Source organism: Oncorhynchus gorbuscha, linkage group LG24, assembly GCF_021184085.1.
Source record: "Oncorhynchus gorbuscha isolate QuinsamMale2020 ecotype Even-year linkage group LG24, OgorEven_v1.0, whole genome shotgun sequence".
Lineage (NCBI taxonomy): Eukaryota > Metazoa > Chordata > Actinopteri > Salmoniformes > Salmonidae > Oncorhynchus > Oncorhynchus gorbuscha.
The window spans coordinates 43,174,361-43,315,947 of NC_060196.1; the positions used below are offsets into that span (position 1 = coordinate 43,174,361).

The following is a 141,587-nucleotide window of genomic DNA, read 5'->3' on the forward strand; positions in this document are numbered from 1 at the left end:
ATTCTCAGTGCAGGTGGTACATAAATCCCTGAAATCCTTAGATCAGAGAAAGCCTGCAGGTCCTGATCATTCTCAGTACAGGTGGTACATAAAGCCCTGAAATCCTTAGATCAGAGAAAGCCTGCAGGTCCTGATCATTCTCAGTACAGATGGTACATAAAGCCCTGAAATCCTTAGATCAGAGAAAGCCTGCAGGTCCTGATCATTCTCAGTACAGATGGTACATAAAGCCCTGAAATCCTTAGATCAGAGAAAGCCTGCAGGTCCTGATCATTCTCAGTGCAGGTGGTACATAAAGCCCTGAAATCCTTAGATCAGAGAAAGCCTGCAGGTCCTGATCATTCTCAGTACAGATGGTACATAAAGCCCTGAAATCCTTAGATCAGAGAAAGCCTGCAGGTCCTGATCATTCTCAGTGCAGGTGGTACATAAAGCCCTGAAATCCTTAGATCAGAGAAAGCCTGCAGGTCCTGATCATTCTCAGTACAGATGGTACATAAAGCCCTGAAATCCTTAGATCAGAGAAAGCCTGCAGGTCCTGATCATTCTCAGTGCAGGTGGTACATAAAGCCCTGAAATCCTTAGATCAGAGAAAGCCTGCAGGTCCTGATCTTTTGGATCCCTGCTTTTTAAATCTGGCAGCTGATTTCATAGCTGAACCACTTACAGTATATACTCTGCACCATCGTCTTGGAACGCATTACAAAATACTTTTAAACTGGAAGATCTTGTCCCGATTGGTGTTTTTAAATCACTGATGATTGATCTTGAGACTGATTCCCTGACCTGTCAATGTTTTTAAATCACTGATGATTGATCTTGAGACTGATTCCCTGACCTGTCAATGTTTTTAAATCACTGATGATTGATCTTGAGACTGATTCCCTGACCTGTCAATGTTTTTAAATCACTGATGATTGATCTTGAGACTGATTCCCTGACCTGTCAATGTTTTTAAATCACTGATGATTGATCTTGAGACTGATTCCCTGACCTGTCAATGTTTTTAAATCACCGATGATTGATCTTGAGACTGATTCTCTGACCTGTCAATGTTTTTAAATCACTGATTATTGATCTTGAGACTGATTCTCTGACCTGTCAATGTTTTTAAATCACTGATTATTGATCTTGAGACTGATTCTCTGACCTGTCAATGTTTTTAAATCACTGATGAATGAACTTGAGTCTGATTCCCTGACCTGTCAATGTTTTTAATTAGCTGTTTTTGATGTTTTATACTCTTGTGAATTCTATAGTTTTTACTAGATGACTTGTAGTTTTTCATGTTGTTTGTCTGTAATGTTTGTAATGACTTGATGCTGCCGTTCTTGACCAGGATTTAACGCTCTTGAAAGAGAGATTTTAAATCTCAATGAGCCCTTCCTGGTAAAAAAACAACAACAACAACATTGTAGTACAGTAGTAGAAGTATAGTAGTAGTACAGTAGTAGAAGTATAGTAGTAGTGTAGTAGTAGTATAGTCTTAGTAAAGTAGTAGTACAGTAGTAGAAGTATAGTAGTAGTGTAGTAGTAGTATAGTATTAGTAAAGTAGTAGAATAGTAGTAGTACAGGAGTAGAAGTATAGTAGTAGTGTAATAGTAGTATAGTATTAGTAAAGTAGTAGTACAGTAGTAGAAGTATAGTAGTAGTGTAGTAGTAGTATAGTATTAGTAAAGTAGTAGTACAGTAGTAGAAGTATACCAATTTGTAAGTCGCTCTGGATAAGAGCGTCTGCTAAATGACTTAAATGTAAATGTAAATGTAGTAGTAGTGTAGTAGTAGTATAGTATTAGTAAAGTAGTAGTACAGTAGTAGAAGTATAGTAGTAGTGTAGTAGTAGTATAGTATTAGTAAAGTAGTAGTACAGTAGTAGAAGTATAGTAGTAGTGTAGTAGTAGTATAGTATTAGTAAAGTAGTAGTACAGTAGTAGAAGTATAGTAGTAGTGTAGTAGTAGTATAGTATTAGTAAAGTAGTAGAATAGTAGTAGTACAGGAGTAGAAGTATAGTAGTAGTGTAGTAGTAGTATAGTATTAGTAAAGTAGTAGAATAGTAGTAGTACAGGAGTAGAAGTATAGTAGTAGTACAGTAGTAGTGTAGTAGTAGTATAGTATTTGTAAAGTATTAGAATAGTAGTAGTACAGGAGTAGAAGTATAGTAGTAGTACAGTAGTAGTGTAGTAGTAGTATAGTATTAGTAAAGTAGTAGAATAGTAGTAGTACAGTAGTAGAAGTTGTAGTATATAGTATTAGTATAGTAGTACAGTAGTGGTGTAGTAGTAGTATAGTATTAGTAAAGTAGTAGAATAGTAGTAGTACAGTAGTAGTGCAGTAGTAGTATAGTATTAGTAAAGTAGTAGAATAGTAGTAGTACAGTAGTAGTGCAGTAGTAGTGCAGTAGTAGTATAGTATTAGTAAAGTAGTAGAATAGTAGTAGTACAGTAGTAGTGCAGTAGTACTATAGTATTAGTAAAGTAGTAGAATAGTAGTAGTACAGTAGTAGTGCAGTAGTACTATAGTATTAGTAAAGTAGTAGAATAGTAGTAGTACAGTAGTAGTGCAGTAGTAGTATAGTATTAGTAAAGTAGTAGAATAGTAGTAGTACAGTAGTAGTGCAGTAGTAGTATAGTATTAGTAAAGTAGTAGAATAGTAGTAGTACAGTAGTAGTGCAGTAGTAGTATAGTAGAAGTACCTTTCTGTATGGCCTCCTGCAGCAGGTCATGTTTAGCCTGTAGTTTGGAGATCAGGGAGCTTCCAATCAGATACTCCTTAACTTTCTGACAAACGACAGAAACAGAGATACACACTTTAAACTTTGCAGCTTTAGCTTGTTTACACAGCTTTAGCTCAGTTGGCTAACACAGTCTTGTGTTTTTCAGATGTCCCGGGTTTCAAACCTAGATGGTCACAGAAGCACTATAAGGAGACACAATCCATAATACTATCATTAGACTCCCCTCACACCTTCCCCTGACCAATGGGATGTCCTCACCGTAAAGTAGAATGTCTCTGTTTCCTGCTGATTGGCTCTCCGCTTGGCAAGGGCTAGCTTGGAGGCAGACGCGGTTCCCATGGGGTCGTGTGATAGGCTGATGGGCAAGTCAGGGGGGGGGTTACTGTCACTGTCACACATGTTGTCCAAAAGCGCAGAGAGGGTGGCTTTCAGTGTCTTACTGACCTGGAAAATAGATACATACAATAGTTAGAAAATGGATCAATCGATTGATCCATGGTTCGATAAATCAATGGATAGATTAAGAATAGAGCGAAAACCTCACCTCCTCTGTTTCCAAGGTTTCGGTGGAAAGGCGGGACTGGAGCTGTTGGAACCTGGTCTCTAACTCATACCTCACCTGGCTCTCCGCACTCACCTCACCCACCTGGAACACATTAGGGATGTGTATAGTATAACAGGTGTACTGGTGTGTGAACCAACAGCACTTCCTGTGGGATCTCAACATATCATGTTCAGTGTGTCACAGAATATACAGGACACATATTGGCCTCATCAACAGCCATCTTTTCACTCCATAGTTCTGCTAAAATGTGTCACGGTCATCATTCACTGCTGGATGACCATGAATGTGTGTGTACCTGGTCTCCCTCGTGAGGATGGTAACTGAAGCGGAAGGGCAGACAGAATGCTGTGTCGTGGTTCTGTAGGAGAGCGTCTCTGTCTCCGCCCTGATCCAGTGATGTCACTTCCTGTTCCAGCTGCTTCAGCCCGGCCTCCTCAGCCTTCAGGACACGCCCCCTGCTGGCTAGGTAGGACCTCATCACTCGCTCCAAGGAGAGATGGAACCCCAGGTCAGTACACTGAGAGAGAGAGAGAGAGAGAGAGAGAGAGAGAGAGAGAGAGAGAGAGAGAGAGAGAGAGAGAGAGAGAGAGAGAGAGAGAGAGAGAGAGAGAGAGAGAGAGAGAGAGAGAGAGAGAGAGAGAGAGAGAGAGAGAGAGAGAGAGAGAGAGAGAGAGAGAGAGAGATTAATACTTAGTTTGTCAGTTAAACATTTTATAATGTGGAAGGACCACCAGAGGGCAGGCTGAGCTCACGGATAGTAGCCCAACAAGGCATGTGAGGCGAGGTAACCAGAGGCAATTAAGCACAGCTGACGGTACTAATGACATACTCTCCTTCCTCTATAAGAGAGAGTCTGGAACCAGCAGAGAGAGGAGGGGAAACTATCTCTGGAAGATGGCCACCGAGAGAGAGGAGCTATCCAGGAAGAACCACTAAGACGGTGACAATCCTGTGACTTTTTGTTGTAGCTTAAAGATAATGCTATTGTGTTCCTGTTTCATCTGGAGAAGAAGATGTATGTTTTTCCTTGGAAGATATTCATTGATTATGTTGGGAGTGTTTGTTGACCAAATGCCCTCAATAGAGAACTGTGTTCAATCAAGAAAACCTACTCCTGACTCGTTTATTCCACCTTCCCGCTTTAGAGTGACGCCCAATTACTTGGTCCGCTCACAATAATATAAGATTGCGTAACAGACACACACAAAGGCACCAGCGCGCACGAAAACACGCATACACACACACACACACACACACAGTGACTCACGTCTATGAGTGTGCTGAGATCCTGTAGATAGTACTTGTTCATAGTTGCATTGGCAGCTGCCAGATTCAGCAGATAGTCATTACGAGCCTTAGTGCACTTCAGCTGGGTCTCCTGCACTCTGCCATGTCTCTATGGAGAGCACACACACACACTTTGGTTAAAAGAATAGCTAATGACAACGAAGGTCCCTTGATTCATACTGCCTTTGGTACAGGCTCAGGCCAGGGGATAGAGGTTAGGGTTTAGGGTCAAGGGGTTTGACACTAGCTGTAGTTGCACTACAGAAGTAGTTCACATTATTGTTCCGTTGCGTGTGGTTTTCATGAGGATGTCTGACTCAACTCTACAAAACTGTCTGCATCCTGTGCCACATGAAAACCACACACATCTCAACAACAACCTTGGCCACCCTCCAGGCTGACTTCATTGCAGACGTTGCATTGGATTAACAAATGGTTATGTGCCACATCATGGACTGTGCAGTCGAGCATCAGATTGTTATATCATACGATGTGGTTAGCTGTTATCGTAAATACATTGTGAGATCTGGCAGTGTAGTCAGACGCGACCCTTACCTTTTCCATCATTTTCTCCATCTTCTTCACAGAGCTCCGCCGCTGGCCTCCTGATTGGGTTATCCCCAGTTCAGCTGACTTCCCTGTCTGTCTCTCCTCCAATCGTGTGGCTTCCTTTAGTTTCCCCTCTGCTGTCAGACTCTCTGTATGGTACTGGTGGTATGTCCTCAGAGCCTACAAACACACACACACACACACACACATACACACACACACACACACACACACACACACACACACACACACACACACACACACACACACACACACACACACACACACACACACACACACACACACACAAGTGATACAATCTTCATCTTTTTACTTTTGTCCACATCGTTAGTGACTGAGGTATGTTCGTACCGTCTGCAGTTCAGTGGTGACCTTCAGTAGCTCATCTTGCATCTGAACTCCCACCTCCTTACTCTGATCAGAGACATAGCAGACATCAGACAGTGTAACACACTATCACATTTTCACTTTTAGATTTTGGAGTTGTGTAGATCACTGAAAAATACATATCATTTTATGTAGAGACGATCTTGACTGGAAGCCAAAGGAAGTGGGTCGATCATTTGTTCAGGTACTGTAAATATGAATGTGTGTTTACCCGTTTTGCCAGGCGGTGTGTGTCCTCTGAGCAGTGTGTGAGTCGCTGTGTGAGTGTGTGTGAGCAGGAGTCACTCAGCGCTGCATGTTCTCTGCTCTCTGCACGTGTCTGAGTCAACAAAACTGACCAACACTGAGACACTGATTGACCACTCTGCTCCTTCCTACAGGGAGGGAGGGGGAGGAGGGGGTAGAGGAGAGAAAGACAGAGGGGGAAAGATAGATGGGGAGAGACAGGGGGAGAGACAGGGTGAGGACAGAGAGGGCAAGACTTAAACCAATTTCCGTAATATTATCATTGAGTTCCCTATACTAACATTCCACCAATAATAATGTCTGCCAGTCAGTATAAACAGATCAAGCAATAAAAGCAAAATAAACAATGCAGAATTTTTTCTTTACACACACACACACACACACACACACACACACACACACACACACACACACACACACACACACACACACACACACACACACACACACACACACACACACACACACACACACACACACCTCTTGGTCTTTAGGGTGAACCTCTCTGTAAGTTTGTCGAGGGCACGGGCATACTCCGCCTCAATGTCACCACGACGACGGAAGAACTCAGACAGGTCAGACAGCTGTTGACCTTTGACCTCCACCTGACCATCCAGAACCTTCATTTGGTCACACAGCTGGGCCCGCAGGTCTACACACACACACATACAGACACACGCACACACAGGTCCACACAGACACACGTACGAAGTTCACAACAGAGGCGATCACGAACAGATCGGATCAAAAAACATCATTATTAATGGGCCGTCATTGTAAAAAATAATTTGTTCTTAACTGACTTGCCTTAAATAAAGGTTACATAAAAAATGTAAATGTAAGTCGAAAACACCCGTAATGTAACGCCTGCCTCAAACCACTCAGGCCACAGCTAAGTGCATTGTTAGATGCCTTTTTGCCATCCCGAGTCAATATATACATAGAAGAGCTCAGCTAAGCATAGAATCACATGGTTTATCCATCTCTCTGACCTCAGAACAAAGGTGACTATAAATGCAAAGGTACCAATGTCTATTCAATTGATGCAAACAAGCTACATATAAAAAGAAGCTTCAACTGGAAACTGAGGTGACTGCATTATAATATAAACAGTAGGCTATAGGCCTATTTCAATCCTATTGAAATACAGTGCCTTGCAAAAGTATTCATCTCCCTTGGCATTTTTCCTATTTTGTTGCATTGCAACCTGTAATTTAAATGGATTTTTCCAAACAGATCAGGGACAAAGTTGTGGAGAAGTACAGATCAGTGTTGGGTTATAAAAAAATATCAGAAACTTTGAACATCCCACGGAGCACCATTAAATCTATTATTTTAAAAATTAAAGGATATGGCATCACAACAAACCTACCAAGAGAGGGCCGCCCACCAAAACTCACAGACCAGACAAGGAGGGAATTAATCAGAGAGGCAACAAAGAGACCAAAGATAACACTGAAGGAGCTGCAAAGCTCCACTGCGGAGTATCTGTAGTATCTGTTCATAGGACCACTTTAAGCCGTATACTCCACAGAGCTGGGCTTTATGGAAGATTGGCCAGAAAAAAGCCATTACTTAAAGAAAAAAATAAGCAAAAACGTTTGGTGTTCGCCAAAAGGCATGTGGGAGACTCCCCAAACATATGGAAGAAGGTACTCTGGTCAGATGAGACTGACATTTAGCTTTTTGGCCATCAAGGAAAATGCTACGTCTGGTGCAAACCAAACACCTCTCATTACCCTGAGAACACCATCCCCACAGTGAAGCATGGTGGTGGCAGCATCATTCTGTGGGGTTGTTTTTCACCGCCAGGGACTGGGAAACTGGTTAGAATTGAAGGAATGATGGATGGCGCTAAATACAGGGAAATTCTTGAGGGAAAACTGTTTGTCTTCCAGAGATTTGAGACTGGGACGGAGGTTCACCTTCCAGCAGGACAATGACCCTAAGCATACTGCTAAAGCAACACTCAAGTGGTTTAAGGGGAAACATTTAAATGTTTTGGAATGGCCTAGACAAAGCCCAGACCTCAATCCAATTGAGAATCTGTGGTATGACTTAAAGATTGCTGTACACCAGGGGAACCCATCCAACTTGAAGGAGCTGGAGCAGTTTTGCCTTGAATAATGGCTAGATGTGCCAAGAGACTTGCAGCTGTATTTGCTGCAAAGGGTGGCTCTACAAAGGATTGACTTTGGTGGGGTGAATAGTTATGCACGCTTAAGTTTTCTATATTTTTTTCTTATTTCTTGTTTGTTTCACAATAAAAAAAATATGTTTCATCTTCAAAGTGGTAGGCATGTTGTCTAAATCAAATGATTCTAACTCCCCCCCAAAAATATATTTTAATGACAGGTTTGAAAAATTATCGGCCTACATCGAATCTCCCATTCCTTTCAAAAATGATAGTACATCATAGTACTGAGACTGTACTCTTGAAGGTGGTAAATTACCTTTTAATGGTGTCAGACCAAGGCTCTGCATCTGTCCTCGTGCTCCTAGACCTTAGTGCCGCCTTTAACACCATCGATCACCACATTCTTTTGGAGAGATTAGAAACCCTAATTGGTCTACACGGACAAGTTCTGGCCTGGTTTAGATCTTATCTGTCAGAAAGATATCAGTTCGTCTCTGTGGATGGTTTGTCCTCTGACAAATCAATTGGTCACTATATATATCTCTTGGTCATTCGGAAACACAATGTCGACTTTCACTACTATGCGGACGACACACAGCTGTACATTTCGATGAAACATAGGGAAGCCCCAAAATTGCCTGCCCTGGAAGCCTGTGTTTCAGACATAAGGAAGAGGATGGTGGCAAATGTTTTACTTTTAAACTTGGACCAAGCAGAGATGCTAGTTCTGAGTCCCAAGAAACAAAGAGATCTGCTGTTGGATCTGAAAATGTATCTTAGTGGTTGTACAGTTGTCTCAAATAAAACTGTGAAGGACCTCGGTGTTACTCTGGACCTTGATGTCCCTTTTGACGAACGTATCAAGAATATTTTTTACATCTTCGCAACGTTGCAAAAATCTTCAACTTTTTGTCCAAAAATTATACAGAAAAGCTAATCCATGCTTTTGTCACTTCTAGATTAGACTACCAGAATGTTCTACTCTCTGGTTAACCGGATAAAGCACTAAATAAACTTCAGTTAGTGCTAAATACGGCTGCTAGAATCTTGACTAGAACCCCAAATGAGCATATTCCTGTTAAGGCTAGAGCTGATTTCAAGGTTTTACTGCTAACCTACAAAGCATTACATGGACTTTCTCCCACCTATCTCTCCAATTTGGCCGTACATACTTACACATACGCTACGTTCACAAGACGCAGGCGTCCTTATTGTTCCTAGGCAGGGCTTTCTCCTATAGAGCTCCATTTTTATGGAATGGTCTGCCGATCCAAGTGAGAGACACAGACTCGGTCTCAAACTTTGTCTTTATTGAAGACTCATCTCTTCAGTAGGTCCTATGATTGAGTTTAGTCTGGCCCAGGGGTGCGAACGGCAAGGCACTGGAGTGAAGAACCGCCCTTGCTGTCTCTGCCTGGCCGGCTCCCCTCTCTCCACTGGGATCTCTGCCTCTGACCCCATTACGGGGGTTGAGTCACTGGCTTACTTGTGCTCATCCATGCTGTCCCTAGGAGGGGTGCGTCATGTCGTGCCAGGCTTTTTTTACTATACATGACTTGAGTGGGTTCAGTCACTGATGTGATTTTCCTGTCCAATTTTGCGCCCACTCGGACTTGTGCAGTGGAGGAGATCTTCGTGGGCTATACTCAGCCTTGTCTCAGGGTAGTAAGTTGGTGGTCTGTTAATATCCCTCTAGTGTTGCGGGGGCTGTGCTTTGGAAAATAGGTGGGGTTATATCCTGCCTGGTTGGCCCTGTCCGGGGGTATAGGTCGGACAGGGCCACAGTGTCCCCCGACCCCCCCTATCTCAGCCTCCAATATCTATGCTGCGATAATCTATGTGTCGGGGGGCTAGGGTCAATCTGTCCAATCCTGTGAAATTCTCCTGTCTTATCTGGTGTTCTGTGTGAACTTAAGTATGCTCCCTCTAATTGTCCCATCTCTCTCTCTCTCTCGAAGGACCTAAGGCCTAGGATCATGCCTTAGGACTACCTGGTCTAATGACTCCCGATTGTCCCCAGTCCACCTGGTTGTGGTGCTGATCCAGTTTCTGCTGTTTTACTTGTGGTTATGGAACCCTGACCTGTTCACCAGATGTTCTACCTTGTCCATGACCTGCTGTTTTCAACCCTCTCTCTCTTGTTCTCCATCTCTCTCTCTCTCTCTCTGTACCTCATCTGCTCTCTTGACCACTGAATACTCAGCTATGAAAATCCAACTGACATTTACTCCTGAGGTGCTGACCTATTGAACCCTCTACAACCACTGTGATTATTATTTGACTGCTGGTCATCTATGAATGTTTGAAAATCTTGAAGAATAATCTGGTCTTAATGGCCATCTACTCTACTCTTATGGCACAGCCAGAGGAGGACTGGCCACTCCTCATAGCCTGGTTCCTCACTAGGTTTCTTCCAAGTCACCGTGTTTCTACATCTGCATTGCTTCCTGCTGGGTTTCTGTATAAGCACTGTGTCATGTTCCTGCTCCTACCCTCCGGCATCGCCAAAATAATAACCACTGGTCCTGGCACTCATCATTACGCTCACCTGGCACTCATCATTACGCTCACCTGGCACTCATCATTACGCTCACCTGGCACTCATCATTACGCTCACCTGGCACTCATCATTACGCTCACCTGGCACTCATCATTACGCTCACCTGGCACTCATCATTACGCTCACCTGGCACTCATCATTACGCTCACCTGGCACTCATCATTACGCTCACCTGGCACTCATCATTACGCTCACCTGGCACTCATCATTACGCTCACCTGGCACTCATCATTACGCTCACCTGGCACTCATCATTACATTACGCTCACCTGGCACTCATCATTACGCTCACCTGGCACTCATCATTACGCTCACCTGGCACTCATCATTACGCTCACCTGGCACTCATCATTACGCTCACCTGGCACTCATCATTACGCTCACCTGGCACTCATCATTACGCTCACCTGGCACTCATCATTACGCTCACCTGGCACTCATCATTACGCTCACCTGGCACTCATCATTACGCTCACCTGGCACTCATCATTACGCTCACCTGGCACTCATCATTACGCTCACCTGGCACTCATCATTACGCTCACCTGGCACTCATCATTACGCTCACCTGGCACTCATCATTACGCTCACCTGGCACTCATCATTACGCTCACCTGGCACTCATCATTACGCTCACCTGGCACTCATCATTACGCTCACCTGGCACTCATCATTACGCTCACCTGGCACTCATCATTACACCTGGCACTCACCTGGCACTCATCATTACTCTCACCTGGCACTCATCATTACGCTCACCTGGCACTCATCATTACTCTCACCTGGCACTCATCATTACGCTCACCTGGCACTCATCATTACGCTCACCTGGCACTCATCATTACGCTCACCTGGCACTCATCATTACGCTCACCTGGCACTCATCATTACTCTCACCTGGCACTCATCATTACGCTCACCTGGCACTCATCATTACGCTCACCTGGCACTCACCTTACTCTCACCTGCACTCATCATTACGCTCACCTGGCACTCATCATTACGCTCACCTGGCACTCATCATTACGCTCACCTGGCACTCATCATTACGCTCACCTGGCACTCATCATTACGCTCACCTGGCACTCATCATTACGCTCACCTGGCACTCATCATTACTCTCACCTGGCACTCATCATTACGCTCACCTGGCACTCATCATTACGCTCACCTGGCACTCATCATTACGCTCACCTGGCACTCATCATTACGCTCACCTGGCACTCATCATTACGCTCACCTGGCACTCATCATTACTCTCACCTGGCACTCATCATTACGCTCACCTGGCACTCATCATTACGCTCACCTGGCACTCATCATTACGCTCACCTGGCACTCATCATTACGCTCACCTGGCACTCATCATTACGCTCACCTGGCACTCATCATTACGCTCACCTGGCACTCATCATTACGCTCACCTGGCACTCATCATTACGCTCACCTGGCACTCATCATTATGATTGACACTCACCTGGCACTCATCATTACGCTCACCTGGCACTCATCATTACGCTCACCTGGCACTCATCATTATGATTGACACCTGGCACTCATCATTACGCTCACCTGGCACTCATCATTACGCTCACCTGGCACTCATCATTATGATTGACACCTGGACCTCATCATTACGCTCACCTGGCACTCATCATTATGATTGACACCTGGACCTCATCATTACGCTCACCTGGCACTCATCATTATGATTGACACCTGGACCTCATCATTACGCTCACCTGGCACTCATCATTATGATTGACACCTGGACCTCATCATTACGCTCACCTGGCACTCATCATTATGATTGACACCTGGCACTCATCATTATGATTGACACCTGGCACTCATCATTATGATTGACACCTGGACCTCATCATTACGCTCACCTGGCACTCATCATTATGATTGACACCTGGACCTCATCATTACGCTCACCTGGCACTCATCATTATGATTGACACCTGGCACTCATCATTATGATTGACACCTGGCACTCATCATTATGATTGACACCTGGCACTCATCATTATGATTGACACCTGGCACTCATCATTATGATTGACACCTGGACCTCATCATTACGCTCACCTGGCACTCATCATTATGATTGACACCTGGACCTCATTACCTCCCCTTCATAGGTCCTTTTGTTCATTGCTCAGTTGGTCCTGCACCTGTGTTCATGTTACTGCGCTTCTGTTACACTGTCTTGTTTTACGTTTGTTGTTTTCATTTAACGTTTTACCTGCACCTGCTTCTTGACTCACGGCGTCATCATTACACTTTGACATCTGCTGATTTAAAAAGGGTTTCATACATACATTTGATAGCCTAACATGTGCCAAATCTGATTTAGTGTATTTTCATTGGGTAAGCATTACAATAAGCTGCCTCAATATTTGCAGCCGTAGGTGGTAATATCTATCTAGGAGTTCTGAAATAATTCTAATGTTATGGAAAGATTTGAATGGAGAAAGCTGATCCGAGAACAGCGCTCCTTTCCTTTCGTTACTTTGGTTCTCTGTGTGTTGTTTTGGGAAACACATGTTACATCTTCTGCTGTTGTAGGAAAGATGGATTGTTAAAACACTTGTTAAAACATCCATCACTACTTTGTCATACCACAGGCCCTGGTACCTTTATACACATGTTTTGGGAATGCCCTTAGGTGTCTATATTCTGGGATGAAGTAGCATCAAACTTGTCCACTGTGTTAAATATTCCTGCATCTCCTTTTATTTGACTTTTTAAATGTTTTTATGCACTTCATTTATCTTTGTCAGATGCACATTCTTCCATTCTGACCAATTGGAATCTATGCTTCAAGATTGTTTTGATCACGCGGACATGGAAATGTTCCAGGTTGCCTCTGAGAATAGTATCAATGTACACTGAGTAAACAAAACATTAAGAACACCTGCTCTTTCCATGACATAGACTGACCAGGTGAAAGCTATGATCCCTTATTGATGTCACTTGTTAAATCCACTTCAGTCAGTGTAGATGAAGAGACTGGTTAAAGAAGGAGTTTAGAACCTTGAGACATGGATTGTGTCTGTGTGCCATTGAGGGTGAATGGGCAAGACATGGTATGGTAGCAGGTGCTAGGTTTCAAGAACTGCAAGGCTGCTGGGTTTTTCAAACAACAGTTTCCTGTGTGTATCAAGAATGGTCCACCACCCAAAGGACATCCAGCCAACTTGACACAACTGTGGGAAGCATTGGAGTCAACATGGGCCAGCATCCCTTTGTAATGCTTTTGACACCTTGTAGAGTCCATTCCCTGACGAATTGAGGGCAAAAGAGAAGGGGGGTGCGACTCAATATTAGGAAGATGCTCCTAATGTTTTGTATATTCAGTGTAAACACTGACTGTGACTGGGTTAATCAGGGAATGCATAGAACACCACATTTAACCATAGCAAGGTGACTGGGAAAATGGACATGCACAAGCAGACCAGCTACGACCTCTGTAAGGCAATCAAAGAGGCAAAACGAGAGTACAGGGACAAAGTGGAGTTGCAATTCGATGGTTCAGACATGAGACCTATGTAACAGGGACTCCAGACAATCACGAATTACAAAGGGAAAGCCAGCCACATCGCAGACACCAACGCCTCACTCCTGGACGAGCTAAACACCTTCTTCGCCCGCTTCGAGGAAAACTAAATCGAGCCATCGACACGGGCCTCCAGCGGTCATGAGGACTGTGTGCTCTCGTTCTCCATGATCGACGTATGTAAGTCATTTAAGCGTGTTAACCCTCGCAAGGCTGTTGGCTCAGATGGCATTCCAAGCTGCGTACTCAGAGCATGTGCAGATGTCTGGAGTGTTTACGGACATATTCAATCACTCCATATTCCAGTCAGTTGTCCCCACATCCTTCAAGATGTCCACTATTGTTCCTGTACCCAAGAAGGCAGAGGTAACTGAACTAAATGACTATCGCCCTGTAGCACTCTCTTTTGTAATCATGAAGTGCTTTGAGAGGCTAGTTAATGACCATATCAACTCCACCTTACCCGACCAACTGCAATTCATTTATCGCCCCAACAGATCCACAGATGACGCAATCACCACTGCACTGCACACTTCCCTATCCCACCTGGACAAGAGAAATGCCTATAAGAATGCTGTTCATCGACTACAGCTCAGCCTTCAACACCATAGTGCCCTCCAAGCTCAACACTAAACTCAGCTCCCTGGGTCTGAACCCCTCCCTGTGCAACTGGGTCTTGGGCTGACCCCAAGTGGTGAAGGTAGGCAACAACACCACCACGCTGACCCTCAAAACCGGGGCCCCACAGGGGTGTATGCTCAGCCCCCTCCTGTGCTCCCTGTTCACCCATGACTGCGTGGCCATGTTTACATATTGTTTCACCCACTTTATATGTACAACTGTATTCTAGTCATGGCTCAGCCTATGTAACTTATTTTTTTGTATTTTGCTGGATTATGTGTGTAATAATTGTTTTATTGCTAGGTATTGCACTGTTCGCTGAACCTGTCATAACATCTGCTAATCTGTGTACACGACCAATACACTTTGATTTGATTTGTTGCTGGCCTAAAGGCTTCCAAGAAAATGATTGTAGTATGATGGACGCCTCAACACTCACTCTTTATCCATCAATGTATACTCACTTTTTACAAAACATTAGGAAGACAAAGGAGAGGAGACAGCCCATTACAACATTGTTGCCCAAAGACCCATAAAAGCATGCGCAACTTGTTGTATCTTGAGACGAATGGGGTATGGCAGCAGATGACCTTACAGAGTTCCACTTATTTCATCAAAAAACATGAAACTGCAGTTGCAGTGGGCTAAGGAATGAAAACACTGGACACTGGAGAATTAGGAAAACATTGCCTGGTCTGATGGATCCCGGTTCCTGCTGTTTCACACTGATGGGAGGACCACGGTATGGAGACAACCACACGAGTACATGCATCCATCATGCCATGTGTCAACATTGCAGGCTGGTGATGGTGGTGTGATGGTGTGGGGTGTGTTTTTATGCCACACATTGAGCCCCTTGATAAAAGTGGAGCAATGTTTGAATGCCACAGGATAGCTGAACATCATTGCCAATCAGGTGCATCCCTTCATCGCAGCAGTGTATCCATATGAAAAGACATTTCTTTCAGCAGGATAATGCCCAATGCCACAAGGCCAGGATTGTCCAGGAAAGGTTCCACGAACATGACAGTGAATTCAGCTTACTGCAGTGGGCTGCTCAGTCACCAGATCTCAATCCAATTGAGCATCTGACGGATGAGATGGAACAAGCTATTTTCGCAGTAGAGATCCACGACCAGCCAACTCGACACAACTGTGGGAAGCATTGGAGTCAACATAGGCCAGCATCACTGTGGAATGCTTTTGACACCTTGTAGAGTCCATGCCCCAACAAATTGAGGCTGTTCTGAGAGCAAAAGGAGGTGTAACGCAATATTAGGAAGGGGTTCCTAATATTTTGTACAGTCAGTGTCTGTGGTGCGTTCACGGAGCTACAGAAGGTACTTTGAATGTGCTGCTTTAAGTTTTTATTTTTTATTTTTCTGGTCAGTGTGTGTTGATTTAATTTGATCCCTAAAGTCCTCAGGTGGGCTGGGATGGGGAGGAGAGTTGTAACCTAATGGTGTTTGTATGTATTCATGTTTGCTGACAGTTATTATTACTAAATAAAAAACATTTGATCACAAAAGAAGTTCACACAGTACATGCATGAACACACACACGAACACACGTGTATGATCTCACATGAACATACACACGACAATACAAGTTAGACAGTACATGCAGTATACTGTATGTATGAACACACACACACACAGAGAAAAGTATGTGTTCTCACCTTTGATCTGGGAGTCATACTCATATAGACTCCCTCTCTGCATCCTCAGCTTTCCATGTGATGTCATCATGTCTGCCTAGTCCCTGACCTCTAACCCTGTCGATAGATCCTCCAGGTCTCCAATATGAATCTGTCTAAGCAGATGAACATGAGTGAGAGAGAAAGGAGGGGAGAGAGATGAATAGAGTGGAAGAGAAAGAGCAATACAGAGAGAAAGAGAGAGATGAAAAGAGAGAAAGAAAAAGATAGAGAAAGAGGAAGCGAGAGAGAGAGAGAGAGAAGGATATTTCATCTCCTTTTATCTCCTTTAGTCCACATTTGGACTAATCGTCAAAGAGTCCTTAAATATTCAAGTACAATTTATAATGCAATCACATTTTCACATATAACACACTGTTACAAACAACAGACATAACACATTGCCATATTGACCAGAAAAATACTCTGGCAGTCTGAAAAGGTAGATTGGTTCCTTCATCCACCATAGTCCTGCGCATCCGCATCGGGAGACGATGAGTAATCTGAATAATGAAGGTTATGAAGTGCTGTAGGGTTAGGGTTCACACACAAACACACGCACACACTGCCACATCCTGTACTGCTCACAGACAGCTTCACCTTGCCTTTTAGAACCTCTCCCATGTTGCTTCCTATTACAACTAACTGAATAGCTAATCCACTGATAGCTGGCTGGAACATCAGTGGATTGACTATAGATCCTGTATATGATATGAAGAGTCTCAGATACGTCTGCTCCAATAGAAATCCCTGATCACGCTATTAAGTAGTGTGACACACACACACACATTATGAAGCAGTGTCATGGCGGTGTTGGCTTGCTGAGCTCATGCGCAGAAACATTTGATCATGTCAAATTGCCCAACTGTGCATGTGCACACACAATATATGAAACGAATGAACACACACACACCTAAACACATTCATCGGCACGATTTATATGCACATCCACAAACACACCATTAAGATATATAGACAAACACACACACACACACACAGACACACGGACACACTGAAAATTCTGCACTAACATTACATCATTAATAATCTAACCATCATATTCCATCCATCATACATCAGCAAACGCAGGGTCAATGCAGTCATGCAGACACACACACACAGACACACATACACACATGCATGCACACAAACAGTGTAATACATTAATTGTTCATACATACATACACACACACAAACTCATACACACGCCTCTGTCATAGCTATGAATAACGCAACCCATGACAGCAGTACCTCCCTGTGCAGTCCTGTGTTCTCTCGCTTCTTCTTCCTATCCTCTCTTCTCTTCCGCCTCTCTTCTCCTCCTCCCTCTCTCCTCTATCGCAGAGACCAGTGTGCGGATCAGACAGATTTTTCTCAGCTCAGTTCTCTCCTTTGCCTCCTCCCTCCTCTGTTTTCAAGCACATCCTCAAAACAGCCCTCCCTCAATCTCTTTTTTTCTCCTTCCCTCTATAAAACACAGCTCTCTTATATTTCCCTCTTTTTCTCCCTCTCTTTTACGCACACAGCCCTCTTCTCTGTCCCCATCTCATTTTCATCCTCTCTGTCACATACATACTTAGCCCTCCTCCCTGTCTCCCTCTCTCTCACACACGCACACACAGAACTCTCTCTCTCTCTCAGTGAATGTCATAACCTAAGCCACACCCCCATCCTCTCCTCTTTCCTCCTCGAGGCCTACTAGAAATACCAGATACTGTCTTCCCCTCTCAGCCTCTCTCTCTCTCCCTTTCTCTCACACCCTCCCTCCCTGTCTATATCGCCCCCTCCCTCTCCCTCCCATTCTCTCGAACTCTCCCTCCATCTCCCTTTCTCTTTCTCAGCCATTAAATGTTTTTCTGACGACCTTGTATTGTTTAGCTTAATACAATCACCATCGAACAGCCCCTTGTCGCTCAACACACATGCACGCGCACGCGCACGCGCACACACACATACACTCACATACATATATACACACAGATACACACAGTGTTGCTCACTGTCTCCTCTGCATCCTTCATCTCTGCTCAGTCACAGCGGATGTGGTGAGGAGAGAAAACGCTAGTTATAACACATATTTGATACAGTCATTTTCAACATATGTAGCAAACAACGGTTAATTGGCTGATTCAGATTCTCTATTGGCCCATTGTAGAGCAATTTGGTTTCAGCATAATAAAAACAGCAGAAAAAAATATACATAGTTTGCTATACCCCCCCAAAAACGTTATACTTATAGAGAAAATAAATATGACATTTTCAATAATAAGGTTCATTAGTGAAAAGAACAGTGGCAGCAGTATTAAAAAAACAGGTCACGACATAGACGAACACTGTATAGATGTGATATGCTTTTGATTCAATTCCAGAACAATAGCATTTTTTGGCGTATTGGCACCACCTGGTGTATACGGAGGGAAACGGTAGCTATAGTGGTATCTGAGGAAACTACAAATCACTATTGCAATGTGGAGAATGTAGTTATGTGATGTCGATGATAAACCCTCAATAAAACCACAACCGAATACCCGAGACAGTTTTTGGCAGAGGAGGCTGGTGGGGGGAGTTATTGGAGGAGGGGCTCATTATAATGACTGGAAGAGAATGAGTGGAACAGAGTCAAACGTGGTTTCCTTATTTTTGATAACATTCAATTGATTAAAGTCCAGCCATTACAATGAGTTTGTCCTCCTATAGCTTCTCCCACCAGCCTCCTCTGGTTTGTGATATGTAGTCTTGTGGATTTGACTATAGCCAGGGTAAGTTAAAGAGATTCTCTGGTACATTTGTATACTTTTTAGCCAGTAGTTCTGAAAGCAACGCTCATGAGGCAAAAGTGTTCCCTGAAAATTGCTTACTACTATACGTCATTGCTCTCTCTCTCTCTTTGTGTGCATGATGTGCCTCTTGCTAGCTCATTGGCTGTCACTCAAATGGCGAGGGGCTGAAGCTCATTGGCTGAACTCGAATATCTAGAGTGCTGGCCCATGTGGGGGGAAATGTAGAGAAAATGGCGCAGCACTGCTTCCAGAAAAACAGTTGCTTTCAAACTAGGGATTTTGTGGCTAATTGAGATAAAACAGTAATTCTGCTCATAGATTATGCATGTATGAACTACACATTGACCGATCCAGCTCAAAGCAGGAGGTTTCAAAAATACTTACTAGTCGCCAAAGATCTGGAGCATGTCTTTAAGTTAAGTTGTTAAGTAAGTTAAATTGTTAAGTTAAGTTGTTAAGTAAGAGTTGAGTTGTATTTGGAGTGGTTCAGTGTGAGAGGGAGGTGATGATGATGGGTGTCACCAATGGCAGTGTGACTTTTGTGGCGCAGGTTCACTTCCTGTCTCCTCCTGGGTGTAAAGGGGAAAGGGAACTGTTTTGTGTACATATGCTACATATTAATCTTGTTTGACGATTGATGGTAGGGTAGTGACTGCTGAGTAACCTGTGTGTGAGTGTGTTTGTGTGTGTGCTCGCACGCACGCGAATAGCAGATATTGGTCTCTGCTCATTTAAGGCATGTCTCTTTGGCCAAAGACATGCTACGACCCTACGGTGCCTGATCAGACAACTGATACCATGAGATCCTACACACACACACGTCTAACAACCCCACCCACCCACCCACCCACGCCGACATACACACACAAAACTGCAATCTCAAGTCAAACCCCTGCACACACTATTCAGACTAGCTCCCCCTTCCTGCCCTGAGGATATCCTGGGTTGCTCAGCCATTTTGATTGACAGCTGTCACCCCCCCATAAACACCTCACAGCAATCGGATTGGCACAACTGGAAGATGGGGGAAGGGACTGAAGGTTTCACTCTTGTGAATGAATATAGTAAAATACAGTAAAACAACATAAAGCAGTCAAATACAGTAAAGAAAATGTATATAGTCAAATACAGTAAATAAATTAATACAGTCAAATACAATAAAGAAAATGTATATAGTCAAATACAGTAAATAAATGAATATAGTAAAATACAGTAAATAACTGAATACAGTCAAATACAATAAATAAATGAATCAAGTCAAATACAGTAAAGAAAAAACAGCAACAAAAGAGTCCCATGATTGAAACTAAAGGAAGCCATAGATTTCACACACTGTCCGCTTGCATAACTCTATTCTCAAACACATAAACCTAAATAGAATGGTTGTAATAACTAGCATCGACACTCACAGAATTACACAACAGACAGACAAGGCTTACTCAAACTCTAACCCCACCTGCTCACTTTCTTCTCTGGTTCACCAATTACTTTGCAGACAGAGTTCAGTGTGTCAAATCGGAGGGCATGTTGTCCGGTCCTCTGGCAGTCTCTATGGGGGTGCCACAGGGTTCAATTCTCGGGCCGACTCTTTTCTCGGTGTATATTAATGATGTTGCTCTTGCTGCGGGTAATTCCCTGATCCACCTCTACGCAGACGACACCATTCTATACACTTTCGGCCCGTCATTGGACACTGTGCTATCTAACCTTCAATCGAGCTTCAATGCCATACAACACTCATTCCGTGGCCTCCAACTGCTCTTAAACGCTAGTAAAACCAAATGCATGCTTTTCAACCGATCGCTGCCTGCACCCGCTTGCCCGACTAGCATCACCACACTGGATGGCTCCGACCTTGAATATGTGGACACCTATAAGTACCTAGGTGTCTGGCTAGACTGCAAACTCTCCTTCCAGACCCATATCAAACTTCTCCAATCGAAAATCAAATCAAGAGTCGGCTTTCTATTCCGCAACAAAGCCTCCTTCACTCACGTTGCCAAGCTTACCCTAGTAAAACTGACTATCCTACCGATCCTCGACTTCGGCGATGTCATCTACAAAATTGCTTCCAACACTCGTCTCAGCAAACTGGATGCAGTTTATCACAGTGCCATCAGTTTTGTCACTAAAGCACCTTATACTACCCACCACTGCGACTTGTATGCTCTAGTCGCCTGGCCCTCGCTACATATTCGTCGCCAGACCCACTGGCTCCAGGTCATCTACAAGGCCATGCTAGGCAAAGCTCCGCCTTATCTCAGCTCACTGGTCACGATGGCAACACCCATCCGTAGCACGCGCTCCAGCAGGTGTATCTCATTGATCATCCCTAAAGCCAACACCTCATTCGGCCGCCTTTCGTTCCAGTACTCTGCTGCCTGTGACTGGAACGAATTGCAAAAATTGCTGAAGTTGGAGACTTTTATCTCCCTCACCAACTTCAAACATCAGCTATCTGAGCAGCTAACCGATCGCTGCAGCTGTACATAATCTATTGGTAAATAGCCCACCCATTTTCACCTACCTCATCCCCACAGTTTTTATTTATTTACTTTTCTGCTCTTTTGCACACCAATATCTCTACCTGTACATGATCATCTGATCATTTATCACTCCAGTGTTAATCTGCAATATTGTAATTATTCGCCTACCTCCTCATGCCTTTTGCACACATTGTATATAGACTCCCCTTTTTTCTCTCTACTGTGTTATTGACTTGTTAATTGTTTACTCCATGTGTAACTCTGTGTTGTCTGTTCACACTGCTATGCTTTATCTTGGCCAAATGAGAATGCAAATGCAAATGAGAACCTGTTCTCAACTAGCCTACCTGGTTAAATAAAGGTGAAATAAAAAAAAATAAAAAAAATAATATGGGTGTTTCAGATACAAGACAAACATTTATGGCAAAGTTTTCCTTTGAGAGTCTTTTATTTTGAGTGACCAAAGAGTGTAATAACAGTGTAATGATCCTTAACAAGATCGCAACACCTGGGTCCTCTGGGGGTGGCCTATCACTGAATGTATCAGTCTATTAGCCTACATCATTTGACAAATTGTTAGTACTGTTTGTAGGCTAGCCTACACTGTGTGTACAAAACATTAAGAACACCTGCTCTTTCCATGACATAGACTGACCAGGTGAATCCAGGTGGAAGCTTTGATCCCTTATTGAGGTCACTTGTTAAACCAATGTAGATGAAGGGGAGGGGACAGGTTAAATAAGGATGTTTAAGCCTTGAGACATGAATTGTGTATGTGTGCCATTCAGGGGGTGAATGGACAAGACAGAATATTTGAGTGCCTTTGAACGGCCTATGGTACTAGGTGCCAGGCACACTGGTTTGAATGTGACAAGAATTGCAACACACCTTGGTATCAAGAATGGTCCACCACCCAAAGAACATCCAGCCAACTTGACACAACCGTGTGACGCATTGAAGTCAACATATGCCAGCATCGCCACGTAACGCTTTCGACACCTTGTAGAGTCCATGCCCTAACAAATTGAGGCTGTTCTGAGGGCAAACACAAAATTACAAGGTGTTCTTCATGATTTGCACAGTGTATATTGCGCAGGGGCAGGGTCAACCAAGGGTTTTCTGGTAGCATGATGTGTCTGGCCATTTCTGGCTGTGTCCAGGAAGGTGACGCCATGCTGGTGAGGTGACGTGCTCCATTTGAGTTAAATTCATCCTACCAGTATATTCAGTCACTGATCCGACCACGCTGACCCTGCAGACAGCCACTACGCATGCGCATCCACACTCTTCCCCCTCCACCCCCACCCAAGTCATCTGATACAACAAAACATTCCACTGATAGCCAATCCGCGATGCAGCCCAGGAACTGGCAAGGAAGGCCATAACAGCTACTGGCAAAAATATTGACAGTTTCTCCGAAACTCGGGCTTAGTTTTTTTGTGACCTTGGCTGAGTAACACCAGTAAGGTTCGGAAATACTTAGCGCCGAGCTAGGGGTGTAGTGAAGTCGGGTAGAGGAGGAGGCGACCGTCCGGACAGGAGAAAAACAAAGATGGCTGTGTAGTTAGAGAGTAGTCCCAGCGAACTGTCTGAACATATCTCTGCTTTTTCCAAAACTGACACTTCCCGGGGGCCGGTGGATAGTGAGCTGGTACAGGGGTAAAGCCATTAACCGATCTGCGGAACCGGGCAGTTGCTGAACGTCCGCTCACGCGCTGGCAAGGCAAATAAAAGAATGGACAACACAAAAACATCTGACGGGGTGTTTTGTTATAGCTAGACAGCGGAGAGAACTGGAGTGTTTTGTGAGCTTGATACCTATAGCATAGTAGCTAGCTGAATTTCGCTTATCTGCCAACATCGCTAAATATCCATCTACAAAAAACGATCATCAAATAACAATTTAGGATATTCCAGAACGTTACGCGAGGGTTCGTGGTTCTAAATTCCAAGCGCGTTATTGCGTAACATTGCCTACGAACAGGCACGCTATCTAGCTAGCCAACTGACCCTGAGCTGGGTGGCTTGGTTTTCCCTTGCCTGTGACGTTAAACCTGCCCGCTAGGTAACATTTGTGACGGGTAGCTAGCTAACGCCTGACAATCACCATCACCCACCATGTCCTCGGTGGAAGAGCGGGGAGAGGTGGGCGTCGCGGCCACCCCAGGCTCCTCCTCGGGCGGCCTGGGTGTTGTGGCGGTGGGGGCAGCCCTGGAGGCAGTCGTCGGGGGGCCGTCTATGCAGGAGGAGGTGAGCATCCGGAGAGGAGAGGGGCTCGGTCCCGAGTCGGATCCGGACGAGCCGCCGCCCAAGAAGCGGATGAGACTGCCGGAGGGAGAGTCGGGAAAGCTGGAAGAGAGGCTGTATTCAGTCCTGTGCTGCACTGTATGCCTGGACCTGCCCAAAGCCTCCGTGTATCAGGTAAATACTGTCACAAACACGCCTGTCCCTGGCCTACTGACTTTGGCCCTCTAGCTAGCTAACTTCGTATGAAGTAAGCCTAACTAACATGTCTGTTAGTTAGCTAACTAGGCTGTCAGGCAAGAAGTGGGGGTTGAAGACCGTTTGTAGACTGAGCACCACCTGTCATGGACTGTAACGATAGGCGAAGAGTTGTAGGGCCCAGTGCCGCAGCCTAGCAGCTACGTTAACTCTGCAGCTAACTTGTTCAGGAGGGTTAGCCAGAGCTCAGCGCAGTGCAGAGAGATGATCTGATCCTTAAATCATCTGGATGTAGATAGATGGCTAGGTGTCTGAAATGGCTGCCGATTCTATTCAGATTAGCCAACAACAAGACATGAACAGACACAGATGTGTGGATCCCAGGCTGCCCCCTAGGAGTTAGAAATAGGCAAACCCCAACACATCTGCATGTAACACTGAATGAACTGCCTGCCTCACACCCAGTTTACACCTGTGTCATTACTGTGGTTTGGTACTGAGTAGTATGCCCTCAAATAACACCTGCTCTCCCCACCCCCAAAGACTGGTTAGAAAAGATGGCCATTCACAAACATACACACACCTGTGTGTTTCTCTGTACTATGCATTTCTGTATAGCGTATGAACACGGATTTATAAAGACGACTATCCACAGTATGGACACACCAAACACACCTACATTAACCCTTTCCTCTCTGCTCTACAGTGCACCAACGGTCACCTGATGTGTGCTGGCTGTTTCATCCACCTGCTGGCTGACTCTCGTCTGAAAGAGGAGCAGGCCACGTGTCCTAACTGCAGGTCTGTACACACAGTTTATAAATACAGTTGAATTGAGTGAGTGAGTGATTGACTGATTTAGGTGACTCTGTTTTAAGTGTGAGATTAGTAACCGCGTCTCTATACAAATATAATTGGATTGACTGGTTGATTGATTACCCCCCCCCCCCTCTCCCTATAGGTGTGAGATCAGTAAGTCCCTGTGTTGTAGGAACCTGGCTGTAGAGAAGGCTGTGAGTGAGCTGCCCACAGACTGCCCCTTCTGTCTCAAACAGTTCCCTCGCTCCAGCCTAGAGAGGCACCAGAGAGAGGAGTGTCAAGACAGGTACTCACCTCATTGGTATTCACGCACACACACACTTTGTTTTTCTATCCTCGTGGGGACCTACAATGTATTTGTAGAAATGTGGTTTTCTTAGGCCTTGGGGAGGGAGGGGATATGACTTGCTGCTCTTCTGAAAAGAAAACAGCTGATCTACTTACTGACCAAACTGATTACAGCGTGTGTGTGCGTGCGTGCCTGTTCTGTTGTTGTTATGACAATCAGATGACCCTGCTGCAGGTGTTACTGACAGAACCAGCAGAAATTATACAGCTGGTCCCAAATCACTTCTTACCCCTCCCCCTCTGCCCTAACCCCTCCATGTTTGTAGATCTATAGGGTGATGTGTATAAGCAGTGCAGTGGTGGAGATTGTACCATATTCTTTCCACCTTACAGATCTGCAGAAACTAGGGGGTTGGACCAAGGGGGAAGGGTAGGAAGCAATTTGGGACTGGCTGATAGACACAAAACAAATTTGCTTATGGTCTTATTCCTCCTTATGATTGGCCCTAAACTCCCACCTGATATGTTGCCAGGGTGACACAGTGTAAGTACAAGCGGATTGGCTGCCCGTGGAAGGGGCCGTTCCACGAGCTGCCGGCCCACGAGGAGGAGTGCTGCCACCCCACCAAGACTGGCACAGAGCTGATGGGCATCCTGGGGGAGATGGACCAGAACCACCGCAGGGAACTAACCCTTTACAACTCTATATTCTCCCTGCTCTGTTACGAGAAGATTGGCTTCACAGGTAGGCTAGGTACACAGTACGCACTGTCTTACACACCATACCTGACTACCAGGACTATCGTTCTTGAAGGACCAGTCACACACATAGAAAACATGGATCTCTCTAATTCATTCCTCCCCTCCCTCTCCCCTGCGCAGAGGTCCAGTTCCGGCCGTACCGCACCGATGACTTTATAACCCGTCTGTACTATGAGACTCCTCGTTTCACCGTGTTGAACCAAACCTGGGTTCTGAAGGCCAGGGTCAACGACTCTGAACGCAACCCTAACCTCTCCTGCAAACGCACCCTCTCCTTCCAGCTCATCCTCAAGAGCAAGGTACACACTCATTGAACTTATGCGCGCACACTCACTGACGTACACACACTCACACACACTCTCTCTCGCTAACCCTCCTCCTCTCTGTAGGTGAACTCCACTATAGAGTGTTCCTTCCTGCTGTTGAAAGGTCCGTACGATGACGTGAGGATCAAGCCTGTGATCCACCACCACGCGTTCAGCAACGACACCAACGAGACAGACTACGTCCCCCTGCCCATCACCGACTCTGTGGAGTGTAACAAACTACTGGCTGCCAAGAACATCAACCTTCGACTCTTCATCTTCCAGATCCAGAAATAGACGGGGGGGCGAGAGAGGGGTAGAGAAAGGGGAGAGAGGGGTAGAGAAAGGGGGAGAGAGGGGTAGAGGAAGGGGGAGAGAGGACCGAGAGAAGGGTAGAGGAAGGGGGAGAGAGGACAGAGGAAGGGGAGAGAGGACCGAGAGAAGGGTAGAGGAAGGGGGAGAGAGGACCGAGGAAGGGGAGAGAGGACCGAGGAAGGGGGAGAGAGGACCGAGAGAGGGGTAGAGGAAGGGGGAGAGAGGACCGAGAGAGGGGTAGAGGAAAGGGGGAGAGAATACCGAGAGAGGGGTAGAGGAAGGGGGGAGAGAATACCAAAAGAGGGGTAGAGGAAGGGGGGAGGAGAACGAAGAGAGGGAGAGCTTGTTCACCCCCTGAAGTTTGAGATTAAAGTGATACACCACTGAACCACTGATACCTCTTTACACAGACACACTGGCTGACATACTTCTGAGAGTTTTATAGAACCCTAACTTGGGGTGCTTTCATTGTTGCTATGAAGACAGGGGAATTAGTCTGTAGAGACTGACATGGTTCTTCCTATGGAGACGGGGGATGTTGCTAGGGGAGAGAGGGTGTTGTTGCTATGGACTCGGTGGTGACACCTGAGCCTAAGGTAGCACATTACAGTGCATTCGGAAAGTATTCAGATCCCTTTCCACATTTTGTTACGGTACTGCCTTATTCTAAAATAATTATTCTACACACAATACCCCATAATGACAAACCAAAAATATGTTTAGAAATTTTATTATAAATAAAAACTGAAATAACACATTTACATAAGTATTCAGACGCTTGTACACCTGTATTTGGGGGGTTTCTCCCCATTCTTCTCTGCAGATCATTTCAAGCTTTGGAGCAGGTTTTCATCAAGGATCTCACTGTACTTTGCTCCGTTCATCTTTCCCTCCATCTCCCAATCCATGCCACAGATGGTGCCAGGTTTCCTCCTTCCTACAGCCCCTCTCTTGGCATTCGGGCCAAAGAGTTCAATTTTGGTTTCATCGGACCAGAGAATCTTGTTTCTCAAGGTCTGAGTCCTTTAGGCAAATGGGCTGTTAGGTGCCTCTTCCTGAGGAGTGGTTTCTGTCTGGCCATTCTACCATAAAGGCCTGATTGGTGGATTGCTGCAGAGATGGCTGTCCTTCTGGAAAGTTCTCCCATATCCACAGAGGAACTCTGACAGAGCTCCAATCGGGTTGTTAGTCACCTCCCTGACCAAGGCCCTTCTCCCCCGAATGCTCAGTTTGGCCTGGTGGGCAGTTCTTGGAACAGTCTTGGTGGTTCCAAACATCTTCCATTTAAGAATGATGGAGGCCACTGTGTTCTTGGAGACCTTCAATGCTGCAGAAATGATTTGGTACCCTTCCCCAGATCTGTGCCTTGGCACAATCCTTTCTCGGAGCTCTATGGGGAATTCATTCGACCTCATGGCTTGGTTTTTGCTTTGACATGCACTGTCAACTGTGGGAACTTATATAGATGTGTGTGCCTTTCCAAATCATGTCCAATCAAATCAATTTACCACAGGTGGTCTCCAAGTTGTAGGAACATCTCAAGGATGATCAATGGAAACAGGATGCACCTGAGCTCAGTTTTGAGTCTCATAGCAAAGGGTCTGAATATTTATGAAACAAGCTATTATAAAAAAAAAAAAATGCAAACTTTAAAAAACAACAACCTGTTTTCACTTTTGTCATTTTGGGGTATTGTGTGTAGATTGATGAGGATTTGTTTTTTATTTAATCAATTTTAGAATAAGGATGTAATAAAATGTTTTTTGAAAATCAAGGGGTCTGAATAGTTTCCGAATGCATTGTACCAACCAAAGCAGGATGGTCCGGCGCGTTCCAAAGATGTGAATGTGAGTTTTGAATTCTGTTGATCACTCAGTTAGTTTGTCCAATGGAGAGGTAAAGGGTGTATGTGTGTCTTTGAGCCACCTGTACGCACACACACACTCAATTGCTCCCTGACCTGCTCCTAGTCTGTGTTTAGGACAGGTGTTCATTTTGTATCTGAGAGCAGCCAAGACCAGAGCCAAGATGGCTGTGTTTTGCCCTTTGACACACAGGAGAGGTGTTCTGCATGCTCCTTTTTAATTAGCCCTTTAAACATTAGTTGTGATTTATATATTAACATTATAAGCTAATTTATACCAATTCATATTTTCTTTTAACCCTGAATATTTAAATACCTGTGAACTTTTCCTTTGTAGTTAGTTTTTGTGTGTGTGTGTGAGTGTGTGTGTGTGGAGACAGATTAATTTTGGGCCCAAGTGAACACATCCCTATAAACACACTTGCACACATGTGGACTCCTCCCTCTGCTCTGGTTGGTCTGTACTAGAGACCTGCTAGAATTGGAGAACCCCAGCTTGCTCTGAGAGAGGGGAAGCCCAGGGTTTGAACCCAGTTTGTCTGCGTGCCACGAGACTGTGTTGGTCCTCTGAGCTGAAGTGTAGGCATTAGCTTGGGGAGGTACCCCAAGTCTTCTAGTCTCAGATAAGGTTATTGGCGATGGGAGGGTGGTTCATCTCAGAGAGAGGGAAAATATAACCTGAATGGTCCACCAGCTCAACCTTGTTCTAGAGGACTAGACCATGACTCTGGTTCTAAAGGGGGAGAACCCTTCGGGGCAGTATGTGTGTGTGAGTGTGTGTGTGTGTATAGGGGGTGGGTGTGGTGCATTACTATGGTGACATGTTTAGAGCGTTAGACTTACTTGAGTGACACTATGATGATGAGTGACGTTACTAAAAGTAGAATCTACTGTGATAGGTCAGGAGTAAAGATAGATCTATCTAGGTTGAGTATTTCTATAGATCTGTCTCACCTCCAGGCCTATCTAGGGCTTGTATTCTGTGTTTTAATGCTTTTTGTCTCTATACCAATAGACTCACTGACTCATCTCACTATGGCTGCCTTTTTATTAAAGATCATGGAAACTGAAAAATACATTCCTCTCCTGAGTGTGTGTGTGTGTGTGTGTGTGTGTGTGTGTGTGTGTGTGTGTGTGTGTGTGTGTGTGTGTGTGTGTGTGTGTGTGTGTGTGTGTGTGTGTGTGTGTGTGTGTGTGTGTGTGTGTGTGTGTGTGTGAGTTATCCAAATTGTTAACTGCTGAAAATAGTGACAATGAGGATGATTTTATCAATTTGTGTTTGTCTCATCATTGACCATGTTGCATCAGTAAAGGTTTGTGTGTGTGAGAGAGATAGCGATGGAGACCATGAGAGTGAGTGAGGGAGAGAAAGTCAGTTAGATAGTGAGCAGAAAGGGTGAACTAAAAAATTGCCACACGAAATGTCTTAATAGAGTGGTTTTGTCTTTTTTTAAACCTCACATCACTCTTTTTCTTTCTGCAAAAGGGACAGCAGTGGTTATTATGGTAGTGGGTGTCCTCATCTAATACAGATCCTACTGTCCCTCAACCACTAACTCCTTGATGGACCATTAAGAGTGAAGACAAGACTTTGGAGACAGGACCACAACAAAAGGTGTAAATATACTGAAATATATATATAAACGCAACATGCATCAATTTCACTGAGGAAATCTGTCAATTGAAATCAATTCATTAGGCCCTAATCTGTGGATTTCACGACTGGAAATACAGATATGCATCTGTTGGTCACAGATGCCTTAAAAGGTAGGGGTGTATATCAGAAAACCAGTCCACATCTGGTGAGACCACCATTTGCCTCATGCAGCGTGACACATCTCCTTCTCATAGAGTTGATCAGGCTGTGGCCTGTGGAATGTTGTCCCACTCCTCTTCAACAGCTGTGTGAAGTTCCTTGATATTGGCGGGAACTGGAAGACGCTGTCATACAAGTCGATCCTGAGCATCCCAAACATGCTCGATGGGTGACATGTTTGGTGAGTATGCAGGCCATTTTCAGCTTCCAGGAATTCTGTAGAAATCCTTGCAACATGGGGCTGTGCATTATCATGCTAAAAAACGAGGTGATGGCTGCAGATGAATGGCACAAAAATGGGCCTTCGGATCTCAAGTTGGCATCAATAAGATGCAATTGTGTTTGTTGTCCGTAGCTTATGCCTGCCCATACCATAACCCCACCACCACCATGGGGCACTCTGTACACAATGTTGACATCGGCAAACCGCTCACCAACACAATGCCATAAATGTGGTCTGCAGTTGTGATGCCGGTTGAACGTACTGCCAAATACTCTAAAATGGCGTTGGAGGTGGCTTATGGTAGAGAAATTAGCATTCAATTTCTGCAGTCATGTCAATTGCATGCTCCCTCAACTTGAGACATTGGTGGCATTGTGTTGTATGACAACTGCAAATGTTACAGTGGCCTTTTATTGTCCCCAGCACAGGGTACACCTGTGTAATGACAATGCTGTTTAATCAGCTTCTTGATATGCCACCTGTCAGATCGATTCATTATCTTGGCAAAGGAGAAAAGCTCACTAACAGGGATGTAAATAAATGTGCACAAAATTTGAGAGATAAATGGAAAATATCTGGGATCTTTTACATGTTGCGTTTGATATTTTTCATAAGTGTAAGATTGCTCTCTGTGAATTACATTCTGGATCTATCAAATACAAAAAAACGACAACATCCGTTCAACAATTTAATAATTGTGATACAATCAATGCTAACAATGTCAGCAGTGTGTAGATTAGAAAATCAGATCAAATACTCAATGTGAAAGAGACCACAGCCGTTAGAAAGGTGACCTGTCAAAGCAGCCACATCAGTTTATTCTGCTCAAACACTACAATACATATATATAATCATTTCATATCCATACAAAACTCAACTGGAGTATATAAATGATGCTTTTAAATCAGTACAGTACCTCTGATACAGCTTTGGCACAATACATTGCCTGTGGTATACTGTGTGTGTGTAACAGCTTGAACACTGGTTGCATCTCAATCAACACAGTCCGGTGGGGTTGTGCAAGTAGAGGTGGGGGGGAAGGGAGGTCAAGTGTGTGTATGTGTGGGGGCTATGTAAGATTAGGTTGGGTGGGGGTTATGTACGTTTAGGTCAGGTGGGGTCATGTGTGGGGGTTATGTACGTTTAGGTTGGGTGGGGGTTATGTACGTTTAGGTCAGGTGGGGTCATGTGTGGGGGTTATGTAAGTTTAGGTTGGGTGGGGGTTATGTACGTTTAGGTTGGGTGGGGGCGTGTTAGTATTTTCCTGCCCACCCCTGGCTGCTGATGTTGCTACAGCTGGAGGCATGGCAGCCGGTGTGTAGAGGGGGAGGGGGTATGGGACCAGGGGGACAGGTTGGAGATACCATGCAGCAGTAACCCCCCTCACCCCGCGACATGAGACCAGTCTGGGGGTACGATACCCCCACACCACCCTGAGGGAGAGATTCAATTTAGGCACAGATTTGATTAGTAGCCTGACAACACTGCAACTTTAATTCAACACTGAGGAATTACAGTGGTCAGTTTATTAGGTACACCCATCTCGTACCAGGCCGGACCCCCCTTTGCCTCCAGAACAGCCGGAATTCTTCAGGGCATGGAAATGTTGCTCATTTGGTCTAATATAAGCCATTTAGCAGACGCTTTTATCCAAAACGACTTACAGTCATCCTGCAGACATTTTACCTTCCACACCATTACACCCCCACCACCAGCCTGTACCGTTGACACCAGGCAGGATGGGCCATGGACTCATGCTGCTTACGCCAAAGCCTGACTCTTCCATTGGCATGACGCAACAGAAACCGGGATTCGTCGAACCAGGCAATGTTTTTCCACTCCTTAATTGTCCAGTTGGTGATTGCGTGACCACTTGAGCCAGCTCTTCTTGTTTTTAGCTGATAGGAGTAGTATCAGGTGTGGTCGTCTGCTGCAATAGCCAATCCGTGGTGCCGTTTTACATACCACTGTTGTACTCTCACCAAGGAGCTGTTTTCGCCCACAGGACAGCCGCTGACTGGATGTTTGTGTTTGTGGCACCATTCTCTGTAAACCCGAGATACTGTCAAACGTGAACAGCGCAGGAGTCCGTTTCTGAGATACTGAAACCGGCGCGTCTGGCACCGACTATCATACCACGCTCAAAATCACTTGGGCCACTCGTTTTGCCAATTCTAACGTTCAATCAAACAGTTACTGAATGCCTCGATGCCCGTCTGCCTGCTTTATACAGCAAGCCACAGCTATGTGTCTCACTGTAGGAGCTCACCGTTTCCGTGAACAGGGTGGTGTACCTAATACAATGGCCACTGAGTATATGACACTGTGGTTGTCATAGTTACCTGTGTTACACCGCATGGGTGGGAGGAGCCAGGTGGATAAGAACCCAGCAATCTTTGGGCTTGGCTCTGAGGCAGCTGCAAACTCATCATCCCCTGGTAGGTCTGCTGCTGATTGGCTACGACAGGAGAGTAACCTACAAATACACACAGAGACAGATATACAGATAAACGCCCAGCAGATTATTCATAAAACATCAATCAATTGCTTGTTTGTTTAAAGCTAATTCAAAGCTGTATCATTTGCTGTAATATCTGACAAATGGAGGACTAGCAGCTAATCAGGATCTCTCTGTAGAGTAGAAGCAGCAGGAAAAGAGACCGGTTCACTGTGAGACCTCAGACTAAATCTCTTACAGTGTAACGGCCCCCCTCCCTACTGCCGCACGCACACACACACGTACGTACCTGTAGGCTGTATGGCCTGGGTAGGTGTGGCAGGTCTTTGGGGTGCTGAGGTAGGATACTGAGTAGTAGAGTAGTAATACACAGGCACCTACAGTACAGAGTTCAACATCATGTCAACCCATGGGACTATTCTATTATTCTGTTCTATCATTCTACGATTCTATGCTACCATTCTATTATGATTGTGTTGTGTTATTCCTACCTGAGTTGGAGGGGGTTGGCAGTAGCTGGGGGGGTTGTGAGGAGGGGGAGGGGCGGTATAGACACAACTCTGTGTGGGAGAGGCTAAGGGAGGGTATAGAGACGGAGCTTCCCCCAATGGCTGACAGCTCACAGTAACGTGACCAAACTGAGACGACAGGTCCTCGCTCTGAGGACCACAGAGAACATGTTAACAAAGACACCCAGACAGACATAATACATTTATACTGCATACACTGTTATATCCACAAAAACACATGCATGACAAAACTTAGTACCGTAGAGTATTGCAACTGCTGGGGAGGATAAGAGACGGACGAATATTGAACCACCTGAGAGAAAGCATTGTTATTGCCAGTCTTCTATTACAAAAACAGGCTCTGTTTATTACTATTATCGACACGGCTGGAACACAATTTGGCCGATCGGGTTGCATGGACAGGACTGTTTATACATTTAGTATAACTATTGAACAAGTAGATTATTGTATTTGTATTCAAATTCTATTTGGTTACTGTGCAATCAGTGTTTTACCTGAGGGCCTGTGTGGCCAGCCATTGGCTGCTGCGGCAGAGGGGCCTGCTGCTGAGGCTGGCTTCTTGTTGGCTGCTGGGGGTCGGGGGGGTTGTAGATGGCAGGACTTCCGTCTGGGTTCAAGAAGGGCTGGCCTGGGGTTAGAGGTCAAGGTTAAACTCACAATTCCCTTTTCACATATACATGCATGTGTATGTGTGTGTGTGTGTGTGTACCTGTATGTGGGTTCAGTAATATACTTCCTGGTGGAATCCCGTTCTCCATGGGCACCGTGAGGTAGTTGGAGCCTGTGGTGGGGGCATGGTCATCTGAGAGTGAGAGATACAGAGAGACAGATGACAGATGAGGAGGTAAAGGGAGAAAGGAGTAGGGGAGGTGGGAAAGGGAGAGTGGAAGAGAGAAGGTGGGAAAGGGAGAGAGGAAGAGAGAAGGTGGGAAAGGGAGAGAGGAGGAGAGAAGGTGGGAAAATGAGAGAGGAAGAGACAAGGTGGGAAAGGGAGATAAGGTGGGAAAGGGAGAGAGGAGGAGAGAAGATGGGAAAGGGAGAGAGGAGAGAAGGTGGGAAATGGAGAGAGGAGAGAAGGTGGGAAAGGGAGAGAGGAGGAGAGAAGGTGGGAAAGGGAGAGAGGAGGAGAGAAGGTGGGAAAGGGAGAGAATGGGAAAGGGAGAGAATGTGGGAACGGGAGAGAGGAGGAGAGAAGGTGGGAAAGGGAGAGAGGAGGAGAGAAGGTGGGAAAGGGAGAGGAAGAGAGAAGGTGGGAAAGGGAGATGAGGTGGGAAAGGGAGAGAGGAGGAGAGAAGGTGGGAACGGGAGAGAGGAGAAGGTGGGAAAGGGAGAGAGGAGGAGAGAAGGTGGGAAAGGGAGATAAGGTGGGAAAGGGAGAGAGGAGGAGAGAAGATGGGAAAGAGAGAGAGGAGAGAAGGTGGGAAAAGGAGAGAGGAGGAGAGAAGGTATGAAAGGGAGAGAATGGGAAAGGGAGAGAATGTGGGAAAGGGAGAGAGGAGGAGAGAAGGTGGGAAAGGGAGAGAGGAGGAGAGAAGGTGGGAAAGGGAGAGAGGAGGAGAGAAGGTGGGAAAGGGAGAGAGGAGGAGAGAAGGTGGGAAAGGGAGAGAGGAGGAGAGAAGGTGGGAAAGGGAGAGAGGAGGAGAGAAGGTGGGAAAGGGAGAGGAAGAGAGAAGGTGGGAAAGGGAGAGAGGAGGAGAGAAGGTGGGAAAGGGAGATGAGGTGGGAAAGGGAGAGAGGAGGAGAGAAGGTGGGAAAGGGAGATGAGGTGGGAAAGTGAGAGAGGAGGAGAGAAGGTGGGAAAGGGAGAGAGCAGGAGAGAAGGTGGGAAAGGGAGAGAAGGTGGGAAAGGGAGAGAGCAGGAGAGAAGGTGGGAAAGGGAGAGAGGAGGAGATAAGGTGGGAAAGGGAGAGAGGAGGAGATAAGGTGGGAAAGGGAGAGAGGAGGAGAGAAGGTGGGAAAGGGAGAGAGGAGGAGAGAAGGTGGGAAAGGGAGAGAGGAAGAGAGAAGGTGGGAAAGGGAGATAAGGTGAAAAAGGAAGAGAGGAGGAGAGAAGGTGGGAAAGGGAGAGAGGAGGAGAGAAGGTGGGAAAGGGAGAGAGGAAGAGAGAAGGTGGGAAAGGGAGAGAGGAAGAGAGAAGGTGGGAAAGGAAAGGAGATAAGGTGAAAGGGAGATAAGGTGAAAAAGGAAGGAGGAGGAGAAAGGTGGGAAAGGGAGAGAAGAGAGAAGGCGGGAAAGGGAGAGAGGAAGAGAGAAGGTGGGAAAGGGAGAGAGGAAGAGAGAAGGTGGGAAAGGGAGAGAGCAGGAGAGAAGGTTGGAAAGGGAGAGAAGGTGGGAAAGGGAGAGAGGAGGAGAGAAGGTGGGAAAGGGAGATGAGGTGGGAAAGGGAGAGAGGAGAGAAGGTGGGAAAGGGAGAGAGGAAGAGATAAGGTGGGAAAGGGAGAGAGGAGAGAAGGCGGGAAAGGGAGAGAGGAGGAGAGAAGGTGGGAAAGGGAGAGAGGAAGAGAGAAGGTGGGAAAGGGAGAGAGGAAGAGAGAAGGTGGGAAAGGGAGAGAGGAAGAGAGAAGGTGGGAAAGGGAGAGAGGAAGAGAGAAGGTGGGAAAGGGAGATAAGGTGAAAAAGGAAGAGAGGAGGAGAGAAGGTGGGAAAGGGAGAGAGGAGGAGAGAAGGTGGGAAAGGGAGAGAGGAAGAGAGAAGGTGGGAAAGGGAGAGAGGAGGAGAGAAGGCGGGAAAGGGAGAGAGGAGGAGAGTAGGTGGGAAAGGGAGAGAGGAAGAGAGAAGGTGGGAAAGGGAGAGAGGAAGAGAGAAGGTGGGAAAGGGAGAGAAGAGAGAAGGTGGGAAAGGGAGATAAGGTGGGAAAGGGAGATAAGGAGGGAAAGGGAGAGAGGAGGAGAGAAGGTGGGAAAGGGAGAGAGGAAGAGAGAAGGTGGGAAAGGGAGAGAGGAAGAGAGAAGGTGGGAAAGGGAGAGAGGAAGAGAGAAGGTGGGAAAGGGAGATAAGGTGAAAAAGGAAGAGAGGAGGAGAGAAGGTGGGAAAGGGAGAGAAGGTGGGAAAGGGAGAGAGCAGGAGAGAAGGTGGGAAAGGGAGAGAGGAGGAGATAAGGTGGGAAAGGGAGAGAGGAGGAGAGAAGGTGGGAAAGGGAGAGAGGAGGAGAGAAGGTGGGAAAGGGAGAGAGGAGGAGAGAAGGTGGGAAAGGGAGAGAGGAAGAGAGAAGGTGGGAAAGGGAGATGAGGTGGGAAAGGGAGAGAGGAGGAGAGAAGGTGGGAAAGGGAGAGAGGAAGAGAGAAGGTGGGAAAGGGAGAGAGGAAGAGAGAAGGTGGGAAAGGGAGAGAGGAAGAGGAAGGTAGGAAAGGAGATAAGGTGAAAAAGGAAGAGAGGAGGGAGAAAGGTGGGAAAGGGAGAGAGGAGGAGAGAGGAAGGTGGGAAAGGGAGAGAGGAAGAGAGAAGGTGGGAAAGGGAGAGAGGAAGAGAGAAGGTAGGAAAGGGAGATAAGGTGAAAAAGGAAGAGAGGAGGGGAGAAGGTGGGAAAGGGAGAGAAGAGAGAAGGCGGGAAAGGGAGAGAGGAAGAGAGAAGGTGGGAAAGGGAGAGAGGAGGAGAGAAGGTGGGAAAGGGAGAGAGGAAGAGAGAAGGTGGGAAAGGGAGAGAGGAGGAGAGAAGGCGGGAAAGGGAGAGAGGAGGAGAGTAGGTGGGAAAGGGAGAGAGGAAGAGAGAAGGTGGGAAAGGGAGAGAGGAAGAGAGAAGGTGGGAAAGGGAGAGAAGGTGGGAAAGGGAGAGAGGAGGAGAGAAGGTGGGAAAGGGAGATGAGGTGGGAAAGGGAGAGAGGAGGAGAGAAGGTGGGAAAGGGAGAGAGGAAGAGATAAGGTGGGAAAGGGAGAGAGGAGGAGAGAAGGTGGGAAAGGGAGAGAGGAAGAGAGAAGGTGGGAAAGGGAGAGAGGAAGAGAGAAGGTGGGAAAGGGAGAGAGGAAGAGAGAAGGTGGGAAAGGGAGAGAGGAAGAGAGAAGGTGGGAAAGGGAAAGAGGAGGAAGAGATAAGGTGGGAAAGGGAGATAAGGTGAAAAAGGAAGAGAGGAGGAGAGAAGGTGGGAAAGGGAGAGAGGAGGAGAGAGGAAGGTGGGAAAGGGAGAGAGGAAGAGAGAAGGTGGGAAAGGGAGAGAGGAAGAGAGAAGGTGGGAAAGGGAGAGAGGAAGAGAGAAGGTGGGAAAGGGAGAGAGGAAGAGAGAAGGTGGGAAAGGGAGAGAGGAAGAGAGAAGGTGGGAAAGGGAGAGAGGAAGAGATAAGGTGGGAAAGGGAGAGAGGAAGAGAGAAGGTGGGAAAGGGAGATAAGGTGAAAAAGGAAGAGAGGAGGAGAGAAGGTGGGAAAGGGAGAGAGGAGGAGAGAAGGTGGGAAAGGGAGAGAGGAAGAGAGAAGGTGGGAAAGGAAGAGAGGAGGAGAGAAGGTGGGAAAGGAGAGAGGAGGAGAGAAGTTGGGAAAGGAGAGAGGAAGAGAGAAGGTGGGAAAGGAGAGAGGAGGAGAGAAGGCGGGAAAGGGAGAGAGGGAGGAGAGTAGGTGGGAAAGGGAGAGAGGAAGAGAGAAGGTGGGAAAGGGAGAGAGGAAGAGAGAAGGTGGGAAAGGGAGAGAAGAGAGAAGGTGGGAAAGGGAGATAAGGTGGGAAAGGGAGATAAGGAGGGAAAGGGAGAGAGGAGGAGAGAAGGTGGGAAAGGGAGAGGAGAGAGAGAGAGAGAGGTGGGAAAGGGAGAGAGGAAGAGAGAAGGTGGGAAAGGGAGATAAGGTGGGAAAGGGAGAGAGCAGGAGAGAAGGTGGGAAAGGGAGAGAGGAGGAGATAAGGTGGGAAAGGGAGAGAGGAGGAGAGAAGTTGGGAAAGGGAGAGAGGAGGAGAGAAGGTGGGAAAGGGAGAGAGGAGGAGAGAAGGTGGGAAAGGGAGAGAGGAAGAGAGAAGGTGGGAAAGGGAGATGAGGTGGGAAAGGGAGAGAGGAGGAGAGAAGGTGGGAAAGGGAGAGAGGAAGAGAGAAGGTGGGAAAGGGAGAGAGGAAGAGAGAAGGTGGGAAAGGGAGATAAGGTGAAAAAGGAAGAGAGGAGGAGAGAAGGTGGGAAAGGGAGAGAGGAGAGAAGGTGGGAAAGGGAGAGAGGAGGAGAGAAGGTGGGAAAGGGAGAGAGGAAGAGAGAAGGTGGGAAAGGGAGAGAGGAAGAGAGAAGGTAGGAAAGGGAGATAAGGTGAAAAAGGAAGAGAGGAGGAGAGAAGGTGGGAAAGGGAGAGAAGAGAGAAGGCGGGAAAGGGAGAGAGGAAGAGAGAAGGTGGGAAAGGGAGAGAGGAAGAGAGAAGGTGGGAAAGGGAGAGAGCAGGAGAGAAGGTGGGAAAGGGAGAGAAGGTGGGAAAGGGAGAGAGGAGGAGAGAAGGTGGGAAAGGGAGATGAGGTGGGAAAGGGAGAGAGGAGGAGAGAAGGTGGGAAAGGGAGAGAGGAAGAGATAAGGTGGGAAAGGGAGAGAGGAGAGAAGGCGGGAAAGGGAGAGAGGAGGAGAGAAGGTGGGAAAGGGAGAGGAAGAGAGAAGGTGGGAAAGGGAGAGAGGAAGAGAGAAGGTGGGAAAGGGAGAGAGGAAGAGAGAAGGTGGGAAGGGAGAGAGGAAGAGAGAAGGTGGGAAAGGGAGAGAGGAAGAGAGAAGGTGGGAAAGGGAGAGAAGAGAGAAGGTGGGAAAGGGAGATAAGGTGGGAAAGGGAGATAAGGAGGGAAAGGGAGAGAGGAGGAGAGAAGGTGGGAAAGGGAGAGAGGAAGAGAGAAGGTGGGAAAGGGAGAGAGGAAGAGAGAAGGTGGGAAAGGGAGATAAGGTGGGAAAGGGAGAGAGCAGGAGAGAAGGTGGGAAAGGGAGAGAGGAGGAGATAAGGTGGGAAAGGGAGAGAGGAGGAGAGAAGGTGGGAAAGGGAGAGAGGAGGAGAGAAGGTGGGAAAGGGAGAGAGGAGGAGAGAAGGTGGGAAAGGGAGAGAGGAAGAGAGAAGGTGGGAAAGGGAGATGAGGTGGGAAAGGGAGAGAGGAGGAGAGAAGGTGGGAAAGGGAGAGAGGAGAGAAGGTGGGAAAGGGAGAGAGGAGGAGAGAAGGTGGGAAAGGGAGAGAGGAAGAGAGAAGGTGGGAAAGGGAGAGAGGAAGAGAGAAGGTAGGAAAGGGAGAGAGGAAGAGAGAAGGTGGGAAAGGGAGATAAGGTGAAAAAGGAAGAGAGGAGGAGAGAAGGTGGGAAAGGGAGAGAGGAGAGAAGGTGGGAAAGGGAGAGAGGAGGAGAGAAGGTGGGAAAGGGAGAGAGGAAGAGAGAAGGTGGGAAAGGGAGAGAGGAAGAGAGAAGGTAGGAAAGGGAGATAAGGTGAAAAAGGAAGAGAGGAGGAGAGAAGGTGGGAAAGGGAGAGAGAGAGAAGGCGGAAAGGGAGAGAGGAAGAGAGAAGGTGGGAAAGGGAGAGAGGAAGAGAGAAGGTGGGAAAGGGAGAGAGCAGGAGAGAAGGTGGGAAAGGAGAGAAGGTGGGAAAGGGAGAGAGGAGGAGAGAAGGTGGGAAAGGGAGATGAGGTGGGAAAGGGAGAGAGGAGGAGAGAAGGTGGGAAAGGGAGAGAGGAAGAGAGAAGGTGGGAAAGGGAGAGAGGAAGAGAGAAGGTGGGAAAGGGAGATAAGGTGAAAAAGGAAGAGAGGAGGAGAGAAGGTGGGAAAGGGAGAGAGGAGAGAAGGTGGGAAAGGGAGAGAGGAGGAGAGAAGGTGGGAAAGGGAGAGAGGAAGAGAGAAGGTGGGAAAGGGAGAGAGGAAGAGAGAAGGTAGGAAAGGGAGATAAGGTGAAAAAGGAAGAGAGGAGGAGAGAAGGTGGGAAAGGGAGAGAAGAGAGAAGGCGGGAAAGGGAGAGAGGAAGAGAGAAGGTGGGAAAGGGAGAGAGGAAGAGAGAAGGTGGGAAAGGGAGAGAGCAGGAGAGAAGGTGGGAAAGGGAGAGAAGGTGGGAAAGGGAGAGAGGAGGAGAGAAGGTGGGAAAGGGAGATGAGGTGGGAAAGGGAGAGAGGAGGAGAGAAGGTGGGAAAGGGAGAGAGGAAGAGATAAGGTGGGAAAGGGAGAGAGGAGAGAAGGCGGGAAAGGGAGAGAGGAGGAGAGAAGGTGGGGAAAGGAAGAGAAGAGAAGGTGGGAAAGGGAGAGAGGAAGAGAGAAGGTGGGAAAGGGAGAGAGGAAGAGAGAAGGTGGGAAGGGAGAGAGGAAGAGAGAAGGTGGGAAAGGGAGAGAGGAGGAGAGAAGGTGGGAAAGGGAGAGAGGAGGTGAGAAGGAGGGAAAGGGAGAGAGGAGGAGAGAAGGTGGGAAAGGGAGAGAGGAAGAGAGAAGGTGGGAAAGGGAGATAAGGTGAAAAAGGAAGAGAGGAGGAGAGAAGGTGGGAAAGGGAGAGAGGAGAGAAGGTGGGAAAGGGAGAGAGGAAGAGAGAAGGTGGGAAAGGGAGAGAGGAGGAGAGAAGGTGGGAAAGGGAGAGAGGAGGAGAGAAGGTGGGAAAGGGAGAGAGGAAGAGAGAGGTGGGAAAGGGAGAGAGGAAGAGAGAAGGTGGGAAAGGGGAGAGAAGAGAGAAGGCGGAAAGGAGAGAGAAGGAGAGAAGGTGGGAAAGGCAGAGAGAAGAGAGAAGGGGAAAGGGAGATGAGGTGGGAAGGGAGATAAGGTGGGAAAGAGAGATAAGGTGGGAAAGGGAGAGAGGAAGAGAGAAGGTGGGAAAGGGAGAGAGGAGGAGAGAAGGTGGGAAAGGGAGAGAAGAGAGAAGGCGGAAAGGGAGATGAGGTGGGAAAGGGAGATAAGGTGGGAAAGGGAGAGAGAAGAAGAGAAGGTGGGAAAGGGAGATAAGGTGGGAAAGAGATAAGGTGGGAAAGGAAGAGAGGAGGAGAGAAGGTGGGAAAGGGAGAGAGGAGAGAGAAGGGGAAAGGGAGAGAGGAAGAGAGAAGGTAGGAAAGGGAGAGAGGAAGAGAGAAGGTGGGAAAGGGAGAGGAAGAGAGAAGGTGGGAAAGGGAGATAAGGTGGGAAAGGGAGATAAGGTGAAAAAGGAAGAGAGGAGGAGAGAAGGTGGGAAAGGGAGAGAGGAGAGAAGGTGGGAAAGGGAGAGAGGAAGAGAGAAGGTGGGAAAGGGAGAGAGGAGGAGAGAAGGCGGGAAAGGGAGAGAGGAGGAGAGTAGGTGGGAAAGGGAGAGAGGAAGAGAGAAGGTGGGAAAGGGAGAGAGGAAGAGAGAAGGTGGGAAAGGGAGATAAGGTGAAAAAGGAAGAGAGGAGGAGAGAAGGTGGGAAAGGGAGAGAGGAGAGAAGGTGGGAAAGGGAGAGAGGAAGAGAAAGGTGGGAAAGGGAGAGAGGAGGAGAGAAAGGCGGGAAAGGGAGAGAGGAGGAGAGAAGGTGGGAAAGGAGAGAGGAAGAGAGAAGGTGGGAAAGGGAGAGAGGAAGAGAGAAGGTGGGAAAGGGAGAGAGGAAGAGAGAAGGTGGGAAAGGGAGAGAGGAGGAGAGAAGGTGGGAAAGGCAGAGAAGAGAGAAGGCGAGAAAGGGAGATGAGGTGGGAAAGGGAGATAAGGTGGGAAAGAGAGATAAGGTGGGAAAGGGAGAGAGGAAGAGAGAAGGTGGGAAAGGGAGAGAGGAGGAGAGAAGGTGGGAAAGGGAGAGAAGAGAGAAGGCGGGAAAGGGAGATGAGGTGGGAAAGGGAGATAAGGTGGGAAAGGGAGAGAGGAGGAGAGAAGGTGGGAAAGGGAGAGAGGAGGGAGAAGGTGGGAAAGGGAGATAAGGTGGGAAAGGGAGATAAGGTGAAAAAGGAAGAGAGGAGGAGAGAAGGTGGGAAAGGGAGAGAAGAGAGAAGTCGGGAAAGGGAGATGAGGTGGGAAAGGGAGATAAGGTGGGAAAGGGAGAGGGAAGAGATAAGTTGGGAAAGGGAGATGAGGTGGGAAAGGGAGATAAGGTGAAAAAGGAAGAGAGGAGGAGAGAAGGTGGGAAAGGGAGAGAGGAGGAGAGAAGGTGGGAAAGGGAGATGAGGTGGGAAAGGGAGATAAGGTGAAAAAGGAAGAGAGGAGGAGAGAAGGTGGGAAAGGGAGAGAGGAGGAGAGAAGGTGGGAAAGGGAGAGAAGAGAGAAGGCGGGAAAGGGAGATGAGGTGGGAAAGGGAGATAAGGTGGGAAAGGGAGAGAGGAGGAGAGAAGGTGGGAAAGGGAGAGAGGAGGAGAGAAGGTGGGAAAGGAGAGAGGAGGAGAGAAGGTGGGAAAGGGAGAGAAGAGAGAAGGCGGGAAAGGGAGATGAGGTGGGAAAGGGAGATAAGGTGGGAAAGGGAGAGGTGAAAAGGAGGAGAGAGGTGGGAAAGGGAGAGAGGAGGAGAGAAGGTGGGAAAGAGAGAGAGGAGGAGAGAAGGTGGGAAAGGGAGAGAAGAGAGAAGGCGGGAAAGGGAGATGAGGTGGGAAAGGGAGATAAGGTGGGAAAGGGAGAGAGGAGGAGAGAAGGTGGGAAAGGGAGATAAGGTGGGAAAGGGAGATAAGGTGAAAAAGGAAGAGAGGAGGAGAGAAGGTGGGAAAGGGAGAGAGGAGGAGAGAAGGTGGGAAAGGGAGAGAAGAGAGAAGGCGAGAAAGGGAGATGAGGTGGGAAAGGGAGATAAGGTGGGAAAGGGAGTTAAGGTGGGAAAGGGAGAGAGGAAGAGAGAAGGTGGGAAAGGGAGAGAGGAGGAGAGAAGGTGGGAAAGGGAGAGAGGAGGAGAGAAGGTGGGAAAGGGAGAGAAGAGAGAAGGCGGGAAAGGGAGATGAGGTGGGAAAGGGAGATAAGGTGGGAAAGGGAGAGAGGAGGAGAGAAAGGTGGGAAAGGGAGATAAGGTGGGAAAGGGAGATAAGGTGGGAAAGGGAGAGAGGAGGAGAGAAGGTGGGAAAGGGAGAGAAGAGAGAAGGCGGGAAAGGGAGATGAGGTGGGAAAGGGAGAGAGGAGGAGAGAAGGTGGGAAAGGGAGAGAAGAGAGAAGGCGGGAAAGGGAGATGAGGTGGGAAAGGGAGATAAGGTGGGAAAGGGAGAGAGGAGGAGAGAAGGTGGGAAAGGGAGATAAGGTGGGAAAGGGAGATAAGGTGGGAAAGGGAGAGAGGAGGAGAGAAGGTGGGAAAGGGAGAGAAGAGAGAAGGCGGGAAAGGGAGATGAGTTGGGAAAGGGAAATAAGGTGGGAAAGGGAGAGAGGAGGAGAGAAGGTGGGAAAGGGAGAGAAGAGAGAAGGCGGGAAAGGGAGATGAGTTGGGAAAGGGAAATAAGGTGGGAAAGGGAGATGAGTTGGGAAAGGGAAATAAGGTGGGAAAGGGAGAGAGGAGGAGAGAAGGTGGGAAACGGAGAGAAGAGAGAAGGCGGGAAAGGGAGATGAGTTGGGAAAGGGAAATAAGGTGGGAAAGGGAGAGAGGAGGAGAGAAGGTGGGAAAGGGAGAGAAGAGAGAAGGCGGGAAAGGGAGATGAGTTGGGAAAGGGAAATAAGGTGGGAAAGGGAGAGAGGAGGAGAGAAGGTGGGAAAGGGAGATAAGGTGGGAAAGGGAGATAAAGTGGGAAAGGGAGAGAAGAGAGAAGGCGGGAAAGGGAGAAAGGAGTAGAGGAGGTGGGAAAGGGAGAGAAGAGAGAAGGCGGGAAAGGGAGAGAGGAGGAGAGAAGGTGGGAAAGGGAGAGAGGAGGAGAGAAGGTGGGAAAGGGAGACATTAAAGTACATGGACAAGGATCAGGATTGTAGTTCAATTAAATTAGATTATTTTCTACCTCGTGCGTCCCAGCTGTGATTGGCTGGTCGGGCCTTGGGGGCGGGGTTTGGCCTCTGATAGGCAGAGTCTGAGTCTGTGCTGCTCCAGGGTCGGGGGTCGTTGCTATAGCGACCTGAGTCAGTGCTGCTCCAGTTACTATAGCGACTATAGTCAGTCTCCGTGCTGCTCTGTCGGCTTGAGCCCGAGTTACCCCTGGTACCCCTGAAGGACACACAGACCAGCAACTGATTTAGACTAGTAAACTGGTCATTAAATGCCCGGTAGTGTGTTCAGCTAAACGCTACTAGTACGGTCAAGATTCAGTACCACTCAGCCACCAGTCGAGAGAACACTCACCTAAAGAGCTGCCTTCTCTGGGTCGCAGCATGGGGGCTACCATCCTCTATAGACCTGCAATAACGACACACAATAATCATCACAATGTTATTACAATGTTATTACAACCGTCCACTGGGGAACATTAAGAAAAAAACGTCAACCCAACTTTATTTACGTCTAACATAAAAACAATATTACCTGGTCTCCTGGGGACAGGCAGGCTGTGGAAGACAGAAGAAAGAATAAGATGTGTGTGTTTGTGTATGTATGTGTGTGTGTGTGTGTGCGTGTGCGTGTGTGTGTGTGTGTGTGTGTGTGTGTGTGTGTGTGTGTGTGTGTGTGTGCGTGTGTATGTGTGTGTGTGTGTGTACCTCCTGGTTGAATATCCTTTCTCTAGCTCTCTGGTACTCCTCCTCTCTCTCTTCCATTGATTTGCTCCGCCTCTCCTCGCGTAGTGGGTGGAGCCTCGCCTGGTGGGGGCAGGATAAGAACACAACCTCTCAAAATCTGGAACTCTGACAAGGACCTCTAAAAGCTGTCCAAATATGCAAGCTTATATAGTGCTTACATGCTACTAAGAAAGAAAGACAGACAGACAGACAGACAGACAGACAGACAGACAGACAGACAGACAGACAGACAGACAGACAGACAGACAGACAGACAGACAGACAGACAGACAGACAGACAGACAGACAGACAGACAGACAGACAGACAGACAGACAGACAGACAGACAGACAGACAGCTAGCTACCTGGTTGTCTTCTGCGTTGTCTCTCTTCAGTATGGTTCTCCACTGAGTCTCCTCTCCTCTCTCCTCCTGGACATAGTCCATAAACCTCTGCTCTGGTCTACACACATACAGCAATAGAGAACAATAATATGTCCTTCAGACACATTTATGTCCAAAGACTTATAGTAGTGAGGACACACGTTATTGTATGGATGTCCCCAGCGGGAATCAAACCCACGATCCTGTTGTTGCAAGCGTACTGATATACCACAGAGAAGAGAGAGTTACGTACATGCGTGTGTTACTGGTGCTATTGATGATGACAGATTTGCCAGTCTGGTCCACATTGTGTTCCATGCCAAAGTAGGCTGCTACCCGGTGGACCAACATACGATGGTAGGAAGACATGTGAGGGAATTTCTTATAAGGACTGAGAGAGGGAGAGAGAAGAAGATGGGAGGGGATGACAGTCCTGCTTAGACAACACATTGAAGTAAATACAGTAAATCATATTTGCATTAAAAAAAAATTATGGCCACACACACACACACACACACATACCCGTTGTCTGTGATGAAGTCGATCATGTCCTGCTCCAGTTTCAACAGCATCATCCTGTCCCTGAAAGATGACAACACCATGACATCATATTATTACCATGACATCATTGCCAGCTAAGCAGTTACATACACACACACACACACACACAGTTTTTTGTACCTGGGATTGCTGTTCAGGGTGGTGATGATAAACTGGTGCAGGTCAATCCCAGTAGAGTCTGTGTATTCCTGACTGGTGTCTGAGATAATTAGCGTGGGCACATTTGGCTCTTTGCTCTGCTCTTCCTCCTCGTTGTCTTGGCAACCTGGCAGCATGGTGACTTCAACAGAGCTCTAAAACATCAAACATCACATGATGTGTGTGTTGTGCGTGTTTTGTGTCTGTGTGTGTGTTATGAGAGTGTGTGTTGTGCGTTACCTGGCTGTCTTGGGTGGTGTCAGGCGGGGATGGCGGGAATGACTCCTCACACACAGCCATGCTCCTCACCAACCTGCCTTTGGCCTGAAACAAGCAACAACATTAACCAATGAAATAGCCTCAGAAGTGCATACCCTGCCCACCCGGGGCGAAATCAAGGCTGACACAGTGTACATACACAATAGTGATATATATGGCTCTACGTAGGTGTGTGACAGAAACATAGTCTACCTTGGTTCTCTTCCTGGCTGGTTGCCCCTGGTTACTGACAGGTTTCTGTGGGACAAAATGTGACAAATCATCACACAGTGACATCACATGGCATTCCTCAGGGACCACCAGTCATGTCACCTATCTGATCTATAATAACAACACCTCATTCAGTCACAAGTCTTACCTGCTGCTCCACCTTTCTGTTGTCATGGTGAGACTCATCCTCTGTGGCAAAGGGGGGTGAGGATGGCAGAGCGGAGGGGCATAACTCATTACATGACCTCAGCCCTGAGGATTCTGGGACGATCGCTTCAGACATCCTCTCTGAAAACTAGAAAACACACACATCAGTTACTGATATAAACACACACGTCAGTTACTGAGATATAAACACACATGTCAGTTACTGATATAATATATATATATATATATACACACACACACCTACTTAATGTCACTTGCAGATCCCATAGACCGGCTTTTACATATGCTGCCTCTCTCTGACCTCCTTCACCCTGTACAACACACTCCATGGCTGCCTAGTTGGGTCTAAGGGTGTGTGCATGAGCGTGTGTGTACATAGTAAATGTGTGTGCGCAGTGAGTGTATGCGTAACGTGTGTATTCTTAGGCTTTTCTTAGTAACAGCAGCTGTGGGAGGCATCATCCGATCTGCCGGCAGCAATATTCCCAGAATTCCGAGCTGAGCTCCTGATCCCACTGGTGGGAAAAACCACATTCCGGCCAGCGCTCCAACCCCTTGGACAGGAACACTTATTCCTGTAACACCACAGTGTCATAGGGAACACTTATTCCTGTAACACCACAGTGTCATAGGGAACACTTATTCCTGTAACACCACAATGTCATAGGGAACACTTATTCCTGTAACACCACAGGGTCATAGGGGTAATTTATATATGGAACACCACCCTATTAGAGTTATGATTACTAATGTTGCGTCTAAAGAAGTTTGTCTAATAGATAGTTTGGGCAGACGTGGTCTATGTTTCAAATGGCACCTATTTCCTTATGTAGTGTCTGGTCCAAAGTAGTGCATAGTGAATAGAGGTGCCATTTGGGACACAGCCATGGCTACAAAGAAAGTGTATTACATAGATCCAGAAAGAGGGGTAAAGAGATTTAGGGATACGGACAGAGAGAGATGGGAGAGAAAGGATACAGAAAAAGATGGGGAGAAGCAGTGATGAAAAGAGAGAGAGATCAGAGAGAGGGATAGAAAAGAGGGTAGGGAAAGTGTAGAATCAGCAGGAAGAGGAGAGTGGAGCATATGGCTGCTGGGTTGAACTGATCACCGTGGTAACAGAGCTTTATGGGAGGCTTTAAGGAGGGGAGAGAGGAGAGTTTTAGCTAAACACTGCAGAAGCTGTGACACGCTGGTTGGAGTGTGACAGATGGATGCGGGACACAGGGACCTGTGTCTGTGTGTGTTTAGGCCTGTGCACCATCATTCATCTGCTGATCCAACTGCCCCTGTGCCCGAGGAGAGAAAAGTTTAGTTACCAGTTCTTCACCTGCAGAAAAAGTGGTTTTGCACACCATATCGAGTAGCCTACTAAACTATACTGAACAAAAAATAGAAAAGCAACCATTTCAATTTTTTTACTGACTTACAGTTCATATAAGAAAATCAGTCAATTGAAATAAATGAGGCCCTAATCTATAGGTTTCACATGAGTGGGCAGGGGCACAGCTATGGGTGGGCCTGGGAGGGCATAGACCCACCCACTTTGGAGTCAGGCCCACCTACTGGGGAGCCAGGCCCAGCCAATCTGAGTTTTTTTCCCCCACAATAGGGCTTTATTACAGACAGAAATATTCCTCAGTTTCATCAGCTGTCCGGGTGGCTGGTCTCAGACGAAGCTGGATGTGGAGGTCCTGGGCTGGCGTGGTTACATGTGGTTGGCGGTTGCGAGGCTGGTTGGACATACTGCCAAATTCTCAAAAATTATGTTGAGGCGGTTTATGGTAGAGAAATTAACATTCAATTCTCTGGCAACAGCTCTTGTGGACATTCCTGCAGTCAGCATGCCAGTTGTACGCTCCCGCAAAACTTGAGACAATTGTGGCATTGTTGTGTGGCAAAACTTAACATTTTAGAGTGGCCTTTTATTGTCCCCAGTACAAGGTGGACCTGTGTAATAATCATGCCGTTTAATCAGCTTCTTCATATGCCACACTTGTAAGGGGGATGGATTATCGTGGCAAAGGAGAAATGCTCACTAACAGGGACGTAAACAAATTTATGCACAACATTTGAGAGAAATAAGCTTTTTGTTTGTATATAACAATTCTGGGATCTTTTATTTCAGCTCATGAAACATGGGACCAACACTACATGTTGCGTTAATATTTTAGTTCCGTGTAGTTCTGGGGGGAAAAAGTTTTTAAAAATCTGTATAACGTTGTGTCCGACCTTGTACGGCCAACCCGAGTCTGGAACCTTACAACAACAACACTTGGTACCTGCAGTGGGCTAACCACTGGTCAACCAGAGTCATGGTTGACTGGGGGCCACACATGTACGTACAGTGCACTCAAAGTATTCAGGCCCCTTGACTTTTTCCACATTTTTATTACATTACAGCCTTATTCTAAAATTGTTTTTTTTCTTCATTAGTGTACACACAATATTCCATAATAACAAAGCACAAACAGGTTTTAAGAATTATTTGAAAATGTAAAATAATAAACAGAAATATCACATTTACATAAGTATTCAGACCCTTTACTCAGTACTTTGTTGATACACCTTTGGCAGCGATTATAACCTTGAGTCTTCTTGGATATGACACTACAAGCCTGGCACACCTGTGTTTGGGGAGTTTCTCCCATTCTTCTCTGCAGATCCTCTTAAGCTCTGTCAGGTTGGATGGGGAGCGTCACTGCACAGCTATTTTCAGGTCTCTCCAGAGATGTTCGATCGGGTTCAAGTCCGGGCTCTGGCTGGGCCACTCAAGGACATTCAGAGACTTGTCCCGAAGCCACTCCTGCGTTGTCTTGGCAGTGTAATTAGGGTTGTTGTCCTGTTGGAAGGTGAACCTTCGCCACAGTCTGAGGTCCTGAGTGCTCTGGAGCAGGTTTTCATCAAGGATCTCTCTGTACTTTGCTCCGTTCATCTTTCCCTCGATCTTGACTAGTCTCCCAGTCCCTGCCGCTGAAAAACATCCCCACAGCATGATGCTGTCACCACCATGCTTCACCGTAGGGATGGTGTCAGGTTCCCTCCAGACGTGATGCTTGGCATTCAGGCCAAAGAGTTCAATCTTGGTTTCATCAGACCTTCATAGAGCCAGTGTGTTCTTGGGGACCTTCAATGCTGCAGAAATGTTTTGGTACCCTTCCCCAGATCTGTGCCTTGACACAATACTGTCTCGGCTCTCTACAGACAATTTCTTCGACCTCATTGCTTGGTTTTTGCTCTGATTGTGGGGACTTATATAGACAGGTGTGTGCCTTTCCAAATAATGTTCAATCAATTGAATTTACCACAGGTGGACTCCAATCAAGTTGTAGAAACATCTGAAGGATGATCAATGGAAACAGGATGCACCTGAGCTCAATTTCGAGTCTCATAGCAAAGGGTCTGAACGATTATGTAAATATGGTATTTGTTTTTTATTTGTAATACATTTGCAAATATTTCAAAAAACTTGTTTTGGCTTTGTCATTATGAGTGTTTATTATTATTATTGAGTGTAGATTGATGAGGAAAAACATGTATTTAATCCATTTTAGATTAAGGCTGTAACGTAACAAAATGTGGAAAAAGTCAAGGGGTCTGAATACTTTCTGAATGCACTGTATGTGTATATCATATTTCTCTGTAGAATCCACTTGACCCACTGAGACAGAGCTGATATAACCATAGTGGCTAGTCAAGCTACTATTCAGGGTGTGTGTGTGTGGCATTCCTGTGCCCTGGCTGAGCTAAGACACATGATATTTTTACCCCTATAGACCTCCTGCTCACAACCTTCATTGGGCTGTCAACTTAACCTCTCTCTCCTTACCCCCCCCCCCCCCCACCCCCTCTCTAACTCTCTCTCTCTGTCTACCTCTCTCTTTCGCTCTCTCCCTATCTGTCTCTACTTCCCCCTCTCCAACTCTCTCTCTCTGGGAGGACAGGAGCACACACCATCACTGCCAGTTCACCACGTATTTCAGTTGCTGTTTGACCTCATTTTTCCTCTGGTAAACCGAGAAGGTAGCCTGCATACAGGGCCCATTTAGCAAAACTTATAAATGAATCAAATTAATTAATTAATTAATTGTCAAGGACAAAACCAGTATCTGGTGTTCGTGGACATTTAGCACACATTTAGTAACAATATCTGACCATGTGGACTTGTCTGTCAGCCCTCAGTATGAAACTAGGTAAAGCCATTTGGCCCGGGGATGACTAACCCATGGATATAGCTTTATCTATAAAAACTGCAACAACCCGAAGGACGAAGACACAGCACAACTCGATAGCACAGCGACATAAACAACAATAACATCATCAACCACTTCAGTCAACAGTGGGAGTGTGTGTTTATTTTACCTGGCGGGAGATGATTGGTAAACCAGGAGCTCCTCGAGCGCCGTGTCCGAGCGCCGTGTCCGTGTCAAATCTCCCCTCAGACGCTCGGGTCGGCTCTTTTTAGAGGTGTATTTTTGAGTGAGTCACGGTTGGTTTCCACTACGCGCCTTTCGCTTTTCTATCTGTCAGACACCGGCACAGTGCACGAGCTGCCTCTCTCTCCACCCACACACTGTATCTCCAACACACACACCAGCTCTGCTGCCTGACACTGAAAGGCACGAGCACAAAATTCTCTCTCTCTCTCCCTTTCCCATCTATCTATCCATCTCTCTCGCACACACAGTAGCCTAGTTGTCACCTGCTAGTCTAGGTTTAGGCGGTATGGTTGGCACGGCGTGCAGAGATGGAGACTGGGTGTCGGCCTCATCTCCCCATGGCACACTGTCAGAAATAGACCCACCTATTATATAAAGTATATTAGAAAGAGGACAGCTGTGTGTGTGTGTGTGTGTGTGTGTGTGTGTGTGTGTGTGTGTGTGTGTGTGTGTGTGTGTGTGTGTGTGTGTGTGTGTGTGTGTGTGTGTGTGTGTGTGTGTGTGTGTGTGTGTGTGTGTCTGTACTGTGAGGTGTTTACTGTAAGTGTAAAATTGCTGGAGCTTTTGGGGAAGAGAGCAGAGCAGCCTAATACAATTTACTGTATGCTACATATTAATATACTCTACTTAACTTGGTTTGTAAGGACATCCTTTGAATACTCTGCGTGTGTGAATGCGTGCATGTGTGTGCTTGCGTGTGTGTGCATGCATGTGCATGCACCTGCTATAACACACCTGTCTCATTGTGGCTTAGTGGTGGGTAACGAACGTCTGCATAGAACAGCTAGAGGTTTTCTTACTCCCTTTTAATCTCTCATTTCCTTCTCTGCTTCACTCCCCCTCTTGGCTATTTATCTAGACAGAGGGAAAGAAAGAGAGAAAGAGAGAAAGGTATAATTATTGTTAACTGTCCTGGACTAATTTGCAGAAAGAAGCTGTAAAAAAGTCCTTCTCAAGTGTGTGAAAACAGCACTTTAGACGCTAGAGAGACAGCGAAGGGGGTGGGGGGTGAGGAAGAGAAAGCTCTCAAGCTTACACATTTTAGGCCAACAGGTCTCAACACTCTCAGATGTGGGTATCATGAAGATGATGGTGGTGATATGATGGTGATACGACAAACTCCATGATGGCTATTTATATTTGTTCCTAATGAATTGAGATTTTTCGCCGACATAGCAACAGTCTCTATGGATACTCAGCAGTTAGATACCAGAGCAGATCAACCTATTTAGTCTTCAGAACTCTCTTATTATGGGCTGCGGTTCCCAGAGCCTGACCTGTGTGTGTGTGTGTGTGTGTGTGTGTGTGTGTGTGTGTGTGTGTGTGTGTGTGTGTGTGTGTGTGTGTGTGTGTGTGTGTGTGTGTGTGTGTGTGTGTGTGTGTGTGTGTGTGTGTGTGTGTGTGTGTGTGTGTGTGTGTGTGTGTGTGTGTGTGTGTGCACGCATACGTGTGCGTGTTTAACCAGAAGTCCCCACAAGAATAGTAATCAAACAAAAATTTGACCAACTGGGACATTTTGTTTATTCCGAAAGAAATAGGAGCTATGTAGATATTCCATAAAAAAAATCAGCCGTTTCCAGCTACAATAGTCATTTACAACATTAACAACGATCAATTTGATGTTATTTTAATGGACCAGAAAATGCTACAATCTATCTGCAATATTAAAGCTGATCTAACCCCTGAAAAAAATGACATTTGTATTTTATCCCCATACAGCCCAATACCACTTCTAGGGGGTTTAGGGTTAAGAATTAGTTTCAGGAACTAGGGTTTGTTTTAGGAATGTATCTTTATTTAACAAGGCAAGTCAGTTCTTATTTACAATGACGACCTACACAGGCCAAACCCAGATGATGCTGGGCCAATTGAGCGCCGCCATATGAGACTCCCAATCATGGCCGGTTGTGATACAGCCTGGATTTGAACCATGGTGTCTGAAGTTACGCCTCTAGCACTGAGACTTAGACCGCTGCGCCACTGGGGAGGTTACATTTTTGGTTACATTTTTGGGTTAAGGTTTGTTTTTTGGGTTACGGTTAGGTTAGGAAAAATAGGATTTTGAATAGGACTGAATTGTGTGTCTCACAAGGTTTAGTAACACAAGAAGTGTGTGTGTGTGTGTGTGTGTGTGTGTGTGTGTGTGTGTGTGTGTGTGTGTGTGTGTGTGTGTGTGTGTGTGTGTGTGTGTGTGTGTGTGTGTGTGTGTGTGTGTGTGTGTGTGTGTAGGCCTGACTATGAGTGACAGGTCATCACAGACACACACAGATTAATTAACATAGAGTAGGCAGTTTATCTTTCTCTCTGTTTCCCTATTTCTCTATCACTGTTTCTGTATCTTTCTCTCTTCATTTCTGTCTCTCTACCTTCCTCTATACTGTATCTATCTCTTCAATCTGTAGGAGGAAACAAGTTAAAAGAGAAAGGAGAAAACAATATTGTGTGTGTGTTAGTGTGTGAGCGTGCATGTGTGTGAGAGTGAGGGAGAGAGAGAGAGAGAAAGATGGAGCTGACTATAGTGTAGCTAACCTAAGTTAGAGTAAGATCCTGTATGTAATTTAGGCTACTGTATGAGCCTTTTCTAGGTTTATGTTTCTGTTACTAAAGACGGGTCAGTCAGCTGTATTTCAGTGTTTCTGCTACTAAAGACGGGTCAGTCAGCTGTGTGTCAGTGTTTCTGATACTAAAGACGGGTCAGTCAGCTGTGTGTCAGTGTTTCTGATACTAAAGACGGGTCAGTCAGCTGTGTGTCAGTGTTTCTGATACTAAAGACGGGTCAGTCAGCTGTGTGTCAGTGTTTCTGATACTAAAGACGGGTCAGTCAGCTGTGTGTCAGTGTTTCTGATACTAAAGACGGGTCAGTCAGCTGTGTGTATCAGTGTTTCTGATACTAAAGACGGGTCAGTCAGCTGTGTGTGTCAGTGTTTCTGATACTAAAGACGGGTCAGTCAGCTGTGTGTTCGTGTTTCTGATACTAAAGACGGGTCAGTCAGCTGTGTGTTCGTGTTTCTGATACTAAAGACGGGTCAGTCAGCTGTGTGTTCGTGTTTCTGATACTAAAGACGGGTCAGTCAGCTGTGTGTCAGTCTTTCTCCAACTAAAGACGGGTCAGTCAGCTGTATTTCAGTGTTTCTGCTACTAAAGACGGGTCAGTGAGCTGTGTGTGTCAGTGTTTCTGTTACTAAAGGTAGGTCAGTCAGCGTTTCTGCTACTAAAGACGGATCAGTTAGCATTTATTCTAGCAAAGACAGTTCAGTCAGCTGTGTCAGTGTTTCTGCTACTAAAGGTAGGTCAGTCAGCGTTTCTGCTACTAAAGACGGATCAGTTAGCATTTATGCTAGCAAAGACAGTTCAGTCAGCTGTGTCAGTGTTTCTGCTACTAAAGGTAGGTCAGTCAGCGTTTCTGCTACTAAAGACGGATCAGTTAGCATTTATGCTAGCAAAGACAGTTCAGTCAGCTGTGTCAGTGTTTCTGCTACTAAAGGTAGGTCAGTCAGCGTTTCTGCTACTAAAGACGGATCAGTTAGCATTTATGCTAGCAAAGACAGTTCAGTCAGCTGTGTCAGTGTTTCTGCTACTAAAGGTAGGTCAGTCAGCGTTTCTGCTACTAAAGACGGATCAGTTAGCATTTATGCTAGCAAAGACAGTTCAGTCAGCTGTGTCAGTGTTTCTGCTACTAAAGGTAGGTCAGTCAGCGTTTCTGCTACTGAAGACGGATCAGTTAGCATTTATGCTAGCAAAGACAGTTCAGTCAGCTGTGTCAATGTTTCTGCTACTAAAGGTAGGTCAGTTAGCGTTTCTGCTACTGAAGACGGGTCAGTCAGCTGTGTGTATCAGTGTTTCTGATACTAAAGACGGGTCAGTTAGCTGTGTGTCAGTGTTTCTGATACTAAAGACGGGTCAGTCAGCTGTGTGTCAGTGTTTCTGCTTCGAAAGACGGGTCAGTCAGCAGTTTGTGTTCGTGTCTCTGCTACTAAAGACGGGTCAGTCAGCTGTGTGTCAGTGTTTCTGCCTCGAAAGACGGGTCAGTCAGCTGTGTGTGTCAGTGTTTCTGCTTCTAAAGACGGGTCAGTTAGCTGTGTGTTCGTGTTTCTGCTTCTAAAGACGGGTCAGTTAGCTGTGTGTCAGTGTTTCTGCTTCTAAAGACGGGTCAGTCAGCTGTGTGTCAGTGTTTCTGCTTCTAAAGATGGATCAGTCAGCTGTGTGTCAGTGTTTCTGCTACTAAAGACGGGTCAGTTAGCTGTGTGTTCGTGTTTCTGCTTCTAAAGACGGGTCAGTTAGCTGTGTGTCAGTGTTTCTGCTTCTAAAGACGGGTCAGTCAGCTGTGTGTCAGTGTTTCTGCTTCTAAAGACGGATCAGTCAGCTGTGTGTCAGTGAGAGGGACAGTTAAGCCCTCAGATATGATAAGTGAGTTTCAGGCACGGCAGAATCCACAGAGACTGACACTGGAGAACAGACAGCAGAGTGTGTGTGTGCATTGGGGAGACAGTACGTCAACAGTGCCACCTGCTCCAAAGGGACGAAGGCCAGAGGAACACACGCACGCACACTGTTGGTTTTACTATCCAAGTGGGCACCAAAAAATGTATTCTCATTCAAAATCCTATTTTCCCTAACCCTTAACTTACCCTAACACCAAACCCCTAACTGTAACCCTAACCCAGGGGTTAATAAACCTTTTCAGCCTGGGACCCAAGCTTATGAAAACATGCAACTATACGTAAATATTGGTACTTTTCATATTGCCCTTATGCCTAAAACAAATGCAAAATAGACAAATAGTAAATAACAATGAAATATAATAATATTAATACAGTTGAAGTCGGAAGTTTACATACACCTTAGTTAAATACATTTAAACTCAGTTTTTCACAATTCCTGACATTTAATCCGAGTAAAAATTCCCTGTCATAGGTCAGTTAAGATCACCACTTGATTTTAAGAATGTGAAATGTCAGAAAAATAGTAGAGAGAATTATTTATTTCAGCTTTTATTTCTTTCATCACATTCCCAGTGGGTCAGAAGTTTACATACACTCAATTTGTATTTGGTAGCATTGCCTTTAAAGTGTTTAACTTGGGTCAAACTTTTCGGGTAGCCTTCCACAAGCTTCCCACACCTATGTTGGGTGAATTTTGGCCCATTCCTCCAGACAGAGTTGGTGTAACTGAGTCAGGTTTGTAGGCCTCCTTGCTCCCACATGCTTTTTCAGTCCTGCCCACAAATGTTCTATAAGATTGAGGTCAGGACTTTGTGATGGCCACTCCAATAACTTGACTTTGTTGTCCTTAAGCCATCTTGACACAACTTTGGAAGTATGATTGGAGTCATTGTCCATTTGGAAGACCCATTTGCGACCAAGCTTTAACATCCTGACTGATGTCTTGAGATGTTACTTCAATATATCCACATAATTCTCCTTCCTCATGATGCCATCTATTTTGTGAAGTGCACCAGTCCCTCCTGCAGCAAAGCACCCCCACAACATGATGCTGCCATCCCGTGCTTCACGGTTGGGATGGTGTTCTTTGGCTTGCAAGCCTCCCCCTTTTTTCTCCAAACATAACGATGGTCATTATGGCCATACAGTTCTATTTTTCTTTCATCAAACCAGAGGACATTTCTCCAAAAAGTACTATCTTTGTCCCCATGTGTAGTTGCAAACCGTAGTCTGTCTTTTTTTATGGCGGTTTTGAAGCAGTGGTTTCTTCCTTGCTGAGCGACCTTTCAGTTTATGTCGATATAGGACTTGTTTTACTGTGGATATAGATACTTTGGTACCTGTTTTCTACAGCATCTTCACGAGGTCCTTTGCTGTTGTTCTGGGATTGATTTGTACTTTTCACCCCAAAGTATGTTCATCTCTAGGAGACAGAACATGTCTCCTTCCTGAGCGGTATGACGGCTGCGTGGTTCCATGGTATTTATACTTGCGTACTATTGTTTGTACAGATGAACGTGGTATCTTCAGGCGTTTGGAAATTGCTCCCAAGGACGAACCAGACTTGTGGAGGTCTACAATGTTTTTTTATGAGGTCTTGGCTGATTTCTTTTGATTTTCCCATGATGTCAAGCAAAGAGGCACTGAGCTTGAAGGTAGGCCTTGAAATACATCCACAGGTACACCTCCAATTGACTCAAATGTTGTGATTTAGCCTATCAAAAGCTTTTAAAGCCAATTTTCCAAGCTGTTTAAAGGCACAGTCAACTTAGTTTATGTAAACTTCTGACCCACTGGAATTGTGATACAGTGAATTATAAATGAAATAATCTGTATGTAAACAATTGTTGGAAAAATTACTTGTGTCATGCACAAAGTAGATGTCCTAACCGATTTGCCAAACCTATAGTTTGTTAACAAGAAATTTGTGGAGTGGTTGAAAAATGAGTTTTTATGACTCCAACCGAAGTGTATGTCAACTTCCGGCTTCAACTGTAGCTATTCATTTTTATGTTTCCCCATAGAAAACACTTACAGTGCATTCAGAAAGTATTCATACCCCTTGACCTCTGGAGCAGGTTTTCATCAAGGATCTCTCTGTACTTGCTCTGTTCATCTTTGCCTCGATCCTGACTAGTCTCCCAGTCCCTGCCCCTGAAAAACATCCCCACAGCAAGAACAAATTTGTTCCTAACTGACTTGCCTAGTTAAAAAAAGGTTCAATAAAAATATACATTTTTAAAGACTAACGTAACAAAAAGTGGGAAATGGGAAAAGGGTGTGAATAGTTTCCTAATGCACTGTACTCATCTGTCCAGGTTGGAACTATGCACTGTACTCATCTGTCCAGGTTGGAACTATGCACTGTACTCATCTGTCCAGGTTGGAACTATGCACTGTACTCATCTGTCCAGGTTGGAACTATGCACTGTACTCATCTGTCCAGGTTGGAACTATGCACTGTACTCATCTGTCCAGGTTGGAACTATGCACTGTACTCATCTGTCCAGGTTGGAACTATGCACTGTACTCATCTGTCCAGGTTGGAACTATGCACTGTACTCATCTGTCCAGGTTGGAACTATGCACTGTACTCATCTGTCCAGGTTGGAACTATGCACTGTACTCATCTGTCCAGGTTGGAACTATGCACTGTACTCATCTGTCCAGGTTGGAACTATGCACTGTACTCATCTGTCCAGGTTGGAACTATGCACTGTACTCATCTGTCCAGGTTGGAACTATTCACTGTACTCATCTGTCCAGGTTGGAACTATGCACTGTACTCATCTGTCCAGGTTGGAACTATGCACTGTACTCATCTGTTCAGGTTGGAACTATGCACTGTACTCTTCTGTCCAGGTTGGAACTATGCACTGTACTCATCTGTCCAGGTTGGAACTATGCACTGTACTCATCTGTTCAGGTTGGAACTATGCACTGTACTCATCTGTCCAGGTTGGAACTATGCACTGTACTCATCTGTCCAGGTTGGAACTGCTGCTGTTAAAATACAAGAAATCATTTAAATTCTGAACTGGAATAAGCTGATTGATCACATCACACAGATGTAGACCAGAAAACACAGACACAGGGTCAGTTTTTGATAGTGCAACCCTAAGTAACAGTACAGAAGAAACATGATCAGGCCTACTGTACATCTTACTGTAGAAATTATTGGTGAAAAAAAATTAGGTTGGAACTGTTGTTAAAAATACAATAAATAATTAGCATTCTGAATTGGAATACACTGACTGATCACATCACACAGATGTAGACCAGAAAACACACACGGTCCTAATGAGAGGTGTGTGGCTGGTTGAAGCTTTCAACAAGCATTTCTATTCTGGGCTCAGTTTTTAACAGTGCAACCCTGAGGTCATGCTCGGCATGGAGTCTGTTTCTGTACTTGTTTTTTAAGTACACCAGAGTTGAGAACCGTGACTCACTGCCAAACTGGATCAGAACATCTACTGCTTTCTCAGTCAGGTAGGAGACCGCTTCCTGCTGTAGATGAGCAACCCAGAACATCTACTGCTTTCTCAGTCAGGTAGGAGACCACTTCCTGCTGTAGATGAGCAACCCAGAATATCTACTGCTTTCTCAGTCAGGTAGGAGACCGCTTCCTGCTGTAGATGAGCAACCCAGAACATCTACTGCTTTCTCAGTCAGGTAGGAGACCACTTCCTGCTGTAGATGAGCAACCCAGAACATCTACTGCTTTCTCAGTCAGGTAGGAGACCACTTCCTGCTGTAGATGAGCAACCCAGAACATCTACTGCTTTCTCAGTCAGGTAGGAGACCACTTCCTGCTGTAGATGAGCAACCCAGAACTGTGTGTGAGTTTGCCTCAAAAAGCATCTTGCTTCATTCAGTTTACTCCAATTCAGAATAACAATTATCACTTGTATTTTAACAGCAACAGTTCCAACCTAGACTTGTTTATACCAATCCTTTCTACAGTAAGATATACAATAGGCCTGATCATTTTATCTTCATATGTACTGTAACTTAGGGTTGCACTATTAGTATAGCAAGCTAGCTTGCTTACTTTGGCTAATATTAGCAATCTAACTAACGTTAATAGCTGTGTACAAGGGAATTATTTGAAAGATAAATTCACAACTACTACTTTGGTAGTATTCCATTGTTTCTGTTTATAAAACGACAACAATGCCTTGCAAGTTGACTTACTTTTCCACTGTCGAGGCACTGTTACCTGAAGCATTCAGCCCTGCTCTGAAAGATCTCCCTGGGTTTTACTGTCATGCTGTGGATGTTTGGTCAGGACCTGTCGTTTTTAATTTGTTTGTTTTGAGAGACTCATTACTAAGCACTTCCCCGCACAAACCACATTGTGGGCGCACCTCGTTATTTCTCAAAGTTTGTATGAAACCAAGACAGAGAAACTCATCGCTGTATTTGCGTTTCATGACGATTGAGCTGTCAGAACTTGTGGCTAGTTTGACTCCATTTGATGACATCCGCGAGTGGGACAGCGCGTCATCTGCTGCTGAACTACAGCGCGTCATCTGCTGCTGAACTACAGCGCGTCATCTGCTGCTGAACTACAGCGCGTCATCTGCTGCTGAACTACAGCGCGTCATCTGCTGCTGAACTACTGCTGCTGAACTACAGTCATCTGCTGCTGAACTACAGCGCCTCATCTGCTGCTGAACTACAGCGAGTCATCTGCTGCTGAACTACAGCGCTGCATCGTGTGCGTCGCGGGGTGATCTTCAAGAAAACTTCATTTAAAGAAATCTGGCAAACTGCGAAGCACAGGAGCATCTCCCTCCCACCGCGCATTTGACAAATTTACACCGCTGCTAAGCAGAAAGCGCAATGAACAGAGTCCATTTGCACTTGGCCAAATCAATTCCAGTAATAATGAAATAATTATACATTTACTCTAACACGTCGCGACCCCCCCCCACCCCCCACCCCCTCTCATATCCTTGTCCTCTGCCGTTATGGCTGAGTCATCAGGGACAGTTTAACATATCACAGAGACAGACAGACATAGACCTGACACAACAATGCAACAACTGTCAGTGTGTGTGTGTGTGTTTGGTTTTACTATCCTTGTGGGGCCCAGAAGTCCTAAAGCCTCTGCATGCTATGCCTATGAGTGTGGGGAGCTAACACAAGTCTTCAGGTCTCCATCAAGGTTATTCTTGAATCGCCTTTGTTCGGGCCCATTTATTGATTGGTTGTTTAGGCAGGAAATTACATAGTAGGGGACCCCAGTCAGAGAGTTTGTGTGGGTGTTTGTCTAAGTGCCTCTGTCCACCAGTAGTAGATCATATATGTGACAGTGAACGGGTGCGACAGCGGAGCTGAGAGCTCTTGTGAGTCATTTTGGCATGCTGGGTAATTAATCTGTCACAGTTATGTTCTCCCGCTCTCTTCTCCCCCTTCTTTTTCGATGCAATTAAAAGTGACACTCCTGTAGTTGCACGTTGTGAATTAATGACGGACGACGTGCAGACACTTTAGATGACGCCCTGGCCTTAGTTATCTTTGTTTTCTTTATTATTTTGGTTAGGCCAGGGTGTGACATGGGTGATTTATGTGTTTTGGCTTATCTAGGGTTTTTTGTAGATTTATGGGGTTGTGTTCTTTTAGGTGTCTAGGTAAGTCTATGGTTGCCTGGATTGGTTCTCAATCAGAGGCAGGTGTTTATCATTGTCTCTGATTGGGAGCCATATTTAGGCAGCTATATTCTTTGGGTATTTTGTGGGTGATTGTTTCATGTGTCAGTGTTTCTGCCACACGGGACTGTTTTCGGTTTTCATGGTTCTTGTTTTGTAGTTGTGTTCATCTTTAGTGTCTCTTATTAAAGAACCATGAACTATAACCACACTGCGTTTTGGTCCGTCTCTCCTTCCCAGGAAGAAAGCAGTGACAGTGACTCAGTCCCTGTAATAAGGGTTGAGGCAGAGAATCCCAGTGGAGAGAGGGGAACCGGCCAGGCAGAAACAGCAAGGGCAGTTGGTTGCTCCAGTGCCTTTCAGTTCACCTTCACACTCCTGGGCCAGACTACATTCAATCATAGGACCTACTGAAGAGATGAGTCTTCAATAAAGACTTAAAGGTTGAAACCTCATCTCTCACATGGATAGGCAGACCCTTCCATAAAAATGGAGCTCTATAGGAGAAAGCCCTGCCTCCAGCTGTTTGCTTAGAAATTCTAGGGACAATGAGGCCTGCTCTTGTGACCGAAGTATAGGTATGTACGGCAGGACCAAATCAGAAAGATGGGTAGGAGCAAGCCCATGTAACGCTTTGTAGGTTAGCAGTAAAACCTTGAAATCAGCCCTTGCCTTAACAGGAAGCCAGTGTAGGGAGGCTAGCACTGGCGTAATATGAAACACATTTTTGGATCTAGTCGAGATTCTAGCAGCCATGTTTAGCACTAACTGAAGTTTATTTTTTGCTTTATTTGGGTAGCCGGAAAGTAGAGCATTGCAGTAGTCTAACCTAGAAGTGACAAAAGCGTGGATTCATTTTTCTGCATCATTTTTGGACAGAAAGTTTCTGATTTTTTTCAATGTTACTTAACCTTGTTCTGAACACCTCCAGAACAAAGGTATATCAGTCAATCTAATCATATCAATCCAAGATGGCGTAGCAGTAGGACGTCTGTTTGTCTTGTCCCGTCCCATGTATATCTTTATCTTCGTATATATTTTTTTAACTCAATTTCAATCTACAGACTGAACATACTCTCCTGCAGCCCGCCTCACCCAATGGAGCCCTTCCGATCCATCACGACTGGTTTGCGGACGTAACCATCCAAGGGTTTTCAACAGGCTCTTACATTGTGACGTCCCCGAAGGATAATCTGTTAGCCTGCTAGCCCCGGCCTGCTAGCTGTCTGAATCACTGTGTCTCCAGCTCACCTAGCTACTCACTGGACCCTATGATCACTCGGCTACACATGCCTCTCCCTAATGTCAATATGCCTTGTCTATTGTTGTTTTGGTTAGTGATTATTGTCTTATTTCACTATAGAGCCTCAAGCTCTGCTCAATATGCCTTAGCTAGCCCTTTTGTTCCACCCCCTACACATGCAGGGACCTCACCTGGCTTAAATGGTGCCTCTAGAGACAAAACCTCATCGTCACTCAATGCCTAGGTTTACCTCAACTGTATTCAAATCCTACCATACCCTTGTCTGTACATTATGCCTTGAATCTATTCTTCCCGCCCAGACATCTGCTCCTTTACCTCTCTGTTCCGAACGCACTAGATGACCAGTTCTTATAGCCTCTAGACGTACCCTTATCCTACTCCTCCTCTGTTCCTCTGGTGATGTAGAGGTTAATCCAGGCCCTGCAGTGCCTAGCTCCACTCCCATTCCCCAGGCGCCCTTATTTGTTGACTTCTGTAACCGTAAAAGCCTTGGTTTCATGCATGTTAACATCAGAAACCTCCTCCCTAAGTTTGTTTTATTCACTGCTTTAGTACACTCCGCCAACCCGGATGTCCTAGCTGTGTCTGAATTCTGGCTTAGGAAGGCCACCAAAAATCCTGAAATGTCCATCCCTATCTATAACATTTTTCGACAAGAGGGGCGGAGTTGCAATCTACTGCAGAGATAGCCTGCATAGCTCTGTCATACTATCCAAGTCTTGCCCAAACAATTCAAGCTTCTACTTTTAAAAATCTACCTTTCCAGAAACAAGTCTCTCACCGTTGCCGCTTGCTATAGACCCCCCTCAGCCCCCAGCTGTGCTCTGGACACCATATATGAATTGATTTCCCCCATCTATCTTTAGAGTTCATACTGTTAGGTGACCTAAACTGGAACATGCTTAACACCCCGGCCGTCCTACAATCTAAGCTAGATGCCCTCAATCTCACACAAATGATCAAGGAACCTACCAGGTTCAACCCTAAATCCGTAACCATGGGCACCCTCTTAGATATCATCCTGACCAACTTGCCCTCTAAATACACCTCTGTTGTCTTCAACCAGGATCTCAGCGATCATTGCCTCATTGCCTGCCTGCGTAATGGGTCCATGGTCAAACAACAACCCCTCATCACAGTCAAACGCTCCCAAAACACTTCAGCAAGCAGGCCTTTCTAATCAATCTGGCCCGGGTATCCTGGAAGGATATTGACCTCATCCCATCAGTAGAGGATGCCTGGTTGCTCTTTAAAAGTGCTTTCCTCACCATCTTAAATAAGCATGCCTCATTTCAATAAGCAATTTTCTATGGCTGGTCATGCTTTCCACCTGGCTACCCCTATCCCGGCCAACATCTCAGCACCTCCTGCAGCAACTTGCCTAAGCCCCCCCACCCCACTTCTCCTTCACCCAAATCCAGACAGCTGATGTTCTGAAAGAGCTGCAAAATCTGGATCCCTACAAATCAGCTATGCTAGACAATCTGGACCCTCTCTTTCTAAAACTTTCAGACAAAATTGTTGTAACCCCTATTCCTAGCCTGTTCAACCTCTCTTTCGTATCGTCTAAGATGCCCAAAGATTGGAAAGCTGCCGCGGTCATCCTCCTCTTCAAAGGGGAGACACTCTAGACCCAAACTGTTATAGACCTATATCTATCCTACCCTGCCTTTCTAAAATCTTCGCAATCGCAAAGTTAACAAATAGATCACCGACCATTCAGAATCTCACCGTACCTTCTCCACTATGCAATCTGGTTTCCGAGCTGGTCATGGGTGCACCTCAGCCATGCTCAAGGTCCTAAACAATATCATAACCACCATTGATAAAAGACAGTACTGTGCAGCCGTCTTCATCAACCTGGCCAAGGACTTCGACTCTGTCAATCACCGCATTCTTTTCGGCAGACTCAATAGCCTTGGCTTCTCAAATGACTGCCTCGCCTGGTTAACCAACTACTTCTCAGAGTTCAATGTGTCAAATCGGAGGGCTTGTTGTCCGGACCTCTGGCAGTCTCTATGGGGTGCCATAGGGTTCAATTCTCGGGCCGACTCTTTTTTCTTTATATATCAATGATATCGCTGTTGCTGCTGGTGATTCTCTGATCCACCTCTACCCAGACGACACCATTCTGTATACATCTGGCTCTTCTTTGGACACTGAGCTAACAAACCTCCAAATGAGCTTCAATGCAATACAACATTCCGAGGCCTCCAACTGCTTTTAAATACAAGTAAAACTAAGTTCATGCTCTTCAACCAATTGCTGCCCGCACCCTCCCACCCGACTAGCATCACTACTCTGGAAGGTTCTGACTTAGAAAATGTGGACAACTACAAATACTTAGGTGTCTAGTTAGACTGTAAACTCTCCTTCCAGACTCACATTAAGCATCTCCAATCCAAAATTAAACCTAGAATCGGCATCCTATTTCGCAACAAAGCCTCCTTCACTCATGCTGCCAAACATACCCTGATAAAACTGACTATCCTACTGATCCTTGACTTTGGCGATGTCATTTACAAAATAGCCTCCAACACTCTACTCAGCAAACTGGATGCAGTCTATCACAGTGCCATCTGATTTGTCACCAAACAAAGCCCCATATACTACCCACCACTGCGACCTGTATGCTCTAGTCGGCTGGCCCTCACTACATATTCGTCGCCAAACCCACTGGCTCCAGGTCATCTATAAGTCTATGCTAGGTAAAGCCCCGCCTTATCTCAGCTCCCTGGTCACCATAGCAACACCCACCCGTAGCACACGCTAAAGCAGGTATATTTCACTGGTCACCCCCAAAGCCAAAACTTCCTTTGGCCGCCTTTCCTTCCAGTTCTCTGCTGCCAATGACTGGAACGAATTGCAAAAATCACTAAAACTGGATTCTATCTCCCTCTCTAACTTTAAGCATCAGCTGTCAAAGCAGCTTACCGATCACTGTACCTGTACACGGCCTATCTGTAAATAGCACACTCAACTACCTCATCCCCATATTGTTACTTATCCTCTTGCTCTACTTGCACATCATCATCTGCACATATATGTGTTAATGCTAAATTATAATTATTTCACCTCCCTGGCCTATTTATTGCCTTACCTCTCTACTCTTCTACATTTGCGCACACTGTACATAGATTTTTCTATTTTGTTATTGATTGTACGTTTGTTTATGTGTAACTCTGTTTTGTTGTTTATGTCGCACTGCTTTGCTTTATCTTGGCCAGCTCGCAGTTGTAAAGGAGAACTTGTTCTCAACTGGCCTACCTGGTTAAATAAAGGTGAAGTAAAATTTTAAAAAAAAGATCATGTGGTTTGGTAAGATGAATGCCCCTCTCCCCACAGTTGTGATTACGACCTCTGAGGGTTGAGCTTGAGGTAGTCACCTCATACAAGTACTTGGGAGTATGGCTAGACGGTGCACTGTCCTTCTCTCAGCACACATCAAAGCTGTTGGCTGAAGTTAAATCTAGACTTGGTTTCCTCTATTGTAATCGCTCCTCTTTCATCCCAGCTGCCAAACTAACCCTGATTCAGATGACCATCCTACCCAGGCTAGCTAAGGGTGCTCTCGAGCGGCTAATGTTCTTTATCATTCGGCCATCAGATTTTCCACCAATGCTCCTTATAGGACACATCACTACACTCTATACTCCTCTCTAAACTGGTCATCTCTGTATACCTGTCGCAAGACCCACTGGTTGATGCTTATTTATAAAACCCTCTTAGGCCTCACTCCCCCCTATCTGAAGATATCTACTGCAGCCCTCACCCTCCACATACACCTGTTCTGCCAGTCACATTCTGTTAAAGGTCCCCAAAGAACACACATCCCTGGGTCGCTCCTCTTTTCAGTTCGCTGCAGCAAGCAACTGGAATGAGTTGCAACAAACACTCAAACTGGACAGTTTTATCTCAATCTCTTCATTCAAAGACTCAATTATGGACACTTTTATTGGCAGTTGTGGATGCTCTGCGTGACGTATTGTCTATGGTCTGTGCCCAATAATGTTTGTACCATGTTATGTTGTGTTGCTACCATCCTGTGTTGTCATGTGTTGCTACCTTGCTATGTTGTTTTCTTAGGTCTCTTTATGTAGTGTTGTCTCCTATATATATATATTGTATTTATTTTTAAATATTGGTAGGCCGTCGTTGTAAATAATAATTTGTTCATACCTGACTTGCCAAGTTAAATAAAAATACCTGCCCTCTGTTGGCTACTACCTTTAACTACAGCAACATCATGTAGAATATTGTATCAGTAGCTTTTAGCAGACTGGGCAAGGATGTATAAATGGTATATGTCTATGGTGCTGAAGACCAAGAATATGTTCAGCAGAAAGTAAAATACCCAGACACACACACACAGGTGTCTGGTATGCAGAGGTGGTTTAATCACATTAGAACCAAAGAGAAACACTGTGTCGTTGGGTTAACCACAGTCTTTATATATAACCTTTATCCCAGAAAAACATCTACAGCCATTTACAGCTTTACTCTGATTGTAAAACAGAAAGACACATCCCCACAGAGAGAGAGAGGAGAGGAGTGATGGAGAGAGGGAGTGATGGAGAGAGAGGAGTGATAATTGAGAGGGAGACAGAACAGAGACAGCATCTCCAACAGTCCTTATCTAAATTAGAAAAACCGACAGCCATTTTTATTGGATTATTACATAAGTATTAGTACATAAGTATTATACATTACAAAAATATGATATAGTTGTTATAGAAGCGCCAGGCGTTAAGCTGAGTGATCGTAGCTGGGTTGTATTCAGTAGCAAAACGGTTTGAAAACAGACAAGGAAGAATTGCTTCTCTTATTGCAAAAGTTCAAGCTGTAAACCCCCATTTCATTCCGTTTCTAAACGTTTTCTCCCTACTGAATACAACCCTCAGGTTCTTCATTCAGTGACATTGAATGTGACCCCTCCCACTTGCTCCCAAATAAGGAATCATGCCACGCCCTCCTCATCCAAGAATGACATGCAGCTCCTCTAGTGTTCTATATCTAGGCCGAATATATACAGATTAGGACAACGCAATAATCAATAATTCCATGCGGCAGCATTCGAAAATAAATAAAGTAATTGGACCAGCGCCACTGCTGATTCTACAGGATTAGCATTGAAAATGTGACAATCGGTCGGAAAAATAAAGGGTCTGTAGATGACTAGAAACACATTTAAATGAATAGAATGACAGTAAAACAGTTATGCTATGTTTTTGCTGACTAGTTAGCTGAAATTCACTACAATTGTGTTAATTTTCCACTTGATGGCAAACGTTCTGTACTGCTAAAATTAACTTCCAGTCATTTTGGCTCCGTATTGCTAGTCCCATTGTTTAGAATTCTTCTGCATTTATGCAAAGACTTATGGAATCTTCTTATCCTAACCTGTATATTTTTGACCTAGGCCCATACCAGAAAGTCAGGTATAGCAGGAAGAAAAGTTAGGACTTAAACAATTAAAGCAATAATTAGAAAAATAATATGAAAAAAAAAGAGGAGCTGGTTTGTAGATGAGTATGTAGAGGGAGTAAGTGTAGAGGGAGTGATGGAAGAAGCATGAGAGGGTAGATGAGGGAGGGAGAGAGAGGGGGAAGAGGAGGGAGGGAGAAAGGGGGAGAGGGTAGAGGGAGGGGGGGAGAGAAGGTAGAGGGAGGGAGAAAGGGAGAGAAAAGGTAGAGGGAGGGAGAAAGGGAGAGAGGGGGAAGAGGAGGGAGGAGAAAGGGAGAGAGGGTAGAGGAGGGAGGGAGAGAAGGTAGAGGGAGGGAGGGAGAGAAGGTAGAGGGAGGGAGAGAAGGTAGAGGGAGGGAGGGAGAGAAGGTAGAGGGAGGGAGGGAGGGAGGGAGAGAAGGTAGAGGGAGGGAGGGAGGGAGGGAGAGAAGGTAGAGGGAGGGAGGGAGAGAAGGTAGAGGGAGGGAGGGAGGGAGAGAAGGTTGAGGGAGGGAGGGAGGGAGAGAAGGTAGAGGGAGGGAGGGAGGGAGGGAGGGAGGGAGGGAGGGAGGGAGAGAAGGTAGAGAAGGTAGAGGGAGGGAGGGAGAGAAGGTAGAGGGAGGGAGGGGAGGGAGGGAGAGAAGGTAGAGGGAGGGAGGGAGAGAAGGTAGAGGGAGGGAGGGAGAGAAGGTGGAGGGAGGGAGGGAGAGAAGGTGGAGGGAGGGAGGGAGAAGGTGGAGTGCTAGAAGTACAACGTAAATAAGGCAGAGGAAGAAGGGAGAGAGAGAGAGAGAGAGAGAGAGGAGGGATGGAGAGAGAGAGAGAGAGAGAGAGAGAGAGAGAGAGGATTGAGGAGTTATTGCTGGGCGTAGTAGCATAGTTTCTGCTGTCGGTCGGAGTAGCGATAGCAGAGGAGAGGGATGGAGGAGAGGAGTGAGAGAGTAGTTATTGTTGTGGGTAGTATGGCTGTTGTGGTGGTTGCTGGGGCTGCTGTTGGTAGGTGTAGGGGTGCTGCTGTGTGGGGGGGACCACAGGGTAGCCCCCCTGTCCGGGTGCTGGGGCCTGCTGATAGGGGACGTAGGGCTGCATGTTAGGCTGCATAGTGGGGGGCATGTTGTACTGGCCGTACGCTGCATACGGGTTATAACCCATAGGCATCTGGTAGGCATACCTGAGGATACAGAGAAAGAGAGGTTAGTGTGTATGAAAATGAGAAGACAGGGATAGTGAGATGAACAACAGACAGGCTACAGTTGTGCAACGCACACAGCCAACTGGGACAATAAGGATAATGATTGATTTGATCGACTCACCCGGGGTATCCCTGGTATGTGGGGTAAGGCGGTCCCTGGGCCTGTGAGGGAGGGGCCATAGGTGGGGGGTTTACTGGTTGAGGCTGGTTACTGGGAGGGTTGCCTGGTGCGGAGGCGGCCTGGGGGGTGAAGGCAGGGGGAGGGGGCCGCTCGGGAGGCTGGGCCTTCGCCTGGGGCTGCTGAGGTTGCTGGAAACGGAAGAGGGACAGATCAGAGGTCACTAAAAATCAGTCAAAACAGATCAATAGTAAACCTTGTGACAACTGCTGATGTAAAGTGGTTAACAAACATTTCACTGATTGCTTGAAACGGGATATTTTTACAACGTCACAATAAGAGACAACATTACGGTCATGTCTCTGTCGTGATTGAGGGAGTTCGTCAGGCTGAACCGGTCTATGGCCCGTCAAGACCAGGTAAAACTGCTCAAATCAAACAGTCATTGTCAACAAGGCAGCATGGTGCATCGTTCAGAATCATACAATATATGTTTCAATTTTCAAACTAGTTTTCCTTGGTAAGATAATATGTTTATTTTATCAAGAGCAAACACTTTAGCATGTGAAAATGCAAATCGTAAGTCAATACGCCACATGCCTCACATACATCACTCTGTTGAGCCAACTTCGCCATCGGCTTTGAAAGGGGCACACAACTCACACCCGGGAGACACCTCGGTTACAAATGAATGCAATCACTTTCACCCGATGCAAATTTCGCCCACCCAGTGAACCGGGCAAGTTTAATTGAATCCTCATTGGCACAGAGCTGCCCTCTGATTGGGCTGGAGGGAGGAGCCACCCAGCTGTGATTGGCTACTTACGAAGACAGTCCTTGGTGCGGGGGTTGGTCCAGTGGCGGTGGGGGTGGGGTTAGTCTGGTAGGCGGGGACAGAGAAGGACGGGGCACTGGGCTCCCTGGCGATGCTCTGCTGCAAATCCCTGGGTGGGTAACCACAACAACAGAAATGTCAGTCATTGGTCACCAAGGCAACCCCAACATCAGTTGCTCGTCATGGTCACTTCTAGTTCACATAAATCACCAATCACATAAAAACAGAATCAATGATATTTCACCAATAACACAATAGTGATTATTACAAATATTCATAACAACTGAAGCATCGTTATTGAGACGACATCACCACCACATACTTCAGCAGTTCATCCCGTTCTGTCTTGCGGGCGAAGACGATGTCACTGCACTTGTTCTGGAACTTCAGCAGGATCTCGGTGAGGTCATTGTAGAACTACAGAGAGCGAGAAGGTGAAGGTGATTGGTCAGATTGAGAGACAACCAAAGTCATCCAATAATCAAGCCCTTGTCAAGTTCAACCTGTTGTGATTTTCAGGGGGTTAGAACACAAATGTGTAATGTTGAGTGACACCGTCTTAGAAACAGTCCTCCTTTTCCCTGGACAACCCACCCATTCCCTAGAAACAACCCTCCCTGACGTTCCCTAGGCGACGGTTACCTTGGTGCCCTCTCTGAGGTTGCTGGTGATCTCAACGTAGCTGTCGTGGGCCGAGGCCAGCTTCTTCAACACCTCCTCACGATCATTTGCCTCCGAGTTGGACTGCTTCAGACTGGAGAACTCCTGGTGAGATGCCTGGGGGGAGACAATCAACAGGTGGAGATGGAAGGAGAGAATCGATAAAGTAACATTTCTCGACATCTGAAAAAGTATTTGTGGAAATTGCGTATAGGGGTGTTTAGGCGAGTGTGTCTCTGTGTCTGTATCCTACCTGCACGTTGCCCAACAGCTCTTCCTGAGAGCGGAGGCTGGCTTGAACCCTCTGGCTGTAGCTGCCGTATGATTGGTCAAGCTGGCTCATTGACAGTGCCTCCTCATTGATGGCCCCGTCCTGAGCCAGAGCCGTCAGGAAGCTGGAGGACATGTCAAAGGTCACGCCCTTAATTTCCGTCTCCAGCACCTCCCTCTCTCTCTTCACCACCTCTAGCTGGGACAGCTGGGAACGCAACACACTCACAACCTAGAGGAGAGAGAATACATAGTTAGAACACACACACACACACACACACACACACACACACACACACACACACACACACACACACACACACACACACACACACACACACACACACACACACACACACACACACACACACACACACACACACACACACACACACACACACACAAAATCCCTCACCTCACTGCCCTGCAATGTCTTAGCAGGGTTGGCTGAAGGTATGGCAGCAGTGAGTTCAGCCTCAGGTTTACAGAGGAGAGCGATCATCTCACAGTGTGCATTATAACGCTCCCTGACCACCTGGTCAGCCTGCACTGCCTTGTCCAACACGCTACGGAAGTTACCCCCCTCTGGACCGCCGGAGGTAGAGAAGCAGAAATAATTATCAGTTGATTCCAAGGTAGTACACAACACCACACATATCAGTAGGTTTTTTTTTGGATGTGTGTGTAGGCATGAATAGGTGTGTGAGTGTGTGTACCCGCTCTGAGTGGTTTGTAGAGGTCTCCAGAGGGAGTTCTGTTCCAGCGTTGGCTGAACTTGGATCTCAGCTCGCTGTCTGTCGACTCCTCATCATCCAGCATCTTCAGAGACTACAAACACACATTACACATCATGGGTATATGAACTAGAGGTCGACCGATTAATCGGACTGGCCGATTAATTAGGGCCAATTTCAAGTTTTCATAACAATCGGAAATCTGTATTTTTGGGCGCCGATTTGCCCAATTATTCTTATTTTCAACGACGGCCTAGGAATGGTGGGTTAACTGACTTGTTCAGGGGCAGAACAACAGATTTTTACCTTGTCAGCTCGGTGGATCAAATCTTGCAACCTTACAGTTAACTAGTCCAACGCTCTAACCACCTGCCTCTCATTGCACTCCACGAGGAGCCTGCATGTTACGCGAATGAAGTAGAAGCCAAGGTAAGTTGCTAGCTAGCATTACACGTATATTATAATAAACAATCAATCAATCATAATCACTAGTTAACTACATATGGTTGATGATATTACTCGTTTATCTAGCGTGTCCTGTGTTGCATATAATCGATGCAACGCTGGGGGATGATTTAACAAAAATCACAATCGTTGGACAACTGTACTGTCGTTGCTCCAACGTGTACCTAACCATAAACACCAATGCCTTTCTTAAAATCAATACACAGAAGTATATATTTTTAAACCTGCATATTTAACTAAAAGAAATCCAGGATAGCAGGCAATATTAACCAGGTGAAATTGTGTCATTTCTCTTGCGTTCATTGCACGCAGAGTCAGGGTATATGCAACAGTTTGGGCAGCCTGGCTCATTGCAAACTAATTTGCCAGAATTTTACGTAATTATGACATACATTGAAGCTTGTGCAATGTAACAAGAATATTTAGACTGATGGATGCCACCCGTTAGATAAAATACCAAACGGTTCTGTATTTCACTGAAAGAATAAATGTTTTGTTTTCAAAATGATAATTTCCGGATTCGACCATATTAATGACCAAAGGCTCGTATTTCTGTGTGTTATTATGTTATAATTAAGTCTATGATTTGATAGAGCAGTCTGACTGAGCGATGGTAGGCACCAGCAGGCTCATAAGCATTCATTCAAACAGCACTTTCATGCGTTTTGCCAGCAGCTCTTCGCAAGCACAGCTCTGTTTATGACTTCAAGCCTATCAACCTAATGGCTGGTGTGACCGATGTGAAATGGCTAGCTAGTTAGCTGGGTGTGCGCTAATAGTGTTTCAAACGTCACTCGCTCTGAGACTTGGAGTATTTATTTCCCTTGCTCTGCAAGGGCCGCGGCTTTTGTGGAGCGATGGATAACGCTGCTTCGAGGGTGGCTGTTGTCGATGTGTTCCTGGTTCGAGCCCAGGTAGGGGCGAGGAGAGGGACGGATGCTATACTGTTACACTGGCAATACTATAGTGCCTATAAGAACATCCAATAGTCAAAGGTATATGAAATACAAATGGTATGGAGAGAAATAGTCCTATAAATACTATATTAACTACAACCTAAAACCTCTTACCTTGGAATATTGAAGTCTCATGTTAAAAGGAACCACAATCTTTCATATGTTCTCATGTTCTGAGCAAGGAACTCAAACGTTAGCTTTTTTTACATGGCACATATTGCACTTTTACTTCTCCAACACTTTGTTTTTGCATTATTTAAACCAAATGGAACATGTTTCATTAATTATTTGAGGCTAAATGGATTTTTATTGATGTATTATATTAAGTTAAAATAAGTGTTCATTCAGTATTTTTGTAATTGTCATTATTACAAAAACAAACAAAAATAAATAAATAAATAAAATAAAACTGCTGATTAATCGGTATCGGCTTTTTTGGGCCTCCAATAATCGGTATCGAGGTTGAAAAATCATAATCGGTCAACCTCTAATACGAACACGTGTGTGTGTATATACACACACCTCATCCAGGATCTCTCTGTTGCGTGTCAGTAGTTCCGGCAGGTCTCTGATCAGCTGCTCTATGCTCTGCAGCCCCCCCTGCTGGACGATGGCATGGGCCTTTTCAATAATGGATTGTGGGATAGAATCTCCAGACAGGTCCTCCAGAGCCGCAGGCAGGTTCAGAGATGCCAGGACACTGTTGTTAAATGATCAATACATGATCAATATAGACATGCCAACACGCTGTTTAGTTATTAACGCAATTCACCACCAATAAATATGACCTACACAGTGTACAAAACATTAAGAACACCTGCTATTTCCATGACAGACTGAACAGGTGAAAGCTGTGATCCCTTATTGATGCTAAATCCACTTCAATCAGTGTAGATGAAGGAGAGGAGACAGGTTAAAGAATGTTTTTTAAGCCTCGAGACAATTGAGACATGGATTGTGCCATTCAGAGGGTGAATGGGCAAGACAAAATATTTAAGTGCCTTTGAACAGGGTTTGGTAGTAGGTGCCAGGTGCACCGGTTTGTGTCAAGAACTGCAACACTGCTGGGTATTTCACGCTCAACAGTTTCCTGAGTGTATCAAGAATGGTCCACCACCCAAAGGACATCCAGCCAACTTGACACAACTGTGGAAAGCATTGGAGTCAACATGGGCCAACATCCCTGTGGAACGCCCTGACGAATTGAGTCTGTTCTGAGGGCAAAAGGGGGGATATTAGGAAGGCGTTCTTAATGTTTTGTCAACTCAGTGTATGATGACTTAACCGGGTGCTGTTGACTGTGTTGATAATGTAATGTATTGAAATCAATAGAGTAGAAAAAAATAACGATTCAATTGTTAAATGATCAAAGTAACATCCATACCCGTTGCAGAGGTTAGTAGCTTCCCTCATGGTTCCTACCAGTCTGTTGACGGTCTCAGCCTTCCTCTGGCTGTACACACTCATACTCTGCTGCACAGCCATGGGCACCATCTTCTCAAACAAGTCTATACAGACACACACACGTCAGAAACTAACCCACACGTTAACAAACTCTTTTAGACATCTACACAGTGTGCCCCCCCCACACCAGTGAACTTGGCGCTGAGTGGTTGTGTGTATTCGGTCTCTCACCAGTGAACTTGGTGCCGAGTGGTTGTGTGTATTCGGTCTCTCACCAGTGAACTTGGCGCTGAGTGGTTGTGTGTATTCGGTCTCTCACCAGTGAACTTGGTGCCCAGTGGTTGTGTGTATTCGGTCTCTCACCAGTGAACTTGGTGCCCAGTGGTTGTGTGTATTCGGTCTCTCACCAGTGAACTTGGTGCCCAGTGGTTGTGTGTATTCGGTCTCTCACCAGTGAACTTGGTGCCCAGTGGTTGTGTGTATTCGGTCTCTCACCAGTGAACTTGGTGCCGAGTGGTTGTGTGTATTCGGTCCCTCACCAGCGAACTTGGTGCCGAGTGGTTGTGTGTATTCGGTCTCTCACCAGTGAACTTGGTGCTGAGTGGTTGTGTGTATTCGGTCTCTCACCAGTGAACTTGGCGCTGAGCGGAGGTGTGATGGTGGTAGCCTTGACCAGCGCTGCCTTGCCGATGTGTTCCAGGTCTTTGACCTCAGGGACGCGGTCGTGGTAGATGAAGTCGTTGTCCTTCTTAGCTGCGGTCAGAGCACGGCTGATCTTATCACTAAGGTCTTTCACACTGACGTACTCATCATAGCGAGACGCTACCGTCTTCACCAGCTCTGAAGCATGCTGCAGGGATGGAGGGAAGCAGAGAAGAGGAATGAATGATAGTCGGATCCTTCACACTGTCAACCATAAAGCAGGGCTAGACTCTTCACTAATTAGTTTGATGAGGGATGGAGAGAACGAGAGAATAGAAAACAATGTATGAGGACTTTGGTTGATTGGTTGTGTTTACAGTGGGAAGAAAAAGTATGTGAACCCTTTAGAATTACCTGGATTTCTGCATAAATTAGTCATAAAATCTGATCTTCACCTAAGTCATAACAATAGACAAACACAGTCTGCTTAAACTAATAACACGCAATTACATGTTTTCATGTCTTTATTGAACACACCGTGTAAACATTCACAGTGCAGGTAGGAACAATATGAACTGGATTTAATAACAGGTTGACCCTCCTTTGGCAGCAATAACCTCAACCAAACGTTTTCTGTAGTTGCGGATCAGACCTGCAAAACGGGAGGAATTTTGGACCATTCATCTTTACAAAACCGTTTCATTTCAGCAATATTCTTGGGATGTCTGGTGTGAACCGCTCATTTGAGGTCATGCCACAGCATTTTAAACCCGGTTTAGGTCAGGACTGATTGGGCCACTCCAGAAGGTGTATTTCCTTCTGTTGAAGCCGTTCTGTTGTAGATTTACTTCTGTCTTACGGGTTGTTGTCCTGTTGCATCACCCAACTTCTGTTGAGCTTCTATTGGCGGACAGATAGCCTTACATTCTCATGCAAAATGTCTTGATAAACTTTGGAATTCATTTTTCTGTCGATGATAGCAAGCTGTCCAGGCCCTGAGGCAGCAAAGCAGCCCAAACCATGATGCTCCCTCCACCATACTTCACAGTTGGGATGAGGTTTTGATGTTGATGTGCTGGGCCTTTTTTCTCCACAGTGTTGTGTTCCTGTAGTTTCATCTGTCCACAGAATATTTTGAGGGGTTCACATACCTTTTCCAACCTACACGGTGAATTTTTAAATTATGTATTCAATATAGACAAAATACAACAATTTGTGTGTTTTTAGTTTAAGCACACTGTTTGTCTATTGTTGTGACTTAGATGAAGATCAGAAATCCAGGTCATTTCAAAGGTTTCACATACTGTTCCTTCCCACTGTATTTGGTCATAGGAAAATCACTACATTTTCAGGTGAAACACACTGGAAGCACCACTGGGTTAGAGTGCTCTGTGTGTGTTTACCTGCAGGCGAGCAATCTCCTCCCCAAACTGTTTCTTCTGCTTGGCGAGGATAGACTGGTGTAGCTCAGCGTTGGCCTGCATGATGCAGTGTTTAGCTGCCAGCACCGGCAACACCTCCTGGAAATAAATACACTGACCAGGGAGAAGCAACCACAGAGCAGTGCGCGCACACGCACGCACACGGGGCAAACCAAAACACATACATGCAAACAAAGAAACCAAACCAAAGAACAACACCGCCAAGAGCAAATCACGAACGAGTTTCACGTCACAGAAGCCAAATCAGGAACACAGGCACACACACCACCACGAGGGATGCAGAGAGCGGAGGATAACAGGAGAGAGAACAGAACAGGGAGTGATTAATCTTTCTGCAACATTCACCCAAACTTTATTACAAAGTAGTGTGTGTGTGTCTGCAAAGTCCAGCCCATGTATTCCCACCCCAGAACATGTGTGTGTGTCTGCAAAGTCCAGCCCATGTATTCCCACACCAGAACATGTGTGTGTGTCTGCAAAGTCCAGCCCATGTATTCCCACCCCAGAACATGTGTGTGTGTCTGCAAAGTCCAGCCCATGTATTCCCACACCAGAACATGTGTGTGTGTGTCTGCAAAGTCCAGCCCATGTATTCCCACCCCAGAACATGTGTGTGTGTCTGCAAAGTCCAGCCCATGTATTCCCACCCCAGAACATGTGTGTGTGTCTGCAAAGTCCAGCCCATGTATTCCCACCCCAGAACATGTGTGTGTGTCTGCAAAGTCCAGCCCATGTATTCCCACCCCAGAACATGTGTGTGTGTCTGCAAAGTCCAGCCCATGTATTCCCACCCCAGAACATGTGTGTGTGTCTGCAAAGTCCAGCCCATGTATTCCCACCCAAGAACGTGTGTGTGTGTGTGTCTGTGTGTGTCTTTTAGTAGTAAGACAGGTCAGTCATATTTCAAACACACATCATTTCAGAAGCTCATTATTAGGTAGTAAGAGACCAATAAGAACGGGGGTGAGACGATGAAAGCGCCACTGAGAATAGAGCCCAAGTAGTGAACAAGCACAACCAATGAGAAAACAGCCCAGGTAGTGAATAACAAATCAGAATGGAGACTGTATGGTAAACAACCAATCAGAACAGAGATAGTGAAATGAGAGAAATGGGGAAAGTTCCACACCCTGAGTGTTATCCCCACACACACACACACACACACACACACACACACACACACACACACACACACACACACACACACACACACACACACACACACACACACACACACACACACCTTGGGCAGGTTCTCTTTGTACTGACACTGCTTGAAGGCATCGCTGTAGAAATCTGCCGCCTGATTGGCCAGTTTAGCGATGATGGCGTCCTTCATCTTATCTGTAGGGCAAACGATACCATGGTTACTTAATTTATGCACACACGTGCAATGTGTGGGTATAGCATGTGTGTGTGTGACATATGTGTACCTGAAGTAGCCTTGAGAAAGAAGACTTCCTGTGCCTGAGCCAGCATGATGAGACTGAGGGTTCCTACGGTCTCAGGAGAAATGTCCATTGTAGGCTCTCTGTTCAGAGCCGACAGCACTGTGTCCTTAATGTGACCAAATGCTCCACTTGCCAACTGGAAAAGGTGGAGGAGGGAGAGAGAGTGTATGACAGAGAGAGATGGAAAGACAGACAGACGAGGGGGTGGGGGTTATTGGTTATTTTATTACTACGTAGAATTAAAGTATTATTATAAAAAAGGTAGTCATTGGCTGTAATATCATTAGCAGTACTGTAGTAATACCTGGTAGTAATAGCAGTATTACTATAGATTTTGGTAGTATTTGGCTGTAGTATTTGTAGTACTGTAGTAATTTGATGTGGTATAAATAGTAGTGTTACTAATAGAACCTGGTAGTATTGTAGCATTACTATAGTAGTACCTGGTCATATTTGGCTGTAGTATTTGTAGTACTGTAGTAATTAGATGTGGTATAAATAGTAGTGTTATAAAAGCTAGTATTGTGTTACTATAGATTTGTAGTAGCTAGTAGTATTGTAGCATTACTATAGTAGTACCTGGTCGTATTTGGCTGTAGTATTTGTAGTACTGTAGTAATTAGATGTGGTATAAATAGTAGTGTTACTATAGAAGCTGTTTGTAGCTTACTAGTAGTACCTGGTCTATTTGGCTGTAGTATTTGTAGTACTGTAGTAATTAGATGTGGTATAAATAGTAGTGTTACTATAGAACCTGGTAGTATTGTAGCATTACTATAGTAGTACCTGGTCGTATTTGGCTGTAGTATTTGTAGTACTGTAGTAATTAGATGTGGTATAAATAGTAGTGTTACTATAGAAGCTGGTAGTATTGTAGCATTACTATAGTAGTACCTGGTCGTATTTGGCTGTAGTATTTGTAGTACTGTAGTAATTAGATGTGGTATAAATAGTAGTGTTACTATAGAACCTGGTAGTATTGTAGCATTACTATAGTAGTACCTGGTCGTATTTGGCTGTAGTATTTGTAGTACTGTAGTAATTAGATGTGGTATAAATAGTAGTGTTACTATAGAACCTGGTAGTATTGTAGCATTACTATAGTAGTACCTGGTAGTATTTGGCTGTAGTATTTGTAGTACTGTAGTAATTAGATGTGGTATAAATAGTAGTGTTACTATAGAACCTGGTAGTATTGTAGCATTACTATAGTAGTAATTAGATTTGTAGTACTGTATAAATAGATGTGGTATAAATAGTAGTGTTACTATAGAACCTGGTAGTATTGTAGCATTACTATAGTAGTACCTGGTAGTATTTGGCTGTAGTATTTATAGTACTGTAGTAATTAGATGTGGTATAAATAGTAGTGTTACTATAGAACCTGGTAGTATTGTAGCATTACTATAGTAGTACCTGGTCGTATTTGGCTGTAGTATTTGTAGTACTGTAGTAATTAGATGTGGTATAAATAGTAGTGTTACTATAGAACCTGGTAGTATTGTAGCATTACTATAGTAGTACCTGGTAGTATTTGGCTGCGGCCTTCAGTCCTTCATCGCTGTCCAGGTTTTGTTCTGAAGCGATCTGACTTGCCAACGCTGCTCCATTGAACAACACGCATGTCTTCTCATAGCCCAGACTGGCCAGGGCTAAAACACACACACCTGTTCATCAGGCTGACATACCTCACAATAGGGTTACAGAGGTTACCTCTCGCTGGGAGATAGCACACGCCGGCCCAGCTCTACACATGCCACAGACAGGTAATCATTTAGGTTGCAGGGTTTCCATTAGGAACATTTGGCACCGGACAAGTGACCTGAAAGATGACATTTGAGAACTGTACCGGTCATCCATCTGCATTGGGAAAGTAACCCATTAGGGCATCCATCCATGCAGCCAGTACAATCAATAAACAAGGGATATTGGCCAAATGAGCCACACTTACGTGTCCTTAAAACCAGCCTTTTAACAAATGACAAAAACACTATCCCTTGTGTTTCGATGTTTAGCATATGCAGAACTTTATAGTCTGTTTTATTGGTTTTAACTTTCCTCAAATATCAATTGTCCACCTTACGGTTCAGCTGTCAGAGATCTGATGACTAAATGCATCAGGGCATTGCATGCATAGGCCTATAGGAATCTACTGTATGAAATTAATATTAAAAAAATCTAATCTAATTTGATTTGTCACATGCGCTGAATAGACCTTACAGTGAAATGCTTTCTTGCAAGCCCTTAACAACCCGTTTGAAAAAAGTGTTAAATGATTTACTAAAATAAACTGAAGTAAAATATAAATAAAAAGTCAAATAAAAAAATTGTTAAAAGAACAATAAAATAACAATAGCGAGGCTATATAAATGGGTACTGGTACAGAGTCAAGGTTAGTCGAGGTAATATGTACATATATATATATGAAAGCGCCATAATATGTACAGGTAGAGGTAAAGTGACTATGCATAGATAATAAACGAGAGTAGCAGCAGCGTAAATAATGGGGATAGGGTCAATGCAAATAGTCCGGGTAGCCATTTGATTGGCTGTTCGGGAGTTAAGGGTTAGAAGCTGTTAAGAAGCCTTTTGGACGTAGACTTGGCACTCCTGCACCACTTGACATGCGGTAGTAGAGAGAAGAGTTTATGACTAGGGTGGCTGGAGTCTGACAATTTTTAGGGCCTTCCTCTGACACCACCTGATATAGAGGTCATGAATGGCAGGAAGCTTGGCCCCAGTGATGTACTGAGCCGTACGCCCTACCCTCTGTAGTGTCTTGCGGATGGAGACCGAGCAGTTGCCATATCAGATGGTGATGCAACCAGTCAGGATGCTCTCAATGGTGCAGCTGTAGAACTTTGAGGATCTAAGGACCCATGCCAAATCCTTTGTCTCCTGAGGGAAAACAGGCATCGTCATTCCCTCTTCATGACTCTCTTGGTGTGTTTGGACCATGATAGTTCATTGGTGATGTGGACACCAAGGAACATGAAGCTCTCAACCTGCTCCACTACAGTCCCATCGATGTGAATGGGGATGCTCCTTTTCCTGTAGACCATGATCATCTCCTTTTCTTGATCACATTGAGGGAGAGGTTGATATGCTGGCACCAGACACCCAGGGCGCTGACATTCTTCCTGTAGGCTATGTAATCATTGTTGGTGATCAGGCCTACCATTGTTGTCTCATCGGCAAACGTAATGATGGTGTTGGAGTCGTGCTTGGCCATGCAGTCATAGGTGAACAGGGAGTACAGGAGGGGACTGAGCACGCACCCCTGAGGGGCCCCCGTGTTAAGGATCAGCGTGGCAGATGTATCGTTACCTACCCTTACTACCTGGGAGCGGCCTGTCAGGAAGTCCAGGATCCAGATGCAGAGGGAGGTGTTTAGTCCCAGGGTTCTTAGCTTAGTAATGAGCTTTGAGGGCACTATGGTGTTGAACACTGAGCTGTAGTCAATGAATAGCAATCTCACGTAGGTGTTCCTTTTGTCCAAGTGGGAAAGGGCAGTGTGGTGTGCAATAGAGATTGCGTCATCTGTGGATCTGTTGGGGCCATATGCTAATTGGAGTGGGTCTAGGGTTTCTGGGATAATGGTGTTGATGTGAGCCGTGACCAGCCTTTCAAAGAACTTCCCGGCTACAGACGTGAGTGCTACGGGTTGGTAGTCATTCAAGGAAGTTACCTGGGTGTTCTTGGGCACAGGGACTATGGTAGTCTGCTTGAAACATGTTGGTATTACAGACTCGAACAGGGAGAGGTTCAAAATGTCAGTGAAGACACTTGCCAATTGGTCAGCGCATGCTAGGAGTACACATCCTGGTAATCTGTCTGGCACTGCAGCCTTGTGAATGTTGACCTGTTTGAAGTTCTTACTCACATCGGATATAGAATGCGTGACCACACAGTCTTCCGGAACCGCTGGTGCTCTAATGCATGCTTCAGTGTTTCTTGCCTTGAAGCAAGCATAGAAGTCATTTAGCTCGTCTGGAAGGCTTGTGTCACTGGGCAGCTTGCGGCTGTGGTTCCCTTTGTAGTTCGTAATAGTTTGCAGGCCCTGCCACATCCGACAAGCGTCGGAGCCGGTGTAGTACAATTCAATCTTAGTCCTGTATTGACGCTTTGCCTGTTTGATGGTTGGTGGTGGGGCATAGCAGGCTTTCTTATAAATGTTCGGCATAGAGTCGCACTCGTTGAAAGCGGCAGCTCTAACCTTCAGATTAGAGGTCGACCGATTATGATTTTTCATTGCCGATACCGATTATGCTGGCAAAACGCATGAAAGTGCTGTTTGAATGAATGTTTACGCGCCTGCTTCTGCCTACCACCGCTCAGTCAGATACTTGTATATAATATGACTGAGCATACAACACAGGACATGCTAGATAATATCTAGTAATATCATCAACCATGTGTAGTTAATTAGTGATTATGATTGATTGTTTTGTTTAATGCTAGCTAGCAACTTAACTTTGCTTACTGCATTTGCGTAACAGGCAGTCTCCTTGTGGAGTGCAACGAGAGAGAGGCAGGTCGTTATTGCGTTGGACTAGTTAACTGTAAGGTTGCAAGATTGGTTCCCCCGAGCTGACATGGTGAAAATCTGTCTTACTGCCCCTGAACGAGGCAGTTAACCCACCGTTCCTAAGCTGTCATTGAAAATAAGAATGTGTTCTTAACTGACTAGCCTAGTTAAATAAAGATTAAATAAAGGTGTAAACAAATTTATTTTTTAAAATGGCAAATCGGCGCCCAAAAATACCGATTTCCGATTGTTATGAAAACTTGAAATCTGCCCTAATTAAATCGGCCATTCCGATTAATAGGTCGACCTCTACTTTAGTGCGGATGTTACCTGTAATCCATGGCTTCTGGTTGGGGTATGTGTAGTACCAGTCAAAGGTTTGGACACACCTACTCATTCAAGGGATTTTCTTTATTTTCACTATTTTCTATATTGAGAATAAAATTAAGTTCAATAGAGTTTACAGCACCTCAGAAATTGCAGCCGAAATAAATGCTTCACTGAGTTCAAGTTACAGACATCTCAACATCAACTGTTCAGAGGAGACTGCATGAATCAGACCTTCATGGTTCGAATTGTTGCTAAGAAACCACTACTAAAGGATACCAATAAGAAGAGACTTGCTTGGATAAAAAACACAAGCAATGGACATTAGACCGGTGGAAATCTCTCCTTCTGTCTGATGAGCCCAAATTTGAGATTCCAACTGCTGTGTCTTTGTGAGACGCAGAGTAGGTGAACGGATGATCTCGACATGTGTGGTTCCCACCGTGAAGTATGGAGGAGGTGGTGTGATGGTGCTTTGCCGATGACACGGTCTGTGATTTATTTAGAATTCAAGGTACACTTAACCAGCATAGCTACCACAGCATTCTGCAGTGATACGCCATCCCATCTGGTTTGTGCTTAGTGGGACTATCACTTGTTTTTCCAACAGGACAATGACCCAACACACCTCCATGCTGAGTAAGGGCTATTTGACCAAGAAGTAGAGTGATGGACTGTTGCATCAGATGACCTGGCTTCCACTATCACCGGACCTCAACCCAATTGAGATGGTTTGGGATGAGTTGGACCACACAGAGTGAAGGAAAAGCAGACAAAAAGTGCTCAGAATGTGGGAACTCCTTCAAGACTGTTGGAAAAGCATTCCAGGTGAAGCTGGTTGAGAGAATGCCAAGCGTGTGCAAAGCTGTCATCAAGGCTAAGGTAGGCAACTTTGTCTAACTGTCACGCCTTGGTCATTGTATTTTGTGTTTTTGTTATATGTTTGGGTAGGCCAGGGTGTGACATGGGTTTATATGTTGTTTTCGTATTGGGGTTTGTATTATTTGGGATCGCGGCTGATTAGGGGTGTTGTATAGGCTTGGCTGCCTGAGGCGATTCTCAATCAGAGTCAGGTGATTCTCGTTGTCTCTGATTGGGAACCGTATTTAGGCAGCCTTAGTTTCGCTTTGTATTTCGTGGGTGATTGTTCCTGTCTTTGTGTAGTGTTCACCAGATAGGCTGTAATAAGTTTCACGTTCTGTTTGTTGTTTTGTATTTATGAGTTATTTCATGTTACGCTCTTCATTTATTAAAGTCATGAGTAACCAACACGCTGCATTTCGGTCCGACTCTCTTCCTTCAACAGACGAACTCCGTTACACTAAAAGTTTTGGTTACTACATGATACCGTATGTGTTATTTCATAGTTCCGATTTCTTCACCAATATTCTAAAATGTAGAAAATAGTACAAATAAAAGGAAAAAACCCTTGGATGAGTAGGTGTTCTAAAACCTTTGACTGGTCCTGTATGTACGGTCACTGTGGGGAGGACTTAATTGATTCACTTATTGATGAAGCCAGTGACTGATATTGTTTACTCCTCAATGCCATCGGAAGAATCCAGGACCATATTACGGTCTGTGCAAGCTAAAACAGTCCTGTAGCTTAGCACGCGTGTCATCTGACCACTTCTGTATTGAGCGAGTAAGCAGGAGGACAGAGTTATGGTCAGATTTGCCAAATGGAGGGCAGGCGAGAGCTTTGTACGCTCTGTGTGTGGAGAAAGGTGGTCTAAAGTTTTTTTTCCTCCTCTGGTTACACATTTAACATGCTGGTAGAAATTAGGTAAAAATCTATTTAATTTTTCCTGCATTAAAGTCCCCGGCCACTAGGAGCACCACCTCTGGATGAGCATTTTCTTATTTGCTTATGGCCTTATATAGCTCGTTGAGTGCCGTTTTAGTGCCAGCATTGGTTTGTGGTAGTAAATTTACAGCTACGAAAAATATATATGAAAACTCTTGGTAAATAGTATGGTCTACAACTTATCATGAGATACTCTACCTCAGGCGAGCAAAACCTTGAGACTTCCTTAATATTTGATTTAGTGCACCAGCAGTTATTTACAAATAGACACAGACCGCCACCCCTTGTCTTTACCGGAGGCAGATGTTCCGTCTTGCCGATACACGGAAAACTCAGCCAGCTGTATGTTATGCATGTCCTTATTCAGCCACGAAACATAAGATATTACAGTTAATGTCCCATTGGTAGGATAGTCTTGATCGGAGCTCATCCAGTTTATTATCCAATGATTGCACGTTGGCTAATAGGACTGATGGTTGAGGCGGACTGATGGTTGAGGCGGACTGATGGTTGAGGCGGACTACACACTCGCCGTCGGATCCTTACAAGGCACACGGACCTACGTCCCCGAAATCTGTCTCTTCTTCATGCGAATGACGGGAATTTGGGCCTTGTCCGGTGTCTGAAGTAAATCCATTGCATGTAGACACGTTAAAGAAAAAAAATATTTGTCCAGTTCGAGGTGAATAATCGCTGTCTTGATATTCATAAGCTTTTTTTGGTCATAAGAGATGGCGGCAGAAACATAATGTACAAAATAAGTAACAAATAACGTGAAAAAACACACAAAAAAAAAACAAAGAGAGAGAAAGAGAGAGAAAGAGAGAGAAAGAGAAAGAGAGAGAAAGAGAGAGAGAAAGAGAGAGAAAAAGAGAGAAAGAGAGAGAAAAAGAGAGAAAGAGAGAAAGAGAGAGAAAGAGAGAAAGAGAGAAAGAGAGAGAGATATATATATACATATCTAATGGCAGACTGATGACAGGACATGGATTTCTTTATCCTTGTCAGATAGGCTACTGCATCTGCTATACAGATATATACAGTCGTGGCCAAATGTTTTGAGAATGACACAAATATTAATTTTCACAAAGTCTGCTGCCTCAGTTTGTATGATGGCAATTTGCATATACTCCAGAATGATATGAAGAGTGATCAGATGAATTGCAATTAATTGCAAAGTCCCTCTTTGCCATGCAAATGGCACGTGCCGTCATCATTGCTTTGCACAAAAAGGGCTTCACAGGCAAGGATATTGCTGCCAGTAAGATTGCACCTAAATGAACCATTTATCGGATCATCAAGAACTTCAAGGAGAGTGGTTCAATTGTTGTGAAGAAGGCTTCAGGGCGCCCAAAAAGTCCAGCAAGCGCCAGGACCGTCTCCAAAAGTTGATTCAGCTGCGGGATCGGGGCACCACCAGTACAGAGCTTGCTTAGGAAAGGCAGTAGGCAGGTGTGAGTACATCTGCACGCACAGTGAGGCGAAGACTTTTGGAGGATGGCCTGGTGTCAAGAAGGGCAGCAAAGAAGCCACTTCTCTCCAGGAAAAACATCAGGGACAGACTGATATTCTGCAAAAGGTACAGGGATTGGACTGCTGAGGACTGGGCTAAAGTCATTTTCTCTGATGAATTCCGTTTCTGATTGTTTGGGGCATTCGGAAAAAAGCTTGCCAGGAGAAGACAAGGTGAGTGTTACCATCAGTCCTGTGTCATGCCAACAGTAAAGCACCCTGAGACCATTCATGTGTGGGGTTGCTTCTCAGCCAAGGGAGTGAGCTCACTCACAATTATGCTTAAGAACACAGCCATGAATAAAGAATGGTACAAACACATCCTCCGAGAGCAACTTATCCCAACCACCCAGGAACAGTTTGGTGACGAACAATACCTTTTCCAGCATGATGGAGCACCTTGCCATAAGGCAAAAGTGATAACTAAGTGACTCGGGGAACAAAAGATCGATATTTTGGGTCCATGGCCAGGAAACTCCCCAGACCTTAATCCCATTGAGAACTTGTAGTCAATCCTCAAGAGGCTGGTGTACAAACAAAACCCCACAAATTCTGACAAACTCCAAGCATTGATTATGCAAGAATGGGCTGCCATCAGTCAGGATGTGGCCCAGAAGTTAATTGACAGCATGCCAGGGGGGATTGCAGAGGTCTTGTAAAAGAAGGGTCAACACTGCAAATATTGACTCTTTGCATCAACTTCATGTAATTGTCAATAAAAGCCTTTCACACTTATGAAATGTTTGTAATTATACTTCAGTATTCCATAGTAACATCTGACAAAAATATCTAAAGACACTGGGGCAGCAGACTTTGTGAAACTTAATATTTGTGTCATTCTCAACTTTTGGCCACGACTGTACAGCTAATTCGTACATGTTCTATCGGATGTAAAAAAAATAAAGATAAGCATTATTGTTAGATTACAGGAGTAACTATGGTAGGCTTAGAACATTCTTCCTCGCCTCAAGTTCAAGGAGTGCAAGTCAGTTGGACTGCCGGAACACAGTGCCTTCATATCATAGGCCGGCAGTGTAATAGCCAGACCAAAAGTAATTAAGTCTAGCCATTGTTCATAGGGAAAATACAAGCAGGATATTATATTGCGGCAAACACAACATTACAGTTGGAACTTAATTAAGCTAAAGAAAATGACAACAGAATGAAACAAAACATGTTTGGCATATTTAAAGAACTGGTTTAGCTGACTAAACAGGCCTAAAATAATAACAATGAGCGAGTTGCACAGAAGCCACACCAACATTTCTCTCGTCTTTGACACCTACAATATTAAAACTTGTCCATACGGAGGACATTCCCCCTTGTAGGCATACTCTCCAACTTTAATTTGACTGAAATTAAAAAGGTCTCCATCTTCGCAATCAACAGTAGCCTAGGCCAAAGCTCCTCTCTCCTTAGCAGCAGGTGCATGTACATAAGGCAGAGTGTAATGAGTGAGAGAATGGTGCTGAAGCGCAAAATCTGGGTTTATGACAGGCAGCCCTGGGCAATTTGGCCGCATACGATTGAATTTATGGTCTTTTAATTTATTTGACCGGCCAAAATCCGGGGAACGGAAACCTTGATATGTTGAAAAAGACAAGGAGCGAACACACACCATACAATATTACTGCTTCCTACACCTACTGGAACAACCATGCCCGCAAGCCTCGTGTGTGTGTGTGTGTGTGTGTGTGTGTGTGTGTGTGTGTGTGTGTGTGTGTGTGTGTGTGTGTGTGTGTGTGTGTGTGTGTGTGTGTGTGTGTGTGTGTGTGTGTAGCGTACCTAGTTTGACTGAGCCGCCGAACAGTGAGCCCTTATCAAAGGCATCTTTCCATGTGAAGGTTAGACACAGCTGCAGGAACACAGAAAGAGAGATTAGCAACATTATCAGACAAACCTTATTTTTTATTAGCGTTTCATGTGTGACGTGATTCTCTGTACCACGCAGACACATACTGTATTATATTGTTTTCAGCAGTGTGTATTTTGTATTGAGTGGATGAGAGGTTATATGTACCTGGTTTTCAGAGAAGGGAAACTTTGGCTCCACGGCACACAGCTGATCATAATACCTACAGAAAAGAGAGATGTTATTGACTGTGTTACTGACCAACTACGCTTGGGCGGAATCCAGATTCGGAGGCTGCGATGTGCCCTCTCCTTCACTGCAGCCGAGGTGAGTAAGACATTTAAACGTGTTAACCCTCGCAAGGCTGCAGGCCCAGACGGCATCCCCAGCCGCGCCCTCAGAGCATGCGCAGACCAGCTGGCCGGTGTGTTTACGGACATATTCAATCAATCCCTATACCAGTCTGCTGTTCCCACATGCTTCAAGAGGGCCACCATTGTTCCTGTTCCCAAGAAAGCTAAGGTAACTGAGCTAAACGACTACCGCCCTGTAGCACTCACTTCCGTCATCATGAAGTGCTTTGAGAGACTAGTCAAGGACCATATCACCTCCACCCTACCTGACACCCTAGACCCACTCCAATTTGCTTACCGCCCAAATAGGTCCACAGACGATGCAATCTCAACCACACTGCACACTGCCCTAACCCACCTGGACAAGAGGAATACCTATGTGAGAATGCTGTTCATCGACTACAGCTCGGCATTCAACACCATAGTACCCTCCAAGCTCGTCATCAAGCTCGAGACCCTGGGTCTCGACCCCGCCCTGTGCAACTGGGTACTGGACTTCCTGACGGGCCGCCCCCAGGTGGTGAGGGTAGGCAACAACATCTCCTCCCCGCTGATCCTCAACACGGGGCCCCACAAGGGTGCGTTCTGAGCCCTCTCCTGTACTCCCTGTTCACCCACGACTGCGTGGCCACGCACGCCTCCAACTCAATCATCAAGTTTGCGGACGACACAACAGTGGTAGGCTTGATTACCAACAACGACGAGACGGCCTACAGGGAGGAGGTGAGGGCCCTTGGAGTGTGGTGTCAGGAAAATAACCTCACACTCAACGTCAACAAAACTAAGGAGATGATTGTGGACTTCAGGAAACAGCAGAGGGAACACCCCCTTATCCACATCGATGGAACAGTAGTGGAGAGGGTAGCTAGTTTTAAGTTCCTCGGCATACACATCACAGACAAACTGAATTGGTCCACTCACACTGACAGCGTCGTGAAGAAGGCGCAGCAGCGCCTATTCAACCTCAGGAGGCTGAAGAAATTCGGCTTGTCACCAAAAGCACTCACAAACTTCTACAGATGCACAATCGAGAGCATCCTGGCGGGCTGTATCACCGCCTGGTACGGCAACTGCTCCGCCCTCAACCGTAAGGCTCTCCAGAGGGTAGTGAGGACTGCACAACGCATCACCGGGGCAAACTACCTGCCCTCCAGGACACCTACACCACCCGTTGTTACAGGAAGGCCATAAAGATCATCAAGGACATCAACCACCCGAACCACTGCCTGTTCACCCCGCTATCATCCAGAAGGCGAGGTCAGTACAGGTGCATCAAAGCTGGGACCGAGAGACTGAAAAACAGCTTCTATCTCAAGGCCATCAGACTGTTAAACAGCCACCACTAACACTGAGTGGCTGCTGCCAACACACTGTCATTGACACTGACCCAACTCCAGCCATTTTAATAATGGGAATTGATGGGAAATGATGTAAATATATCACTAGCCACTTTAAACAATGCTACCTTATGTTACTTACCCTACATTATTCATCTCATATGCATATGTATATACTGTACTCTACAACATCGACTGCATCCTTATGTAACACATGTATCACTAGCCACTTTAACTATGCCACTTTGTTTACTTTGTCTACACACTCATCTCATATGTATATACTGTACTCGATACCATCTTCTACTGTATGCTGCTCTGTACCATCACTCATTCATATATCCTTATGTACATGTTCCTTATCCCCTTACACTGTGTATAAGACAGTAGTTTTGGAATTGTTAGTTAGATTACTTGTTGGTTATCACTGCATTGTCGGAACTAGAAGCACAAGCATTTCGCTACACTCGCATTAACATCTGCTAACCATGTGTATGTGACAAATAAAATTTGATTTGATTTGATTTGATTCTCATACCTGCCTTGTGTCATACCAGGATACTCTGGAATTTTGTATTTTTATTTAACCTTTATTTAACTAGGCAAGTCTGTTAAGAACAAATGATTATTTACAATGGATGGCCTATGAACAGTGGGTTAACTGCCTTGTTCAGGGGCAGAACGACAGATTTTAACCTTGTCAGCTCAGGGATATTTTGGTTACTAGTCCAACGCTCTAACCACTAGGCTACCTGCTGAAAGCTTATGTAAATGTGATATTTCAGGGTTGTTTTATTTATACTCAGTAAGAAACTTTGGCAGCCGCTAGTTCTTGGCACATCTGTACTTGGGAATTGTCTCCCATTCTTCTCAAGCTCTGTCAAGTTGGATGGGGAGCGTACAGCTATTTTCAGGTCTCTCCAGAGATGTTTGAGCGGGTTCAAGTCTGGGCTCTGGCCGGGCCATTCAAGGCATTCAGAGACTTATCCTGAAGCCACTCCTGCGTTGTTTGGCTGTGTGCTTAGGGTCATTGTCCTGTTGGAAGGTGAACCTTCGCCACAGTCTGAGGTCCTGAGCAGGTTATCAAGGATCTCTATGTACTTTGCGCCGTTCATCTTTCCCTCGACACTGACTAGTCTCCCAGTCCCTGCCACTGAAAAACATCCCCACAGCATGATGCTGCCACTACCATGCTTCACCGTAGGGATGGTGCCAGGTTTCCTCCAGACGTGACGCTTGGCATTCAGGCCAACGAGTTCAATCTTGGTTTCATCAGACCAGAGAATCTTGTTTGTCATGGTCTGAGAGTCTTTAGGTGCCGGTTAGCAAACTCCAAGTGGGCTGTCATGTGCCTTTTACTGAGGAGTGGCTTCCGTCTGGCCACTCTACTATAAAGGCCTGATTGGTGGAGCGCTGCAGAAATGATTGTCCTTCTGGAAGGTTCTCCCATCTTCACAAAAGAACTTTGGAGCTCTGTCAGAGTGATCATCGGGTTCTTGGTCACCTCCATGACCACGTCCCCTTTTCCCCAGATTGCTCAGTTTAGCCAGGCAGCTAGCTCTAGAAAGAGTCTTGGTGGTTCCAAACTTCTTACATTTAAGAATGATGGAAGCCAATGTGTTCTTGGGGACCGTCAATGATGCAGAATTGTTTTGGTACCCTTCCCCAGATCTGTGCCTTGACACAACCCTGTCTCGGAGCTCTACAGACAATTCCTTCGACCTCATGGCATGGTTGTTGCTCTGACATGCACTGTGAACTGTGGGACCTTATATAGACAGGTGTGTGCCTTTCCAAATCATGTCCAATCAATTGAATTTACCACAGGTGGACTCCAATCAAGTTGTAGAAACATCTTATTTATTTCACCTTTCTTTAACCAGGTAGGCTAGCTGAGAACAAGTTCTCATTTACAACTGCGACCTGGCAAAAGAGTCTGATTATTGAATACTTGATTTATTTGTATACATTTGCAAAAATGTTTAAAAAACTTTTTTCGCTTTGTCATTATGGGGTAGTGTGTGTAGATTGATATGGAACATTTTTTCTTACACATTATAATAAGTGTGTAACGAAATAAAATGTGGAAAAAGTGAAGGGGTCTGAATACTTCCGAATGCACTGTATTAGACAGCCATGCTCTTGATTCATTCTCTACTGTTTCCAAGCGAAGCTTGATTTTGGAAGAAGCTAACCACTTAGCTAGATAGCTTCTAAATGAACAAACCAAATGGACAACTGCAGAGCATTTAGTGAATTTTAGACAGTTGACTTAATAGATATAAGATACATAGTTGGAGAACATTTGTGAACTCTATACTGTAACTAGACCACCTGGCACATGCTGGGAGTGACTCACAAGGCTCCAGTCTTTCGTCCATGAGTGCTTGTAAACAAACACCACGTAACTGGAGACTACTAGTAAGATTCATAATGAAAAATTGTGACAGGTGAAATTAAGAACGCAATCTTCTTTATCTCCTAATGTATTGCACAAGTTGAGTGCAGGAATTTACTTAAAAAATAGCTAAAAATATTTAAATGTGTAAAAATAAATAAAAACTCCAGATGAAATAGTTTCAACAGTATTGACTAGAGGTCGACCGATTATGATTTTTCAATGCCGATACAGATTATTGGAAGACCATAAAAGCTGATACCGATTAATCGGCTGATTTTTTATTTATTTATTTGTAATAATGACAATTACAACAATACTGAATGAACACTTATTTTAACAATATAATACATCAATAAAATAAATTTAGCCTCAAGTGAATAATGAAACATGTTCAATTTGGTTTAAATAATGTGAAAATAAAGTGTTGGAGAAGAAAGTAAAAGTGCAATATGTTCCATGTAAAATGTGCGCCATGTAAGAAAGCTAATGTTTCAGTTCCTTGCTCAAAACATATGGTGGTTCCTTTTAACATGAGTCTTCAATATTCCCAGGTAAGAAGTTTTAAATTGTAGTTATTATAGAAATTATAGGACTATTTCCCTCTATACCATTTGTATTTCATTAACCTTTGACTATTGGATGACCTTCCGGTTACTAGTCCAATGCTCTAACCACTAGGCTACCCTGTCGCTAGGCTACTTTAGTATTGCCAGTGTAACAGTATAGCTTACGTCCCTCTCCTCGCTCCTCCCTGGGCTCGACCCAGCAACACAACGAAGATTAGCGAGGGTTAACTAGCTAGCCATTTCACTTCGGTTACTCAAGCCTCATCTCAGGAGTTGATAGGCTTGACGTCATAAACAGCGCAATGCTTGACGCAAAATGAGGAGCTGCTGGCAAAACGCACAAAAGTGCTGTTTGAATGAATGTTTACGCACCTGCTTCTGCCTACCACTGCTCAGTCAGATACTTGTATGCTCAGTCAGATTATATGCAACACAGGACACGCTTGATAATATCTAGTAATATCAACAACCATGTGTAGTTAACTAGTGATTATGATTGATTGTTTTTTTATAAGATAAGTTTAATGCTAGCTAGCAACTTACCTTGGTTTACTGTATTCGCGTAACTCCTTGTGGAGTGCAACAAGAGAGAGGCAGGTTGTTATTGCGTTAGACTAGTTAAAGTTGCAAGATTGGATCCCCCGAGCTGACAAGGTGAAAATCTGTCTTTCTGCCCCTGAACGAGGCAGTTAACCCACCGTTCCTAAGCCATCATTGAAAATAAGAATGTGTGTTTGCTTGTTTGTTGACTTTTTTTGTACAGATTTAACTGTACTACTGTATCATTTTGACACGCAAAGACTCAAACGGTGTTCCATAGCAAACTGCTCAAAAACATAAAGGGAACACTTAAACCACACAATGTAACTCCAAGTCAATCACACTTCTGTGAAATCAAACTGTCCACTTAGGAAGCAACACTGATTGACAATACATTTCACATGCTGTTGTGCAAATGGAATAGACAACAGGTGGAAATTATAGGCATTTAGCAAGACACCCCCAATAAAGGAGTGGTTCTGCAGGTGGGGACCACAGACCACTTCTCAGTTCCTATGCTTCCTGGCTGATGTTTTGGTCACTTTTGAATGCTGGCGGTGCTTTCACTCTAGTGGTAGCATGAGACGGAGTCTACAACCCATACAAGTGGCTCAGGTAGTGCAGCTCATCCAGGATGGCACATCAATGTGAGCTGTGGCAAGAAGGTTTGCTGTGTCTGTCAGTAGTGTCCAGAGCATGGAGGCGCTACCAGGAGACAGGCCAGTACATCAGGAGACGTGGAGGAGGCCGTAGGAGGGCAACAACCCAGCAGCAGGACCGCTACCTCCGCCTTTGTGCAAGGAGGAGCACTGCCAGAGCCCTGCAAAATGACCTCCAGCAGGCCACAAATGTGCATGTGTCTGCTCAAACGATCAGAAGCAGACTCCACGAGGGTGGTATGAGGGCCCAACGTCCACAGGCGGGGGTTGTGCTTACAGCCCAACACCGTGCAGGACGTTTGGTATTTGCCAGAGAACACCAAGATTGGCAAATTCGCCACTGGCGCCCTGTGATCTTCACAGATGAAAGCAAGTTCACACTGAGCACGTGACAGACGTGACAGTCTGGAGACGCCGTGGAGGACGTTCTGCTGCCTGCAACATCCTCCAGCATGACCGGTTTGGCAGTGGGTCAGTCATGGTATGGCATTTTTTGGGGGGCCGCACAGCCCTCCATTTGCTCGCCAGAGGTAGCCTGACTGCCATTAGGTACCGAGATGAGATCCTCAGACCCCTTGTAAAAGGCTATATAGGAATAAATATTATTATTGATATTACTTATGGTTATACTTAATTTGCTCTGTTAAACCTATCCTTTAGAATGACTTCGATAGCAACAGTCAATTATGTAGTTATTATGCTGGTGTGGTTGGCCCTGGGTTCCTCCTAATGCAAGACAATGCTGGACCTCATGTGGCTGGAGTGTATCAGCAGTTCCTGCAAGAGGAAGGCATTGATGCTATGGACTGGCCTGCCCGTTCCCCAGACCTGAATCCAATTGAGCACATCTGGGACATCATGTCTCGCTCCATCCACCAACGCCACGTTGCACCACAGACTGTCCAAGAGTTGGCAGATGCTTTAGTCCAGGTCTGTGAGGAGATCCCCCAGGAGACCATCCGCCACCTCATCAGGAGCATGCCCAGGCGTTGTAGGGAGGTCATACAGGCACGTGAAGGCCACACACACTACTGAGCCTAATTTTGACTTGTTTTAAGGACATTACATCAAAGTTGGATCAGCCTGTAGTGTGGTTTTCCACTTGAATTTTGAGTGTGACTCCAAATCCAGACCATGGGTTGATAAATTTGATTTCCATTGATCATTTTTGTGTGATTTTGTTGTCAGCACATTCAACTATGTAAAGAAAAAAGTATTTAAGAATATTTCATTCATATCTAGGATGTGTTATTTTAGTGTTCCCTTTATTTTTTTGAGCATTGTATATGTCGTGAAGCTCATAGCAGTGATGCTATTACTGTGTAACTCCGGTAGGGCAACATCGAAAAAATTGCACACTTGGTATTGTTAATCGGTGCTCGACCAGTTGGCGAAAGCCAACATCACCCACGACAGAGAACGTTTGATTATCAAGGGCAATGAATTCCATTATCTTGGCTTTAATGAATTTCACCTTTGAGTTGTTACGCTGAAATGTTGACTTGTTGACTGCTCGAGCAACACAGCAGATATTGTGGGCTCGTTTAGGAATGCTGTGTTGCACTTACAGCTCAAAATTGTACGTGGCATCATTACGTCATGTACCTTCATTATATAGGTATGCACGTCAGCTGTGACATGGTTTTGCACATCGGGTGTTAAACTAGACATCGGCCGTTTCCGATATGTTCACCAATATATCGTGCATCCCTAATTGCGTCTCGGACAAAAGGCACCTAATTGGCGGAACAAACCTGGTACTATAGTTGACTCTCAGGTCAGAGAGGCAATGAAGGAATGTGAAGGAAGGAGGGAATGAGGAGTACTTACAGAAGTGCAGTGAGAGAATGGGAAAATAAGGAGGAGGGGGGGTAAAAGAGTAGGGAGAACGGGAGAGGGAGGAGAAGAGCGGTCGCTAGGTGGGTGCACTGAAGGTTTTTAGGTACAAACAATGGTTACCATGGTTACACCAAGATTAGCAAGGCTTGGTAGGGACCAAAGTACATATGGGACCAAAGTACATACAGAGTTTGCATTTTTGGGTACATTTCCATTGGATCCATTACACCGGGGTAGTTCATGTGGAACATGCGAACCTCAAGTATTTGATGGAAAACAAATAACTTTTTACAGTTTAGAGTTCTGTCCTAGACAGGTCTGCTGGTGACTAGACTACTGCTGCTGACACAATGGCAGTCTGTCTGCAGAGCTGTGAAAGGGATATGGAATACAAGGCCCGTTGCCATAGCTACCTGGCACATGGCTCACTCTGTACATGAGCTGAGAGCTAAGAGGCTACAATGCTAAGATTCACCTCCTAGGCATCTACCCACTCTGTATAGCAATGCGTAGCCAGAACGTTAACATACTGTAGGCCAGCAATAGCATGTCCCTATCCCATCTTGTAGTTAGGAAGCCTACGCTAACATTGAATAAGTTCCTCCAGCAAACACTCCTTACAACAAACAGAGATGCCAAGACTCTATTGTAACTATTGTAATGCACTAGTATTAAATAATGCTCTGTGGACAATACAATGCTAAACTATTAGTCAATTGATTCTATACATGGGAGCAAAGTCTAAATCCTGCTCATATCACTAGTAGCCTACTGTATAGAATAGATGACTGGCTGGAGAAACCGAGGAAAGAAAATCAGAAAAGTCAATAGGTCACCACTCCAAGATACGTGTGGTGATATCACACAGGACTGGAGACACATCTTTGGTAGGGTAGAGGAGGTTTGTTAACCAAATAACAGTCCAGTTTCCTCCATGGAACTCTATGCAAAACATTCCTTCCATCTCCCAGTGTGGGTATTCTGTTTAGATGAGATGGCTCGGATTTAGCTGAATAATGCCTCCGAGGCAGGCAGACTATATTAAATGTACATTATATAGCACAGCCTACTTCTACTCTGAAAGTTATGTAGTGTTGCATCCTCCCACCGAGATCTTGGATCAGTTGAGTATCTATCAAGAAGTGATAGTGAGGGACCTTCCAAGGAGTAGTAGTAGTCTTTATGGCACAGGAGGTAATGTTAGCCATCCTGAAACCACCCCCACATAACCCTCCTGAAACTAACATTACTTGTATAATGTTGTAATAACATATCAATAAACACTGGCTAGAAACATGGGAGATTTTGATGACGTTAGAAAATTTGACAATGACACATTCAAATTTGATATTGGGGCCGGTCAAACTGACTCATAAGGATGCCAGCTGGGAAATACCCCTGTCAGAAAATACATACCCTACCATTACGCTTGTAGGGTCCGGAACTTCTGGCAAGGAAATAACCATTACTTAATTGTCACTGTTTTAAGCTAATGTTTATTGGAATTGGCTAACATGGAAGTTAGTTAAGTAGCTAGCTAAACAAGCTAGCTAGTTACTTTACTAATTGACAGCAGGTTCATTTCACATGTAGAAATCGTTATTTGAGCCATTACAGTAGCATCACATCGACATTGATTGTCAATGCGTTAACTTTTCATAAATTGTTAAACACATGACTCAAAAGGAAAAACTGCTTCCGAGAATTTCAGGGTGCGGCAATGGAGTTAAATAGTAGCCCAGCCATTTCCAAACAGGTGAAATAGCTTGTTAACTGTTAGGTGTCTAGCTGGAGTTAGCTAGTTACGTCAGTGCAGCTGTATTTCAAACCTCAGGAGGATTTCCAGCGAGCTTTCGTGTTTGTCGAGCGGCCTCCCCAGAGCACTCTTGCGCAGCTTGTTCAACTCCTCCACGGATCGGATATACTCAGCTTGATCCTCGCCCGTTGGGTATGTCGCCGTAACGAATTTCGAGAGCGGTTTAACTAGTTCGACTTCAGACGACTTCTTTAACGGGACAGAAATAAAAGTCGCCATTTTTGCCCCGCGAAAAGTAACAAATAAAATGTGAAAGGACTATCAATCGGCAAAAACAACAGGCGGCTCCTCACTTCCTGGATTCTGCTGCAAACGTCAGAAGACGTTGACGCATAGAGCGAGCTGCGCAGACGCAGTGAGGGCTGGACAGGGGCAATACAGGTTTCTGATATCTCGATGTATTTTTTTCTTCATGTTATTGGATGCTTACATTAAGGGCTTTATTTAGACAGGACATGTCTATGATTACTTATATTTAAAGGTGCTCCGCCATTTCCTGGTTGCTAAAATTCTAAAAGTTTGCATAATTTCAGTTATGTAGTGTAGATAATCATTGTACGATCTTAACTCCTGTGAAATATTTTCACTAGCCAAAAATATTGTATTTTCAGCTGTTTGAAGCTGGTGTACAAAACCAAAAGTTCAAGAAGCAAAAATACACTTAAGGGACGCATACAAATAGCGCACATAGAACATATCTACTGCTTCTGAGACTTGCTTTCATTGAGAATGACAGATTTATAACTAATGTCTTTGTGAATTTGGTGGTTGCCCAAAAAGTTACATATTGCAGCTTAATAAACTCAGCAAAAAAAGAAACGTCATCTCACTGTCAACTGGGTTTATTTTCAGGATACTTAACGTGTAAATATTTGTATGAGCATAACAAGATTCAACAACTGAGACATAAACTGAACCAGTTCCACAGACATATGACTAAGATAAATTGAATGTGTCCCTGAACAAAAGGGGGGGATCAAAATAAAAAATAACAGTCAGTATCTGCTGTGGCCACCAGCTGCATTACATACTGCAGTGCATCTCCTCCTCAAGGACTGCACAAGATTAACCTGTTCTTGCTTTGAGATGTTACCCCACTCTTCCACCAAGGCCTGCAAGTTCCCAGACATTTCTGGGGGGAATGGCCCTAGCACTCACCCCCCCGATCCAACAGGTCCCAGACGTGCTCAATGGGATTGAGATCCGGGCTCTTCGCTGGCCATGGCAGAACACTGACATTCCTGTCTTGCAGGAAATCACACACAGAATGAGCAGTATGGCTGGTGGCATTGTCATACTGGAGGGTCATGTCAGAATGAGCCTGCAGGAAGGGTACCACATCAGGAAGGAGGATGTCTTCCCTGTAATACACAGCATTGAGATTGCCTGCAATGACAACAAGCTCAGTCCGATGATTCTGTGACACACCGCCCCAGACCATGACGGACCCTCCACCTTGATCCCGCTCCAGAGAACAGGCCTCTGTGTTACACTCATTCCTTCGACGATAAACGTGAATCCAACCATCACCCCTGGTGAGACAAAACAGCGACTCGTCAGTGAAGAGCACTTTTTGCCAGTCCTGTCTGGTCCAGCGACGGAGGGTTGTGCCCTTAGGCGACGTTGTTACCGGTGATGTCTGGTGAGGACCTGCCTTACAACAGGCCTACAAGCCCTCAGTCCAGCCTCTCTCAGCCTATTGCGGACAGTCAGTGATTGTGCGTTCCTGGTGTAACTCGGGCAGTTGTTGTTGCCATTCTGTACCTGTCCCGCAGGTGTGATGTTCGGATGTACCGATCCTGTGCAGGTGTTGTTACACGTGGTCTGCCACTGTGAGGACGATCAGCTGTCCCTCATGTCTTCCTGTAGCGCTGTCTTCAGCGTCTCACAGTACGGACATTGTAATTTATTTCCCTGGCCCCATCTGCAGTCCTCATGCTACCTTGCAGCATGCCTAAGGAACGTTCACACAGATGAGCAGGGACCCTGGGCATCTTTCTTTTGGTGTTTTTCAGTCAGTAGAAAGGCCTCTTTAGTGTCCTAAGTTTTCATAAATGTGACCTTAATTGCCTACCGTCTGTAAGCTGTTAGTGTCTTAACCACCATTCCACAGGTGGATGTTCATTAATTGTTTATGGTTAATTGAACAAGCATGGGGGAACAGTGTTAAAACCCTTTACAATGAAGATCTGGGAAGTTATTTGGGTTTTTACAAATGATCTTTTAAAGGCAGGGTCCTGAAAAAGGAATGTTTCTTTTTTTGCTGAGTTTACATGTATTCATGTTTTCTATACAATTTGTGTTATGGTTCATAGCATGTTATGTGGCCCTTATCACAATTAAATAAATAAACACACATCATCTTTATGAAATCATTTTATTTCCAGAACAGAAGTGTGTGTGTGTGCATCTCCAGTTTGACTGTAGGCTGTACAGAAACACAGTGATCACCTCCTCACTGACACACAGAGACAGGGAACACAAGTTGCTAGAACTAGGACAGGTATCACTGTATTACACATTTTTTACACATCAATTTCTGTGTGAAAGGCTCCCCGCATTCTGTGTTTGACCAAGGTCTGTAGAGCTGGGGTGTTCTGAACGTGTTCTGAATGTTGCAGATAAAAAATAGAATGAATAGAGCTTACATGAATCCCTATTTTATCTGACAGACGATCATATCTGTTCAACACCATACATTTCTATCTTAACGTTCTGTGATGATGCACCATCCTGAACAGGCCCCTGTGCTCCTCAGTCTCTGGTGTTGTTGAAGTAGGTGACACACAATGGAGGTGTTCAGTTTCACTTCAACATTGTTAATAAGATTCACTTTATTTCTCCCAGGTTTCGTGAAGGGCGTGGTTCACAAACAACACACTACATCAAGTTGAACTTCTGTGGTTTTCAGTGCAGACTTGGTCTTATTTCTGGGGGAGAAAATAGGGACGACTGGGCTACACTTTTTAGAACAAAAAAAACAACCTTCTCACTCTCCTCCGCCCAACTCATGCTCTTTACTAAAAGGCAAACTAAGCAGGGTTCATGCCAAGTGGGAAAGCAGTGATAACTGAAATTAAACTAAATTAGCCTTGGCAATAATTGCTGTGGGGTAGGGGAAGAAACACATGCACACATACTCACACAGCCACAGTTTCCACTGCCTGCAGTCAACGACTAACTATACAGCCAGTGACAGATCTAAGAACACATACAGGGTTTCCAGTCCATCCCGTCAGTGGTGAAGGAAGGCTACACCTTGGATACACCCCTGGTTTCACTACCAGACACACCTGTTCTAACATAGACTTCTTCCCAAATCAATTTGGTCCATTTCATAGTGAGTTTATTTAAGCCTTGCCCCTCTCCTTCATGTCAATAGTCTGAGTATAGTCAGTGTGTCCACCCCCTAAATGTTTATTTGGACAGTGAAGCTAAACCTTTTAATTTGGCTCTATATTCCAGCATTTTGAACTTGAGATCAAATGTTTGAGGTGACAGTATAGAATTTCACCTTTTATTTGAGGGTATTTTCATACATATCTGTTTTACCATATAGAAATGAAAGTGCTATGTATCTAGTCTATTTGGACAAATAGAAATATAGTGTATTCAATTTAAACAACAGTTTAGTATTTGGCCCCATATTCCTATCACGTAATGCCTACATCAAGCTTGTGACTCTACAAACTTGTTGGATGCACTTTCAGTTGGTTTTGGTTGTGTTTTGGATTATTTGGTGCCCAGTAGAAATGAGTGGTAAATAAAGTATTGTCATTTTGGAGTCACATTTATTGTAAATAATGTTTCTGAACACATCTATATTAATGTGGATGCTACCATTAGTACAGATAATCATGAATAATGATGAGTGAGGAAGTTAGAGGCTTAAATATCAATAACCCCCCCCCCCCCCAAACAAAATTATACCCCCCTGTGATTGGTAATGATGAGAGGTATGCATGATCTTTGTGCATCTAGATACGTAAAGTGCATTAATTTCTAAATGGTAAAATACGTATGAAATTACCCTCAAATAAAAGGCAACATTCTGTACTGTCGCCTCAACAAAACATTTGAACTCAAATCCAGGTGTATAGAGCCAAATCAAAAGTTTTAGCTTCACTGTCCAAATAAACATGTAGGGTAGTGTATGTGTGAGAAAAATAAAACGAAGCCTAGCGAACAGTGAGAAGCATGGCATCAGACACATTATCTTAGACAACAGACAAACAAAGAAACTACCATCATCAAAAGACAAACAAAAAACATTAAAAGAGACAGTAAAAATATGAAATATGTCATTTAAGAGACTTGAGTGGGGTGAAACAAGTATGATGCTTAGACAGGCTGGGTCTCCAGTGGAAATCCTCTGTCCCGCTCTGAAATAGGCTGGGGTATATTGCAACGTGGTCTCAGTATTAATCTGTACGTAAATCCAAGACACTTAATTTAGTATCACAACCGGCCGTGATTGGGAGTCCCATAGGGTGGTGCACAATTGGCCCAGCATCGTCCGGGTGTGGCCATCATAGTAAATAAGAATTTGTTCCGGCTTGCCTACTTAAATAAAATAATGTCATGTTTCTTATGATAAGCACTAATTTGTGGATGTCCAACATCCATTTCTTATGTTACGATTTGCGATTTGTACTTTTCAAAATGTACAATATGTTAAAAATTCCAATTTGTTGTAGTTAACATTAGCCAGTGGTGTAAAGTACTTAAGTCGTTTTTGACAACTTTTACTTTACTATATTCCTAAAGAAAATATTTTACTTTTTACTCCATACATTTCCCTGACAACCAAAAGTACTCATTACATTTGGAATGCTAAGCAGGACAGGAAAATTGTCAAATTCAGTGTGCCCCTGGCTATCCATACATTTAAATAACAAGAAAATGGTGCTGTCTGCTTTGCTTAATATAAAGAATGATAAATTATGTATATTTAAAACCAAATAGTTTTAGACTTTTAGTCAAGTAGCATTATACAGTCTGACTCACTTAAGCAACTTTCTATTGAGGTATCTATACTTTTACTCAAGTATGGATATTTTGTACTTTTCCCACCACTGACATCTAAGGGTGGTTAACATTAGCTAGTTTGCTAACGATATTTAGGCTCGGGTTAGGTTTGGGGGTTAAGGTTAGGAGGTGGGTTAAAGAGTTAAGGCAAGAGTTAGCTAACATGCTAAGTAGCTGCAAAGCAGCTAAAAAAGTACTAAGTAGTTGCAAAGTTGCTAATTGGTTAAAATGCTGAAGTTGTCCGTGATGATATTTGAACACGCTCCTTTAATTTTTGCTTTAGGTAACCTTTGGTCTAATGTAACCATACCAAACATAACATACACTATATATACAGAAGTATGTGGACATCCCTTCAAATGAGTGGATTTGGTTATTTCAGACACACCCGTTGCTGACAAGTGTATAAAATCGAGCACACCGCCATGCAATCTCCATAGACAAACATTGGAAGTAGAATGTCAGTGACTCAACGTGACACAGTCATAGGATGCCACCTCTCCAACAAGTGTGTTCATCAAATGTATGCCCTGCTAGAGCTGCCCCGGTCAACTGTAGGTGCTGTTATTGTGAAGTGAAAACGTCTAAGAGCAACAATGGCTCAGCCGCAAAGTGGTAGGCCACAAACTTACAGAACGGGATCACTAAAAATAGTCTGTCCTCAGTTGCAACACTCACTACAGAGTTTAAAATTGCCTTTGGAAGCAACGTCAGCACAAGAACTGTTCATTGGGAGCTTCATTAAATGGTTTTCCATGGCCGAGCTGCCACACACAAGCCTAAGATCACTATGAGGAATGCCAAGCGTTGGCTGGATTGGTGTAAAGCTCACCGCCATTGAACTCTGGAGCAGTGGAAACGCGTTCTTTGGAGTGATGAATCACGCTTCACCATCTGGCAGTCCGACGGACGAATCTGAGGTTGGCGGATGCCAGGAGAACGCTACCTGCCCCGATGCATAGTGCCAACTGTAAAGTTTGATGGAGGAGGAATAATGGTCTGGGACAGTTTATGGTTCGGTCTAGGTCCCTTAGTTCCAATGAAGGGAAATCTTAATGCTACAGCATACAATGACATTCTAGACGACTCTGTGCTTCCAACTTTGTGGCCCCCGTGCACAAAGAGATCCATAAAGAAATGGTTTATCGAGATCGGTGTGGAAGAACTTCACTGGTCTACACAGAGCCCTGACCTCAACCACATCGAACACCTTTGGGATGAATTGAAAGGCAGACTGAGAGCCAGGCCTAATAGCCCAATATCAGTGCCTGTCCTGACTAATGCTCGTGGCTGAATGGAAGCAAGTCCCTGCAGAAATATTCCAACATCTAGGAGAAAGCCTTCCCAGAAGAGTTGAGACTGTTATTGCAGCAAGGGGGGTGGGGACAACTCGATATTAAATGCCCATGATTTTGGAATGAGATGTTTGACGAGCAGGTGTCCACATACTTTTGGTCATGTCGTGTATCATACTAATTTGAGTGTCCCGGATTTACATTTACTGTGTCTAGTCTATGAAAGCAGGCTGTATATTATGGTATCAGACTTAGTTCATATGATACATGAACCAGAACAGGCCCTGTTGGACACTGGCTAACAGAATGCTAACACCCCTAACAGTCAAATCTTGACTTGATTGGCTAAGAGGACCCCCATCCTCACTAGTTCTAGAATGTCTGGGAACAGATCTAGAACGTTCATATCTAGACTACTGTGTTCTACACAATATACACAACCACACAGAGACTGTTGTTCAAGATCAGCATCAAACTCATTCCTGGGAGGGCCGAGTGTCTGCAGGTTTTTCCTTTCAATTAAGACCTAGACAACCAGGTGAGGGAAGTTACTTACTAATTACTGACCTTAATTCACCAATAAAGTACAAGGGTGGAGCAAAAATCTGCAGACATTTGGCCCTCAGAGGAATGACTGACATGTTCTAGACAGTTTGTTCTGTTTGAGTTCATTAGTTGCCAGCTCTGCTTCCGTGGAAGTGGTCGAGTCTCAGTCAAAGCAAATGAGATCAAACGTCTGGGGTCCGTCTGTCTGTCCATCAATCTGTATGTTCAAGTCACATGGCATTACAGCACTGACTACTGGCCTAGCCCTGGCTGAAGCCTAAAGCATTGCCTCTATGAGCCTCTCTGTGGGGGGCAGCCTACCCCTCCCCACTTATAAAACTATAAAGAAATGGAGAGAATAAAACACACCACAAGCCTCCCCCTCTCTCCCCCTCAGTAATAGTGTTTTCAATATGAAACAGTGGTCACACCCGCGTCAGATTCTAACGTTAACATGGCTTCAGTTCAGTCCCTCTGTCCTTCTGCCTTACACATAACAATCTGAACAATAGGAGAGAGAGAGAGAGGGAGGGAGACTGCTCTGCTATTCACAGAGGGAGGAGTTCAGTGATGTCATCACGCTCTCATCCTCCATCGCTACTTCAAAACCAGGTGGAGCCCCTCCCCCGTTTCATCTAGAGGGAGAGAGAAAGAGAGGGAAAGCAAGACGTAGTGTTAGCATGGAGGCCAAACATGGGAAACAGAAACTAGAAAATAAATGTCTAGGGCCAGACACACAGACTATCAACATACCTTTGAGTGTGCCAATGAGAAAGCAGCTCTCATCAGGTAAGTTATAAACCACCTGGGGAACAACATCAATAAACTTCAACATTAAATACTCATAAAAACAAGGGATGTTACTGTTAAATCTTTGATAAACAAAATAAATATCTTATAACTACAAGACAATGTAATCATTTGAGGGTTATACTGATAAAGAATTAAAACAGGTAGATAACTCCACTAGCTGTGATGGGCAGTGTGTTTGGGAGTGACTTGAATGGCACACTTCCTGAGTGAGTTGAAGGGGGACGGGTTAGGGTTAGGGTTAGGGTGGGACACAGCATTGTGTAACAGAGGCAGTATGTAAATATAATGCAAACACCGGATGGACAAAGAACATCAGCTCTTCCTAGTCAAAGACCAAATTCACACATAATGTGTAGGTATGTGCTTACCTGGTCACTCAGCAGTATGTGTATCCCTGTGGGTCCTTGTCGGTAGACCTGGTTGATCTGTCCCAGTGGAACACTACACACACACGCCATCTTCCTGATCAACTCAGCAGCCGTCAGCTCCTCCAGGTATAGAGCATGGTACACTGCACACACCCCCCCATTAAAACACACACGCACACTGATGCTTCTATAAATGGACACACAGAGGTGTGTACAGTATATTCCAAATGAGTCCTCACAGAAAAAGTAGCTTTATCCATAGGTAAACAATTGTGGTGGTATAACGCCAAGTTAATTTCTTTTCCCAGCAACATTTCTGGTTATTTCCCCTTTTTGAGGGACTACATACCGTATCTTTAAATGGGGCACTCTGTCGATCAAACAATAAGAAAGCAGTCACCTCGCTAGAGTTGGTAAATAGCTGACTGACCATCCACAAGATCAAAAGTACAAGGGAGCTGTCCGCCCCTGCTGAGGGGCGGACAGCTTATAACAATGTCTGGAACGGAGTGAATGGAATGGTAAACACATGGAAACCATGTGCTTGATGCGTTTCGATACAATCCCATTGGTTCCGTTCCAGCCATTATGAGCCTGTCCTCCCCAATTAAGGTGCCACTGCCTGCCTGTGAGACACACCTACCATATAAGTTAGGTGAGTCACTGTGCTCTCCGTTCTCGCTGTCGCAGCGTCTCTCCAGCAGGGGGCTCTCCACATCACCCTCCTGACACACATAGATGGTCAACCTGGGACGCACAGACCTGCAAGGATACTTACACGTTATACACAGATAAACAGGAATATAAATCAGAGATGCACACATTCATATAACCTGTCTCACCCACTCTGCCAGGCATCAAACACTCTGCCCAGAGTGGGTGATCATTTCACTTATTTATGTTTTAAAATACATTTTCCCAAGGCAAATATGATTCATGTTCCAAATCACATTTCACCCCTCCCTCGCTCTCCACCCCACCCACCCACCCCCTCCCTCCCACCCACCCCCTCCCACCCACCCCCTCACTCACCCACCCCTCACCCACCCCCCCCTCACTCACCCACCCCCTCACCCACCCACCCACCCACCCACCACTCACCCACTCACTCACCACTCACCCCGTCACTCACTCACCCACCCCCTCACTCACTCACTCACCCAGTCACCACCCACCCCCTCACTCACTCACCCAGTCACTCACCCAGTCACTCACCCCCTCACTCACCCCCTCACTCACCCACCCACCCCCTCACTCACCCACCCACCCCCTCACCCCCTCCCTCCCTCACTCACTCACTCACTCACTCACTCACTCACTCACTCACTCACCTGGATCTGAGTGTGTAGAAGAGTCTGATTCCATCAGCAGCTCCACAGATCTGAACCAGGTCATCCCGGGTCAACTTCATTAAGTCACAACCTACACATCAAATCACATTTTATTTGTTACATGCGCCAAATACAACATGTGTAGACCTTACTGTGAAATGCTTACTTGAAAGCACTTAACAGTGCAGTTAAGAACCCCCACCCCCCCAAAAGTAAGAGATAAGAATAACAAATATTTAAAGAGCTGCAGTAAATAACAATAGAGGGGCTATATACAGGGGGTGCTGGTACAGAGTCAATGTGTGAGGCACCGGTGGCTATGCCAGTGATGTACTTGGCAGTACGCACTAGAGTTGCCATACCAGGCAGTGATGCGTCAGGATGCTCTCGATGGTGCAGCTGTAAAACCATTAGAGGATCTCAGGGCGCATGCCAAATCTTTTCAGTCTCCTGAGGGGAATAGGTTTTGTCATGCCCTGTTCACAACTGTCTTGGTGTGCTTGGACCACGTTAGTTCGTTTGTGTTGTGGATGTCAAGGAACTTGAAGCTCTCAACCTGCTCCACTATAGCCCCGTCGATGAGAATGGGGGAGTGCTCGGACCTCCTTTTCCTGTAGTCCACAATAATCTCCTTAGTCTTGGTTACATTGAGGGAGAGGTTGATGTCCTTGTACCACACGGTCAGGTCTCTGACTTCCTCCCTATAGGAAGTCTCATTGTTGTCAGTGATCAGGCTTGTTGTGTCGTCTGCAAACTTAACGATGGTGTTGGAGTCGTGCAGTCATCAGGGAGTACAGGAGGAGACTGAGCACGCACCCCTGAGGGACCCCCGTGTTGAGGATCAGCATGGCGGATGGATTATTACCCACCCTTACCACCTGGGGGTAGCCAGTCAGGAAGTCCAGGATCCAGTTGGAGGGAAGTGTTTAGTCCCAGGGTCTTTAGCTTAGTGATGAGCTTTGAGGGAATATGGTGTTGAACACTGACCTGTAGTCAATGAACAGAATTCTCACATAGGTGTTTATTTTGTCCAAGTGGGAAAGGGCAATGTGAAGTGCAATAGAGATTGCATCATCTGTGGATCTGTTGGGGCGGTATGCAAATTGGAGTGGGTCCTAGGGTTTCTGGGATAACGGTGTTGATGTGAGCCATGACCAACCTTTCAAAGTATTTCATGGCTACAGACATGAGTTCTACAGGTCGGTAGACATTTAGGCAGGTTACCTTTGTGTTCTTGGGCACATGGACTATGGTGGTCTGCTTGAAACATGTTGGTATTACAGACAAGGAGAGGTTGAACATGTCAGTGAAGACACTTGCCAGTTGGTCATTGCATGCTCGGAGTACACGTCCTGGTAATCCGTCTGACCCTTTGGCCTTGTGAATGTTGACCTGTTTAAAGGTCTTACTCACGTCGGCTGCGGAGAGCGTGATCACACACACACAGTCGCCTGGAACAGCCGATGCTCTCATTGCATGCTTCAGTGTTCCTTGCCTCGATGCGAGCAGTTGTTGGGCTCGTCTGGTAGGCTTATGTCACTGGGCAGCTCTCGGCTGTGCTTCCCTTTGTAGTCTGTAATAGTTTGCAAGCCCTGCCACATCAGACGAGCGTCGGAGCCGGTGTAGTACAATTTGATCTTAGTCCTGTATTGACGCATTGCCTGGTTGATGGTTCGTCGGAGGGCATAGCGGAATTTCTTATAAGCTTCCAGGTTAGAGTCCCGCTCCTTCAAAGAGGCAGCTCTACCCTTTAGTTCAGTGCAGACGTTGCCTGTAATCAATTGATCCTGGTTGGGGTATGTACGTACTGTCACTGTGGGGACGACATCCTCGATGCACTTATTGATAAAGCCAATGACTGATGTGTACTCCTCAATGCCATCGTATTCCAGTCTGTGCTAGCAAAACAGTCCTGTAGTTTAGCATCTGCTTCATATGACCACTTTTTTATTGATTGAGTCACTGGTGCTTCCTGCTTTCATTTTTGCTGGTAAGCAGGAATCAGGAGGATAGAGTTATGGTCAGATTTGCCAAATGGAGGGCAGGGAGAGCTCTGCACGTCTCTCTGTGTGTGGAGTGAAGGTGGTCTAGAATTTTTTTCCCTCTGGTTGCACATTTAACATGCTGATAGAAATGAGGTAAAACTGATTTAAGTTACCCTGCATTAACTTCTTATGGCTGGGGGGCAGTATTGAGTAGCTTGGATGAATAAGTTGCCCAAAGTAAATGGCATGCTCCTCGGTCTCAGTTGCTAATATATGCATATTATTATTATTAGTATTGGATAGAAAACACAAAGGTTTCTAAAACTGTTTGAATGTCGTCTGAGTATAACAGAACTCATATGGCAAGCAAAATCCCGAGGAGAAATCAAAATAGGAAGTTAGAAATCTGAGCTTTGTATGTATCCAATTTGTAAGTCGCTCTGGATAAGAGCGTCTGCTAAATGACTTAAATGTAAATGTAAATGTATTCAGAGTCCCCAATGAAATCCCCTTGAAATATTAATGATGTTGCACTGCTTTGGGGTTCCACTAGATGTCAACCATCAATATAAATTTTAATAAGACTTATATGGTGTTGTGGGAGTGAATGATAGATTCTGCTATCAGATGTCTGGCAGTCAGCCATTTTCTGATCACGCGCATTCCTCATGGTATTCACTTGCGTTCCATTGCTCATGAAGACAAATAGGAATACTCCGGTTGGAACTTTATTGAAGCTAAATGTTAAAAACATCCTAATAATTGATTCTGTACTTAGTTTGAAATGTTTCTTCGACCTGTAAAATAACTTTTTGAAGTTTTTGTCCAACGTAATGCTGACCAGAATGAGCATTTGGATATGTATACCAAATGCGATAACAAAAGAAGGTATTTGGACATAAATAACGGACATTATCTAACAAAACAAACATTTATTGTGGACCTGGGATTCCTGGAGTGCTTTCTGATGTAGATCATCAAAGGTAAGGGAATATTTATCATGAATTTCTTGTTTATGTTGACGTCAACATGGCGGCTATTGTGACACATTTTTGGATGTTTTTGGAACTAGTAAATGTAACGTAACAATAGCTTTAAAAATGGTATGAGATACATGTATGTTTGAGAAATTTTAATTATGAGATTTTTGATGTTTTGAAAATGGTGCCCTACACTTTGACTGGCTGTTATCATATATCGCTCCTGTTAACGGGATTGCAGCCATAAGAAGTTCAAGTCCCCAGCCACTAGGAGCGCCACCTCTGGATGACATTACAACAGGTTCACTTTAATAACTCCTATAAAATAACCTACATAATACGAAGAGTGTGTGTGTACCTGAGAAGTGGGAGAAGAGTCGTGCATATGTGTTGAAGCGGTTCTTGACAAGCCACTTCTGAGCCTCCTTGATGGTAGCCGTAGGACTGAGCTGCTAGAGAGAGGGATATAGAGAAAGAGAAGAGGGTGTGTTGGGGGGGATAACAATGAATTTCAACATAAATACAACCTAAACTGGAGGCTTTTGTTAAATGAGAAGTTTTTACAGGATTTGAGACACGTCCGTGTGTGTGATGTATACTAACCTCTGTGACGACTTGGCTGACAGGGTCTGTCTGGTGATTGGGCGACGAGGGGCCACTGGAATACAACAGTCACAGTCAGCATTATCTCACTATGTCCACACAGAATTTTCTTACTCTCACACACGGGCCTACCTGTCAGGTACAGAGGAGGCAGTGTATGTGGAGAGCGGTGTAGAGGAGAAAGAGGGGCCAGCTGTCTGGGGAGAGCTGATGTAGGCATCAGGCCACGGAGAACACTGACCAGAGAAGAGAGAGAGACAACACACTGCGATAATACTACTGAGCATTAACGTCACCAATTAGCAAGCATCAAACCAATCCACATATTATATTCACTGCCTTGACAGGAGTGGAGGATGTTTATATAATATATAGTGCCTTCAGTATTCACACCCCTTGACTTTTCCCACATTGTTATATTACAGTCTGAATTTTAAATGGATCTAATTGAGATTTTGTATAATGTCAGGCAGTTAACCCACTGTTCCTAGTGGAATGGTGTTTTTGAAATTATTATTATTATTTAAAAAAAGCTGAAATGTCTTGAGTCAATAAGTATTCAACTCCTTTGTTATGGCAAGCCGAAATAAGTTCAGTAGTAAACATTTGTTTAACAAGTCACAATGTGTACAATAGTGTTTAACATTTCAACCTCGTCTCTGTACCCCACGCATACAATTATCTGTATAGTCCCTCAGTCGAGCAGTGAATTTCAAACACAGATTCAACCACAAAGACCAGGGAGGTTTTCCAATGGCTCGCAAACGCCACCTAATGGTAGATGGGGAAAAAATAAACAGACATTGAATATCCCTTTGAACATGTTGAAGTTATTAATTACACTTTTGAATGGTGTATCAATACACCCAATCACTACAAAGATACAGGTGTCCTTCCTAACTCAATTGACGGAGAAGAAGGAAGCCGCTAAGGGATTTCACCATGAGGCCAATGGTGACTTTAAAACAGAGTGTAATGGCTGTGATAGGAGAAAACAGAGGATGGATCACTCTCACAGTCATACGCTGGACCTAGTTTTGTCCCATGGAATAAATGTTGTGGATCTTAATGTTTTTCCTCATAATCCTGGACTATCAGACCACCATTTTATTACGTTTGCAATTGCAACAAATAATCTGCTCAGACCCCAACCAAGGAACATCAAAAGTCGTGCTATAAATTCACAGACAACACAAAGATTCCTTGATGCCCTTCCAGACTCCCTCTGCCTACCCAAGGACGCCAGAGGACAAAAATCCATTAACCACCTAACTGAGGATCTCAATTTAACCTTGCGCAATACCCTAGATGCAGTTGCACCCCTAAAAACTAAAAAAATGTCTCATAAGAAACTAGCTCCATGGTACACAGAAAATACCCGAGCTCTGAAGCAAGCTTCAGAAAATTGGAACGGAAATGGCGCCACACCAAACTGGAAGTCTTCCGACTAGCTTGGAAGGATGGTACCGTGCAGTACCGAAGAGCCCTTACTGCTGCTCGATCGTCCTATTTTTCTAACTTAATTGAGGAAAATAAGAACAATCCGAAATTCCTTTTTGATACTGTGGCAAAGCTAACTAAAAAGCAGCATTCCCCAAGAGAGGATGACTTGCACTTTAGCAGTGATAAATTCATGAACTTCTTTGAGGAAAAGATTATGATTATTAGAAAGCAAATTACGGACTCCTCTTTAAACCTGCGTATTCCTCCAAACCTCAGTTGTCCTGAGTCTGCACAACTCTGCCAGGACCTAGGATCAAGAGAGACGCTCAAGTGTTTTAGTACTATATCTCTTGACACAATGATGAAAATAATCATGGCCTCTAAACCTTCAAGCTGTATACTGGACCCTATTCCAACTAAACTACTGAAAGAGCTGCTTCCTGTGCTTGGCCCTCCTATGTTGAACATAATAAACGGCTCTCTATCCACTGGATGTGTACCAAACTCACTAAAAGTGGCAGTAATAAAGCCTCTCTTGAAAAAGCCAAACCTTGACCCAGAAAATATAAAAAACTATCGGCCTATATCGAATCTTCCATTCCTCTCAAAGATTTTAGAGAAGGCTGTTGCGCAGCAACTCACTGCCTTCCTGAAGACAAACAATGTATACGAAATGCTTCAGTCTGGTTTTAGACCCCATCATAGCACTGAGACGGCACTTGTGAAGGTGGTAAATGACATTTTGATGGCATCGGACCGAGGCTCTGCATCTGTCCTCGTGCTCCTAGACCTTAGTGCTGCTTTTGATACCATCGATCACCACATTCTTTTGGAGAGATTGGAAACCCAAATTGGTCTACACGGACATGTTCTGGCCTGGTTTAGGTCTTATCTGTCGGAAAGATATCAGTTTGTCTCTGTGAATGGTTTGTCCTCTGACAAATCAACTGTACATTTCGGTGTTCCTCAAGGTTCTGTTTTAGGACCACTATTGTTTTCACTATATATTTTACCTCTTGGGGATGTTATTCGAAAAACATAATGTAAACTTTCACTGCTATGCGGATGACACACAGCTGTACATTTCAATGAAACATGGTGAAGCACCAAAATTGCCCTCGCTAGAAGCATGTGTTTCAGACATAAGGAAGTGGATGGCTGCAAACTTTCTACTATTAAACTCGGACAAAACAGAGATGCTTGTTCTAGGTCCCAAGAAACAAAGAGATCTTCTGTTGAATCTGACAATTAATCTTAATGGTTGTACAGTCGTCTCAAATAAAACTGTGAAGGACCTCGGCGTTACTCTGGACCCTGATCTCTCTTTTGAAGAACATATCAAGACCATTTCGAGGACAGCTTTTTCCATCTACGTAACATTGCAAAAATCAGAAACTTTCTGTCCAAAAATGATGCAGAAAAATTAATCCATGCTTTTGTCACTTCTAGGTTAGACTACTGCAATGCTCTATTTTCCGGCTACCCGGATAAAGCACTAAATAAACTTCAGTTAGTGCTAAATACGGCTGCTAGAATCCTGACTAGAACCAACAAATTTGATCATATTACTCCAGTGCTAGCCTCTCTACACTGGCTTCCTGTCAAAGCAAGGGCTGATTTCAAGGTTTTACTGCTAACCTACAAAGCATTACATGGGCTTGCTCCTACCTACCTCTCTGATTTGGTCCTGCCGTACATACCTATACGTACGCTACGGTCACAAGACGCAGGCCTCCTAATTGTCCCTAGAATTTCTAAGCAAACAGCTGGAGGCAGGGCTTTCTCCTATAGAGCTCCATTTTTATGGAACGGTCTGCCTACCCATGTCAGAGACGCAAACTCGGTCTCAACCTTTAAGTCTTTACTGAAGACTCATCTCTTCAGTGGGTCATATGATTGAGTGTAGTCTGGCCCAGGAGTGGGAAGGTGAACGGAAAGGCTCTGGAGCAACGAACCGCCCTTGCTGTCTCTGCCTGGCCGGTTCCCCTTTTCCACTGGGATTCTCTGCCTCTAACCCTGTTACGGGGGCTGAGTCACTGGCTTGCTGGGGCTCTCTCGTGCCGTCCCTGGGGGGGATGCGTCACCTGGGTGGGTTGATTCACTGTTGTGGTCGGCCTGTCTGGGTTCCCCCCACCCCTTGGGTTGTACCGTGTCGGAGATCTTTGTGGGCTATACTCGGCCTTGTCTCAGGATGGTAAGTTGGTGGTTGAAGATTTCCCTCTAGTGGTGTGGGGGCTGTGCTTTGGCAAAGTGGGTGTGGTTATATCCTTCCTGTTTGTCCCTGTCCGGGGGTGTCCTCGGATGGGGCCACAGTGTCTCCTGACCCCTCCTGTCTCAGCCTCCAGTATTTATGCTGCAGTAGTTTATGTGTCGGGGGGCTAGGGTCAGTTTGTTTATCTGGAGTACTTCTCCTGTCCTATTCGGTGTCCTGTGTAAATCTAAGTGTGCGTTCTCTAATTCTCTCCTTCTCTCTTTCTTTCTCTCTCTCGGAGGACCTGAGCCCTAGAACCATGCCCCAAGACTACCTGACATGATGACTCCTTGCTGTCCCCAGTCCACCTGGCCATGCTGCTGCTCCAGTTTCAACTGGCCTGGGCCCTAGGACCATGTCCCAGGACTACCTGACATGAGGACTCCTTGCTGTCCCCAGTCCACCTGGCCATGCTCCTGCTCCAGTTTCAACTGTTCTGCCTTACTATTATTCAACCATGCTGGTCATTTATGAACATTTGAACATCTTGGCCACGTTCTGTTATAATCTCCACCTGGCACAGCCAGAAGAGGACTGGCCACCCCACATATGCTCTCTCTAATTCTCTCTTTCTTTCTCTCTCTCGGAGGACCTGAGCCCTAGGACCGTGCCCCAGGACTACCTGACATGATGGCTCCTTGCTGTCCCCAGTCCATCTGACTGTGCTGCTGCTCCAGTTTCAACTGTTCTGCCTTATTATTATTTGACCATGCTGGTCATTTATGAACATTTGAACATCTTGGTCATGTTCCGTTATAATCTCTACCCGGCACAGCCAGAAGAGGACTGGCCACCCCACATAGCCCGGTTCCTCTCTAGGTTTCTTCCTAGGTTTTGGCCTTTCTAGGGAGTTTTTCCTAGCCACCGTGCTTTTACACCTGCATTGTTTGCTGTTTGGGGTTTTAGGCTGGGTTTCTGTACAGCACTTTGAGATATCAGCTGATGTACGAAGGGCTATATAAATAAATTTGATTTGATTTGATTTGGATCAACAACATTGTAATTTAGTATTGTGGAGTAACTACAAAGTGAAAAGGAGGAAGCCTGTACAGAATAAAATATTCCAAAGCATGCATCCTATTTGCAACAAGACACTAAAGTAAAACTTTTCAAAAATGTGGCAGAGAAATTAACTTAATGTCCTGAATAAAAAGTGTTATGTTCGGGGCAAATCCAACAACACTGAGCACCAATCTTCATATTTTCAAGCATGGAGGTGGCTGCATCAGGTTATGGGTATGCTTGGCAAGGACGAGAACGTTTTTTTTATGATAAAATAAACAGAATAGAGCTAAGCACAGGCATAATCCTAGAGGAAAACCTGGCTCAGCCTGCTTTCCAACAGACACTGGGAGACAAATTCATCTTTCATTTGGACAATAACCTAAAACAAGGCCAAATATACACTGGAGTTGCTTACCAAGACAACATTGAATGTTCCTAGTCAGTTAACTTAAATCAGCTTGAAAATCCATCTCAAGACTTGAAAATGGCTGTCTAGCAATGATGAACACCACATTTGACAGAGCTCGAAGAATTTTATGAAGAATACATGTGAAAATATTGTACAAACAAGGTGTACAAAGCTCTTTTGAGTCTTACCCAGAGACTCACAGCTGTAAACGCTGCCAAAGGTGATTATAACATGTATTGACTCAGGGATGTGAAAACTTAAATTAGATATTTTTGTATTTAATTTAATAAAACTTTTAATCCAAAAACATGTTTTTGTTTTATCATTATGCGATAGTGTGTGTAGATTTTGAATTCAGGCTGTACCAACAAAATATGGAATAAGTCAAGGATAGGATATACATGGCATTTGGAAAGTTTTCAGACCCCTCGACTTTTTCAAAATACAGCCGTATTCTAAAATGGATGAAATAGTTTCCCCCCCTCATCAATCTACACACAATACCCCCATACTGACAGAGCAAAAACAGGTTTATAGAAATGTTTGCACATTAATTTTTTTAAATAAAAAAATGAAGGAAATATCACATTTACATAACATCAGATCTGTTACTCAGTACTTTGTTGAAGTGACTTTGGCAACGATTACAGCCTCGAAGCTACAAGCTTGGCACACCTGTATTTGGGGAGTTTCTCCCATTCTTCTCTGCAGATCCTCTCAAGCTTTGTCAGGTTGGATGGGGAGGGTCGCTGCACAACTATTTTCAGGTCTTTCTAGAGATGTTCAATCAGGTTCAAGTCCGGGCTATGGCTGGGCCACTCAAAGACATTCAGAGACTTGTACCGAAGCCACTCCTGCGTCGTCTTGGCTGTGTGCTTAAGGTTGTTGTCTTGTTGGAAGGTGAACCTTCACCCCAGTCTGAGGTCCTGAGCGCTCTGGAGCAGGTTTTCATCAAGGATCTCTGTACTTTGCTCCATTCATCTTTCCCTCGATCCTGACTAGTCTCCCAGTCCCTGAAAACCTTCTCCAATGGATGAGGCGGCAGAGTAGCCTAGTGGTTAGAGCGTTGGACTAGTAACCAGAAGGTTGCAAGTTCAAACCCCCGAGCTGACAAGGTACAAATCTGTCGTTCTGCCCCTGAACTGGCCGTTAACCCACTGTTCCTAGGCAGTCATTGAAAATAAGAATTTGTTCTTAACTGACTTGCCTAGTTAAATAAAGGTTAAACATTTTTTTTAAATGCTGCCACCACCATGCATCACCGTAGGGAGGGTACCAAGTTTCCTTGAGACGTAACGCTTGACATTCAGGTCGAAGAGTTCGATCTTGGTTTCACCAGGCCAGAGAATATTGTTTCTCGTGGTCAGAGTCTTTTAGGTGCCTTTTGGCAAACTCCAAGTGGGCTGTCATGTGACTTTTACTGAGGAGTCTAGCCACTACCATAAAGGCCTGAAAATGGTAGAGTTCTGCAGAGATGGGAGAACCTTCCAGAAGGACAACCATCTCCACAGAGGAACTCTGGAGCTCTGTCAGAGTGACCATTGGGTTCTTGGACACCTCCCTGACCAAGGCCCTAATCCTCCGATTGCACAGTTTGGCCGGGCAGCCAGCTCAAGGGAGAGTCTTGGTGGTTCCAAAATTCTGTCATTTAAGAATGATGGAGGCCACTGCGCTCTCAGGGATCTTCAATGCTGCAGAAATGTTTTGGTACCCTTCCCCAGATCTGTGCCTCGACAATTTTTTTCTCAGTGGTCTATGGACAATTCCTTCAACCTCATGGCTTGGTTTTTGCTCTGACAAGCAGTTAAAGCATTTTTAAAATACATTTAATTTTACCTTTATTTAACCAGGCAAGTCAGTTAAGAACGCATTCTTATTCTCAATGACGGCCTGGGAACAGTGGGTTAACTGCCCGTTCAGGGGCAGAACGACAGATTTGTACCTTGTCAACTCGGGGGTTCGAACTCGCAACCTTCCGGTTACTAGTCAACGCTCTAACCACTAGGCTACGCTGCCGCCCACATTTGCAAACATTTCTAAAAAAACAGTTTTTGCTTTGTCATTATGGGGTATTGGGTGTAGATTGGGGGGGGCGGAAAATTGAACCAATTTTAGACTAAGGCTGTAACGTAACAAAATGTGGAAAAATGGAGGGAGTCTGAATACTTTCCGAATTTACTGTATATTATATAGGACACTTACAGTGCCTCTCTTGGCCAGCGAGTCCCCACAGTCAGCCGGCAGCGTCCGCTTGCTGGACTTCTTCAGCTCATAGTCTCCTGCCTCCTCTATGATGGGCTCCAGCCTCATCTACACAAACACACACACTAAGTTTCACACAAACATGCACACTCACAATCTGACTGCAAACAAAACAGATATAAAACTTGCCTATTAATACCCGTAAGTGACACTTCCAATACATGCAAACTCTGTTTCATTAAGTGCCTTCTAGTTTCAGTCCTAATGAAATGCCATTCAAACCCCCAGTCTGACTAACCTCTGATAGTATGGTTGTGTCGTAGGAGGGCTGGTACTTCTCCTTTTCCTGAGACGTTCGTTTCTCCATCTTCTCTCTGTCAGTCTTCTGTTTCCTGTCTGCCCCCTTTGGCTGGGGGGAGGAGAGAAAAAGAGGGAATGCAGAATGTTAAATCAGATGCAGGCTTGTCATCTGACTTAGTATGTCAAAGTGTGTAAGTGTGATTGACTGTTCAGAGAATATGAGTGTGTTTTATTTAACTAGGCAAGTCAGTTAAGAACAAATTATTATTTTCAATGACGGCTTTGGAACAATGAGTTAACTGCCTTGTTCACGGGCAGAATGACAGATTTTTACCTTGTCAGCTCGGGGATTCTATCTAGCAACCTATTCGGCTACTGGCCCAACACTAACCACTAGGCTACCTGCCGCCCTGTGTGTGTGTGTGTACCTTGAAGACTTTGATTTGGCAGGAGGCAGAGTGGAGGTGTTCAGTGTACTCTCCGTTGTCTCCCTGCCTGAAGGTGTCGATCTGGATCCTGAAGGGAACTCCCTTCTCTCCTCCATGCTTTCTAGGGGTGAACTCTGTACTGATGCAGTGAACCTACATACACAAAGATGGAGAGAATAGAGGCAGAGGAGAGTGAGTCAATGTGACTATAGGGAAGTTGTGTGTGTGTTGATTGGTGTGTTACCTGCACAAACACGGAGGCTCTCTTGTTGAGGTCCCAGAGGAATTCAGCAGCGTTGAGCTGAGCGGGGTTGGCCTTCGCCTCCACGATACCCACTGACAGGGGGATGTCTACACACACACTGAAAATTAGTATTACATACAGAACAACCCCCCCCCCTCCCTTAAGGCATCACATGTATTGACTGCTACACACACACTTAAGTGTTCTTACCGATATCTAGGAGACGGTCTCCAGGGCGATTCCATTTCCACCCCTCCAGTTGCTGGTGCTCTGTGTACTGGAGTCTTCTGTCATGAAACACCACCCTAACGATGCTCTACACACACACAGTTATGAAACACCACCCTAACGATGCTCTACATACACAAAGTTATGAAACACCACCCTAACGATGCTCTACATACACACAGTTATGAAACACCACCCTAACGATGCTCTACATACACACAGTTATGAAACACCACCCTAACGATGCTCTACATACACACAGTTATCAAACCCCACCGGAACAACGACCGCAACAATCATAACACAACTACAAAGAAACCACGCACACAGAAAAGCTGCAATATTAATATTTCTGACCTTGACACTCTTGTTGTTAATCTCTGGTAACTCGGCCAGCTTTCGGTTGTCCAGCATACGGATCTCATAAGACTGGCCTGAGAGACAGAGGGGGTTAAGATGAGGTTTGAGTGATTGTGTATCTCTGCTGTTTGAAAATAGACAACATCCTTTCTTGCCATTGGTGGAGAGCTATTAAGCATTGCCATGTGAGTGTGGGTTTGTGTACAGCATAGTTAAGGTAGTTTCCCATGACAGGAGTGTGTGAGTAAGTCACCTTGGTTCAGGTAGGTGAGTGTCTCATCGTGTAGTTTGACAGCAGGGGAGGTGGCAGCACAGAGAACGTACTGGAAGGGAGGGTTGAGACTGCTGCTCTCACAGTCTGAAGGAAGACTGGAGTCCTCCTGTTTAAAGATTGGCAGGGCCAGCACATCACTGGAGAGACAAAGAGAGATGGTGGGAGAGAGATAGTTAGGGTAAGTAAGACTAAGAAGCCCTGTTGAAACAGTAACAGTTGGAAGTGTCCCACTGGAAAATACTTTTCTGTTTTACAACACACGAGCCAGTCTGACATAACCTGCACACAGACACTTGGCACCAGCTCCAGACAGACAGCCTGTCCCCAGCTCACCCTAACGGATCGTAGCGCTCGGCAGAAGTGTGTGTGTGCCCGGGTAACCAAAGTCTCTCCTATATGCCAAGAAATGTGTTCATGGTCCCTGGAACAGCTCAGGTTAATTAAGTTCACTTTGAAAATGTGGGGGAAGTTGGCAGTCTGAATTTAAAGTCCACATAATGCTCTAAGGACAAGTCAAGCTGTAGAAGACCTCCTCTACCTTGAAGTAAAAGTTAAGAATCTGACAAGATTGGATAGGTGAACATTTTTCACTAAATAGCTTCCATCAATCCAGTGATGTCAGATCAGTGAAAGAAAATAGGCAATGAAGGGAGAGGAAGGAATCCTTCAACTATTGGAACAGACCATAGTGTGAATTAGTCTGCTAGAGTGGTACATCTTAAAATAAAAAGATGATTCCAAATGAAACAAGTCCACTGCCATGACATGGTGTAAACAGAACAATCCATGTGGGTGCACTTGTCATCCCGCGAAGGTCCCGTATTTAATGTTACATTTTTGTCATTTAGCAGAGACACTCTTATCCAGTGCAACTTACAGTAGTGAGTTCATATATTTCCATACTTTTTTCGTACTGGTTCCCTGTGGGAATCAAACCCACAAACCTGGGGTTACAAGTACCATGCGCTACCAACTGAGCTACAAGTTGGAATGTCATGTGTCCCAACTTTTCTTTCTACAAAAAAAAAAGGTCCTACTGTCAGTAAGGCACCAATTAATTAAGGTTACAAGAGTGTAGACCCAATGACATCAGCAAATGTCATTACACTTGTGATTTGTAAGAGATGTTTCGTTCCATTAATCAAATGGCAAATGTGCACAGTTTGGATGCTGGAATTATTTTGGAGTGGACGAAGGTAGGGAATTTTTTGAAGAGATTTGTTAGACAATAAGATTAAAACATTGTGAATGGCTGTGTTCATGCCAAATTAAAAAGGTATGATTTTTTTTACTGGAAAACGACATGTCTTTACCGTTTTTTGCATTCGCAAGCACATCCACACAAACAAGGTCCCACATAAAAAAAATAGAGACCCCCTGAATGTCATGGTATAATTAACTCTGGAACAGACCCCTCTCATAAACACAACTACTGCAGACAGTGTACTGTATTCTCCCTGTCCCACCCTAACCCAACGCCACCTGCATGGCATGCCAGTTGCAGAGCCGCTTCCCCACTCAGCATTGCTGCCAAGGAAACTGCATCTGCTTCCTGACACACGAGGAGCCGGCTCCACTGACAAACAGACATTCTGTTCCTACTGAGCACCACAGCTGCTCTCTAAACATGTGAGACACACACACACACAGGGAGGATCCTGATAAGACAGCTGACAGTCCTGGAACTCTTTCCCACAGAAACACAACCTACTTCACAAAAACATCTGTGTGGGGAAAACACACATAGGGCTGTTGCGGTACTGTGAGGGTGGTGTTTCATAACTGTGTGTGTGACACTGAGGTAAGGGGTGTGTGTGTGTCTTTGCCTGACTGTTCCATAGTGGATGATCTGACTGGTACAGTTACAAACTCCCCTGAGCATCCCAGCTTATTGCTGCAATAGCAACCCCAGTTACACCATGAGAGAGGTGGTGGGGGAGAGCTTATCCCCCCTCCCTCCCTGTGCTTAGGGTTTATGTTCCCGACATTCTACCACTGCCCCCCCCCCCCCTTTGTGTCTAGTAGGGTATTTAAGCCCTCTGTCGTCCATGACAACCTGCTGTGATGGCCCCCTACATCCCAAAACAAAGACCAACACATACATACCACATAGAGTGTGTGTCATGGGTGAATCCCAGGGTTTAGGAGACAGAGTGGGAACAATTTGTAGCTTCCATCCCATGTCCAGACACAGTGATATATATTGTGTATACCAAACGGTCTCTCTAACCTCATACTGTATGCGCCAGCCCCCAGCTCCTGCCCGATGCCCGAAAGACTGGCATCGAAGTCGTGTACCAGCCCTGACTCGATGGTGGCATCGTCCATCTTCAGCACCCAGGCCATGGCCCCCAGTTCCTTCTCCTCCGCCTCTAGCCGAAGGGCCGCCAGATTGCCTCCGGGGAAGGGACCGCAGCTAGCGGGAGAATAAACCGCTGCTGGTGGACTAGAGAATATTTAAGAGAAAGTTAACCAAGGTAGCTAGTTAGATAGTTGTGTTTGCTACTACTGGCTAACTGCTAGCTACTGGTGGTTGGCTAAGAATATGGCTAGTTAGCTGTTAGATAACTGCTGTAGCTAGCTAACTGAAGATCGAATAACAGTGTATTGATAGCGCTCCACTAGCCGGGTGATATATCACCATAATTGGTTACAATATGGCTGGCAAGTGAAAGTAGAAATCTGGACTGATGTGAAGACTACAAACAGACTAACTAGCTAGGTAAAGTTAACAGACATACGTTAGCTAGCAAGTTAACAACAAAATCCACAACCATTACGTTGGGTTGATTACCAGCAGCATGCTAAATAACCGTTTGCTAGCGAAACCCTGCACCACTAACGCTAGCTACCCAGCTAGCGCTAGTTAGCTCAATTGCGGTCCTCGAAAGTCAATTTCGCCGGATATATGGCACACCGTAACATCCCAAACCCAGCCAAAGCTAGCCACCTAGCTAGCTAGCAACATTACGTAATTGCAGGGGGATGTTGTTGACATTCCACACACCGCATTCCCACGCAATGTCCGTCTAAATTAACTAGCTAGCATTAACAGGCTAGTAGCATTAGCAAACTTCACTTGCTTTTGATTCACGGATGTTTGGAATCCTCCTATGCGAAGGTCGCAGCCAGCGCTTCCTGTGCCCTCCGAAACCGCTCTCCTTTTTTCATCGCGGACTTGTGACCAGGGCTACAGTTCCCGGCCGGTTAAATAAGAGTCTTTAAACATCAGAAGAGTGGCAGTTGTCACAAAAGCAGCCAGCATAAACATGGCTTCTCAACAGACTATGCCCTCACAACCCCCCCCCCGCTCTGGTGCCAAGCGCACCCAGCTCAGCCAATGGGCTCCCTCGGAGCTTTCGTCAACCCATCGACGCTATAACACCGACGTGACCAGTTCATAGCAGGCACAGGCAACCCATCACATACATTGACATAATCATAATACACAATTCAACCGAGACATCAGAAATCAGTGAAAATAGTCAGCTACTACAGGCTAGCATGTTCACACCCCTCTGCTTCCAGAGAACAGTATTATAGAAATGAGAGGAATGGATAGATGCGGCGTTGGACCAAGGCCAACAGAAGTGAATTCAGATGTAGTTAGTTGGAATGATTGTAGTGAGAGATATTTGGGATGGTGACACAGAGGCTCTTTAGGAGACCACACGTTAACCCTGTGTCTGGATTTCATGCTGTTAGAGGTCAGTGTGCATTTATAAAGAACATAAATCAGCCATGAATCTTCACTCCTGCAATAGCAGGACTACCCACCCTTATCTTGAGTTAAGAATCAATGTCACATATTAACTTGTGAATATAGAAACTGCTATGAACTTTGGTCACCAAGTGTTATTCCAATATCCCATGCCTCACAAGCAGTGCATTCGTAAAGTATTCAGACCCCTGAACTTTTTCCACATTTTGTTACTTATTCTAAAATGGATTAAATTAGCCCCCCCCCCATTTACAGGAATATGTAAATGTTATAAGTATTCAGACCCTTTACTCAGTACTTTGTTGAAGCACCTTTGGCAGCGATTACAGTCTCGAGTCTTCTTGGGTATGAAGCTACAAGTTTAGCACACCTGTATTTGGAGAGTTTCTCCCATTCTTCTCTGCAGATACTCTCAAGCTCTGTCAGGTTGGATGGGGAGCGTCGCTGCACTGATCATTTCAAGTCTCTCCAGAGATGTTCGATCGGGTTCAAGTCCGGGCTCCGGCTGGGCCACTCCAGGACATTCAGAGACTTGTACCGAAGCCACTCCTGCATTGTCTTGGCTGTGTGCTTAAGGTTGTTGTCCTGTTGGAAGGTGAACCTTCGCCCCAGTCTGAGGTCCGGAGCGCTCTGGAGTAGGTTTTCATCAAGGATCTCTGTACTTTGCTCCATCCATCTTTCCCTCAATCCTAACTAGTCTCCTAGTCCTTGCCGCTGAAAAACATCACTAGCATGATGCGGCCACCACCATGCTTCACCATAGGGATGGTGCCAGGTTTCCTCCAGACGTGGTGCTTGGCATTCAGGCCAAAGAGTTCAATCCTGGTTTTATCAAACCAGAGAATCTTGTTTGTCATGGTCAGAGTCCTTTAGGTACCTTTTGGCAAACTCCAAGTGGGAAGTCATGTGACTTTTACTGAGGAGTGGCTTCCGTCTGGCCACTCTACCATAAAGGCCTGATTGGTGCAGTGCTGCAGAGATGGTTATCCTTCTGGAAGGTTCTCCCATCTCCACAGAGGAACTCTGTCAGAGTGACCATCGGGTTCCTGGTTACCTCCCTGACCAAGGCCCTTCTCCCCAGATTGCTCAGTTTGGCTGGGCGGTCAGCTCAAGGAAGAGTCTTGGTGGTTCCAAACTTCTTCCATTTAAGAATGATGGAGGCCACTGTGTTCTTGGGAACCTTCATTGCTGCAGACATTTTTTGGTACCCTTCTCCAGATCTGTGCCTCGACATAATCCTGTCTCAGTGCTCTACGGACAATTCCTTTGACCTCATGGCTTGGTTTTTGCTCTGACATGCACTGAACTGTGGGACCTTAAATCGACAGGTGTGCCTTTCCAAATCATGTCCAATCAATTGAATTTACCCCAGGTGGACTCCAAGTTGTAGAAACATCTCAAGGATGATCAATGGAAACAGGATGCACCTGAGCTCAATTTCAAGTCTCATAGCAAAGGGTCTGAATACATTACTAAAAAACGTTTTCGCTTTGTCATTATGGGGTATTGTGTGTAGATTGATGAGGAAAACATTTAATTTAATCAATTTTAGAACAAGGCTGTAACAACAAAATGTGGAAAAGTGAAGGGGTCGGATACTTTCCATTCTGCACTGTATGATCATTTCCATTAATTCTGTTTGAGAGGAAATGTGAAAGGGTCACTGTATGATCATTGTACTGGATCAAAATAAACAAGATAATTCAATTCAGTTTGAGAGGAAATGTGAAATGTGCACTGTATGATCATTGTACTGGATCAAAATAAACAAGATAATTCAATTCAGTTTGAGAGGAAATGTGAAAGGGTCTGATACTTTCCATTCTGCACTGTATGATCATTGTACTGGATCAAAATAAACAAGATAATTCAATTCAGTTTGAGAGGAAATGTGAAAGGCCACACATGTGGGCCAGATTCACATTAAAGGGACAACCCAAACTGTTCTCTACTGGCTTAGATATTTTCTTTTCACATTGTCCTTTCCAGGACAGTTCCAATAACAACTACAACAGCCTACTACTGAAGTTACCTCTCTCAACCACACATTCCGAGCCTAATAAGAGGTTATAGTTCAGCTTCAGGTAGACTATCTATTCTGCAGCTTTCACATTGACCATCTATTCTACAGCTTTCACATTGACCATCTATTCTACAGCTTTCACATTGACCATCTATTCTACAGCTTTCACATTGACCATCTATTCTACAGCTTTCACATTGAGACATTCACACACACTGTCCAGCAGAAAGAAGTATCTTCCCTGTGTTGTCCTCTGGTAAATAATTACCAGTTGATTCCAGTCAGTGCTCAAGGGACATGACTTGGTTTAATTGTAGAACACGCGTGTGTGTGGTGTGTGTTAGCTGAACAGTTGTCCCTCACAGTAAATGAGACAGAAACCATGTTTATTATGGTCTGTACAAGTTTTCTTTATTTTTCATTTTATTGTAAGCACAGCTTTGTAAATGCACTGAGGGAAACACAGTGAAGACTAGAATGTCACAAGAAGAGGGAGAGAATGACAACAAGAGGGAGCAGAAGAGAGGAAAGGAAAAAGGAGGGGGCGAAAGGTGACTCGACAGTTTCTGATCAGCAAATAATACATGCCTCCCCGGTGGGGAAACTAACGTGAGAGAGACTACGGAACGCGCAACAGAAAATAAAATAGATCAGGATGCAGAGTGCACACGTCCTTCAGGGACTCTCCTAAATGACGTCGTTATCGGATATTATTACATCGTTTTATAATATCATGTATAGTTACATATCCACTAGGTGATAATAATATTAATAATAATAAGCCATGTCTGGTCATAGTTTGATGTATATAAGCCTCTCCCACTCTTTCTGTCTGAAATGAGCTCATCCAAGACATGGCGGGGAGCAGTGGAAGGTACCATGGACTCCTCTGAAAGGGGTGGACATCATTAACTTTAATTTCACCCCCCCCCCTTCTACTGTGACAGTTAATAGGCTCCGGATAAAAAGATCTTGTTAAAATCATCGTCATGCACAGCCAAGCACATTATGCCTCCTATACCTCACACTCACTGCCTACGTAGCTGCTAAGAGCAGTTATGATCTACTGTGACCTGCTTATGAGCATTAGTGCTGTGCAGGGAAGGTCGTACCATGTTCCCACTGCCACAGGGTGGAACTAGCACCATTCGACGGACAGAGAATGCTTTGAGACAAAATTACACCCTACTCCCTATAGTTTGACCAGAGCCGTATGCAGTGGCACTATGTAGCTCTGGCCAAAAGTAGTCCACTCCATAGGGATTAGGGTGCCATTTCAGATTTGCCTTCAGTTTCAGCGGCTAAAACCCACTCAACCACTATGACGGACAGACTGACTGACCACAGATATACACCCCCCTATCACACACATACATGCTCCTCTACCCTCCCTCTGTTTATCCTGCCTGGGGTGTGGCTACATCATGCTGCTGTTCCGGCCCCTCCCCTATTCTACTAAAACCAGGAAGTTAAACCAAAGTTAAAACCGTTAGCGTTGAGGCTTCAGAGTGAGATCGGGGTCAGAGGGCGAGGTGTGTCGACGTCAGGGGTGAATCTCAGAGCAGGTTGGATCTTCAACGTCAGTGAAGGGAACTACAACACTCCTCTCTTCCCAGAGTGCATTGCAGAGTGCCCTGCAGTAGGTGACTTGGAGGTACCAGGAGGGGGGGTCCAGGATAGTGTGTGTGTGTCAGAGCCTTCTTATCAGCATGTTTGTGTAAGCAGATGTAAGCGTATGTGTGTTCATGTAAGCGTGTAAGTAAGTGCACATGTGTGTTCATGTAAGCATGTATGTGTTTGTGCATCCATGTAAGAGTGTGTCCTTGTGTGTCCATGTTAAGTCTCCAGAGGGAGAGTGCAGCTCCATAGTTGTCCCGTGGGCTGTTCATCTGTTCTATAGGCTGTCTGCTGGGGGCTCACCACCACTGGAGCCGGACTGGGCACGCTTGATGTACAGATTCAACAACTTCAACTGGAGAGAGAGAAGAGAGTTTGGATTGTAGAACTGAAGCAGTTCTTCTGGAATCCTCCTGATCCAGTAATATAAAATGTATTGATGAATTTAAGAATGAAGTATACTAGCGTGGATGTATTGGAACACAGATAATGGGTCTGGTTAGTAGAAAGTGGGCATGGTCACTCACTTTGCTGCCAGACAGTTGGTTGAGGTGAGGTTTTAGCTCCTCCCCTATGACTGCGTAGAGGGCCACCAGACAGAATACACAGGCCTTCCTCACACTGCTCTCAGAGTTGTCATAACCCTGCATAACATGACATAAGAGGGGTTATTAGCCTATATTACACGACAGAAGGGTTATAGCCCTCCATAACACGACAGTGGGTCATAACCCTGAATAACTAGGATGTGTTACCTGTATGTATGTATGTATGTATGTATGTATGTATGTATGTATGTATGTATGTATGTATGTATGTATGTATGTATGTATGTATGTATGTATGTATGTATGTATGTATGTGTGTGTGTGTATGTATGTGTGTGTGTGTTACCTGTATGTGTGTGTGTACCTGTGTGTGTGTGTGTTTACCTGTGTGTGTGTTTACCTGTATGTGTGTGTGTATTACCTGTATGTATGTTACCTGTATGTGTGTTACCTGTATGTATGTATGTATGTATGTATGTATGTATGTATGTATGTATGTATGTATGTATGTATGTATGTATGTATGTATGTATGTATGTGTGTGTGTGTTACCTGTATGTGTGTGTGTGTGTTACCTGTATGTGTGTGTGTGTGTTACCTGTATGTGTGTGTGTGTGTGTGTGTTACCTGTATGTGTGTGTGTGTGTGTGTTACCTGTATGTGTGTGTGTGTGTGTGTGTACCTGTATGTGTGTGTGTGTTACCTGTATGTATGTGTTACCTGTGTGTGTGTTACCTGTATGTGTGTTACCTGTATGTGTGTATGTATGTATGTATGTATGTATGTATGTATGTATGTATGTATGTATGTATGTATGTATGTATGTATGTATGTATGTATGTATGTGTGTGTGTGTGTTGTTACCTGTATGTGTGTGTGTGTGTTACCTGTATGTGTGTGTGTGTGTGTGTGTTACCTGTATGTGTGTGTGTGTGTGTGTGTTACCTGTATGTGTGTGTGTGTGTGTACCTGTATGTGTGTGTGTGTGTGTTACCTGTATGTGTGTGTGTGTGTGTGTTACCTGTATGTGTGTGTTACCTGTATGGGTGTGTTACCTGTATGGGTGTGTTACCTGTATGGGTGTGTTACCTGTATGTGTGTGTTACCTGTATGTGTGTGTGTGTTACCTGTATGTGTGTGTTACCTGTATGTGTGTGTGTGCTACCTGTATGTGTGTGTGTGTGTGTGTGTTACCTGTATGTGTGTGTGTTACCTGTATGTGTGTGTGTTACCTGTATGTGTGTTTTACCTGTATGTGTGTGTTACCTGTATGTGTGTGTTACCTGTATGTGTGTGTTATCTGTATGTGTGTGTTATCTGTATGTGTGTGTTATCTGTATGTGTGTGTTTTACCTGTGTGTTACCTGTGTGTGTGTTACCTGTATGTTACCTGTGTGTGTGTGTGTGTTACCTGTATGTGTGTGTGTGTGTTACCTGTATGTGTGTGTGTGTGTTACCTGTATGTGTGTGTGTGTTACCTGTATGTGTGTGTTACCTGTATGTGTGTGTGTGTTACCTGTATGTGTGTGTGTGTTACCTGTATGTGTGTGTGTATTACCTGTATGTGTGTGTTATCTGTATGTGTGTGTTATCTGTATGTGTGTGTTTTACCTGTGTGTTACCTGTGTGTGTGTGTGTTACCTGTATGTGTGTGTGTGTGTGTGTTACCTGTATGTGTGTGTGTGTGTTACCTGTATGTGTGTGTGTGTGTTACCTGTATGTGTGTGTGTGTGTTACCTGTATGTGTGTGTGTGTTACCTGTATGTGTGTGTTACCTGTATGTGTGTGTGTGTTACCTGTATGTGTGTGTGTGTTACCTGTATGTGTGTGTGTATTACCTGTATGTATGTGTTACCTGTATGTGTGTTACCTGTATGTATGTATGTATGTATGTATGTATGTATGTATGTATGTATGTATGTATGTATGTATGTATGTATGTATGTATGTATGTATGTATGTATGTATGTATGTGGGTATGTATGTATGTATGTATGTATGTATGTATGTATGTATGTATGTATGTATGTATGTATGTATGTATGTGTGTGTGTGTGTGTGTTACCTGTATGTGTGTGTGTGTGTGTGTTACCTGTATGTGTGTGTGTGTGTGTGTTACCTGTATGTGTGTGTGTGTGTGTGTGTTACCTGTATGTGTGTGTGTGTGTGTGTGTGTTACCTGTATGTGTGTGTGTGTGTGTGTGTGTTACCTGTATGTGTGTGTGTGTGTGTACCTGTATGTGTGTGTGTGTTACCTGTATGTATGTGTTACCTGTGTGTGTGTTACCTGTATGTGTGTTACCTGTATGTGTGTTACCTGTATGTGTGTTACCTGTATGTGTGTATGTATGTATGTATGTATGTATGTATGTATGTATGTATGTATGTATGTATGTATGTATGTATGTATGTATGTATGTATGTATGTATGTATGTATGTATGTATGTATGTATGTATGTATGTATGTGTGTGTGTGTGTGTGTTACCTGTATGTGTGTGTGTGTGTGTGTTACCTGTATGTGTGTGTGTGTGTGTGTGTGTGTTACCTGTATGTGTGTGTGTGTGTGTGTACCTGTATGTGTGTGTGTGTGTGTTACCTGTATGTGTGTGTGTGTGTGTGTTACCTGTATGTGTGTGTGTGTGTGTGTGTGTGTTTACCTGTATGTGTGTGTTACCTGTATGGGTGTGTTACCTGTATGTGTGTGTTACCTGTATGTGTGTGTTACCTGTATGTGTGTGTTACCTGTATGTGTGTGTTACCTGTATGTGTGTGTGTGTTACCTGTATGTGTGTGTTACCTGTATGTGTGTGTGTGCTACCTGTATGTGTGTGTGTGTTACCTGTATGTGTGTGTGTTACCTGTATGTGTGTGTGTTACCTGTATGTGTGTGTGTTACCTGTATGTGTGTGTGTTACCTGTATGTGTGTTTTACCTGTATGTGTGTGTTACCTGTATGTGTGTGTTACCTGTATGTGTGTGTTATCTGTATGTGTGTGTTATCTGTATGTGTGTGTTATCTGTATGTGTGTGTTTTACCTGTGTGTTACCTGTATGTGTGTGTGTGTGTTACCTGTATGTGTGTGTGTGTGTGTGTGTGTGTGTGTTACCTGTATGTGTGTGTGTGTTACCTGTATGTGTGTGTGTGTGTGTTACCTGTATGTGTGTGTGTGTGTGTGTTACCTGTATGTGTGTGTGTGTGTGTGTTACCTGTATGTGTGTGTGTGTGTGTGTTACCTGTATGTGTGTGTGTGTGTGTTACCTGTATGTGTGTGTGTGTGTGTGTGTGTGTTACCTGTATGTGTGTGTGTGTGTGTGTGTGTGTGTGTGTGTGTGTGTGTGTGTGTGTGTGTGTGTGTGTGTGTGTGTGTGTGTGTGTGTGTGTGTGTGTGTGTGTGTGTGTGACCTGTATGTGTGTGTGTGTGTGACCTGTATGTGTGTGTGTGTGTGTGTGTGTGTGTGTGTGTGTGTGTGTGTGTGTGTGTGTGTGTGTGTGTGACCTGTATGTGTGTGTGTGTGTGTTACCTGTATGTGTGTGTGTGTGTGTTACCTGTATGTGTGTGTGACCTGTATGTGTGTGTGACCTGTATGTGTGTGTGTTACCTGTATGTGTGTGTGTTACCTGTATGTGTGTGTGTGTGTGACCTGTATGTGTTACCTGTATGTGTGTGTGACCTGTATGTGTGACCTGTATGTGTGTGTGTGTGTGTGACCTGTATGTGTGTGTGTGTGTGTGACCTGTATGTGTGTGTGTTTGTGTGACCTGTATGTGTGTGTGACCTGTATGTGTGTGTGACCTGTATGTGTGTGTGTGTGTGTGTGTGTGTGTGTTTACCTGTATGTGTGTGTGTGTGTTACCTGTATGTGTGTGTGTGTGTTACCTGTGTGTGTGTGTGTGTGTTACCTGTATGTGTGTTACCTGTATGTGTGTGTGTGTTACCTGTATGTGTGTGTGTGTGTGTGTGTTACCTGTATGTGTGTGTGTGTGTTACCTGTATGTGTGTGTGTTACCTGTGTGTGTGTGTGTGTGTTACCTGTATGTGTGTTACCTGTATGTGTGTGTGTGTGTTACCTGTATGTGTGTGTGTGTGTTACCTGTATGTGTGTGTGTGTGTGTGTTACCTGTATGTGTGTGTGTGTGTGTGTTACCTGTATGTGTGTGTGTGTGTGTGTTACCTGTATGTGTGTGTGTGTGTGTGTGTTACCTGTATGTGTGTGTGTGTGTGTGTGTGTTACCTGTATGTGTGTGTGTGTGTGTTACCTGTATGTGTGTGTGTGTGTGTTACCTGTATGTGTGTGTGTGTTACCTGTATGTGTGTGTGTGTGTTACCTGTATGTGTGTGTGTGTGTTACCTGTATGTGTGTGTGTGTGTGTGTGTGTGTTACCTGTATGTGTGTGTGTGTGTTACCTGTATGTGTGTGTGTGTGTGTTACCTGTATGTGTGTGTGTGTGTGTGTGTGTGTGTGTGTGTGTGTTACCTGTGTGTGTGTGTTACCTGTATGTGTGTGTGTGTGTGTGTTACCTGTGTGTGTTACCTGTATGTGTGTGTGTGTTACCTGTATGTGTGTGTGTGTTACCTGTATGTGTGTGTGTGTGTGTGTGTGTGTATGTGTGTGTGTGTGTGTGTGTTACCTGTATGTGTGTGTGTGTGTGTGTACCTGTATGTGTGTGTGTGTGTGTTACCTGTATGTGTGTGTGTGTGTGTGTTACCTGTATGTGTGTGTGTGTGTGTGTTACCTGTATGTGTGTGTTACCTGTATGGGTGTGTTACCTGTATGTGTGTGTTACCTGTATGTGTGTGTTACCTGTATGTGTGTGTTACCTGTATGTGTGTGTGTGTTACCTGTATGTGTGTGTTACCTGTATGTGTGTGTGTGCTACCTGTATGTGTGTGTGTGCTACCTGTATGTGTGTGTGTGCTACCTGTATGTGTGTGTGTGTGTTACCTGTATGTGTGTGTTTTACCTGTATGTGTGTTTTACCTGTATGTGTGTGTTACCTGTATGTGTGTGTTACCTGTATGTGTGTGTTACCTGTATGTGTGTGTTATCTGTATGTGTGTGTTATCTGTATGTGTGTGTTTTACCTGTGTGTTACCTGTATGTGTGTGTGTGTGTTACCTGTATGTGTGTGTGTGTGTGTGTGTGTGTTACCTGTATGTGTGTGTGTGTTACCTGTATGTGTGTGTGTGTGTGTTACCTGTATGTGTGTGTGTGTGTGTGTTACCTGTATGTGTGTGTGTGTGTGTTACCTGTATGTGTGTGTGTGTGTGTTACCTGTATGTGTGTGTGTGTGTGTGTGTGTGTTACCTGTATGTGTGTGTGTGTGTGTGTGTGTGTGTGTGTGTGTGTGTGTGTGTATGTGTGTGTGTGTTACCTGTATGTGTGTGTGTGTGTGTGTGTGTGTGTGTTGTGACCTGTATGTGTGTGTGTGTTACCTGTATGTGTGACCTGTATGTGTGTGTGTGTGTGTTACCTGTATGTGTGTGTGACCTGTATGTGTGTGTGACCTGTATGTGTGTGTGTTACCTGTATGTGTGTGTGTTACCTGTATGTGTGTTACCTGTATGTGTGTGTGTTACCTGTATGTGTGTGTGTTACCTGTATGTGTGTGTGTGTGTGACCTGTATGTGTTACCTGTATGTGTGTGTGACCTGTATGTGTGACCTGTATGTGTGTGTGTGTGTGTGACCTGTATGTGTGTGTGTGTGTGTGACCTGTATGTGTGTGTGTGTGTGTGACCTGTATGTGTGTGTGACCTGTATGTGTGTGTGACCTGTATGTGTGTGTGTGTGTGTGTGTGTGTTACCTGTATGTGTGTGTGTTACCTGTATGTGTGTGTGTGTGTTACCTGTATGTGTGTGTGTGTGTTACCTGTATGTGTGTTACCTGTATGTGTGTGTGTGTTACCTGTATGTGTGTGTGTGTGTGTGTTACCTGTATGTGTGTGTGTGTGTTACCTGTATGTGTGTGTGTGTGTTACCTGTATGTGTGTGTGTGTGTGTTACCTGTATGTGTGTTACCTGTATGTGTGTGTGTGTGTTACCTGTATGTGTGTGTGTGTGTGTGTTACCTGTATGTGTGTGTGTGTGTGTGTTACCTGTATGTGTGTGTGTGTGTGTGTTACCTGTATGTGTGTGTGTGTGTGTGTTACCTGTATGTGTGTGTGTGTGTGTGTTACCTGTATGTGTGTGTGTGTGTGTGTGTTACCTGTATGTGTGTGTGTGTGTGTTACCTGTATGTGTGTGTGTGTTGTTACCTGTATGTGTGTGTGTGTTACCTGTATGTGTGTGTGTGTGTTACCTGTATGTGTGTGTGTGTGTTACCTGTATGTGTGTGTGTGTGTTACCTGTATGTGTGTGTGTGTGTGTGTGTGTGTTACCTGTATGTGTGTGTGTGTGTGTTACCTGTATGTGTGTGTGTGTGTGTTACCTGTATGTGTGTGTGTGTGTGTTGTGTGTGTGTGTGTACCTGTGTGTGTGTGTTACCTGTATGTGTGTGTGTGTGTGTTACCTGTATGTGTGTGTGTGTGTGTGTTACCTGTATGTGTGTGTGTGTTACCTGTATGTGTGTGTGTGTGTGTGTGTGTTACCTGTATGTGTGTGTGTGTTACCTGTATGTGTGTGTGTTACCTGTATGTGTGTGTGTGTTACCTGTATGTGTGTGTGTGTTACCTGTATGTGTGTGTGTGTGTTACCTGTATGTGTGTGTGTTACCTGTATGTGTGTGTGTGTGACCTGTATGTGTGTGTGTGTGTCCTGTATGTGTGTGTGTGTGTGTTACCTGTATGTGTGTGTTACCTGTATGTGTGTGTGTGTGTGTGTGTTACCTGTATGTGTGTGTGTGTGTGTGTGTGTGTGTTACCTGTATGTGTGTGTGTGTGTGTGTGTGTGTGTTACCTGTATGTGTGTGTGTGTTACCTGTATGTGTGTGTGTTACCTGTATGTGTGTGTGTGTTACCTGTATGTGTGTGTGTGTGTGTTACCTGTATGTGTGTGTGTGTGTGTGTGTGTTACCTGTATGTGTGTGTGTGTGTGTGTGTGTGTGTGTGTGTGTGTGTGTGTGTGTGTGTGTGTGTGTGTGTGTGACCTGTATGTGTGTGTGTGTGTGACCTGTATGTGTGTGTGTGTGTGACCTGTATGTGTGTGTGTGTGTGACCTGTATGTGTGTGTGTGTGTGACCTGTATGTGTGTGTGTGTGTGACCTGTATGTGTGTGTGTGTGTGACCTGTATGTGTGTGTGTGTGTGACCTGTATGTGTGTGTGTGTGTGTGTGTGTGTGTGTGTGTGTGTGTGTGTGTGTGTGTGTGTGTGTGTGTGTGTGTGTGTGTGTTACCTGTATGTGTGTGTGTGTGTGTTACCTGTATGTGTTACCTGTATGTGTGTGTGTGTGTTACCTGTATGTGTGTGTGTGTGTGTTACCTGTGTGTGTATGTGTGTGTTACCTGTATGTGTGTGTGTGTGTGTGTTACCTGTATGTGTGTGTGTGTGTGACCTGTGTGTGTGTGTGTGACCTGTATGTGTGTGTGTGACCTGTATGTGTGTGTGTGTGTGTGACCTGTATGTGTGTGTGTGTGTGTGTGTGTGACCTGTATGTGTGTGTGTGTGTGTGTGTGTGTGACCTGTATGTGTGTGTGTGTGTGTGTGTGTGTGTGTGTGACCTGTATGTGTGTGTGTGTGTGTGACCTGTATGTGTGTGTGTGTGTGTGTTACCTGTATGTGTGTGTGTGTGTGTTACCTGTATGTGTGTGTGTTACCTGTATGTGTGTGTGTGTGTGTTACCTGTATGTGTGTGTGTGTGTGTTACCTGTATGTGTGTGTGTTACCTGTATGTGTGTGTTACCTGTATGTGTGTGTGTGTGTGACCTGTATGTGTTACCTGTATGTGTGTGTGACCTGTATGTGTGACCTGTATGTGTGTGTGTGTGTGTGACCTGTATGTGTGTGTGTGTGTGACCTGTATGTGTGTGTGTGTGTGACCTGTATGTGTGTGTGTGTGTGACCTGTATGTGTGTGTGTGTGTGACCTGTATGTGTGTGTGTGTGTGACCTGTATGTGTGTGTGTGTGTGACCTGTACCTGTGTGTGTGTGTGTGACCTGTATGTGTGTGTGTGTGTGTGTGTGTGTGTGTGTGTGTGTGTGTGTGTGTGTGTGTGTGTGTGTGTGTGTGTGTGACCTGTATGTGTGTGTGTGTGTGTTACCTGTATGTGTTACCTGTATGTGTGTGTGTGTGTTACCTGTATGTGTGTGTGTGTGTGTTACCTGTGTGTGTATGTGTGTGTTACCTGTATGTGTGTGTGTGTGTGTGTTACCTGTATGTGTGTGTGTGTGTGTGACCTGTATGTGTGTGTGTGTATGTGTGTGTGTGACCTGTATGTGTGTGTGTGTGTGTGACCTGTATGTGTGTGTGTGTGTGTGTGTGTGACTGTATGTGTGTGTGTGTGTGTGTTGTGTGACCTGTATGTGTGTGTGTGTGTGTGTGTGTGTGTGTGACCTGTATGTGTGTGTGTGTGTGTACCTGTATGTGTGTGTGTGTGTGTACCTGTATGTGTGTGTGTGTGTTACCTGTATGTGTGTGTGTGTACCTGTATGTGTGTGTGTGTGTTTACCTGTATGTGTGTGTGTGTGTGTTACCTGTATGTGTGTGTGTGTGTGTGTGTTACCTGTATGTGTGTGTGTGTGTGACCTGTATGTGTTACCTGTATGTGTGTGTGTGTGACCTGTATGTGTGTGTGTGTGTGTGACCTGTATGTGTGTGTGTGTGTGTGTGTATGTGTGTGTGTGTGTGTGTGTGTGTGTGACCTGTATGTGTGTGTGACCTGTATGTGTGTGTGACCTGTATGTGTGTGTGTGTGTGTGTGTACCTGTATGTGTGTGTGTGTGTTACCTGTATGTGTGTGTGTGTGTTACCTGTGTGTGTGTGTGTGTTACCTGTGTGTGTGTGTGTACCTGTGTGTGTGTGTACCTGTGTGTGTGTGTGTGTACCTGTATGTGTGTGTGTGTGTGTACCTGTATGTGTGTGTGTGTGTGTTACCTGTATGTGTGTGTGTGTGTGTTACCTGTATGTGTGTGTGTGTGTGTTACCTGTATGTGTGTGTGTGTGTGTGTACCTGTATGTGTGTGTGTGTGTGTGTTACCTGTATGTGTGTGTGTGTGTGTGTTACCTGTATGTGTGTGTGTGTGTGTGTGTTACCTGTATGTGTGTGTGTGTGTGTGTGTGTGTTACCTGTATGTGTGTGTGTGTGTGTGTGTGTGTGTTACCTGTGTGTGTGTGTGTGTTACCTGTATGTGTGTGTGTGTGTGTGTTACCTGTATGTGTGTGTGTGTGTGTGTTACCTGTATGTGTGTGTGTGTTACCTGTATGTGTGTGTGTGTGTGTGTTACCTGTATGTGTGTGTGTGTTACCTGTATGTGTGTGTTACCTGTATGTGTGTGTGTGTGTGTGTGTGTTACCTGTATGTGTGTGTGTGTGTCCTGTATTTGTGTGTGTGTTACCTGTATTTGTGTGTGTGTGTGTGTTACCTGTATGTATGTATGTGTGTGTTACCTGTATGAGTGTGTTACCTGTATGTATGAGTGTGTTACCTGTATGTATGAGTGTGTTACCTGTATGAGTCCGGGGACTATCTCAGGCAGCATGCTGACTAGTCCTTCATGGGGGACCCTCTCTATAACTTTAGTCTGCATCTTGATGGCAGCCAGGTTGATGGGGTAGTCAGCTGACTGGATGATGGGACACAACACCTTGATACACTGGTCTGGACTGATGGATGACGCCAGCATGGCTGCAGTCTCCTCTGCCGCTCGCACCACCTAGACACAGGAACAGGGTTATAGTACCAGATTTATAGCTCCTATTCACACACAGGAACGACAGTAGGAGAGTGAATGTATGAGGGTATGTGAGAGAGATTATACCAGTGTAAATGTGTGTATGTGAGAGAGATTATACCAGTGTAAATGTGTGTATGTGAGAGAGATTATACCAGTGTAAATGTGTGTATGTGAGAGAGATTATACCAGTGTAAATGTGTGTATGTGAGAGAGATTATACCAGTGTAAATGTGTGTATGTGAGAGAGATTATACCAGTGTAAATGTGTGTATGTGAGAGAGATTATATGGAGTTTGTGTATATTATAAGGAGTGTGTGTGTACGTGCGTGTGTGTGTACCTCTTTGTGTGGGTCCTTGTGCGCCTCCAGGGCCTTCATGATGGTGAGTTCAGCGTAGTTCTTAAACCTCCAGGGCTGGCGGCTCAGAATCTCCCTCAGAACACGCAGAGCTAACGCCCTGATCACATGCTGCAGAGGGGAGAGAGAGTTTGGTCAAAGTGTGTTCGTTGCATTGATGCACATATTGAGTGTTTGTGTGTGTACCTCTCTGTCCCCCAGCGTCTCCAGTAGTAACAGGAGGATGGTTTTGAAGTGTTCATCCCAGGAGACCTGCAGGGTGTTTTCTCGAATCAGCTTCAAGAGCTCACAAAGCGCTGCCTTCCTCTCCTCCACACGCTCATTGTGATTGGACAGCTCCTTCAGCAGCTCTGACACCAGCTCTGATTGGTCAATGCTGCTGTCTGTCAGGGGCAACAGCCAAATGGGGTTCAGATTGATAAATTGATGGCAATCAGTATCTATCCCATATTACACTTCAATACATTTTGTGTGTGTGTGTGTGTGTGTGTGTGTATATGAATACATGTATGTGTGTGTGTTAGTGTAAATTAATATACAGTACCAGTCAAAAGTTGACACCTAGCCATTCAAGAGTGCTTTTTTTTTTTACTATTTTCTACATTGTTGAATAATACTGAAGACATCAAACCGATGAAATAACATATGGAATCATGTAGTAACCAAAAAAATGTTATACAACTCAATTTATTTTAGATTCTTCAAAGTAGCCACCCTTTGCCTTGATGACAGCTCTGCACACTTGGCATTCTCTCAACCAGCTTCACCTGAATTGCTTTTCTAATAGCCTTGAAGGAGTTCCCACATACGCTGAGCACTTGTTGGCTGCTTTTCTTTCACTCTGTGGTCCAACTCGTCCCAAACCATCTCAATTGGTTTGAGGTCAGGTGATTGTTGAGGCCAGGTCATCTGATGCAGCACTCCATCACTCTCCTTCTTGGTCAAATTGCCCTTACACAGCCTGGAGGTTTGTTGGGTCACTGTCCTGTTGAAAAACAAATGATAGTCCCACTAAGTTCCACTAATCAGATTGGATGGCGTATCGCTGCAGGATGCTGTGGTAGCCACACTGGTTAAGTGTACTTTGAATTCTAAATAAATCACTGACTGTGTCACCAGTAAAACACCCCCACACCACCTCCTCCATACTTCACAGTGGTAACCTCCCATGCAGAGATCATCCGTTCACCTACTCTGCATCTCACAAAGACACGGCTGTCTCAAATTTGGACTCATCAGACCAAAAGGACCGATTTCCACCGGTCTAATGTCCATTGCTCGTGTTTCTTGGCCCAAGCAAGTCTCTTCTTCTTATTGCTGTCGTTCAATAGTGGTTTCTTTGCAGCAATTCGACCATTAAGGTCTGATTCACACAGTCTCCTCTGAACAGTTGATGTTGAGAGGCCTCTCTTAGGCTGGTAACTCTAATGAACTTATCCTCTGCAGCAGAGGTAACTCTGGGTCTTCCTTACCCGTGGCGGTCCTCATGAGCCAGTTTCATCATAGAGCTTGATGGTTTTTGTGACTGCACTTGAAGAAACTTTAAAAGTTCTTGACATTTTCCAGATTGACTGAACTTCATGTCTTAAAGTAATGATGGACTGTCGTTTATCTTTGCTTATTTGGGCTGTTCTTGCCATAATATGGACTTGGTCTTTTACCAAATAAGGCTCTCTTCTGTATACCACCCTACCTGGTCTCAACACAACTGATTGGCTCAAACGCATGAAGGAAAGAAATTCCACAAATTAACATTTAACAAGGCATACCCATGAATTGAAATGCATTCCAGGTGACTTCCTCATGAAGCTGGTTGAGAGAATGCCAAGAGTGTGCAAAGCTGTCATCAAGGGAAAGGGTGGCCACTTTGAAGAATCTCAAATATAAAATATATTTGGATTTGTTAAATACTTTTTTGGTTACTAGACGATTCCATGTGTTATTTCATAGTTTTGATGTCTTCAGTACTATTCTACAAAGTACAAAATTGTACAAAAAAAGAAATAAAAACATCTGGAATGAGTAGGTGTTTCCGAACTTTTGACTGGTACTGTATGTGTGTTCGTGTGTACCGTCAGTTTGCTGGTCTGATTCGTCTAGTGAAGTATCTATGACGCTGTGTTTGAAGGGAGAGTCAGTGAAGGGGTCACGGGACCCCCGGGGAGAAGAGGAGAGCAGGGGGGTGTTAAGGAGAGACGTCTTGTTGTCCAGAGCTGTACGACCTCCATCCACCTGGTCAGCACCAGCACTACCACCCTGAGGGAGGGGGAGAGAGGGAGACACACGGTGGTATGATTCAGACAGACAGAAATGTAAGCGCTGTCAAGTGCTGTCATCGCATGCACACACACACAGTGGTGTGTGTGGGTTAGGGTTTTTATCATTCTATGGATGGAATGAGGAGAGATATGAGATCTGTTACAGTTCCTGTTAATATTTTCACTCAAACCAGAAAACCCCCTGACGGGTCAGGTGATAGGCAGGTGATGGAGTCAGTTGAGCTCTGATTGGCAGGTTGAGGATGGGTGGGCGGGTCAGGTTTCAGACTGACCTCTAGAGGAAATGTCAGCTTGGACATTGCCCTTCCTTGGAACATACCATGGAGAGGGGTGTCATAATGAATAACATCTCACATACTGTACGCACTCGGACACACACACACGATGCTCCCATCACAACCTACACTATATATATACAAGTATGTGGACACCCCTTCAAATGATTGGATTCAGCCATTTTAGCCACCCCTGTTGCTGATAGGTATATAGAATCGAGCACACAGCCATGCAATCTCCAAAGACAAACATTGGCAGTAGAATGGCACTGTCATAGGATGCCTCCTTTCCAAGAAGTCAGTTCGTTAGATTTCTGCTCTGCTAGAGCTGCCCCTGGCAACTGTAAGTGTTGTTATTGTGAAGTGGAAATGTCTAGGAGCAACAACGACTCAACCGCGAAGTGGTAGGCCACACAAGCTCACAGAAATGGACCGCCGAGTGCTGAAGTGAGTAAAAATCATCTGCCCTCGGTTACAACATTCCCTCCTGAGTTCCAAACTGCCTCTGGAACCAACGTCAGCCCAATAACTGTTTTTTTGGGAGTTTAATGAAATGGGTTTCCATGGCCGAACAGCCGCACACAAGCCTAAGATCACAATGCGCAATACCAAGAGTCGGCTGGAGTAGTGTAAAGCTGCTATTGGACTATGGAGCAGTGTAAACGAGTTCTCTGGAGTGATGAATCAAGCTTCACCATCTGGCAGTCCAAAGGACGAATCTGGGTTTGGAAGATGTCAGGAAAATGCCACCTGCCCCAATGCTCTAATGCCAACTGAAGTTTGGCGGAGGAGGAATAATGGTCTGGGACAGTTTATGGTTCGGTCTAAGCCCGTTAGTTCCACTGAAGGGAAATCTAAACGCTACAGCATACAATGATATTCTAGATGATTCTGTGCTTCCAACTTTGTGGCAACAGTTTGGGTAAGGCCCTTTCCTGTTTCAGCATGACTAAGCGAGATCCATACACAAATGGTTTGTTGAGATCAGTGTGGAAGAATTTGACTGGTCTATTCAGATTCCTGACCTCAACCCCATCGAACACCTTTGGGATGAATTGGAACGTTGACAGCGAGCCAGGCCTAATCGCCCAACATCAGTCCCCGACCTCACTAATGCTCGTAGCTGACTGGTAGCAAGTCCCCGCAGCAATGTTCCGACATCTTGTGGAGAACCTTCCCAGAAGAGTGGAGGCTGTTATAGCAGCAAAGGGGGGACCAGCACCATATTAATGGCCATGATTTTGGAATGAGATGTTTGACGAGCAGGTGTCCAAAT

At 45.0% G+C, this 141,587-nt stretch overlaps 6 protein-coding genes across 66 annotated transcripts in view; 1 reads left to right on the plus strand and 5 right to left on the minus strand.

Moving 5' to 3' along the window:
* The window catches only part of arhgap4b (Rho GTPase activating protein 4b), a 47,249-nt gene extending 29,278 nt beyond the window's left edge, over positions 1-17,971 (minus strand). For 4 of the 7 annotated variants that reach the window (XM_046326681.1, XM_046326680.1, XM_046326678.1 and 1 more), the window contains exons 1-11: positions 17,623-17,971; positions 16,354-16,487; positions 6,273-6,444; positions 5,758-5,920; positions 5,511-5,573; positions 5,145-5,318; positions 4,570-4,698; positions 3,598-3,819; positions 3,282-3,383; positions 2,996-3,181; positions 2,696-2,780 (exon numbers count right to left, since the gene is read on the minus strand). In XM_046326681.1, the coding sequence (XP_046182637.1) occupies positions 2,696-2,780; positions 2,996-3,181; positions 3,282-3,383; positions 3,598-3,819; positions 4,570-4,698; positions 5,145-5,318; positions 5,511-5,573; positions 5,758-5,920; positions 6,273-6,444; positions 16,354-16,423 (1,366 nt within the window). In that variant the 5' untranslated portion in view covers positions 16,424-16,487; positions 17,623-17,971. The remainder of the gene's footprint in view (positions 1-2,695; positions 2,781-2,995; positions 3,182-3,281; positions 3,384-3,597; positions 3,820-4,569; positions 4,699-5,144; positions 5,319-5,510; positions 5,574-5,757; positions 5,921-6,272; positions 6,445-16,353; positions 16,488-17,622) is intronic. The other 3 variants (XM_046326684.1, XM_046326682.1, XM_046326679.1) reach the window with 2 other exon arrangements.
* A 4,978-nt stretch (positions 17,972-22,949) lies between these two features.
* On the plus strand, positions 22,950-26,561 carry cyhr1 (cysteine/histidine-rich 1). Of its 2 annotated transcripts, none has more exons than XM_046326553.1 (6): positions 22,950-24,058; positions 24,786-24,880; positions 25,041-25,184; positions 25,720-25,940; positions 26,069-26,247; positions 26,338-26,561. In XM_046326553.1, the coding sequence occupies exons 1-6, from the start codon at positions 23,756-23,758 to the stop codon at positions 26,548-26,550; spliced, it is 1,155 nt and encodes a 384-aa protein (XP_046182509.1). In that variant the 5' UTR covers positions 22,950-23,755; the 3' UTR covers positions 26,551-26,561. The 2 variants fall into 2 exon arrangements, with proteins under 2 accessions (XP_046182509.1, XP_046182510.1); XM_046326554.1 differs by having other exon boundaries at positions 25,720-25,931.
* A 4,587-nt stretch (positions 26,562-31,148) lies between these two features.
* Positions 31,149-57,556, minus strand: arpp21 (cAMP-regulated phosphoprotein, 21). Of its 2 annotated transcripts, XM_046327608.1 has the most exons (20): positions 57,539-57,556; positions 51,797-51,916; positions 46,603-46,749; positions 46,437-46,481; positions 46,206-46,289; positions 45,948-46,120; positions 45,789-45,848; positions 45,520-45,657; positions 45,249-45,345; positions 44,865-44,963; positions 44,692-44,714; positions 44,512-44,565; positions 44,174-44,376; positions 34,169-34,261; positions 33,954-34,087; positions 33,698-33,751; positions 33,421-33,588; positions 33,219-33,306; positions 32,814-32,947; positions 31,149-31,904 (listed from the first exon to the last, which is right to left on the minus strand). In XM_046327608.1, the coding sequence occupies exons 2-20, from the start codon at positions 51,803-51,805 to the stop codon at positions 31,725-31,727; spliced, it is 1,983 nt and encodes a 660-aa protein (XP_046183564.1). In that variant the 5' UTR covers positions 51,806-51,916; positions 57,539-57,556; the 3' UTR covers positions 31,149-31,724. The 2 variants fall into 2 exon arrangements, with proteins under 2 accessions (XP_046183564.1, XP_046183565.1); XM_046327609.1 differs by lacking the exons at positions 51,797-51,916; positions 57,539-57,556 and adding an exon at positions 50,985-51,415.
* A 10,918-nt stretch (positions 57,557-68,474) lies between these two features.
* On the minus strand, positions 68,475-97,891 carry LOC124012685 (programmed cell death 6 interacting protein). 4 transcript variants are annotated; one of them, XR_006834756.1, is made up of 19 exons: positions 97,580-97,891; positions 88,224-88,278; positions 87,989-88,058; positions 79,557-79,684; positions 78,015-78,168; positions 77,825-77,925; positions 76,543-76,674; positions 75,125-75,347; positions 74,478-74,601; positions 73,616-73,793; positions 71,655-71,766; positions 71,354-71,523; positions 70,922-71,170; positions 70,651-70,785; positions 70,331-70,425; positions 70,000-70,117; positions 69,177-69,364; positions 68,709-69,034; positions 68,475-68,660 (listed from the first exon to the last, which is right to left on the minus strand). XR_006834756.1 is itself a non-coding variant. In XM_046326556.1 (18 exons), exons 1-18 carry the CDS (start codon positions 97,783-97,785, stop codon positions 68,809-68,811), a joined length of 2,649 nt encoding a protein of 882 aa, XP_046182512.1. In that variant the 5' UTR covers positions 97,786-97,891; the 3' UTR covers positions 68,475-68,808. The 4 variants fall into 4 exon arrangements, 3 of the variants coding, with proteins under 3 accessions (XP_046182512.1, XP_046182511.1, XP_046182513.1); XM_046326556.1 differs by having other exon boundaries at positions 68,475-69,034; positions 76,543-76,659; XM_046326555.1 differs by having other exon boundaries at positions 68,475-69,034.
* Positions 97,892-103,718: 5,827 nt separating this feature from the next.
* Positions 103,719-122,935, minus strand: ubp1 (upstream binding protein 1). 3 transcript variants are annotated; one of them, XM_046325803.1, is made up of 17 exons: positions 122,743-122,935; positions 121,890-122,105; positions 119,639-119,796; positions 119,383-119,459; positions 119,008-119,113; positions 118,798-118,904; positions 118,554-118,706; positions 118,124-118,234; positions 117,826-117,933; positions 110,648-110,751; positions 110,516-110,570; positions 110,271-110,361; positions 106,948-107,038; positions 106,260-106,378; positions 105,617-105,759; positions 105,189-105,240; positions 103,719-105,070 (listed from the first exon to the last, which is right to left on the minus strand). In XM_046325803.1, exons 2-17 carry the CDS (start codon positions 122,003-122,005, stop codon positions 105,033-105,035), a joined length of 1,629 nt encoding a protein of 542 aa, XP_046181759.1. In that variant the 5' UTR covers positions 122,006-122,105; positions 122,743-122,935; the 3' UTR covers positions 103,719-105,032. The 3 variants fall into 3 exon arrangements, with proteins under 3 accessions (XP_046181759.1, XP_046181757.1, XP_046181758.1); XM_046325801.1 differs by having other exon boundaries at positions 110,271-110,364; XM_046325802.1 differs by lacking the exon at positions 122,743-122,935 and adding an exon at positions 122,454-122,646 and having other exon boundaries at positions 110,271-110,364.
* Positions 122,936-125,792: 2,857 nt separating this feature from the next.
* Positions 125,793-141,587, minus strand: part of clasp2 (cytoplasmic linker associated protein 2) — a 136,499-nt gene continuing 120,704 nt past the window's right edge. For all 48 annotated transcript variants that reach the window (XM_046326204.1, XM_046326196.1, XM_046326193.1 and 45 more), the window contains 6 exons: positions 139,830-140,013; positions 137,944-138,140; positions 137,740-137,868; positions 137,173-137,379; positions 127,548-127,664; positions 125,793-127,375 (listed from right to left, as the gene is read on the minus strand). In XM_046326204.1, coding sequence (XP_046182160.1) covers positions 127,298-127,375; positions 127,548-127,664; positions 137,173-137,379; positions 137,740-137,868; positions 137,944-138,140; positions 139,830-140,013 — 912 coding nt within the window. In that variant the 3' untranslated portion in view covers positions 125,793-127,297. The remainder of the gene's footprint in view (positions 127,376-127,547; positions 127,665-137,172; positions 137,380-137,739; positions 137,869-137,943; positions 138,141-139,829; positions 140,014-141,587) is intronic.

Excerpts from the sequence above, each read along its gene's own strand:
- cyhr1 (XM_046326553.1), top strand. The coding sequence starts at position 23,756 with ATGTCCTCGGTGGAAGAGCGGGGAGAGGTGGGCGTCGCGGCCACCCCA. Across the intron at positions 24,881-25,040 it reads GCCACGTGTCCTAACTGCAG|GTGTGAGATCAGTAAGTCCC; the intron begins GTCTGTACACAC and ends CTCTCCCTATAG. Across the intron at positions 25,941-26,068 it reads TGGCTTCACAGGTAGGCTAG|AGGTCCAGTTCCGGCCGTAC; the intron begins GTACACAGTACG and ends TCCCCTGCGCAG.
- arpp21 (XM_046327608.1), bottom strand. Across the intron at positions 44,566-44,691 it reads GCCTGTCCCCAGGAGACCAG|GTCTATAGAGGATGGTAGCC; the intron begins GTAATATTGTTT and ends TCGTTATTGCAG. Across the intron at positions 34,262-44,173 it reads TCACAGCTGGGACGCACGAG|ATGACCATGCCCCCACCACA; the intron begins GTAGAAAATAAT and ends TCTCACTCTCAG.
- LOC124012685 (XM_046326555.1), bottom strand. The coding sequence starts at position 97,785 with ATGGCGACTTTTATTTCTGTCCCGTTAAAGAAGTCGTCTGAAGTCGAA. Across the intron at positions 69,365-69,999 it reads CCGCACCAAGGACTGTCTTC|CAACCTCAGCAGCCCCAGGC; the intron begins GTAAGTAGCCAA and ends TTCCGTTTCCAG. Across the intron at positions 69,035-69,176 it reads ACATACCAGGGATACCCCGG|GTATGCCTACCAGATGCCTA; the intron begins GTGAGTCGATCA and ends CTGTATCCTCAG.
- ubp1 (XM_046325801.1), bottom strand. The coding sequence starts at position 122,005 with ATGGCCTGGGTGCTGAAGATGGACGATGCCACCATCGAGTCAGGGCTG. Across the intron at positions 118,905-119,007 it reads AGACCGTCTCCTAGATATCG|ACATCCCCCTGTCAGTGGGT; the intron begins GTAAGAACACTT and ends GTGTGTGTGTAG. Across the intron at positions 105,760-106,259 it reads TGACTCACCTAACTTATATG|TGTACCATGCTCTATACCTG; the intron begins GTAGGTGTGTCT and ends GGGTGTGTGCAG.